General features: G+C 57.7%; 10 protein-coding genes across 19 annotated transcripts in view; 1 reads left to right on the forward strand and 9 right to left on the reverse strand.

Moving 5' to 3' along the window:
- Positions 1-4,227, reverse strand: part of APC2 (APC regulator of WNT signaling pathway 2) — a gene marked incomplete at its 5' end in the record, with an annotated part of 11,434 nt that extends 7,207 nt beyond the window's left edge. The window contains 12 exons of the mRNA XM_082071853.1: positions 194-310; positions 391-468; positions 546-685; positions 777-872; positions 1,376-1,745; positions 1,822-1,899; positions 2,566-2,643; positions 3,289-3,402; positions 3,491-3,599; positions 3,673-3,838; positions 3,910-4,000; positions 4,087-4,227. Coding sequence (XP_081927979.1) covers positions 194-310; positions 391-468; positions 546-685; positions 777-872; positions 1,376-1,745; positions 1,822-1,899; positions 2,566-2,643; positions 3,289-3,402; positions 3,491-3,599; positions 3,673-3,838; positions 3,910-4,000; positions 4,087-4,227 — 1,578 coding nt within the window. The remainder of the gene's footprint in view (positions 1-193; positions 311-390; positions 469-545; positions 686-776; positions 873-1,375; positions 1,746-1,821; positions 1,900-2,565; positions 2,644-3,288; positions 3,403-3,490; positions 3,600-3,672; positions 3,839-3,909; positions 4,001-4,086) is intronic.
- Positions 4,228-9,198: 4,971 nt separating this feature from the next.
- On the reverse strand, positions 9,199-11,231 carry RPS15 (ribosomal protein S15). Its single transcript, XM_082071865.1, has 4 exons — positions 11,116-11,231; positions 10,733-10,818; positions 9,935-10,169; positions 9,199-9,357 (listed from the first exon to the last, which is right to left on the reverse strand). The coding sequence occupies exons 1-4, from the start codon at positions 11,116-11,118 to the stop codon at positions 9,244-9,246; spliced, it is 438 nt and encodes a 145-aa protein (XP_081927991.1). The 5' UTR covers positions 11,119-11,231; the 3' UTR covers positions 9,199-9,243.
- Positions 11,232-12,693: 1,462 nt separating this feature from the next.
- DAZAP1 (DAZ associated protein 1) lies at positions 12,694-35,895 on the reverse strand. 3 transcript variants are annotated; one of them, XM_082072423.1, is made up of 12 exons: positions 35,731-35,895; positions 31,093-31,133; positions 30,488-30,654; positions 30,108-30,173; positions 29,503-29,610; positions 28,023-28,071; positions 21,422-21,504; positions 18,213-18,366; positions 16,576-16,605; positions 16,001-16,141; positions 15,167-15,349; positions 12,694-13,284 (listed from the first exon to the last, which is right to left on the reverse strand). In XM_082072423.1, the coding sequence occupies exons 1-12, from the start codon at positions 35,760-35,762 to the stop codon at positions 13,112-13,114; spliced, it is 1,227 nt and encodes a 408-aa protein (XP_081928549.1). In that variant the 5' UTR covers positions 35,763-35,895; the 3' UTR covers positions 12,694-13,111. The 3 variants fall into 3 exon arrangements, with proteins under 3 accessions (XP_081928549.1, XP_081928548.1, XP_081928550.1); XM_082072422.1 differs by having other exon boundaries at positions 29,503-29,613; XM_082072424.1 differs by lacking the exons at positions 21,422-21,504; positions 30,108-30,173; positions 30,488-30,654; positions 31,093-31,133; positions 35,731-35,895 and having other exon boundaries at positions 29,503-29,614.
- Positions 35,896-36,310: 415 nt separating this feature from the next.
- GAMT (guanidinoacetate N-methyltransferase) lies at positions 36,311-39,013 on the forward strand. Of its 2 annotated transcripts, XM_082071737.1 has the most exons (7): positions 36,311-36,465; positions 36,805-36,995; positions 37,432-37,577; positions 37,664-37,727; positions 37,968-38,035; positions 38,121-38,231; positions 38,325-39,013. In XM_082071737.1, exons 2-7 carry the CDS (start codon positions 36,815-36,817, stop codon positions 38,463-38,465), a joined length of 711 nt encoding a protein of 236 aa, XP_081927863.1. In that variant the 5' UTR covers positions 36,311-36,465; positions 36,805-36,814; the 3' UTR covers positions 38,466-39,013. The 2 variants fall into 2 exon arrangements, with proteins under 2 accessions (XP_081927863.1, XP_081927862.1); XM_082071736.1 differs by lacking the exon at positions 36,311-36,465 and having other exon boundaries at positions 36,552-36,995; positions 38,325-39,012.
- A 480-nt stretch (positions 39,014-39,493) lies between these two features.
- NDUFS7 (NADH:ubiquinone oxidoreductase core subunit S7) lies at positions 39,494-42,796 on the reverse strand. The gene is made up of 8 exons (XM_082071738.1): positions 42,684-42,796; positions 42,438-42,474; positions 42,034-42,102; positions 41,553-41,670; positions 40,745-40,924; positions 40,629-40,675; positions 39,817-39,905; positions 39,494-39,682 (listed from the first exon to the last, which is right to left on the reverse strand). Exons 1-8 carry the CDS (start codon positions 42,697-42,699, stop codon positions 39,585-39,587), a joined length of 654 nt encoding a protein of 217 aa, XP_081927864.1. The 5' UTR covers positions 42,700-42,796; the 3' UTR covers positions 39,494-39,584.
- Positions 42,797-43,607: 811 nt separating this feature from the next.
- PWWP3A (PWWP domain containing 3A, DNA repair factor) lies at positions 43,608-52,287 on the reverse strand. Its single transcript, XM_082071775.1, has 15 exons — positions 52,209-52,287; positions 51,889-51,931; positions 51,201-51,296; positions 50,861-50,949; positions 50,452-50,522; positions 49,071-50,030; positions 48,408-48,527; positions 47,960-48,030; positions 47,509-47,585; positions 46,983-47,043; positions 46,726-46,801; positions 46,555-46,605; positions 45,789-46,219; positions 45,406-45,494; positions 43,608-45,182 (listed from the first exon to the last, which is right to left on the reverse strand). Exons 3-15 carry the CDS (start codon positions 51,255-51,257, stop codon positions 45,104-45,106), a joined length of 2,232 nt encoding a protein of 743 aa, XP_081927901.1. The 5' UTR covers positions 51,258-51,296; positions 51,889-51,931; positions 52,209-52,287; the 3' UTR covers positions 43,608-45,103.
- Positions 52,288-54,969: 2,682 nt separating this feature from the next.
- Positions 54,970-61,903, reverse strand: LOC309449767 (calcium/calmodulin-dependent protein kinase type IV-like; the record flags this gene model as incomplete). The annotated part of the gene is given in 12 exon segments (XM_082072150.1): positions 54,970-55,194; positions 55,499-55,651; positions 55,778-55,904; positions 56,026-56,101; positions 56,275-56,366; positions 56,368-56,374; positions 56,447-56,537; positions 57,081-57,153; positions 57,292-57,374; positions 59,599-59,661; positions 59,896-59,974; positions 61,806-61,903. Coding segments are annotated over 12 exon segments (1,167 nt in total).
- A 12,695-nt stretch (positions 61,904-74,598) lies between these two features.
- Positions 74,599-110,620, reverse strand: EFNA2 (ephrin A2). Its single transcript, XM_082071971.1, has 4 exons — positions 110,436-110,620; positions 80,123-80,412; positions 77,410-77,475; positions 74,599-76,682 (listed from the first exon to the last, which is right to left on the reverse strand). The coding sequence occupies exons 1-4, from the start codon at positions 110,555-110,557 to the stop codon at positions 76,561-76,563; spliced, it is 600 nt and encodes a 199-aa protein (XP_081928097.1). The 5' UTR covers positions 110,558-110,620; the 3' UTR covers positions 74,599-76,560.
- A 19,422-nt stretch (positions 110,621-130,042) lies between these two features.
- FAM174C (family with sequence similarity 174 member C) lies at positions 130,043-132,874 on the reverse strand. The gene is made up of 3 exons (XM_082071974.1): positions 132,431-132,874; positions 131,733-131,888; positions 130,043-131,147 (listed from the first exon to the last, which is right to left on the reverse strand). The coding sequence occupies exons 1-3, from the start codon at positions 132,748-132,750 to the stop codon at positions 131,144-131,146; spliced, it is 480 nt and encodes a 159-aa protein (XP_081928100.1). The 5' UTR covers positions 132,751-132,874; the 3' UTR covers positions 130,043-131,143.
- A 1,381-nt stretch (positions 132,875-134,255) lies between these two features.
- The window catches only part of CIRBP (cold inducible RNA binding protein), a 15,636-nt gene continuing 13,275 nt past the window's right edge, over positions 134,256-136,616 (reverse strand). For 5 of the 7 annotated variants that reach the window (XM_082072426.1, XM_082072429.1, XM_082072427.1 and 2 more), the window contains one exon: positions 135,953-136,616. This exon is cut by the window's right edge. The gene's annotated coding sequence lies outside the window, so the exon portion shown is untranslated. Of the gene's footprint in view, positions 134,605-134,737; positions 134,834-135,952 lie in introns of those variants that run through there. The other 2 variants (XR_014186017.1, XR_014186018.1) reach the window with 2 other exon arrangements.

Consider the following 136,616-nt stretch of genomic DNA (forward strand, 5'->3'; position numbering starts at 1 on the left):
GGTCCATCACAATAAAACTCCCTTAAGCTGAGCTGGGCTCCGATGAGCAGTGTACTACAGCCTTCTTGTAAGCTTGGCAGCCGTTTTCTTGCCTGAGCACTCCAGGTGCAGGGAGGGGGACACGCAGAGCTCTCACCGCCCCGTTTGGCCACCCTGTGTCCGTCCGTCCGTCCGTCCCCGCGGCGCTGCTCACCTTGCCGGCGCGCAGGGCGCAGCGCGTCAGCCCGGTGACGCTGCCCACCTCCCGCAGCACCTTCTTGCTGTTGATGTCCGCCCGCCACGAGAGGTTCCTCAGGATGCTGGAGACCACCTGGGGGGGCACAGCGGGGTGGGTGGGCGTGGGGACCGTCCCCATGCCTGTCCCCCGCCCCGGGGAGCCCCGGCACCCACCTGGTGCAGCTCCTCGCTGTCGGAGCCCAGCTGAGCCACGATGGCCTCCATGCAGCCGCGGCGGGAGCACAGCGTCGCCTGCGGGAGGATGAGGATGGTGACGGTGACGCCGCATCCCCCCCAGTCCCACTCCCCACACTGCAGCCCCCCCCGACCTTGTTGACCACGTCTCCAAAGGTGAGGTTGGTGAGGGCCATCCCCGCGTAGCGCCGCAGCGCCAGGTTCAGCGGGTCGCTCGTCATCTTGTGCATCTCATAGTCCACCTGCAGCAGCTCGGCCACCGCCTGCAGCCCACCTGTGGGGGGGGACGGGGGTGCCGCGGTCAGGGACGCCCCGCCGGGGATGCCGGCCGTGCCGCGGGGATGGCGCCCCCTCCCCGCGCTCACCCAGCTCGTTCATGGCGCGCCGGTACTCCTCGTCGAAGGAGAGCTTCATGATGGCGCAGGTGGCCTGGCAGATCTGGGGCTCGATGGGCACCGGTGCTGCAGGGAGAATCATGGAGTCCAACCATAACCCACCCCCAGCACTGCCCCATGTCCTGAGAACCTCATGTCCGTCTGTCCAGCCCTCCAGGGATGGTGACTCCAGCACTGCCCTGGGCAGCCTGTTCAATGCCCCACAGCCCTTTGGGGAAGAAATTGTTCCCCACATCCAACCTCAACCTCCCCTGGGCAACTTGAGGCCGTTTCCTCACTAAACCCCCCAGGTCCCTCAGCTGCTCCCATCACCCTTGTGCTCCAGCCCCTTCCCCAGCTCTGTTCCCTTCTCTCAACTTGCTCCAGCACCTCAAGGGCGTGAGGGGCCCAAAACTGCCCCCAGGATTTGAGGTTTGGGCTCCCCAGGTCCCAGCACAGGGGCGGTCACTGCCCTGGTCCCACTGGCCACACCAGTGCTGGTACCAGCCAGGATGCTGGTGGCCCCTGGGCACAGGTTGGCTCCCGTCTGGCCCCATGTGTGCGCACACCGGTCACCCCGCTCCCCGTACCCGCGGTGCCTCGGCCGCCGTCCCGGCCCCACAGCCAGTCCCAGCAGGTCTCGGCGTAGGAGCGGATCTGCTCCAGCACGTGCAGCACCCGCATCTCCTTCTTGGCCTGGCCCTCGTCGGGCTGCGAGAAGACGATGTTGTGCAGGGCGGCGTTGGCGCGCATGCGGGCGTCCTTGGCGCCGGCGGGGCCGTCGGCGGGGCCGGGCTCGCCGTCCGAGCCGTGCAGGATCTGGATGAGCAGGGGCAGGCAGCCCGAGCGGCGCATGGCCAGGCAGCTCTCCTGCGAGCTGGACATGGCCAGCAGCGTGCGCGACATGTCCTCCTTGTCCCGCGTGGCCAGCATGGACAGCAGCCAGAACACCACCTCCACCTGCGGGACGGGGACTCGGGGTCACGCGCGGTCACCCCCTCCCCGCGCAGCCCCCCGAGTCGTGGCTGCCCCTCACCTTGCCGCCCCCCTCCTCGGGGTGGGTCGGGGGGTCCAGGCTGCCGTCCCCATCCACACCGGGCGCCTTCCCACAGAGCTGCAAAGGGGGTAAATGGGGGGCAGGTTGCAACACACCACCCTCACCCCCCCGCCCAGCCCCTTCCCGCTTTCCAGGAACCCCCCCATGCCGTTAAACCCGGCAGCGCTTCCCAGTTGGTGCAATTGCTCCCGTCAGCACCAGGCTTGTGTTTTTCAGCTGGAATTGGGGTGATCGGGGGTCCCACAGCAGCAGGGGACGGTGCCAGGGCTGAGCACACAGCGCTGGTTGTGTGGGTTGGTGATGGGGGGACATGCGGGGTGGGGCGATGGAGGGGCTGGGGGTGATGGAGGGGACGTTGGTGATGGAGGAGGCACAGGTGATGGAGGGGATGGGGTGACAGGGGGGTGGTGGGTGACAGAGGTGGTGGCGGAGCGGGGGCAGGGAGGGGGTGCTGGCGGGGTGCCCGCCCTGGCAGATGCCGCGGGAGCCACCGCGGCCACCCGCTGCGCGCCATGGCCTACTTCCCGTCTCCATGGCAACTGCCCATTTCACGGTGCCCGAGCCACACAAAGCGCTGGCTGTGCTGCGCTGGCTGTGCCGCGACAGGGACAGGATGGGGACAATGGTGAGGGGGCTGCGACGGGCCCCCTTCTCCCCTCCCCAGACTCCTGCACCCCCCAGGGTGGCCCCTGGCCCAGGGGGGCTCAGCCCTGGCCCCGCTACCTGCGGCTCCGGCTGCTGCGCCTTGTCCTGCGCCTCCATCAGCTCTTTGTCAATCTGCTCCAGCCGGGACGCCCGGATCTGTGGGGACAAAGTGGGTGTTGGGACCCCCAGAGCCAGGGGTGAGGGTGCACAGGGCTGGGGGCAGCTGGGTGCAAGGGTGCAAAGATGGGTGGCTGAGGGTGCAAAGCGCAGGAGCAAAGAGCTGGGTGAGAAGGTGCAAATTGCTGGTGCAAGGAGCTGATTGCAAGGGTGCAAAGAGCTGGATGTGAGGGTGCAAAGAGCTGAATGTGAGGGTGCAAATTGCTGGTGCAAGGGTGCAAAGAGCTGGGTGAGAAGGTGCAAATTGCTGGTGCAACAGTGCAAATTGCTGGTGCAAGGGTGCAAAGAGCTGCTGCACGGGTGCAAAGAGCTGAATGTGAGGGTGCAAATTGCTGGTGCAAGGGTGCAAAGAGCTGGATGTGAGGGTGCAAAAAGCTGGATGTGAGGGTGCAAAGAGCTGGATGTGAGGGTGCAAAGAGCAGGTGCAAGGGTGTAAATGGCTGATTGCAAGGGTGCAAATCGCTGGTGCAAGGGTGCACAGACCTGATGGCAAAGGTGCAGAGGGCTGGGTGTGAGGATGCAGGGCGCTGGGTGTGAGGGTGCACGGGGCTGGAGGGGGCAGGATGGGGTGATGGGGCAGCTGGACCCCCAGCACGGGACAGGGGCAGTGAGGAGGGTCAGGACCTGCGCCCGCTGCACCATCTCGTCGGCGGTGCCGAATCGTTCCTCCATCAGCGCGCGGATGTGCTGCGCCTCGAACTCCAGCTGCTGCCGGATGAGATCCATCTGCATGGAGAACTGGGGGGGACGCGAGCCGGGAGAACAGCGTGAGGGGGTCAGGTCCTGCCCGCGGCCCGGCTGGGGGGTGCGGGGTGACCCCACTCACCGTCTCGACGTGGGGCAGCTCGTCCAGACGCGTGGCCAAGCTCTGCAGCTGCGCGTAGTACCAAACCTTCTCCTTCTCCTCCTTCTCGATCTCACCCAGCAGGAAGCACCTGGGGAGTTGGGGAGCCCTGTCAGCACAGCCCTGACCCCCCCTCAGCCCCAGGTGTCCCCCCCGGGTGTCACCTCTCCCGGTCCAGCTCCTCCAGCAGCCGGAGGGTGGCCCTGCCCAGGTCCCCGGGGTCCCGCTGGGCTGCGGGTGGCCCTGGACCGTCCTCAATGCTGCGTCCGGCTCCGGCCACCTCCGGCGGGAACTTGAGGTTGTAGAGGCTGGTGATGTCCATCTGCAGGGCTGCGGATGGGGACAGCGGCGTGAGGGAGGGGCTCAGCGTGGGGACACCCCCACCCTGCCTGGGTACCCACCTTTCAGCTGGTCCAGCACCTCGGTCTGCCCCGAGGACACCATCACCCGCGCCTCCTGCTCCAGCTTGCCCTGGAGATGCTTCAGGACCTCCTGGAACGGGGACGGAGCGTTGGGTGCGCCCACTCCCGCAGCCCCAGCACAGGGGCCGCGTGTCCAACCCCCAGGTTTGTCCCCACCTTCATGTCCGAGGTCTCATTCTCCAGCTTGCAGAGGTGGCTGGAGTTGTCCTGCAGCTCGCGCCGGAGGTGGCTATTCTCCTTCCTCAGCGCCTCCACCTGCCGCACCAGCTGCTCGTACGAGGCGATGGAGCCGGACATCTTCACCCGCTGCAGCGCCTGCGGGGGGACGGGCGGGCAGCACCCGGGGTGCTCCCCGCAGCCCCCCCACACAGCCCAGGGGACCCCGACACCCGCACCCCCCAGGGAAGGGACGAGATGTGCCAGCAAGAGCCGGTGCCTCCAACGCCCCCCAGAAGGGACGTCCCAGCGCGGGGTGGGTACCCAGCCCCGGCCCCCCCAGCCCCTGCCTGGTTTCCATCGTCCGCGGCAGCTCCGCTCTCGCTCCCTTTGTCTCGCTTTTGTCTTTTCTGAACCATCTCCCGCTCCGCTCCCCCCGAGCAGGGGCAGCCCCAGCCCCCCCAGCAGTGCCCCCAGCCCCGCTCCATCCCCCCCAGCCCTTCTGTCCCCCCCCGCCGGCCCTGCACCCCCAAACCTCCTCCTCGCCGCAACACCCGCCCCTCGCACCTGCTGGGGCTGGGGGGGCACACACAGGCATGGGGGTTCGGGGATGAGGACGGGGACCCCTCGTCAACACCCCAGCAGGTCGGGCTCGCGGCCGCGACGGCCCCGCGTCGCCTTCGTCAGCGCCACGTGTGTGCACGAGCGTGCGTGCACAGGGGGCGCGCGGTGGGGGTGCACGGCGGGGGTGGGGTCCCTTATTGCCCCGCCCCTCTGCACCCCCATTTCGGCTCGTCCCTCCCCGTGTCCCCCACAGCGCTGGGGTGGGATTGGGCCCATCCCCCCACTGCAGTGGGTCAGGGACGATTGGAGCGGCAGAGATTGACCCCCCCCGGCACTGCCGGTGTCCCCGTCACCCGCAGCTGCTCCCTGGGATCGCTCTGCCTCCCCTGGGGGGGCCCGGCACCCCCACAGCCAGCACAGAGACCCCCACCAGGCAGTGGTGGGACCCCAGGCCCTCTTCAGGTCCCCCCAATGTCCCTCCCACCCCAGGAGTCATCCTGACCCTCCCAAAACCTGCTCCCTCATCCCTGTACCCCCCCACCAGCCAGGCCACCCCATCCTGTCCCCAGGGGTGTGTCCCCCCTCCCCACCGCCCCGCTCTGCCCACGCTGCGCTGCCAGAGGGAGACAAAGACCCCACGGTGCAAATCCCCCCCTCCCACTGCCCTGACGGCAAATAACCCCCCCAGGAGGAAAATAACCCCCAGCAGGGCTGGGGACAGGGATGCGGGAGGGGGGAGTAAGTGGTGGGAGGTGGTGGAAGGATGGGGGGGGGATGGGGGATGAGGGATGCAGGACACGGGCTGCAGGATGGACAATGAGGGATGCGGGAGGGTGGGTGAGGGCTGCGGGATGAAGGATGCAGGATGAGGGATGAGGATGCTTGGCAGGGCCTCCCGTTGCTACGGTGACCGCGGATGGGGCAGCGCAGGCGGGTCCACGGCCCTTCCCCAGCACCCACCAGACACGGGGGGCGGCACAGCCGGGTGAGGAGAAAAGCCGGGGGGGTCCCAGGTCTGCAGGGCAGCACATCCCCCACCCCCCGGCACCCCAAACCTCTCAGCGCCGACTGAGCTGCTCGGAGAGGGGGGGGCTGGGGGTTGATGTGGGGGGGTGCGAGCTCTGTCCCCCCGGGTCCCGGGCAGGGACACCGAGCGCAGCGGCCGCAGCAGCGCTGGGATCCGCAGCCTGCGGGGAGGGGCTGGCGCGGCCACACCTGCATTTGCAAAGCGTCTAGACATGGCGGGGAAGGGGGGGCTGGGGCTGCGGGAAGGGGGGGCCGGGGCTGCAGCTCCGCTCCCACAGCCCCTGGCACCGCGGGGGTCACTGTCCCGCGGGACACGGTGTCCCCTCAGGGCTGCCGGGGCTGCAGGGCCGTGGGGACACCCGGGGGAGATTCGGTGGCTCGGGATCCCGGGGACCGGCTCCTGTGACACCCACCAGCTGCCCCCCCCTTGCTCAGGGCACCCCAGACTGGCCGAGGCCGCCGGTGGGTCCTGCCAGGGCAGGTGCTGCAGCAGATCTGTGGGTGGAGGAGCAGTATCTGTGCTGCCCACCGCACCCCGCTGTGCTGCACCGCACTGCTCACTGCACCGCACTGCTCACCGCACTGCACTGCTCGCTGCACCGCACTGCACTGGCACTGCTCACTGCACCGCACTGCACTGGCACTGCTCACTGCACCGCACTGCCCGCTGCACCGCACTGCTCGCTGCATCATGCTGCCCACTACACTGCACCTCACTGCATCGTGCTGCCCACTGCACTGCACTGTCCACCACATTGTGCCGCCTGGTCTGGGGCCACCTCGGCCATGCAGAGCAGGGCAGGGCTGGGGGAGCAGCCGTGCACCCCCCGCACCCCTCGGCTCCCTCCAGCCCGGTGGGGGCACTGGGGATGGGACAGGGATGGGGACAGGGACCATGGTCGGCCCCAGCACTGCAGCATCAACCCGGCGCAGCCGCCTCCGACAGAAGCCACATCTGAGCCCCCGACCGGCTGCGCCTCCCGGAGCCCCCGGGGACATTAAACAAACAGCGTGTTGTTGTCACCAGCTCCCGCCGATCGACCCGGCGGCCCCGGGGACCCGCGACCACAGCAAACCCACCCCAGGGAGCTCCGGGCCGACCCCCGCGCAGCCCCCGGGCCGGGGAGCGGTGGGGCCGAGGGCACTCGGGGGTCCAGCCCGCAGCGGGGCGGGGGGAGATGCTGCCACCCCAGCGGGGACCCCCCCACCCCCTGCCCACGGGATGGGATGCGATGGGGATGCAGATGAGGATGGGGACGGTCGCTGCTGCCTCCCCGCCCGGGGGCTCCCGGTGGAGCCCCCGCATTGTCCGGCCTTTGTCCCCGCGGCCGGGGGTAGGGGACGTGGGGGCTGGATTCTGACAGACCCTCCCGACCCCCCCACATCCCCCGGTTCCCCCCGGCATCCCCCGGTTCCCCCCCGATCCCCGGGATGGAGCCGCGCCCGCCGCATGACGGCGGATCCAGCGCAGCCAGGGCCGGGGCACCGGCCGCCGCGGGGCGGGGGGGGCTCAGATCGGGGCCCCCCGGTCGCATCCACCCTCTCCCGCACCCCGACCCCCCCCGGCCAGTGGGGTCCCTCCACCCCCGCCGCGCAGCCCCCCCGCTCCCCTCCACCCGCGGCCGGAGCCGCCGGGAGCCCCGGGGGTCGGGGGGGACCGGGGGATGCCCGGGGGATGCCCGGGGGGTGCGGGGGGCACGGGGGGCAGGTGCGGCCGTACCTCATCCCCGGCGGCGCGGAGCGGAGCGCGGAGCTGAGCGCGGAGCCGGCGCGGCCGCGAGCAGCCGCATCCCGCCCCCGCCCCCCCCGCCGCTCCCGGTCGGGATTTTCCAGCGGCGCCGCGGCCGGGAGAGGCGGCGAGGGGGGGTCTTGGGGGGCTCCTGTGCGATGGTGGGGGAGAAGGGGCCCCCCCCTCCCTACCCCCCGTCTCCCCAGACCGTTGGGGTTGCAGGATCTGCCCCTTCACCCCGTCCTGGGGCCAAACCTGCCCCCCCCCGAGCCCCCGGGGCTGTCGCCGTGTCCAGGGGATCAGTCCCGGGGTGGCCACACTCCGCCCGGTGCGGGGGGAGCCCGGTGTGAGTGGGACCCCCGGCTGATCAACCCCCCATGGCCAGTCCCCCCAACCAGCTCCCGGGGACATGGAGCAGGGTCTGGTGGACACGACCGGGGCTGGACTCAAGTTCTGCCCATGGCTGTGACCTCTGATCTGCGCCACACACACACCGAGGCCACCACCACCCACCTCCTGGCTGGGGCGTCACCCTCCCGGGGGCTCCCCGGGGACACGGGGCAGGGTTGGGGTGCACACAGGGCCCCGGGCAGGCAGTGACCCTGGCCCTGTCCCCCCAAACCCCTGGCAGCAGGAGCTGCACAGGGACCATCGAGGTCATGCTGCTTAAACAAAAGAGCCCCAGTGCCCGGTGACAGGAGACCTTGGCTAAAGGACAACGTGCCACAGCAGCACCAGGACAGGGCTGGGGACAGGACTCCAGGGACTGTGTGACAATCCCCGTGCCAGCAACAGGGACAAGCCGCAACTGTCTGGTGAACCTGGCACATCCCGAAGCCCCAGACACAGCCCCCGCTGTCCCCTCCCCTCCATGAGCAGCCACAGCCCCCCGGACCAAAGCCCGGGCACCAGTGCAAGCCCAACAGGGCACCAGTGCTGAGGCCGTTTGGTCCCAGTAGAACCAGGATGAGACCATGGCCGCGTCCCTGCGTCACCACCCGCCCCAAGGTCACGAGGTTGTCCCAGCGCAGCTCATGCCAACACCCATCACCGCAACGCCGGGGCCGCGCCGGGGCAGGGCTGTGGTGTCAGTGTCGGCGTGGCAGCCGCGGTGACGGCGGGGATGAAAAGCAGAGGACAAGGGTGACAGGAGCAGCAGGATGGTGACAACAAGCCCCGCCACCTGGGGTCACGGCACGGTGGCTTTCGCAGAAGACATGGCCTGAAAGGCTCCTCAGGGCTGGGGACACCCCTGGATCCAGTGCGGCTGCCCCTGTCACCCCCCAGCACCCACAGCTGCTCTCAGGTCAGACTGGATCACCCACTTGGATCACCCACTTGGATCACCCACCTCATCCAGACCAGCAGCTTCTCCCCTGGAGCCGCGTAGGGAAACGGCCGTGACCCACCAGCTCCACCTCCCCGAAGAGCCGACAGCCCCCAAACCCCCTTCAGAACCCAAAATTTGAGATGAGAAAATCCTGGTTTGGGATCTCGCTGTCCCTGGCACCTGCCCCCAGGACAGGGAACCCCCCACCATCGACTGGTGTCACCTCCGCGTCCCTGGCCGTGCCCAAAGTGCCACAAACAGCGTCAGGCAGAAGGAAGCACCTGTCACTCCTTCCCAGAAAAGCACCAGGAATGTGAAGCGTTTGTTGGGTGTTTTACCAAAGAGTGAAAACAAAGGAGGGAAATCTTCAGAAAAACATCAAATCCTAACTAAGACCGAAGAGTTTTGCTCGTCGGTGCAGCCCCCGCCCCCCGTGAGCCCCCAGCCCCAGGACACAGACAGCTGGTAGAAATTTCTTTATTTACAGGGAAAACGCTCCCCGGGCGCCTCACTTGAGCGGGATGAAGCGGGAGGAGTGGGTGGCGCCGATGCCGGGCCGGCCGTGCTTCACCGGCTTGTAGGTGATGGAGAATTCCCCCAGGTAGTGACCGATCATCTCGGGCTGGAAGAGAACGGAGACCCACGCTGCAGCGAGCGGGGGGCACAGCCCCACAGCCCCCCGCCGTGGGCCGGGGCCAGTCACAACCCCCACCCTGCGCTGGCAGAGGCCCCGGCGCTGCTGGTTTTCCTGGCAATGCTGCACATGGAGCAACCCAGAGAGAGGACACACAAGCCTCGGGGGCCCTTTGATGCACTTTCAGGTGGGATTTAACACCAGGTACAAGCAGAAAATGCCATTTAATCCCACCAGAGGTGTCGGGTGGCACCACCCCGCAGGTTATTCCACTCCCAGGAAACCTCAGGGATCTGTTTCACGGCTAAAGGGCGGCACACACGCACCTGCTCACAACTGCCGCGCGATTTCATCACTTCAGAGCTGCGCTGAAGCCTCGAGATCCCCCCACGAGCAGCCCGTGCCCAGGACGGACACCCTGGGGTGTCCCTTAGGGCCAGGTCTGCTCCAAGCAGGAGCCTCGACCTCCCGCACACACGCAGGGCAGAAGGTTACACCAAATGTTAAAAAAAATAACGCAGACGCCTTGAGGACGCTCAGCTGAGGAGCTGCTGCAACGCCTCACCTTGATCTCCACCTGGTTGAAGGTTTTGCCGTTGTAGACGCCGACCATGCTGCCCACCATCTCAGGGAGGATGATCATGTCGCGCAGGTGGGTCTTCACCACCTCCGGCTTCTCCATGGGCGGCGCCTCCTTCTTGGCCTTGCGCAGGCGCTTCAGCAGCGAGTGCTGCTTGCGGCGCAGCCCGCGGTTGAGCCGCCGGCGCTGCCGGGCGCTGTACAGCTGCATCAGCTGCTCGCTGGCAGGGATGGAGAGTGAGGCCAGAGCGCGGAGCTCCCCGGGGACCCCCAGTGTTACCAACCCAGCAACATAAAACCACAGAATCATTTTGGTTGGAAAAGACCTTTAAGATCGTGGAGTCCAACCATTCATGCACCTCTGGCACTGCCCCATGTCCTGAGAACCTCATGTCCGTCTGTCCAGCCCTCCAGGGCTGGTGACTCCAGCACTGCCCTGGGCAGCCTGTTCAATGCCCCACAGCCCTTTGGGGAAGAAATTGTTCCCCACATCCAACCTCAGCCTCCCCTGGTGCAACTTGAGGCCGTTTCCTCTGCTCCTGGCGCTTGTTCCTGGGGAGCAGAGCCCGACCCCCCCGGCTCCAAGCTCCCTTCAGGCAGTTCAGAGATCAGAAGGTCTCCCCTCAGCTCCTGTTCTCCAGCTGAGCCCCCAGGTCCCCCAGCCGCTCCGTCACCCTTGTGCTCTGGCCTGACATCGAACAGCCCAGACGAGAAACGGCAGAACCGCCCAACGCGCGGGTTCTCGCGGCTGTTTCACCGCAGCCCGAGCAGCCCCAGCTCTTACTAGGACATGTCGAGGAGCTGGTCCAGGTCCACCCCCCTGTAGGTGAATTTCCGGAAGGTTCGTTTCTTCTTCTGCTCCACCTCCGCCTGCAGCCGGGAACCGGGGAGGGGGTGTCAGGGCCGGCGGGCTCCCCGGGGAGGCCGCAGCCCCCGCTCCTTCCCGCCGCCAGGCCCAGCCCTGGGGAACCGGCCTCCCGCCGCGCTGCGGCCTAGTCCGGCCGTGGCAACCACGGCCCCGGCAGAGCCGAGGGGACGCCGATCCCCCGGCCCCCAGGGAAGAGGAGGCGCCGCTCTCCGCGGCAGCGGCGCCCCCGGCCCCGGGCAGCCGTCCCCCGCGGCGGATGGAGCCCGATTTGAGTCGCCGCCACCCCCTCCCGTACCCACCATCTTGGCCGGGTCTCCTCGGAAAAGGCCGCGCTTAGGCCGGAAACGGCGGATGTCGCGAGAGGGCGGAAGGGGCCGAAAGCCCCGCCCCCCGCAGCCTCTGCCAGGACTTCCGCCCTCACTTTCCTTAAAGGGGCAGGAAAGCGCTACTTTGGGACAGGGCCCTGTTCTCCCCCCTAAACCTGCTCCTCCTCCAGGGCAGAGCGCAGCATCCTCCCTGTGCACCCTCAGCCCAAAGCGAGGAGCAGGGAGGGAGAAGGACCCAGAACTCGAGGCAGAGCACCAGGAGCAGGGGGTGGCACAGCAAAGCTGCTCCTTCCCACTGCCCCAAGGTGGGACCCGACAGCAGCAGCCAGGGATCCCAGCGTCACCTTCCCGGCGCAATGATGCAGTACTGCAGCCACATGTCCTCCAGAGATGGACCTTCACTTTCCACGGTGCATTTCAGAGTGATAAACGACAAACCAAAGCTCAGCGAGGAGCCCAATGGGCTGCACCACATCCCAGTGTCACCTGCACAAAGGGCCGCGGAGCAGCTCCCGGCAAACGAACCACAAAAAAACCCACCCTGAACTATTCCAAGTCCCAATCTGCACAGTAAGATGCTCGTAAATCCGTGTTTTACCCATTTGATGCTGCTCTCAGCAGTTACAGAGAAAACCTCAAAGGGGGATGGCAACTGGAGGAGAAGTGGTGAGAACACGTGTCCTGCATCAGGACAGAAACAGGACTTGCGATCACATCACCAGGAAAATCACCTCTGGATTTCAAAAGCGGGGAAAGAGAAACAAGACGTCCTCTCTGATATCTACACATGCCCCCGGTAGCTTGTCAGAACGCGCTTTCACAGCACCCGGAAGCCTCGAGGTCAGAGAAAGAGCAGCACCCACCATCACCGCGACCCCCACGCCAAATCCGCTCCCGGGCAGACGCGCCAGCGCCCGGGGGGCTGCTCGGGAACCGGAGCGCTCTCGGGGTTACCGACTCCATTCCGGTGCCGGTAGAGCGCCGGTCCACCGAGGCACAGCCTAAGCCTGCACGCTGGCATCAACACGTGAGTTTCAAGGCTGCCAATGGATTTCTCACGAAAACACAAATTCACAAGAAACTTTTTTTCTCAAAATAAAAAAATAATTAAAAAAAAAATAAAATAAAATGGAGACAGGCTTGTGTTTCTAATCCAAATGTACTTCTCTTTATTCAAACCAGGGGTAATCACTGGTTAGTGCAAAACGCACCTAAACCTTTTTGCCTGAGGGAAATCTACATCTTAACAAGGCCTCCGTTAACCCCGAACGAAATCCACAGAGGATTTGAAAGCGTTTGAAGCGCAGATCTAAGGCTGCGCCTCCTAAGTGACTCTGTGCGTCGACACGTCTGCACCTGCCTTGTTACCAGTTCGGCACCAGCGGGTAACAACAGCAAAATACACTCAGTAGATTCCTTTGAACTCCCAGAGTTTCTGAACCAGCCGCCCCACCACTGCAGTCGGGGCGAGGGGGCTGCGCTCACCCTCACCGCCAACAGTGCCAACGGAAACCCTGTTTTAAATTAAAAAATAAGCCAGCATACATAGTAGAAAATTTCTCTTAAAAATTTCACAATCTGTAAATGTATATATTTTTTTTTTTCTTTTAAACATAAAAGTTTACAATATACGGTAAAACAAAGGCTCAGGAAAATAATTTCAAAAAAAAGAAACCTGAAGTTTTGAATTAAAGCTGAAGACATTTTTAAAACCCTGTAGTTTGAACCAGTGACATTTTCTTTATTTGTGCTGATGGGTTAGAGAAAGGAAAATGTTTAAAAACTGCAGTCCAAACACCCACAGCTTTGCCTTCAGAAGCCACCTTCCCCCAGCCCACCCCCCAAAAAAAAACCAAAGAAAAGGTGTTGTTACGTTTTTCTGCCATCAAGTATGTGATTGTCACAAGTTCAGAAGTCTGGGATTCCTGGGCTCGCCGGCTGCAGCTGCTCTGCGGGGACAGAGCGGGCGCTAGCGCCGGTACGGGTGAAATCCTTGCACGTTGTGGTTCTGTCCTCGGCCGAAGCCGCTGCCGCCGGCCGGGGGGCCGCTGGACGGCTGCACCGAGGGGCCTCCGTAGGGAGGGGGCTGCTGGCTGGGGTCAGAGAATCCTTGTCCGAAACCACTCAAGTCTTGTCCATACCCTGGGGAGAGGGGAAGAGGCAGCGTCAGCTCCCGGCCCCATCGCACGCACGAGGCGGCGCAAAGTCCAAACCCCACGCTGCTCCCGCCCCCCGTGCGCGGCCTCGGGAGCAAACGCCTCGATGAACACGGGAGGGCGAGCAGCTGCTTTCACCTCCCTGCACGGGAGAACAGGCCGAAGGCAGAGCTGAGGTTTTGCTTTCGGGGTAACCCTGCCCAGGCTGGTAGTTGAGCTATCACGTTACGGCTGTGCAAACGTGAAGCAGCTTGCAGCTCTGCTGCCAGCTCCTCCTCAGTTGGTTTGTTTTGGGTTGGGCTTATTGCCTAAAAACCAGTACTGTCAGGTTCAGCAGAGATGAAGGGGGAGCAAGGAGGTTTTTCCTGCGGTCTCCCAGCTCCTGTCCTGCAGCAATGGGGCTGAGCGTGCAGAGCAAGCGCGCAGTCACGGCCTCACCAGCTGCCCTGGGTGGGGAAGCACCTCCTGCACCAGAGAGACCCTGGAGAACACAACCTCCCCCTCCCCTTCAAAAAACACAGCACTGTTGCCTGAGTATATGTTTTAATTAACTAACCAGCCTCTATTTCAATACTCAATTAAAAAAATGTAAATTTAAACATAAGGGGCAAAGCTGGCAAAGCAGAAGCCAGAAGGTTGTGATTACTGTCCCCGTTCTCCTTCCTAATGGAACCCTGGGTCCAAAGTTGTCCTTGGAAAGAACAAACACTCGCTGGCCAGCCAGGCTACAGCGGATTTGTTGCAAGTTCAAAACACAAAGGTCCATTTGATTCATTCTCCCTCAGTTGGAGGAACTCGAGCAGTGAGGCCGCGATGTGGCCAAGGAAGAGCCAGGCGGCTCAGAACAAACCCAATCTGGGGATACGGAGAAAGGGTGAAGACGAAAGATACGCTGGAATTCCTGCTGCCAGCAGGCAAGACAACTAGATGTAAATTAAGGACACTGAGAAATTTAATAAAAGTTCCTGTAATTAAATACGACTCTTAATCATAATAGTGGCATCAGTGCAAGCCTCTGCTATGAAAGATGGTATTAAGAATCCTAATTACTAAGTACGTTTCTGCAGTTCTGCTTCTCTCTATGCAGGCTTAAAGCAGGCTTAGCTCTCTTAATCCAAAACAAAGTCTCTTAGCATGTCTTCAGTATTTCAATTTCAAGCTCTGCCCGTCTCTCAGGACTTGCTACCACTAATGAGCATTAAAACACATCTATCGCAGGCCTCTATTAGCTCAAAATGCTAATCCAGTCATTTTTTCAGACAGAGATAAGCAGGCAACCCAAAATACACTTTAACTGTTTGCCAAGGGGCGAGGCTCAGAGTGGAGGGGGAAAATCAAGCTGTTCTCGCTGTACTCTGCAGCATTCCAGCATTAAGTGGTGGAAACCACGGTTCTGCATTTGTTTATCACAAAGGAAACCTACAGCATAAACCTGACCAGCCAGACATTTCAGCACCCGTTGTTTTCCCCCCGCTTTCCTGATCCTGATCCCCAGCTCCGCGCTCCGAGCCGTGCTGAGCACGCCGGGTCCGCTGGGTCACATCGGAGCCTGAGCTCAGCTCGACCAGAGGATGAAACCTCAGCGAACAGCAGCGTCATTAACACCTCGGCTGCGAGTTCTCACTTCAGCCAGCTGATACACGTCTGAAGACAATTTCACAGCATACAGGCAATATTTTAGAGTAGATTATGAAAACACCCTCCAGCTAGAACGCTGCGTGAGCGCTGGCCGCCGCACTCCCATCCCTGACAGAAGCGCCTGCAGCGCTGGCGAACTGTTTCTGAACGCTGACTTTCTCCCCCAAGTGTCAAAGAAAGGCAGGAAGGGGAGACATGAAGCTGAGTTTATTCTCCGGGGGGTTACTTACCAAACTGACTATAGGGGAATTCTGGCTGAGCAGTTGGGGGTTTGCTCATGTCCTGAGTTGCCTGAGATGGTGGTGGCGGCGGCGGGAAGGCGAGCGGGGCTGCCCCCGGCGTGGCGGGCGGAGGGGGGACTCCAGGAGGGGCAAACTGGTCAGGCGGAGGAGGTGGAGCACCGTAACCAAAACCTGTGGCAAAAGACACCACAAACACCATCAGGACTTCCTGCATGGCTTGAGCATGATAGAATTTAAAAAAGAAATACTTATAAGTCTATTAAAACCGAAGTGTTTGTGAATTTGCACGCACACGCGAGATGTGAGGAAGCAGCCGCATTACTCAAGGTCTCAGGAGGAAAAGATACCCCAAGATATCCCAAACAAATGGGATCTTCACAGCAGAACGAGCGACTCCAGCTAACTGGGTGCCGTTCTCTGCCTTCTTTTTTAAAGCAGGTTTGTCACCAGACTTTTGAAAAGGTGGCCTGAGAGATTAGGTACTGAAATCCTATTATATTTCCAGTGCCAGTGGTGACCTTAATTCCTTAAGCTCCTCTGAAAATCCCAGCCCGCGTCTGGCCCAGGTCACCACGCAGCCATCTCTAACTTTTCTCTCAGTAATAAGGGTACACGATAAATCTAAATTAATTCAGTGACACAGATGTAGAGTAGAGAACCTAACAAATGATTCTTGCACCCCAGAAGGAAGGAAACCCAAGTCAGTGGCAAAAATACATACAGCTCAGAATACACAATTTAGGCAAAACTTGTAAGGATGTTTGGGGAAAAAACATCCAGAGAAATAGGAGCAAAAGGCAGGAAGGGAACTGTGTGACTTACTGAAGGGCGGAGGGGTGCCGTAGCCCTGCGGAAATCCCTGCGGAGGGGGGAAGCCTCCGGGAGGGGTAGAGACGATGTAGGAGGTGAAGGGAGGCGGCGGCGGCGGAGCTCCTCTGCCCGGGGGCGGCGGGCCGTACCCCCCTAAAATCACAGAGACAACAACAACCAAAGCGGCTTCAGGAGGAAAAGCTGCTGCTTAAGTCAGTATCCTCTAGATGGGGTAAAGCTGTTGGATATTTTCACATTTCAGACACAGTCTCAGCTGTCTATGAATTCTTTCTTTGGGAAATATTTGTCCTCCAATGTCCCTACTGTAAATAATTGCGGTTTAGAATGTAATTCCTTGATAACGAATGAGCGTGGTTGCCAACTGCAGGCTGTACGTCAGCTCCCATTACTGATTTGGTAAGAGCACACTATCTTCTCCTTCGTCCTTTCAGGACAAATTCAACCAAGCTCTTAAATGTAGGTTAAATACTACAGGAATCCACAAAATCACTGTTAATTCTTAAAGAACCTGCCCCCCGGTTCAGTGGCATTTTTCTTTTACAATCGGTCCCATATACCGTACTTACCAATTGCCTGTCCAGCTGGCACCCACATCCCTAAAACAGAACAAAAAAGCGACTTATACGGGCACTGAAGCTGTGTACTGTGCAACAGGAACGACCACAGACAGCCCATCCTGCTCTGGCACGGGCTGGGGACCCTCCCAGTGTCCCTTACAGATCTATTTTTATGGTCCTTGGTCTATTTCTGAGTCTGTAATTCTGAAAAGACTCAATCATTCAGCAAATAATGCACAGAGGAGACGCCAGTCCCCAAACTCGTGTCAGATGGAGCGTTCAAGAACTGCGAGAAGCTACCCTAGTATAATGAAAACCCACTGAGAACCGCGGCAGACTACACATCCAAAGCATTTTTAATACGCTACCAGGTTCATCCGAGTTATTTTTTACATTCTTGAACCATAAAAAACCATCATCTTCTGCATTTGTTACAGCATTAAGATTGAAAGATAAATGCATTTATGTTTTCCATTAATCTTTCCAGTAGATCAGATATCGTTTTCTCGACAAATAACCACATTGAAAAATAATCTACTTTCTCAATTTGCGCAGTTGCAGATTAGCACATCTGGGCAGAATGTCAAAGCCTCAGCTGCGGCTTTCAAGTTAATAAGCACCATGGGGAAACGAGCAATCCCCGCGCCGAGGTACCAGCTATTGTAGCCAGAGATGAAGCCGTGACGCTCCCTCCAGCCCCCCAGGTGAAAATTTCTCATCTATCAGAGCAAGCAAGTTCTGTTCTGTCAAACGCAACTCAATTATAGCACCGGATTTCTGCACAAGTTATCGAAACTGTCTTTGGATGAACTCAGCATATTTATCCCGTCTTTGAAATCTTGTGGGGGTTACAGCCATCAAACCCAAAACACACGGCTGCTCCTTCCAGCCCTGAAGGCTTCAAGCTAAATCAAGAAAATTAGATGCAGTAAGTGCTCCCCGGCACCACTGCCAGCCCCATAGCTGCTTGTTATTTTTCCAGACTACATTAAGCAATAAAATCCAAAGACAAGACCATCTGTTTTTCCCTCATCCCTTTCAAATTTTCCTTTGAAACTGCCTCATCCTTGAAAACCTGGATTTCAACACAATTATTTTGTTAGGGTCTCAGGCACGCACAATCCCACAGCTTGAGCTTTCTCAGCGTTCCCAAAACCCAGGTCAGTTCTGTTTGGGGAGAGGCAGAACCAAAGGGTCCAGGTGATGCTCTGCTCGGGACATGTGATGGACTCTGCACAACCCACCGTCTCCTGCACCGTGAAACAAAGGGTTTGGGGCAAACGGGTGAAGGAACAACCTCAGCACACTCGGGGAGGCCTGATGTGTGGCATTTTAGTGCTGCTACCCGTAATCCAGCAGGGCCATCCCAGAATGTCAGGGGTTGGAAGGGACCTCAAAGCTCACCCAGTGCAATCCCCCCATGGAGCAGGAACACCCAGCTGAGGTTACACAGGAAGGTGTCCAGGCGGGTTGGAATGTCTGCACAGAAGGAGACTCCACAACCCCCTGGGCAGCCTGGGCCAGGCTCTGCCACCCTCACCCCCAACAAGTTGCTTCTCATATTTAAGCAGAACCTCCTGTGTTCCCATTTGCACCCACTGCCCCTTGGCACGTGCCAGTAAGCCCGAAGTGGGGGTGCTGGGTACCTTGCGGGCCGTATCCCTGCTGCCAGGTCGGCGGGGGCTGCCCTGCCCAGCCGTTGGCAGCGCTCGGCATGATGCGGCTTCCCCACTGGCTGGCGCCGGCCGGCCCGGGCGTTTGGCTTTTGCTATCGCGGGGTTCTGCGCGTTTCACCTCCACCTAAACAAAGAGAGGGAGCGTTCAGGAGAGGTGGGGCGGGCCAGGGAGCCCCCCTGCCCCTCACACACACCCTTCGTTACGCTTAAGACTACACTTAGCATCTTATGACTTACGGCTAAGTACTTAATTATTAAACTTAAGGCCAGTAATTTAAAATGTTTCTCAGGTACAGTATATATGATGGTAAGACATTACGAGTCCTACTGTTGAGGTATTTCATGTAAAGCACATCCTACAAATCACTGTTCCATCATAGCACAGTATTCAATGGCTTTAATCTTAAAACAGCAGTACCCTCTTACAACGGCTCTTCACTTAAAACGAGCAGAATCTTAAGCCATTTATATACTAATTTAACACTTAAGGCATGAGTTACAAAGACGACATTTTCAGTAAAAAACCTTGGAGTAAAGAGCACGCTCTGAAAAAGGGTACTAATGCTTTAACCATTCCAACGTGTTCGGGGTTCGTTTGAGTTACAGTTTAAACCCACCCCAGCTAACTGCAATTTCAGCTCTGCTCATACCTGAGAAACACACAGTCGTTTGTTTCGGTTTTTGTTTGCTCGTTTTTAAACTTAGGTTTTTATTTAAATGTCTAATGGAAGATAAAGACTTACCTTCCCCAGGCTAACGCTTAAAGAATCTCAATTAACTCAAACAATGTCAGAGGGAATGGATGTGATAAGAGAATCTTACATTACATCTAACAAAAAAGTAAACAAACATGCAAGTAATAAAAATGGACAGTTGAGTCAATAAGAAGCAAATCTTCATACTGTGTTAAGTCAGTGACAAAAGCCCTCCTGTTTTTAAAATTAGTAAGCCACAGCGATTAACTTATTTTATTCAAAGATAAAGTGTCCTAGTGTTCCGAGCCATCGAGTAAGTGCATTTGACCTACTTAAAATAAGCTGCACATTCAATATAAACCTCTCTCTCTCTCAAAAAAAAAAAATCCACTTTCTGATTTAATGAAACACTCTCAGCCCTCATGCATGCTGAATTAAAGCCTTTCTTATTTTATGATTAATTTTAATGGGTGCCAGAGTACAAAGAAAATAAATCTCAATCATCAATGGGCCTGAGTAGTATGGAAAATACAGTATTCAGAATTCTTCCTGCCATGTCTTAAAGCCCATTCATGTCAGAGAACAAACAGGAAACAGGCGCCAGGCAAGGACACCCCCTAATGCCCCAAGGACAGCAGACATGACAGTCACCAAATCCCCTCCAGAGGCACCGGGGGATCCTTCAAAGGGCTCCAATTAATGAGTCTTAACACATCTGCCCCAGGGGACTCAGTTATTGCTTACAAGAGCACAGTCCTCCTTGCAATCTTCATTTTTTTCCCTTTCAACAACATATGGATTCGTTTCAGCAATACCTTTTTAATTACCAAAAAAAAGAAAGCGATACCATTTTTAAAGCGGGCATTAGAGGGAGCGGAGTATCCGGAGCTCATTAATCTACGTGGAAGAATCCCATTAATTTTTCAGCGAACTGCCAAACCGAGGACTGAAAAATCCCTGCGCGATACTGCGAGTGAGGTGAAAACTCCCCACCTGTCTAAAGCCCGGTTGACACCAAGAAATGAGGCGTCCCCATTGCTCCAAGCTGAAAGAACAGCCAATATTTCTGCTTTTTATGTCATTGAAAGGGAAAAACAACAAAGGCAAAGCAGCTGCACTGCCCTGTGCTCCCATTTCCAGCCTCCTTTGTGACACAGCTGCTTGTTTACAAGGTTTGGGGCAGTTTCAGGCAACTCCAAGGAGAGATGTGGGATGGATAATTCAGATCCACACCGGCGCACGTTTTCTGCTCACAAACGGGGCACAAAACTGCGCGCGGGAGGAAAGCGGAGGGAGCAGGAGCTGGTGCTCGTGATCACACCAACATTGTGCATTCAGCAGCAAACCAGCCCGCCCCTCCACCCAAACCAGCTCACAGGAATCAAATCATCGTATACTGCATCACTAACCAAAATCCCACTGATACCAAGAATATATCCCCTGCTAGCTAAAGAAATGCTTATGAAATATCAGCTCATTGAATGACTTTAGAAGACAATGCAAAATGATACAACCTAATAATTTCAGCGAAGGGACAGTATCCTTGTGTTTCTATTCACTCTGAGCATAGCAGTTTTAACACTTCAAAAATTGTGGATATTATAGGGTAAAGCTTGCAAGGAATCTACATTTACAAGAATTTCCTGTGGTTATTTTTCATTAAGAACCTGTTATTTTCTCTGTATAAAACTTGGGTGTCCTGCAACAATTTACTTTGCATCTATGTTGTTTTTCCACAGGTACAAACATGTTCCTTGCTGAGAAACATCAAAGCGAGCACAAAAATCCCTCCCTATCAAACACTTGTTTGCTGACAACACAGTATGAAGATGAAACAACCAGAGGTCACTTAACTGCATTGTGGTTAAATACTATATAGAGTACGTGGGTTTGTATCAAAGTTTCACAGTAAGTGACCCAATTTTTTTAAAAACCAATCCTTCACGATGTTTTTATGGGGTTTTTTTCCTCTCTTTTCAGCTTTAAGATCATATAAAGGAGATTGTCTCGCACCGCCTCAAAATTGGAGTATCAAATAGACATCTGAAGGAGTGGTAACTTAAACCAAGCCTTGAACAACTCCGATTTCATTGGGATTCTGGTTTTTGAACAGCTACCTCCCGTCCTCGCACCCCTGAGCGCTCCAAAGCGAGGCCGGCACCGTTAATCCGGTGTGGTGTTAAGCTCTGCCCCCCAGGTCTGTCAGCACAAGGCCTCGCCCAAAGAAACCAGCCCAGCCTAAGGCCTCAGGCCTTGCAGATCTGCGGCTTTTCTCCAAATCCCAGCCCCAAACTCGCTGCCTCTCTCGCCCCTTTAAGCCACTCCGAAGACTTTCCCCACCTTCATGGATAAAGCCTCGAATTTGGATGCACACGCTGTCCCGCCTGAAGCTGAATGAGCTCTTCAATTTGACTCGCCAGTGAAATCGCGAGTTGCCCAAGACTTGGTTCTTTCTTAAGGTAAAATAAAACTACAACTACACACTTTTTTGCCCATGATGTCGTGAAAATGCATGTTGACAGCCTGGTCCACTGATTGTTCGTCCTCGAAAGTAATAAATCCAAAACCTAGCCAACGACGAAGAGTGAATCAAGGTAGCAGGGTGTTGTGACACAAAACAGGATGATGAACAGTATTAGGGGCGGACCAAGGGTTCAAGCAGGGGTTTCAGATAACGGAGACTTGTGTTAAACTTTCAAAAGAAGTCAATCTGAGAAATTGCAATGGATACTTCCTGGAATTAGGCAATTAATGCCTCATCTTGATTTCAAACATGCAACTTAAACTGAGATTTTTAACTATCTTTTAATTTGATTTTATTCCTAACCCACCTACCAGGAAATGGAAAAAAAGTGCTAATATAGTCATAAATACAACTGTGCCACAGGATTAAAACCAAAATACTTGTGGGACAGCAGATTAAAGTCAAGCAACTTTGCTGCTCCTATCTTTGATCCAGACTAGGTTCCCAAGGAAAACGTCTTCTGTCCCTCTTCCCCAAAGCTGCAAAGCAACTTCCTCCCATCCCTTTCCCCGTCTTCCAATTAGGGAATATTTTCCGTGGAAAATAAGAAAGTTGTCTTTGAAATGTAGCTGTTAAAGCATGAGAAATTTTACCACTCCGTGGATGAATGAGAAGCTTCAGAAGCTGACAACCTAGATCAGAGGTTCTCAAGTTTCCCACACCTCAGCAAAGCACATTGTGGCTGTTACTCCTTCCACCGCAGCAGCCCCTGCCAGCTACAGCAGTGCTGCTCAGAGCGCCACACTTGCCGTCACATCCCTTCGTCTGTTTTATTCCTTCTAATTTTCTGCTGCTCTGCTCTTGAGAAATCCACGCGATACTTTCTAGTCCCTCTTTTTGCCCACGAACAGCGCTAAGTGCTGCAGATCCCTTTGATGTGGCCACAGCCCTCGGTGGTGGCGGCTCAGCCGAATGCAGCAGCTTTTCAACAAGGGACCCTACGGGTCCAACGCCTGCAGAAGACGCCAGAAAACAGGCAAAGCCCCAGGACTAAAGGGCTTCTTGGGGTGACGCTTTGAGAACCACTGCGCTCAGGTTGTAGCTGCCGATACTGCCGAGAGAGTGGCAAAATCGTGGTTAATGCCACCGAACACGGAGGCTGGTTCATGCCATCAACCACTCGCTGCCGCTGTGACAACCCGGTCCCGGGAAGGTCAGGACACATGCAGTACATAAACTGTGCCATTCTTTAGATTAGCTAAGGGGAGAGCAATCAAAATTAGAAAGAAAAACAAGGTGCGGCATCAAAAGCATATGGAACATGGATGCATTTCTGCTTTTCTGAAACCCAAGATTTCCCCCTTGGTTTGCATTTTGCTTTGCAGCTAGTGCTGACAGCAGCCATATATTGCTCTAAAGCGTTAAACAGAAATACAGTATCTATAACAGTTAGTGTCTCTCTGAGCTTATCCAACTGGGTTGGGTAAGCCCAAAGAGGCCTATTGTAGAAAAAGTTTATATATATAAAAAAAATACACAAAGATACAGGCCAAAATAGATTCCAGCAGGTCAAATTCTGCTGTCAGCAACAAGAGCAAAAGACATCACTAAAATAAACTTAAAATAAAAAGGAAAAAACTTAGCATTTCCCACACACAAGAGACTGGCAGTATAAACGAAGTTTGGTTGAGCTGTGATGAAAGCAGCCTCAAAGCTGAGAGCAGCATTTCATCACAATATATTTGTCTGAGGTTAACTAGAAATCTAAGTATTAGAGGCAAAAGAAAAGTAGTTGTATTTAAATCACACGCTCAGTGTTACAGCCTTTATCTAAAAAGGCGTGGGGAGGAAAAGGGATGGATACCGTCTACAGCAGAAGGCTGCTCGTTCAACTGGATTCCAAGACCGAAGGAGGGGAACAGACCGTGGTGGGGATGGGGCTTGGAAGGGGAGAAGGAAAGAGAGGAAGAGGTCACCGAGGAAGCCAGAAAAAGGAAAATGAAAAGGGCCAAACGCCACAAGATAGGGACCAGTGAAGAAATCGGAACACAACACACAGCAAAACTCCACCAACATTAAATTTTAAATACGCTAAAAGGGATGAGGTCCCGCAGCTGTATTTTCTGAAGGACAGGACTCTATTGAAGACTGAAGAAACTAATTGCATTTAGCAGGAACCCAAGAGGACCAGGGAACAGAGCAAGGATGCTGGTTCGCAGCCAAGGGGAGGAAGAGAACAAACACAGCAAGAACCTGTAAATTACTTCCCAGCTGTTGGTTTAGCCAGGAATTGAAAGCAGCAGCAGCAGAGACTGCAACAAAGCCACTGTTTCTTTTAAGATGTAAGGAGGCTGCGCTTCTGCTCGGGACTCTGCAAAGAACGGGGATGAAAGCAGAGCGGGGAGGGACTGCGAGGAGCCAGGATGACTCAGGTGCTCAAAGACACCCCGGCAGCTCCTCAAGGACATCGCTGTGGCTCTGCCGCCAGCCCAGGCTGCTTCCCGGGAGGAGCTGGAGGCTGGCGGATGCTGCGGGGATTACAACAGGGAGAATTCTTCCCTCCTCCCACCAGCAAACTAGTACAGAATCCCAGAATGTCAGGGGTTGGAAAGGACCTGGAAAGCTCAACCAGTGCAATCCCCCCATGGAGCAGGAACACCCAGCTGAGGTTACACAGGAAGGTGTCCAGGCGGGTTGGAATGTCTGCAGAGAAGGAGACTCCACAACCCCCCTGGGCAGCCTGGGCCAGGCTCTGCCACCCTCACCGGGAACAAGTTTCTTCTCAGATTTCAGTGGAATCTCCCTTGTCCTATCACTGGTTGTCACCGAGAAGAGCCTGGCTCTGTCCTCCTGACACTTCCCCTTTCCATATTGATCCCTATGAATGAGTCCCCCCTCAGTCTCCACTTGTCCAGCTCCAGAGCCCCAGCTCCCTCAGCCTTTGCTCACACGGGGGATGCTCCACTCCCTTCAGTATCTTGGTGGCTGCGCTGGACTCCCTCTTATCCCTGATATGCCTTGAGATGGCACCAGTAACATGCAGTAAGGGATCTGCTCCAAACGCGAGGATAACAAAGGTAACAGAAGGTGGTGAAATTCAGAATGATACAAGCAGAAGATGGCAGCGAAGCGGCTTTTTGAATGTTGTAAATGCTCTCACGTTAGAGGACGGGGATGGAGCCAGCAGGGCCCTGTGCCACAGAGCACAGGTCAGAAGGGAAGAAGGAATGTGTTGTGATCAGGAGAACCCACCACAGACTCCCAGCTTTCCCCAGGGACTCACAACGCTGGTTTTGGAGATGACAGTTAGTTACCACGCTACGGAAAATAATGTAATAGAGCAAATGAAAGCCAGAGCAACAGGATTCAAGAACACTGAAGAAGTCAGATGAACTAAGGGAGAAAGTATTCGGATGGAGACAGAGAGGTTCCCAAAACTGGACACGTCTGCCCTTCTGCTTCGAGCTACCACCAGGGAAGGGGACCCAGAACCCCCATTTAGGTATAGCTTTAAGCAGAGAAGCCATTAATTGAGACCATGATTAATCCAGACCAGGCAGGATGTTTTAGTACCTTTTGCTCAGAGGCTGCAAGGCTGGGATTAAATACTTCAAAGATATAGATGATACAATAATTACTGAAATATTTCAGAACTTCAGCCCCAAATTGTGCTCAGATGCCCGTATCTTTGTCTCCACTGCCTCCTCTACTGAAAACCAGATGCTCTGGAGCATTTTTATAGATGAATTTATGTCCTACTTAAATAAAAGATATCTGTTGAAAGAAGATTAAGATAGCTAAAGCAAGAAAACAAAACAAAAAAACAAATATATTGAAACTTCGTTTACACTCCAATAAAAGACAAAGCCCGTCCCTCCTCTGACTGTCGAACTGGCCTGTACCTCTGTGATAAATTATCACCTAGAGAGAAGAAATCTAAAGAGATATCGTTAATCACAGTCAAACAATTCACAGAGAGAAAAGAAAAAAAAAGAAAAAAGAACTTACTTAACATTACCGTACTTTACTATGAAACACTTAAATATGTCACTAAGGATGTATGTCTAAATTAAAAATAAAACTAAGACTTAACAGCTTAATAAATATGAAGTGAAGAATATATTTCTTAATAATGAGTCAGAAGAGAAATGAAAGTTCAGATGGCAAACTATTCTCGAGCATGTAGAACATGCTACAAGGTGGTCAGTGCGACTGAGCTCCGGTATTTAAAATATTGCCTCTTAATTGTCAAACAGATGGCGGATGCAATGGAAGGTGGATGACATGAGACTTGCTTCATATTTTGACCAAAGGTTCATCGCATTGGTAAACAGCCTAGTGATGCTTCCAGCTTTGTTTGGGTTTTGCTTGGTTTGGTTTTTATTAAAAAAGCCATCTAGCATACAGGGATTATATGTCCCAATCAAAAACTATGTATTTCAGAATCACAGAATCGACTGGGTTGGAAAAGACCTCAGAGATCACCAAGTCCAAGCCTTGGTCCAGCTCCAGTCCATTGACTAGATCATGGCACTAAGTGCCACGGCCAATCTCAGTTTCAAAACCTCCAGGGCCGCTGAGTCCAGCACCTCCCTGGGCAGCCATTCCAATCCTGACCACTCTCTGCAAATAATTGCTTTCTAATCTCCAGCCTCAATTTCCCCTGGCAGAGTTGAAGCCCATGGCCCCTTGTCCTATTGCTGATGCCTGGGAGAAGAGCCCAATCCCCCCCTGGCTAGAACTGCCCTTCAGGTAGTTCTAGAGAGTGCTGAGCTCAGCTCTAAGCCTTCTCTTCTCCAGACTAAACAAGCCCAGCTCCCTCAGCCTCTCCCCATAGGGCTTGTGTTCAAGTCCCTTCCCCAGTCTTGTTGCTCTTCTCTGGACCCGCTCCAGCACTTCAATCTCTTTCCTGAGCTGAGGGGCCCAGAACTGACCACAATACTCCAGGTGTGGCCTCCCCAATGCAGAGCACAGGGGAAGGATCACTGCCCTTGTCCTGCTGACCATGCTCTCTTGGATACAGGACAGGACACCATTGGCCTTCTTGGCCACCTGGGCACACTGTTGGCTCATGTTGAGCTTCCTGTCCATTAGTCCCCCAGGTCCCTTTCTGCCTGACTGCTCTGCAGCCACTCTGTGCCCAGCCTGGAGCGCTGCAGGGGGTTGTTGTGGCCAAAGTGCAGCACCCGGCACTTGGCCTTGTTGAACTTCAGCCCATTGGAATAGGCCCATTTTTCCAGTCTATCCAGATCCCTTTGCAGAGCCCTCCTGCCTTCCAGCAGGTCCACACTCCCTCCCAACTTGGTGTCATGAGCAAATTTGCTGATGATGGTCTCAATCCCCTCATCTAAATCATCAATAAAGATGCTGAACAGGACCCTCCAGCCAGTTCTTAACCAAACAGAGAGTGCACTTGTCCAAGCCATGGGCTACCAGCTTTTGCAGGAGTATATGATGTGAGACAGTGTCAAAGGCTTTGCTGAAGTTCAGATAGACCACATCTACAGCTTTCCCCTCACCCACCAGCTGGGTCACCTGATCATCAAAGGAGATCAGGTTGGCCAGACAAGACCTGCCCCTCCTAAACCCATGCTGGCTGGGTCTGACCCCCTGTCCATCCTGAAGGTGCTGTGTGATTGCATTCAGGATGATCTGCTCCACAAGCCTGCCAGGCACCGAGGCCAGGCTGGCAGGCCTGGAGTTGCCAGGGTCAGCTTTGCAGCCCTTTTTGTGGATTGGGGTAACATTCACCAATTTCCAACCGTATGGGACCTCCCCAGTGAGCCAGGACTGCAGGAAGATGATGGAGAGCGGCTTGGCGAGCTCTTCCGCTAGCTCCCTCATCACCCTAGGATGGATCCCGTCTGGTCCCATAGACTTGTGAGGACCCAGATGGCTCAGTAAGTCACCAACTATTTCCTCCTGGAATACAAGGGGGCTATTTGGCTTCCTATCTCTGTCAACCACCTCCAGAGGCCAGTTGTCCTGAGGGCCACCTGTCTTACTGGTAAAAACTGAGGCAAAGTAGGTATTAAGTACCTCAGCTGAGGGCTGAATTAGCTCAGGAAGTCTTCTATTGATGTCCCTCACCCTGGCCCCAGGACGGCAGCAGACCTCCCCGTGGGATGGGAGAATTATTTTGTGTCCTTTTTTCTTTATTTTTAAATGAAGCAATTTAACCAAAACAAAAAGCATATAATGGATGGATTCTGTTCTGTTCTCAGGTTCAGATGCACTCTGAACTGGAGCACCCCCCCATGCAATTACAGACATCGACACACCTTTCATGTGCAACAGGAAGAAACTCTGCCTTTCCCCCCCATAGCACCTTAAGCCACAGGAGTGGCTCAAGAATCAAATTTAATTCAATAACTAGCAAAAGAAAAGAAAAAAATCCACAAATGAACATGAAACATCTGACCTTAAATGCACAGATACCAACTAAAGCTGCAGATGAAGAGTCTAAACTTGAAGTGGTATTTGCCCAGTGAATTATTCTTTTTCCTGAGGCAACGTAGAAAAAACCAAAAAGTCTACCTTTTGTGATGGTGTGAAATAGTTTGCCATCTGACTATAGGAGAGTATGAAGAAATTTCAAGGACAAACTAGATCAGCCTTTACCTCGGGGCCTCTGTTTCTCTGCGTCATAGATCATGACAACTTCAGTGACCTGGAAGAGAGAAGGGAAATTCTACTCGCTCTGCGACCAGGGGGCGGCACCCCCAGCACCACCAGCACCCCCGGCCGCTGCACCAAGCGCAACCCCAGGCTGGATGCAGCACAAACCAACTGGGGATATTGCTCTTCAGGGGAGTTTAAGAAAAGCCTGAGCTCATCTGTTCTGAAAAGCTGCTACACTGTGGCCTTTACGGTCTCATCACAGTTAAGGTTTTAATCCAGCGTTATGGGCGCTACACTGTTTATAGCCTCACTATAGCCTATAAAAAAACCCCCAAAGGTTTCTGTTTTTCAACATACTATTCATCAGTGCAGCTTCTTAAAAGATTATTTTTTCCATTTTTAAACGTTTTCACTCTCAACATGAAAAGCAGCTTTAACTGCAAACACATTAAAGAATTTCCACCGCTTCTCTGAATTACTTACTTGAATATCAGTGTGGCACAGAGCACCAGTTAGAGATTGATGCTGTAAATAGCATTACAAAAACCGCCTAAGTTACGCGAGATCAGCATCAGTGCGACTTACAAAAAAGGAAATGGAAAACGCAAGCCATTCAAGGGCTTAAAGGTTTTCATCCGAATAAGCATCACTGTGGCCAGAAAACATATAGAAGAACCCCAATTTCTATACTATTGTTAAAGTTCTACTACTTACTTTAAAAAGCACTTACACTTAATGGCTGTTGCCTTCTACATTTGGTGGAATTAGCTCCACAGCTGTGGAACATGCTCCCCCATTTTTATTTACAAGTCTACTGCAGCCTTTCAAACTAAAGAAACAGTTGTTAGCCATTGCCTTTTATATATTTTAAATATTATCTTAATCAAATTTTAAATACTGTACTGCTGATAAACTTAGAGATCTTAGGGAAAGGTGATTTAAAATAAATAAATCAAAACACACTAAATGCCACTCAAAGATGGCAAGTTCATGTCAACTGGCACAGTCCTGGATTTAACTCGAGCAATCTTGAAGTTTCTCAAACTAGTTCACAGCTGAGTTGAATAGTTTAGCTCAGCAATTCACCATCTTGAAGCGGTAACAATAGTTGGGATAAATGGAAATTAAAACTACGAAAAAAAATCAGGAGATACAGTCATTTCAGTCCAACGTTATAAACTGAAATAAAACCAGGTGCATTAACATGAGTACTAGTTTGTCTCTAGGATGGAGGGTTTTGGGACAACCGAATTCAGTTGATTGTAGATGATGACTTAAGCAGCAAATAAGTTACATGTCAGAGCAATAGATTTTGACAGACACCGCGATACATTTCAGGATGATGAACGTTTACTACAGTTTATCACAAAATGCTTCAGTATGTCCCTAGAGCAGTTTGTCTAAATTAACCCCAAATTTGACAGCTAGACAAAACCCGAGCAAAGGCAGCAGGGGAACATCGCGCGGCCCAATCACTCACCACTCCGAATTTCTTGAAGTATTCCCTGAGCTCTGTCTCGCCACAGTTATGAGGAATCCCACCAACAAAAATTTTATTTGATTTATTGTTATCGCTCCTGGATCCTTTCTGCTGAATCAGGGAGGAGAGGAGAAGGAAAAGAAATCATCTGTCAGGAGGACAATAAAGTTGGCCACTTCTGCCATTTTACACTTGAGAGGAGCCATCTCTGGGCCCCAGGTCTCCTGCTCATTAAAGTGAAGCAACTGCACGTTCAGAGCGCAGAAGTTGAGTGTTCAGTTATAACCCAAACCTCTGTTCTTCAGAAGATCAGAGAACCAGGACTGTGTTCTGAGGCCATTTACTCACTTTATGATGAAATCACACGAGCCTGCAGGGTGTGGAATAGGCTGGGAAAGAGCGGCAGCCCTGCGAGTGCAGGGCCAGCAGCGGCTCCACCGCGGGACAAACAACCGATATGACACCCACAACTGACCAACGCAGACACAAAACGTTCATTAACACTCAAGGCCTGTGTACTGACTCTTGATTTTAAAACAAGGATACAACCCAAGGTAAGCCAAAACGTGGAAAACAGGCAGGATACACCAAATATCTTTCCTTACCCATCCTTCCTTCGGTCTTGTCCTTTCTGGCTGCATCCCCCTAGGCGTACATGGCTTTGGATCAATCTGGAAGAAGTTCCAGTTTGGTCAGATCTCAGCGTGCTGAATATCGTTCTAAAAGTCACGTTTACAGCAGCTGAACACAGCACTGCTGAAATCCAGCTCCCCAGATCAAAGCTAGCGTCAGTACATCGCTTCTACAACGTGACACCAGCCACTGAGTTAAAGCTGTCTTACAACCATTAATTATAACCAACAACAGGTTACTTTTACACTATCCAGCCTGCAAATAAGCAAACCAGGATTTCAAACAGATCTTTGGAGCAGTCTGGAGAAAACAAACCAACACGTACACACAAAAAGCCACAAAAGCAACTTACATTTCGGCCGTCTAATGTATGAGGTCTACTGGCCAGTACTGTTCCCACACAGTTAGGATCTTTAAATTTGACAAATCCAAATCCTCGAGACTGGTTTGTTGTTTTGTCTTTCATAATTACACAGTCTACAACTTCTCCATACTGGGAGAAGTAGCTACGAAGAGTTTCTGTTAAGAAAAAAGCATATATTAAACAGAACCAGCTACTAACTTTACCAGGCTGTGTTCACAGTTGTAACACAAAAGATAAACAACTAAAATTCAAACTCATGCTTTGAAAATTATTACATTTTACTTCCTCTAAACAAACGGTATATACTGCTTTATTTCCACTCACACACCAACCCAGCAGCATCACAGTAAAGCAACGATGAAGAATTGTTATCCAAGCTGACAAAAACTTCAACACCAAAACCAGATGGAAAATATAAACCCCAAAGTGATTCATATATATTTGAACTCTCTCTACAGAAGATTTTCTTGGTTAACAGGAGAGAGCAGCACAATCCCATCCGCTGTTCCCTGTGGCTGCTCCAGAGCTGGGTGTCTGTCCGGGATTTCCTGCTCGTGAGGCCTGGCCCAAGGGCTGCGGAACACGGAGCTCACCTTGTGTCGTACTCCAGTCCAAGCCACCCACAAACAGTTTCCTGCAATGGAAGCAAATCACAGTTTTAGGGCACTACACCACAGGTGCTTCAGCTCATTTAACGCAGGAGTCAGCTATTCTGAAGAGGTCTGCGGTACCGAGGCCTCCAAAATACACTACAAAGCCTGTTCTTCAGGAGAATTCACTAGTCTTTGTGACAACGATCTTCTCTTTCATGAACAGAAAAGCCCAAGTTTCTCCCCAGTTCTGATGTCCAGGTATTAGAGAAGGCAGTGTCGCTTTGAGAGATCATTACAATAGTCAGAAGGGAAAAAAAACCTACATAGAACATCACACCAAGTACATTTACCTCCTCTTCTGCAGCAGAAAGGAGTTCCAGCACAGAACACTTCATAGTTCAGAAAATATGTAAAAGCCTCACTGAAATGATTTGGAAAGTGATCTGGGAGCACCATAACAGTCTTTCTACCTGGTTAAGCCCACACCCATCGCAATGGGACGGTTGGGTTCCTGTCAAGGCCTGGACTGTGGGCGCTGTGGTACTTACAGGAAAACAGCTGCAGGGTCCACGCGGTTCCAATTTAGGGATGAAAACAAAATTCAAAGCTTCTGAGATAAAGCAAACTGACAGAAAACCAGACATCCTAGTTGAAGTACCCAAGTTCATTCCACTGAGCCCACAGGCTTCCTTAGCCCTCTGTTCTCACACTACTGTACTGGTAAAGTCCTTAAAGTGCTGTTCAAAACAAACAACACCCCTCCACCCACTCCTTTTATCACCCATTCCTTTTGCCACCCGGTCCTTTTGTTATTCCCTCACCTAGAAAGACCAGTCAGAATCACTTTTGTCTACCATTATCTTCTAGTTACATGAAAGCAAGAGTACAACTCCCAAGTCCAAGTCTAAGAGAGAAGGCAAACTTGTGAGGCAAGTAGCACTAATTCAGCTATTAGTCATTAAACCATCTCACAACTTGGAGATATCTCCAAATAGATGAGAAAGTCATGGCTAAAACCCAAACTGAACCCCACGCGTGAAACTCAGGACAAATGAGATTTAATACTTCTTCTGAAAGAGGAGCCAAATCTGAGCCATGTCACGCCGGAGCACACCAAGGCCTCGCCAAGCGCACGAGGAGGAGCAGGGCGATGCGACACCACCAGCTCTGCAACTCCTTATCAGCTCCAGGGTGTGACAAAACGGCCATGCAAAGTCACTTAGTACATAATCAAAAGTGAGTTCAAAGCCACCTCAACACTTGGCTCTTCACAGTACGAAGCAGCAACTCAAAAGCTCTTCCGTTAATAGTCTTATGGGTCTGCACAGCAAGTTCTGGGGTAGTTTACCTTTGGAGGACGCCCTCAGTCCTCCAAAAGGAACTGCAGCCTGCTTGTCTTCTGCTCACCCTCAGTACAGCTGAAATGTGGCTGGGAATTAGTGCAGCTTCACTGAAACTGAGAAAGTTGAGGTTCTCCTAACAAACAAAAAAATCAAACTTCCTCCCACCTGCTTTAAGAAGTAAGAAATGGGCCACACTGCACAGAGGGCACCGGCGAAGGGACAGCCCTGCAGCCCCGGGGCCTGCGCGGGAGGGAGCGGAGACAAACCCGCGGTGCTTTTCACTTTGATTCACTGTGATCGGCACCACGTCGTGACCCTTTGCAACAGCCAACAGCGACTGAACCGCGGCCTCAGAGCGCACAGACACCGCACGTGAAAACAGGGGGGGACTAAATTCTGTATGACGCAGCACCCGCAAGTCTTGTTCCGTTTAGGCAATTTTATTTCTAAGTCACTATTTGAGAGGTGAAACAAATTGTACCTTAAAAAAAAAGGACCAACTTATGCAGACATCAAAGCAGCTTCTTGAGCACCCAGACAATAACCACACTGGTGTGCACGGTGCTGCAGCAGCGGCTGCATCTGCTCCTGCGTTATCAGAACGTGTCCAAGCGCAGGCCTGGCCGCTATTGCTCGGCCCACAATGACCACGTTTTTCTCAAGGACAGGAAACTCGCTCCACCTCCTTCCCCTGGCAAAGAGCTTCTCGGGGCATCGGGGCAAAGAATATATTCAGCACCAGGCAGTTTTCAGCAACAGGTCACTTTAGTGACAGGCAAAGCTCAGACCCCCGTCCCTTCACCACTCTGCACACACAGAACGTGCACAAATCCATGTGCTGCTGCCTGTGCCATGATTTTCAGGTAAAGTGAGTTCTACAAGGAAATAACTTTATTTGCTAAGAGGAGAGGAGAAAGTAACCAATCCCGTGCTATATTCAGATTAAACTTTTGATAGCCCATTAGCGGCATTTTCTCAATCAACTGTATTTTGTGATTTTTTTTAAACTAAATTTGATAGCTTGGTGTGTAAGATCAATCTAAAAATACCAGCTGTATTCTGACAGAACACTGAGCTGTCTGCAGGATTCCCTGACATTAACAGTCATCGACACCTTCCAATTCCATTATTATTTGTAGTCACCCTACATGGATTTAAACAAACAAAAAAAGCCGGGTTGCGTAAGGTCAAGCACAGCAGCTGTATGTAAATACACGGCTTCTATTTGTGTGCACAGTATAGAATGGGAAAAGCCAGGGCTGGACACACTGAGCAAACCAAGAGTTAACTAATCCCGACCTAACCCATAGATTTACACACCTGGCGAGTGGTCCCTGCCCACACTCACCTGCATCACCAGCCTCTTCCTCAGCTCTTACACCCGCTGCCTCCCATCAAACTTGGCATTCAAACAGCTTGTGGGTGGTTATTAAAATCACGCCATCAGCTGGAACCTGCGGCCGCCACTGGCCTCGCACCTCCCGACACTCACCTGGGGAGCCAGACGTGGAATAACGACTCTGCCCAAGTTACAGGCCATAAAACGAGTTTCAACCAAGTTTCATGAACTCACATGTTCTGCTTCAGCTGGCTCTTGACAAAATTTTACTTGCTAATTTACTATTTTCTGCCATAAATGTGTCTGTCACTGGAACGGCTAACCCCAGAATTAGTAAGAAAGCATGCAAGGGTATTTTTAAAGTGCCAAAAACTCAACAAAAGCACAAACTCTTTGCCTATGTAAAATAACCTGGCAGTTTGACCAACATCTGTCATTTCTCTTAGCACCGTCCAATGAACTACATCCTGTAGGACACAACGATCTCAAGAGCAGCACTTTCATTTTGTAATTAGTACTTCAGACTATTTTGAACAATGAATAACACAAGGCCCTACCTACTCATACTGACATGACTCCAAGGCCTACAGCCTCCTAAGTATTATTTAACTTCAAATCCCCGTCTAGAAAAGCACTTACATTTGTAGCTTCCTATTCAGACACCTTTCAAACCAGAACTTCCTTCACACAACTACAAACAGTTGACTAAACTGCACTTAATTCTACATTTTTCACTTGGGCACTTTTGGGGGAGGAAAACAAAAAGAAAATCACCATCTCTGATTAAAATCCGATCCTTTCAAATCTGATTACAACTCAAAAGGATCAAAATCTAAGCGGTGTGCAATGGGAACGAGCCCTGGGCCCGGGATGGGAGTTGAGGGTATTTTCGGAGTCCGTCGCAGCCTGTGCTCGCCACGGCACACAGCTCGTTAGGCACCAGACAGTGATTAAGGCCCAGGAGCAAATAAAACCACTTTCTGAGCAAAACCTACACATTTAAACGTGCCTTGCGCAACACGTGCTGTTTGTAGCAACACGTTACATTCAAAACGGTTATCCCGCCTCTCGGATTTTTAAGACTATACAAATTAAGAACACACAGAGTAAATAAGCAGCTTAGTACGCGCTGGGACATCACGAGAAGGCAGACGGGTGCGTGTCCACCGCAGCTCCAAACGAGGTGACCAGTTTACATGCTGTGCCAAAACTTGCAGTGAAAGCTAAGCAGCCCGTTTTTTTTTTTTAATTATTATTTTCTGTTTTCAGTGCTAACATACCGAGTCTCCAGCCTCTCCATGTAAATGTCACAAAGCTTTAGAACACAGCACCGAGGCAGAATAACATTAAAAACGTCCCCGAAGAACCAGACCCACGGCAGGGTACCGGTTCGGAGAAGCCGCAGGACGGCTGGGAAGCCTTTAAACGGAACGCAGCGCTTTCCTGCCTGCAGTTCAGCGGCGGAGGGAAGTTCGGCCGGGCAGCTCCGGGCGGCGGGGGCCGAGGGGACGCTCCCGCCCGCCACCTTTGTCCGGGCGGTCCCCCCCCGGGAGCAGCCAAGGTCCCGGCCCCTCTGGCCACACGGCGGGGAAGCCGTGATGAGTCACGGGCGTGTTTCACACCCCGTTAGCGGCGGGGACGGGGGAACAACCCGCGTGTCCCCCCCGGGGTGCGGGCGGGCGCGGGAAGCGCGCGGTGACCTTGGGCGCGCGCACCTGCCGCCGCAGCCCGGCGCGGGCCGGTCACGTGAGGGGGGAGCGCTCCCGGTCCGCAGGGCCCAGCATGGCGGGCGGGACCGGCGGCGAACGGCGGGACCGGGGGGGGAAAGCGTGTCACCCCCGCCCCCCCCGGAAGTCCCGGCGCGGCCCTCGCCTCAGGGCGAAGGACAACGGGGCCCGGACCCCCCGCCCCAGCGCCTCGTCAGGCGGCGTGTTCCCCCCCCGCTCCCCTCCTCACCCGATCTCGTCGGCGCCTCCCACGCTGTTCATGGCGGCGGCGCCTCGGCGGTATCCGGGGCCGCGCCCGGCTCTTCCCTCCGGCGGCGGCGGCACCAGCGGCAAGTGGCGGGCTGCGGGCGGGCGCTCGTCGCCGTCCGGCCGTTCCCCGTTTCCCCCCCCCCCCCCCCGCGCCTCCCGAGCTGCGCAACGGCCGCCCCCGGCCCGGCCCCCCCCCCGCCGCGCGCTCGCGCTCCCTCAGCGCCGCCAACCGCCGCTGCGCGCGCACCTGCCCCCGCTACGGGGTCTCCGGGGCCGCGCCCAGGGAGGGGCGGGGCGGAGCGGCGCGCGGGGGCTGACGGGACGGGCAGTCCGCCCGCACCACGTGCGGCCCGCGGCTCCGCAGGGTCCTACCGCCCCCCCGCCCGCACGGAGCCGCAGCCCTGCATGGCCCTGGCCATGGCCCCTTCGTTTCCTTTCCTTTCCTTTCCTTTCCTTTCCTTTCCTTTCCTTTCCTTTCCTTTCCTTTCCTTTCCTTTCCTTTCCTTTCCTTTCCTTTCCTTTCCTTTCCCTTTCCCTTTCCTTTCCCTTTCCTTTCCCTTTCCTTTCCCTTTCCCCCCATCCGGTGCAGCCTGGCCGTGCCCAAGCGTGCGGGTCACCCCAGCCGCGCACAGCGGCGTGCAGCACGCACAGCTCGGTGCGCGGCACAGCATGGCGCAAAGCCCTGCACATGGCCCTGGAGAGCGGCGCAGCCCCGGTGTGCAGCCCCAGAGCGGGGCACCGTGGGGCACAGCCCCCCAGGACAAGCCCTTCTCCCCGTCCCCCCAGCTGCACCGATGCAGCGCTGGTCGCTCCGGCCGTGCCCAGCGCGGTGCGCGGTTCCACCGACCCCTGCACCCTCCGGCCATGGGGCACCGGTCACCGCGCAGGCAGCACGCGCGGTGGCTCCGGCTTCCCGATAAGGCTCCCGCTGCCCCGCGGGGCCCCAGCCCGTTGTGCACACTCAGCACTTTCCCAGCCCTGGCTATTTAAAGCCAGCCAAGAGCCCAGCGGCCCTTTCCCTCCCCCAGCACCGGTTGGACTTTCCTCCCCGCAGCGGCACGGCCATGAGCGCCCGGGCGGCAGAGCCGATCTTCGCGGAGGGCGAGGATTGCCGGGCGGCGTGGCGGGAGGCGGCGGCCGCTTACGATGCCCCCGACGCCCACCTGGAGATCCTGGGGAAGCCGGTGATGGAGCGCTGGGAGACGCCCTACATGCACTCGCTGGCCACCGTGGCCGCCTCGAGGGGTAACGGGAGCAGCCGTGGGGTGCAGCTCGGGTATGGGGAGCGGGTGGCTTTCCCATGATCAAGCTGGGGGCACTGGTGCCCCCCTTTGCGGTGACAGTGGCACTTGTGCTCTCGTGTCAGGGTGACACATTCCCCAAAGGGGCTGGGGCTGCGGGGAGGGGGGTGCAGGTTTTGGGGGAGGGTTTTGGCAGCGGCTGCTTGTTCCTGAGGTCAGTGGGGTCCAACAGGCGCTGCAGGGTGCAGAGGGGGGACAGCGGTGATAGGGGCTTGGGGCTGCTCCGGCTCCTCACCGCAGCACCCAAACTGCACCAAAACCAGCCCAATTCTGGAAAGGAATGCAGCAGCATTTGGGTCTGGAGAAAAACTCTGGGCTGGCGCAGCCTGCCCGGTGTCCCTGGGGGTCACAGCCCTCCCCCCCCGCCCTCTCGTCCCCAGGCGGCCGCGTGCTGGAGGTTGGCTTCGGCATGGCCATCGCCGCCACCAAGGTGCAGCAGTTTGACATCCAGGAGCACTGGATCGTGGAGTGCAACGAGGGGGTGTTCCGGCGGCTGGAGGAGTGGGCCAGGGCGCAGCCACACAAGGTCCGGCGGGCCGGGGGGGCCGTGCCGGTGCGCGCCACCGGGGAGCACGTGGCGCCGGCGCTCACGGCTCCGCCGTCATGTCGCAGGTCGTCCCCCTGAAGGGGCTGTGGGAGGACGTGGTGCCGACGCTGCCCGATGGGCACTTCAGCGGTGAGGAACCGCGCGGCCGGGACTGCGGAGGGGTCGGCGAGGGGGGTCCCATGGCAGAGCTCAGGGCGCAGGCGAGCACCCGGCCCGTGGTGGTGGGGACAGGGACAGGTCCCCAGGGAGCAGCACATCGCTGGGGGCAGAGACATGGGGTGCAAAGGGGTGTCACCCCCCCGGCACACGCACCCCAGCGGCGCCTCGGGGTCTGTCCCCACCAACGGGGGTCTCGCTGTCCCCGGGCAGGGATCCTGTACGACACGTACCCGCTGTCGGAGGAGAGCTGGCACACGCACCAGTTCAGCTTCATCAAGGTAACGAGCTGGGGCGCAGCACCCCCCGCCGGCTCGGGGGGACACACGGGGCGGGGCTGGGTGCTGAGCGCCCCCATCCCCGCAGGACCACGCGTTCCGCCTGCTGCAGCCCGGGGGGGTCCTCACCTACTGCAACCTCACCTCCTGGGGGGAGCTGCTGAAGGGCAAGTACAGCGACATCGAGAAGATGTTTGAGGTGAGGCTTGGTCCCCTGTCACCTCTGCCACCCCCCGACGCTGGCTGAGGATCATGGAGCCATCGCTGCTCCGTCCCCCCCACTCTCCTGCAGGAGACGCAGGTTGGGCACCTGCTGGACGCCGGGTTCAAGAGGGAGAACATCAGCACCAGGGTGATGGAGCTGGTCCCCCCCAGCGACTGCCGGTACTACTCCTTCCCCAAGATGATCACACCCACCGTCGTCAAGCACTGAGGAGCCCCCGGCGCTAACGAGGAGAGGCTGACGATGCGCTGCGAGGAGAAGAGAAGCTCTGATCTCCGTTGATGCTCATGGGAGAAGATTGAAGCTGATGGATCTGGAGGCTCAGGGGACCTCGGGGACAAACGGACCCGCTGGTCTCCTGGGCTCTGCGAGGAACATCCCACCCTGTGCCTGTCCGTCTGTCCCATTTCCACCCAAAACTCGCCCTCCGAACACCTCAACAAAGCCGCAATTCAACAGCCTTTAGAAAGGGGGCCAAGGACAAGATGTTTCCTCTAAGAACTGGACGCTTTCTAGAAATCACAGGGTGGTTTTTCCACAAACCAGCCAAATAATCACGACCAGGTGGCGGAAATGGGGCAGTTGGAGGCGTTTTGGCTGCTCCCGGAGTGGCTCCCAGTGAAGTTTCATTGCAGCCAGTTCCCATCCCAACGACCTCCTTGCACGCAGATGACGTTTCCTCTCCCTCCCCACAAGGGATAAAATCCATTAAAAAGGGATGAAATACACCACTGCTGTTTATTTGTCTTTCCAAAGTGTGTGTGATTCTGTTCCTTCCCCCGCTGATGGGGGAACATCGCCCCGACTCGCGGACGCTGCTTTATTCCTACTACACCTTTCCCTTTTATTAGACACATTCTGATTTTAAGCATTACCATTTGACTTGCATTACAGCAATATAATTCATTTTTGGCTGCTGTGCACACATAGAAAGGAATTATTTGTTAGATCCTTTGTAGGAATTATAAAGCAGGTGGGGAGGAGAAGACGAGCTCGGGGAGCCCTCGGGGTTCCCCTGGTGTGTTGGTCTCAAACCTTCCTAAAAGAGCCAAAGAGCAAGTCCCAGATTTCTGGCAAGACACTTATGTGACGACAGGTAACGTCAAACCTTCTCCTTCCCTCGCAAGCTATTCAGACCAGAAAACAACACATTTAATATCATCAAATTCAATCAATTCAGTGTTTAAACGCTTAGAAACATTTTTGATAAGAGGGAGATACTAAGACAGACGAGCAGCTTAACCAGGTAGAGTTTTATTGAAAGGCGTGCGAGGACACGGATTTATTGTGCGTACGAGTGCGAGTGGTGAGTGGGTCAGAAACACGCTGCTATTTCCTGTACCAGATCTGAATCCTCTTCTCCCGTTTGATTTTCTTCTGCAGCTGCAGGATTCCGTACAGCAAAGCCTCGGCGGTGGGCGGGCAGCCTGGGGGGAGAAACGGGGAGCCCGTGGGGCGGGAGCCAGAGGCCGCGGGTTTCACCCCAAAGAGCTGCAATGTCCCTCTGCCCCGTGCACGGCGCAGCCCGCAGAGCCGGCAGCGCGGCGCTCGCCCGTCCTACCTGGCACGTAGATGTCCACCGGCACGATGCGGTCGCAGCCCCGCACCACCGAGTAGGAGTAGTGGTAGTAACCGCCGCCGTTGGCACAGCTGCAAGAGACGGCGCGGTTCAGCGCGCGGTTCAGCGCGCGGTTCAGCGCGCGGTTCAGCGTGCGGTTCAGCGTGCGGTTCAGCGCGCGGTTCAGCGCGCGGTTCAGCGCGTGGTTCAGCGCGCGGTTCAGCGCAGGAAAGAGGAGCAGGGGGGAAAGGAGACGGGGAACCCGGCACCCGCGAGGCACCCGGCAGATGTGACAGCGAGGACGGGGCGACACGAGGTTCACACCTATTAAACTAAACCGACCCGTTTCCTCTGCTCTCACAAAGCAGATATTCGGAGGGTCCTTCCTCTCTACAGCAAACCCTCCGTGGTTTTGGCACATCTGCACAGAGCGTTTCTAGAGCTCGTCATGTCCCTCCAGGCCCTGGGGAACGGGCGCCTCAGCGGCACCAGGAGACGAACAAGGTGCCAGAGCCCCATGGGGACCAGATTTCATCTACCCGCAAATTGAGATTCTGGACACACACAAGCGACCGGACTCCACCAGCTGCACAAACCCCAGCATGTTTCACTGGGAAGACTCTGCTGTTCCCAGGGACTCAACAGACATCGCTCTCCTTGCCCCCATAAAGGGAGTCTTGTTGTTACGAGGCCCCTTTATATAATTTAAGGGGTTGGAAATACAAACGAGAAAGGGGTTCCCCTCCCGCCATCTCCCCGCTCACACCAGATTTCTCCCACGAAGCACAAGGTGACAGGCATGCCCCGGCGCTCACCTCCCCATGGAGACCACGTAGCGCGGCTCCGGCATCTGGTCGTAGACCTGCGGGACACAGACACGTCAGAGCCCTCCCCGTTCACAGCCGGCGCCCGCGGCCGCCACCGTCGGTACCTTCCGAAGAGCCGGAGCCATTTTATTTGTCAGGGTGCCGGCCACGATCATGACGTCGGCTTGGCGGGGGCTGGCTCGGAACACCACCCCGAAGCGGTCCATGTCGTAGCGAGGGGCCGCCATGTGCATCATCTCCACGGCGCAGCACGCCAGCCCGAACGTCATCGGCCACAGGGAGCTCTGCGGCGGGAGAGACGCGCGTTACGGCCGAGAACGCGGGAGCTGGGGCTGCGCGGAGCGCTCAAAGAGTTGGTCAGGAAAGGAAACGGAACAAGAAAAGCTTCAATGTCTGTTTAGTCAGAGCTTCACAAATCAAAGCGGCGCCTGTTGTGCAGGAGAGCGAGACCTGAGGCGCAGAGATCTGTGCGTTTGCAGCTGAACGTGTCCAAAGCCGCGGAGTCTCGATGTCTCACGATGCTCAAGCGGCGTCTCAGGAACCCGCACGGGGGCGGCGGGGAGAGGAAAAGCCAAACCCAACCAGGGCAAAGCACACGGGGCTCAGGGCAGCGTCGCTTGTGGCTGCGGCTCGGAGCAGCTGCTTGTGACGAGGACCGTGGAGAACCCGGGGGTTTGTGCTGTTTGTGCAGCACGCTCCGCGCAGGCCGTGCGGCTCTGCTGTCCCGCACCCCAGGCGCCACCGACACACACCCAAATGTCACCCCCCGGCTGAGAAACCCAACAATCTCCCTGTAGAGAACTCCAAACTTATTTTTATCCTGCGGAGATGGCTCGAATCCATTTCCCACCAGCACCTCAAGGCATTTGACACCGTTTCTCCCCAGCGAGCGCGCCGGCTCCAGCCACTCACCCTCCGCGCCCAGTTGACCAGGTCATCGAGCTTGGTGACGATATATTCGCCCTTGCTGGTGGGGACATAGGATTTTTTCTGGACGATGGCCGAGCTCTTTTGCTGCACTTGGAGAGAGCTGAAGACAAACAGCACAGGAACATCAGCCTCCAATTATTTAGTGTAACTGCAGGATACAATCATGAGCCTTGAAGAACCGTGAGCCCATAAAGAACCCACGGGACGTTGCTTATGGACAATCTCACCCTCCGCCACCCCTGGAGATGTGACTATAATGGGTTTTTCCCGTGCTGTGTGGGGGATCTGTGCAGTTTGTTGCCCAGATAGAGCCCCTGCTGTTTGCCGAACCCAAATTAGAGGGCCTGATGGGCTCAGAGTAGCCTGTTGGCTTTGAAGAAGGGAAGACAAGATTGTCTTGGGTATGTGGGAGAGTGAACACAAACTCCTTTCCCCTGCAGCTCCCGGGGGGACCCAGAGTTACCTGTCGGTGCCACCGGCCGCTGGTGTCGGATGGAGCAGCCGAGCGGGAGCAGATGCCACCGCAGCGGGCCTGGGGACACAGAACAGCCGGCGCAGCGCCGGGTGTGTGACACGGTCGCGCAGCCCCCCCGGAGACCCCCGGGAACAGCCCCCCTGGGAACAGCCCCCCCCGGGAACCGACCCCCCGGGAACACCCCACCCCGGGAACAGCCCCCCCCGGGAACCGCCACCCCGGGAACCGACCCCCCGGGAACCGACCCCCCGGGAACCGACCCCCCGGGAACAGCCCCCCCCGGGAACAGCCCCCCCCGGGAACAGCCCCCCCCGGGAACAGCCCCCCCCGGGAACCACCACCCCGGGAACCGACCCCCGGCCCCCGCACGGGGGTCCCGCCCCGGTTCTCACCGCCAGGCCAGGACGCGGCGCCCAGGGAGGCGAAAACCTGCAAGGAGAGAGCACGGGAGAGCTCAGCTCCGGCGGAGCCGTAACGGGGACCGCGAACGAGCCGGCCCGGGGAGAGAGACCCCCGGACCAGTCACCCCGAGGAGCTGCGGGTCCCGCCGCGCCCGGAGCCGCCAGCCCGGCCCGGTCCGCGCTCAGGGCTCCCTCCCGGTCCCCCCGAGGCCGCTCCCCGGTCCCGCTCCCGCTCACCGCCCAGCGCCGCCATCTCTCCCGCAGCCCTTCAGGCAACCTCTGGGCGCGGTGCACCCGCCAAGCGGCCCCGGCGCGCCCTGGTGCGTCGCCTCATTGCGCCCGGCGGGGAACGCGGGACGGGGCGGAGTGTTCCGCGGAAACCCGCCGGGCTGCGGCTCCAACCCGCGGCGAAACGAAGCGGGGAAGGCGGCGGGTGCATCACGGTGCCGCAGAGCTCCGGAGGGAGCGGGAAAATGAAAATAAAGCGGCCGTCCCTGGGTGGGCTCGAACCACCAACCTTTCGGTTAACAGCCGAACGCGCTAACCGATTGCGCCACAGAGACCGCGCTGCCGCCGCCCCCGCCGTACTCGCCGCTGTGGGCAGCGGGACCGCGCCGGTACCGGCCGCCCCCGCCGCGTCCCGGCCCCGCGTCCCGCCCCGGCCGGGCCCAACCGCCGCCCCGCCCGGTGCGCGGTCCCCACCCCCGCCGGCCCGGCCCCACCGGGGGGTGACGGGAGGGGGGGGCGGAGGGCGATTCGCGCAGCCGAAATAGCTCAGTTGGGAGAGCGTTAGACTGAAGATCTAAAGGTCCCTGGTTCGATCCCGGGTTTCGGCAGATGCTCTTTTTCCTGCTGGGCCTCGGGCTGCAAAAGCTGCTGCTCCCCTAAAACCACCCCCGGGGTTTTGGGGCGCCGGTAAACGTGTCACCCCCTCCCCAAATCGTGCTCCGGTTCTTTTTAATATCCCAGGGGCACAGAGAAGCAGGAGCATAACACAGCCCCTTGAATGGGCAGTGACCAAAACGCATGCTGGCAAATCCCCACATGAAATAAAGCAAGAGAACAGAAAACAGTAAGTTTGTTCTCTTGTACTCACGCCTATATTTAACATAAAGTGAAACACGGTACTACAGTTTTATCTGATACACAAAACTGATCTGCACCAGATGTAAAATAGTCTGCCTGCTGGTACCAAAGACCAGGGCACAAAATCAGCATTTGAAATAAACGAGCACAGTCAAACAAAAGCAATGATGAGCCTTTGATTCACTTCATCCACCTTTAATTGATTTAAGACCACATAATTCTGTACATCGCAGGACTGATTCGGTCTTGAGGTATGAGTAGTGACCTCCAACGCCAGGTTCCAATGGTTGAGAGGGGTCGAACACGCCGATTCCTAAAATCCGAACCTGTCCACATTGAATCAAACTAGAAGAAGCGAGGGCTGAGATAACAGCAAGGGGAGGGAGGAGCTCTGGGGCTCTCTGAAGACTCTTAATATTTCATGTATTTTAAGAAGCGTCCACACACTTCAAGTAGGAAGCTGAGGAGACGCCACTCTCAGAATCACAAAGAGCTCCCGCAGCACCAGCTCCTGCTGTCACCTCCTCATTGAATGTTCTGTCACGGGAAACGCGTCCCCCCCTTCCCACAAGGGGCAATGAAAATAAAGAACCTGTTCTATTCCTGTGGTTTAGGTACCTGGGAATGGCCCTTCAATAACATAAGGATTCCAAATTCATAAATTCATTAGAACTGTAAATAAAATATATTCAGGTAATTACTATAGCCAGAATACACATCTGTATCCCAATATACATTTAAACTTCAATTCATCTTGTTTTCTATTGGACAAGCGAGTAGATCACATTTTCATTATTATGTAGAAAAATAAAATCATTGGTCTTTTAGCACGAGTTCTCAGGAACACGAGTTCTCAGTTCTCAGGCTGCCAGAGACCTTGAGCAAGAGCTGCGAGGGAACCACATTATTAGATTTGACACTTAAATCAGAGAGAAAAAGACAATTACATGAGTTCCTAAAATCCTGGCCTCAAGCACTAAACCAGCGCTCAAAACGGGTCCACTTTTACATGGAAAAGTGATTTTTAGATTCTTCGTCCACTGATTTTTCATTGTACTATCACAACATTCCTATCACATCCTATCATGCTATTCTGATCGCACCACCAGGCACCGGGTTTCTTCCCATCTGTTGAGATATCAAGCAAGAACGGTCAAACCCACCAGGAACGTCTGCAGAGGGGAAACCCGCGCGGTCAGCAGCCAGGAAGGCACTGGGCACGTAACTCCTGAGGACAAAAGCCCTTCCTTTGTCACGTATTCGGCCAAAATAATTCATACCAAACTGCACATTACACCAAGGAGCAAAACACGTGCTGTTCGCACAAGCTCCACGTGAAGCAGCGTCTGTCATGGGCAGCTCGACACGGCTCGGCCGGGGAAGCAGCGCGAGCTCCGGTGAGATTAATGGAGAGCAAGGGCTGAGGATGCAGCTGCAGCCGACAGCATGAGAACGGCTACGGCTTTGAAAATATACACACGGATTTCAAAAAGCAAGAATTCCACACTTTATACAAATAACTGCTTGGTTATATACACTCAGCGCCAGGGTGAGCGAGCCTGCGCTGCCGCTCAGGCGCTGTCGGCAGACGCTGCTCTGCTCTTCCACCTTTTCCTTTCCAGAATTTCTTCGTCAAATATTTCCCGCTCCCTGAAAAGAAAGAGAAAGTTCTCCTGTAGAAACAATCTTGACACACTAAACAGGGTGGCACAGTAACCCCGCAACAATGTTTCCCAGGTTTACCTGTTTTGGTGCACAGCTCGGCCTCACCTTAGGGAGGACACTGAACCCTCCTGCCCTCATACTCGCATTTTTCCACAGAAACAGTAAAGCAGTAAGAAAAATTCAGAGAATACTAAAAATAACAAGATACCTTTTGCTCACAGATGGTCCTTTGATGTATTTCTCCTCTGCCTTCTTGTAATCGATGTCATCCAGAGCAGAAATCGCATAAATGATGGCCTAGAAAAGTATTGAGTTCATTTACACTCACGAAACAAAAAGCTAAATTATAACCAACAATTTGAAACCGTCCCAGCAGACGAGCACGTTTTTGGAATAAGGTTCCTCTGTCACTTCAGAAAACCGTTCGTTGTTGTCCCTCAAGTTCTTAAATAATATAAACTTGCCCTTTAACATCCCCAGGAGTACTTTTATAACCACATTTTCATTTAGTTCCTACAGAAGTTCGAGCTCTCCCATTAACACTAGCGTTACTTAAACCTTCACTTTTCTCAGCGTTTCGTGTTCACTTACTTCAGGCAAAAGGACATCGGAAATAAATTTGATGCCATCTCCGTTTATTCGGTGCAGGTTCTTAGTGTCTATTCCACGATAAACCTCCTTCAAGTAGTTCACCACCAGGTCGAGTTGCTCTTCATCCTCTAAATAGGTCTCGACGCAGGTGACGTACTGCTTGGAACTGCAGAATTCCTTCAGCCACCGCGACTGCTTCCTGCTCTTCAAAATAGCCAAGAGATGCTCCTCGGCCCCCTTGGTCTTCACGATGAACTCCACGATCTTTTTATTGGCTTTATCTCTGGCGGCCCTTGTCCTGTCAGGGAGGAGTTTCTTGCAGGGTTTCTGAGGGGAGGTTTCTGGTGAAGACTCTTCAACATCTTCCTCTGCCGTGTTTGGAAAGGTCATTTGGGCTAAACCGTGATAACCCTCCTTTCTGACCGGGTAGCCTGGGAGAAAAGCCACAATCATTCGTGCTTAAATATCCCAAACAAAGGGCTTTCTCACACACAGACTTAGATATAAGGAACTTCCTTGATAAGAGCAAAGTTTTTCTCCCTCTCCTATCAAAGAAATGAACTCAACAGTGTGAAGTCACCAGTTACTCCATTGTAACAACCAATATTCATTTAACTTCTGTTTTGGGACTGAAAAGCCTTAGAGTGCAACAAGAGTGTCTAGTAATTTGAATCATTCTCCCCTCACTGGGTCTGGTGCTTAACTCAATGTTAGAGCCAAACTCACCTACCAAGAGAAAATATGATAAGATAATGAATTCACTTACTGATGTCAGCAGCAAAGTATTCCAAGAAGGATCCCGTAAAAGAATGGCAACCTAAAAAGCCCCAAACAGGGTATTTATCAGTTTATGAAGCCAACAAAAAAAAAAAAAAGCTGAGGGTTTTGGTGTTGTCTTTTCTCAGACTGGATGAAACCATCTACCCCATCTGCTTACCCACTCTGATCCGATAGTCAGAAATCAGGCGAATACACCACTCGATTTCTTGGCGATAACCTTCTTTGGCTCGGTTCTACAAAACAAGAACCATTTACAGCCTTAAAAAGAGAATCCTGTTGAGGCTTTTAGATCCAGGACATTAACCAGGGAACAGAGGTGGCTAACGACAACGAATCAAAGTTTAAGATAATGAATCAGAGTTTACTTGCACTTTCCCCAACAACTTGCAGTGACATGTTCCAGGAAATACTCACTATGAGGTCCTGCTTCTCTTCACAATCAAAGTGCTTCAGATTCCGAAGCGGTACTGAGAAACTTAATGAAACAAAGAAGCAGAGTCAGGGCACATCTGTTTATCTACTGCAGTTCTACGCCTCCCTGAAAACCCAGTTTCATAAGGAATTCTGGAACACAGGTTTTATTAGTTTTGGTTTTCATAATGAGCTAAAACTGTGGAATCTTTTAACAAATTAGAAGTCCCTGGGTTTGTAACAAAACCACAGGCAGGCCTGTGTTTCCAGAGTCTGGGCACCACACGGAGAAAACCAGCAGCTGTCCCCAGCCCTTTCTATTTCAATTTCTTACACAAGTGGCAGCTCTTCACATCAACACCAGCCTGTCCCACCCTGCAAACCCTTCCCTCGCTTGGTCCCTCGCTCCTTCCACAATCAACCTCGGCTTAAACTGAGAGTGCTATTGCCCCGTACCAGGAAAAGAGCACGGGACACTGACTAAAAGAAACTGAAAGTTCAGAACGCGACCGGAATGCACAACATTTACCCTTTTTTCTTGTCATTTGTATTCCCTTCTATCAAGAGCACACAAGCCTTTCTGTGTTTCCGCCTCACGTTTTTTACCTGTCAAAAGGATAAAGTCTCATTAGCATCCTGCAATCCCAATGCACTCACAGGGCAGGAACATTTCCCATCAATGTTATCTAGTATACCCCATGCTTTAAGGAAGTTACACAAACAAGAAAAAATAAGTTAGCCCAAAGGAGCGTTTTGTTAGTGCACAAGGACCCGCACTCTTTCTTTCATTAGTTGGGTGCAGCTGCTCCAATTCAGGTTACAAGCTTAAGGGCTCAGTACTCGCCCTCTGCTCCAAACAACGTGTGAATTAATGACATTTACTTTTCACATGCACATGGAAATTCACTTTTATGATCTTTGGAACGCTTCTACTGGAAGATCTTCCCCACTTCCAGGAAAAGGCAGCGAGCGGCTCTTACCACGGCTGGCCAGTACGGATACCTCCGCAGCTTGCACCACACCAGAATCCCTTCCTCAATCGGCTGTGGCTCTACGATGAAAAACAAAGTGATTTTTATTTAAGAAAAGACAGTTAGCTTGCCCCCTTTCAGGAGTTTCAATTCAATGCTTTGAGAGGTTTTAATTGAGGTGACAGAGCATCCTCCACACACCCAAAATGCAGCACAGGCAGTTCTGAAAACAGGAGCTTGGACACTTCCATCCCAGTTTCACAGCAATTGGCATTTCATTCTGTTTCAAGCAGCCTTTCTGGGGCAACCAATAAATGAATTGTATTCCCAGCTCAACCAAAGCAGGCTTCACTTTCTAGAAAGGTCAGAGCTCATTGCAAACAAGAAGCACACACAGCCTAAAAGTGCACACCCATTTTGGGTGAAAGAGTCTCATAAAGGTACACTGATGTCTCACCTTGATGTGATAAAATACTGGGCAGCTCTTCATCCTCCTCCTCTTCCTCTACCAGAGCTGAGAGACCAGACAGACTCTCTGAGGAAATAATCTTTGAAGCCAGATGGGAGGGTTCCAGCCCTGCCAAAAGCAGCAGGAACCCACAGTCAGAAGCAGGGAACAGGGATTTGAAAAGCATCAGCTTCAGAACAGGTGAAACACAAAACTGAGTGACCCCAGAGCCACGCGTCACTGCGACACCGAGGTCTGTCACACCGCACACACGCTCAGTCTCTGCCTAATAAGAGAAATAAAGATGAAAAAGGGAAAGGAACGAGAACAGGCGGCTTTCAGAACTCTGCTCCTTTACTGACACCATCTCGTCTCTGAACTGACCCTCACCCTTGGAGAGACAGCAGAAAAAAAACAACCAACAACCTACATAAGAAACGAGGTGATCTAGTGCAGGGTGAGAATCTCAGGTTTTTAGAGCAAAACCCTGAATGACAACCTCCATGTGAAACTGGTTTGTAGCCAGCAGCAAAGCAACTGTATTGTTTGCTGCTCCAAATCGTAAAAGGAATGCAGCTCAAGGCGGCGTTCACAAAAGCACCACCGCATTCCGAGATGAGTCACAGCACTCAGCAATCACACCCGTTTTCCCCTCCCAAGCGCCATGCCCACCTTCATCTTCCTCAAAATCCGGTAGCTGAAACTGCTTCACTTTATTCATGACTATGTCTGCCATATTGTTATTTTCCTCCTGCGAGTGGTTTGACGGCCCATATGAAGATTCAGGGCAATTCCTGCTCTTCCTTTTCCTGCACGAGGCCGCAGTTGTGCTGATCTCTCGCTCCCCATTCATCTGTTTTAAACCCACTGGCTTTTTCCTTCCATCTAACTGTTTCGCTAGACTGTCGCTCTCACAACTGATGCTGCTTTCCAAGCCATCTGAGGCACTTTTACAAGAGGAATCCAGCACCATCTGACCTCGGGCGCTGGTCCTGGCAGGTACTGCAGTGTCAGACACACAGGGGGTGGAGAGAGGAGACCCCTCCCCTGCGAGGGGCTGCGCTTGACCTTCGGGGAAATCACCCCCACCCTCCACAGGGGACCCTGCACCTCTGCAGCTTTTTCTCCCTTGCTTGCTTTTCCCCTCCTTGGGCTTTGGGGAGACTTTGCTTCCTGCTTTGGGCTTGGTCGATAATCTGGGCTCTTTTTTTTTCAGTCTCGGTAATGATTTTGATTCTGGTGTTCCGCAGTTTGGCCTCTCCGAGTTTGATGTATCACGCGAGTCCCCAGCATCGCACTCGGGAGGGTTTGTTCCCTCTTCCAAAACAGAAGAACCCTTCTGGTTTGGGGGTTTTGCGTCAGTCTTCAGGCTGCGGTTATTTCTTTGTTCTTTTTTCTTCCTGGAAGCCTCAGGCTCTTGCTTTTCTCTGGTGTGAACAAGCGATCGACACCTGCGAACCGGGGTAGATGGGGGAGATCCCACGTTGTTCTCCTGGGATAACCGAGGGTTTGGTCCTTCTGAAGGTGGCACTTGTCTGGCTGAGCCGTTTTGATTCAAAATATCCAGGGCAATTTTAAGAGAACGGCGATATTTCAGTTCTTCCACAGCCTCACTCGAATTATTCCTTTGAACTGATGAAGAAGAACACACAATAAGTGCAATAAACTTTCTTCATATGTAACAAATAACAGATTTTATTTATAGTAAATATTTTGTTTAAGATGCACCTTAACACTGAAATTATCTGTGATTCTTAAGTCAAAGCACAAGCTTCTAACGCCTTAATTTGATGTAAATAACACAAGTTTCTTCCCCATTCCTTCCAATACGGGCAAGAGCGTGAGTAGCTGTGACATGGTTCAGTCTATTTTCACACTTGATGGATGGAAAGAGGGGGGAAAAGCAATGCAAAAAAACCACCTCAATAAAGGGGGAGCCAAGTGCTTAACTATTACTCATGGCCTGAGATTTTGTGTGTATTTTCCATTCAGATTGCGTATATTTTCCATTCAGAACACACACAAGGCAGCAGATGTTTTGACACATCCTCACCCAAGCTGGAAGCGATGCTTTCAATACGATCTTCCTTTAGAGGAACAGCACCCGAGCGGCTCACGCGGACCCTGAAAGCACAGCAAAGCCAGGTGAACCCACCGCAGTGCTCAGCGCCACCCACCCGGCAATAAACCAGCAACGTTTTTACCCCCAAATCCATTATTTTTAGCAGAAGTTACAAAGCCAAAAAAAAAAAACCACATGAAGAACGCCTGAGCTAAGACTCAGCACATTGTCTATGGATGTTCCGTGACACAATATGGCCAGCTCTAAAAGATCAACACGTCCTGGGTTACCCATCTAATCCCCTGCAAACCAATGATCTCATTTCACAGATATCTGCAGATAAAGGGACTTTTTTAACGACTAAGAGCACAAATACGCAACAATAACAAGGACACTTAACTGTTTTTCCAGGCCAAGTATTTCAACTTCAAAAGACGCCTTCTCCTTCCCCTTAGATGTTTTCCCAGCAACTTCGCTTTTGCACAAAACCTGCATTGCAGAACAAAACAAACCCCATATGCAAAATCCTTGACCAAGTCTCTTGGACTATAGGAGAGATCTAAACACTTTTGATATGAGCAGCACCGAACCAACTGATCTTCCACATCAGGGTCTTTACAGATCAGCTCTTTTTTAAAGCACGGATACATTTATGAGCAGCTCTTACTTACTCTCTACTACATTTAATCCATTTCTAAGTTACACCCACAATCTTTCCCTCATTTGTCCATCTGCTTTACCTTTGCTGGCCATAAACGCTTCTTCCACGTGCAAAGAATGTACTCTTGATCTGTCATGATTGTGCTTCACGCAGAAAAGGGAAATTCCAGTGTGCTCTGAAGAAAAAGGGGATAAAAATGTTGCCTGACACTTGGTCCATTTTTGTCTTTTTTTTTAAGAAATACAGGACTTAAGCAGAACACATTATTACAGCTACATATCATGTTACCTTTGAGATCACTGGACTAATACCACTTTGCATACATTCTCCAAATTTAAGCTCTAATATATTATCGTGTGGCTGTACAACATAAGGTCTCACTGAGCAGGTAAGTCCAGAAAATTCTGTCACCAATAGCCCAGTAAATTGCATCACACTCCGCAGCTCCTGCTACCGAACCCCAACAATGGTGCCACTCGCACCCCACAGATCCCACCACCCCGCGCCAGCTTTATGCGATTTACAACTATAACCTAAACAGACCGGCTACAGAATTCCCACACATTTCTTCTAGTGCCTTAATTTTATGTAAGTAACACAAGTTTCTCTACCATTCCTTTCAGTACACCACATAGGGAAAAGCATGAGTAGTTGTGACATGGCTCAGTCTATTTTCAAACTTTATGGGTGGAAAGGAAAAAGGGGGGAAAGCTGAAAACCTGAAAGGTTTTAAGAAAGACCCTTGAAGGAAACGCTGCGGTACTTACAGAGCCCAGGACTCGTGTTTTCCCCGCACGCTGGAACGCGGTCCTGCCACCAAACACAGCGAGGAGGAGCCGTTAGTGCCGCCCTGAGCCCCGAACCGCGGGGCAGGGACCCTGCGAGGCCCCGACAGCTCCACCCCCGCCGGTCACCGCCGGTTCCCGCCGGGCGGCGCGGGCTGAGCCGCCGTGAGGTGACCGCCGGGGGCCAGAGGGACGCGGGCCCAGCGCCCCCGCCCAGGGGACGCCCGCCGCGCTGAGGGACAGGCCACCCCTCACCCAAACCCCGGCCGCTCGCCCCTACCCGACCCCGTTCCCCCCGTTACCGAGCGCCGATACACAGCGGACACGGGCCCGGTGCCGCCGGCCCCCATATCAGGCCGCCCGCCCTTCCCGTTCTGCGCATGCGCCGCCCCCAACAGCCAATCAACGACCGCCGGCTCGCGCGCGGGGCCGCCCCCTTCCCGCCGCCAAAACACAACACGGCTCCAGCCAATCACAGCGCCCGCCCGCCCGCCCGGTGGCTCCGCCCCTTTCTTTCTGTTTCTATTCCCGGGATCGGCGCGCGCGCGCGCCCCGCCTTCCGATGACGTCACTTCCCCTCCCGCCGGCCGAGGAGGTGAAGACCGGGGCGCCGGTGCGTGGGCTCCATGACAACGGGGCCGTGCTGGCGGGTCAGGCCCGGTCACCGGTCCCTTCACTGCCCAGGTTGATCAAAGGCACCTTTTCTAACTCAGCGTTACAAGGGATTTGTCTTTTTTTTTTTAATTATTCTTTAATTTAATTTAATTAGGTGAAACGACCCCCGGTGTGGCCGGTGCGGACGTACGGCCAGAGATAAAAGGCAAAACGAGCGGGAGAACCGCAGAGAACCCAGCGCAGAGAGAGGGAGCTGAAAACAAAGCGCCTGCTGAAAATGGGTTGAAAAACCCAAAAAACACACACGCACAAGGCGTTGGACAAGCTGGTGCTTGGCCCTGTCAGTTTCCAGCCCTTGTTTTGAGAATTAGAGTGAAGACGGAGCCGCGTTACGACGTTTGGTACTTTATTAGCTGTCTACGTTTCCTCGTAATTACCTGCGATATCCGAAATGTCACCACTACACGGAACTAGAAGTTATTAAAACACATTCTGGAAACGGCGTGCAGAGCAAACCAGCACCGACTCCCAGGAGGACGTTGTTTTCTTACCATTAATACTGACATTTGTGAAATAACGCTTTGTTGACATGACAAAGAGGGCGAACCCCTTCGTCTGGTTTTGTTCTTGCAGTGCTCCCAGCTGAAGACGCTTTGTTACTCCCTGTGGTCTGGTTAATACCTTATTTCCCTTTATCCCGCGGGCTCTGGGCGGTGCTGAGCCTGGTCCTGCGAGGCGTTTAAATCCGGATTTCATGTGGAAGGATATAAAACAGTCATTCGAGACCTGGGTTAATAAACAACGTGGTTAAAGTTGGAGTTGGGGGCCCGAGGACAAAGAGCGGAGTTCACGTGGGAAGGTTTAGCCCTCTGTATTAAAACAAAAGAGAGAAACCAGCTGCAAAATGCAAAGCAAAATAGTTTTCCCTTGCCGAAACGTTCTCCCATGTTATCAGCGTTCGCTTTCTCCAAAGCGACACTTTGTTGTTCACCTTCTTCCCCACTGAGGATATGGCCGTTAGTTCTGCTTGAGACCAAATATTTTTCCTATTAAAAAACCCTCTGGAACATCTGATCTGTGCTCTGTATTTGTCTTTACAAGCCAAATGAGCTCCATGCGGAATGGATCAGCCCTTCCACGTGCTCTTTCTGATTTCTGCTGTAAATAACGGTGACAGTCTCGCTGTGACGTTCGCCTCCCGCTGCTCTGACACCGCTCTGGCCCCCGCACCCGCCGGCTCTCCGGAACCGCCGCGTTCAGCTGCAGCAAAACGCCCGTTTTTGTTTGCAGCCTCCCGTTTAACAACCGCTCAGTTCTGTGTCACCAGCCGGGAAAAATCAACCACGTGTCCAAATTGTGTTCCTTTCCAGATGAGGATTTTCACCCGATCGTGTTGGACGTGCGTGGCCCAGCCTGCGGTCACGGTCACGGCCTCGGATCAGCAAACCGCCGGCACCGCGGAGATTCCTGTAATCCCCCACGCAATATGGCTTTTCCTCTCCGATTACTGAAAATCTGCAAATGCTTATGCTGCGGCTTGGTAAATAACTGCCTAAAAAAGTCACTTTTCAAGAAGTTTGTCAGCTGATTTCTTATAAAAACAAACAAACAAAAGATGTATAAACTCATTGTCCTCAGGGAACAACAGCACCGTCACACGTTACAAAATCTCACAACATGCTGTAGAAAGTTGCATTGTTCTTCATTAAAACTCGTATAAATCGCACTCTGGAATGTCACCGCCAGCACTCCCGGGCTGTGACAATCCTGCTGCCATCACACATCCACAAGACTGAACGTGGGGACAAATGAAACTGGAGCGGAACCAAAGCACGAATCGAGCTGAGATCATCTGCCATCTGGAGAGAATAAAGGAACCGCTGGCAAACGCGTTTTCTCCGGATTGGATCGAGCAGCCGGGTCCAGCGGCTCCTCCAAACCTCATCTGACGGAGCAGCAAACCCCTGTCCCAGCAGCTGCAGGGTCGGTGGGCAGTGACAACCGGTGACAACCCAGCGATGATCCAGCAGCGATCCGGACGCCCCCTCAGCAAACAAGCCCTTCAGGACTATTTACAGGAACGTACAGAACTCTATTGCAAAGCCAACTCGCTGCCTTTGTAGGGAAGGTGTCAGAAATCCTTTTTCTGCTGTTTCCTCCTCATTTTTAAGCCACTTGAGATCTTTTCAAGCCAGAGCAGCCAAAACTTGTTAATTTGTTGGAAGACTGAGTCACCAGCCTCGTTTCCTCCATCAGGTCCGTACAGACACAAACTCACGGCACTGGCAACAGGACACTGGATGAAGACGCTTCACGCAACAGACCACGGGCTCCCAGTGCCCACCCACACTCGGGGGGCTCCTGTCCCCCCAGCCCCACTGCCAGCGTCCGGGGCTCAGCAGCCGTTGCTGTCACAGCCGCGGTGAGCCGGCAGCCGCGCCGGGCGCTTTAGCTCTTGCAGCCGGCGCTGTTCACGGGAACCTCGGCCACGGTGGGGCAGTCGCTCCGGAAAGCCTCGAGCTCCTTGGTGGCGGTGGCTTCGGGGCCAGCGGTCCCTGTCCCCTGGGGGAGGCCGGTGCCTGGGGGACCCCCCTGGCTGCGCCCGCTGCGGGAGCAGTCGTGGTGACCGTGGTTGCCCAAGCGGCTGGAAGCCACCACGGCTTTCATGGCAGCCTGTCGCAAAGGCACAGCGGGGGGGAGCCATTGTTAGTCCAGGTTTGTCCCCTCCGACACCCTTCCCGAGCCCCCAGAGGGGAGATCGTGCTCCCCAGGGATGCAGCTGCACAAGGAGCTGCTCTGTTGTCCTTCACCCCTCCCCAAGCCACCCCCCACGCTGCCACATGTCACTGGACATTTATCTGCTTGGGGCAGGGGATCCTTAGAACCCAGCAACGGCAGCTCCCGGTGGTCCTGGCCATTTGCACGAGGGGACGTGAAGATGAGCCACGCCAGGGCTCGCGGGGCCGTTTCTCCCTACCTTCAGCTTCCTTCTGGCGTTAAATTCTTGCATTTTCTTCTGCGTGCTGTCCATGTGAGCAAATTTAGCAGCTTTCCCAGTGACCCAGGGATGCTCCAGAGCCTGGGAGACAGTCAGTCTCTTCTGGGGGTCCAGGACGATCAATTTTCTGACCTGTAACCAATTTCAGACACACAAAAAGGCTTCATTTGATAAACGCCCTGAGTTTTGCCATCTTCTCAAGCGCTGCTCTGGAGGTTCACACTCAGCAGCCCTGCGCTCCGGTGCTGCCTCGCTCACCAAGTCCTTGGCGTTGAGGGAAACCTCGTCCCACCATGGAGACACGAACTCGTAGTCGCAGGTGAGGATGCGGCTGTACATGTACTGGTCCCCGCGCGGGTCGAAAAAGGGCTCGAAGCCGCAGAGCCTGCGAGGGGGGAGAGAAGAGCTGCCCCCCCAGCCTCGCGGCACGGCTGTGCCGGCGCTCACAGCGGGCTGAGGCAGAGCCAGCGGTTCCACCGCGTGCGGGACCGGGGAACGTTACTCACAGGATGTAGGTGATGACGCCCACGGACCACAGATCCACTTCGGGGCCGTATGGGCCCCCATGGAGGATTTCGGGGGCTGGAAACAGAGTTTGGGGTTCAAACACATGGATGTGGGGAGCTCCCGGCAGCACGGCCGCGGTGGGAACCTCGTGGTGGAGGAAACACCCCCAGGCAGCGGCAGTGTCACCCCTGCAGCGAGCTGTGCGCAGCCTCGGGTGGGGAGCAGCCCCCCCGGGCGCCCCCACTCACCGCAGTACCCCGGCGTCCCGCAGACGGTTTTCATGGTGTCCTGCTCATCCACGATCTTGGAGAGCCCGAAGTCACCTTGAGGGGACACAGGAGAGCGGCAGTGCCGTCAGGGGGAGGCACCATCGACCCCCCCGGTGTCACAACCGCTCCCGGGGGTCCCTGGCAAACCCACCGATTTTCAGGGGCGCGTCGGGGGACAGGTCTGCGTAGAGCAGGTTCTCTGGCTTCAGGTCGCGGTGGACGACTCCGTTTTCGTGCAAATACTTCAGAGAGAGAGAAATCGGGATGGGGGAGGAGGGGAAGGGCCGGGAGGGGCCTTGTTGGCCTTGGGCAGAATTCGGGAGGCATTGGTCTGGTACCGGCACAACCACGGGACCAACTGGCCTGATTGTCCCTTCGGAAGCACCGAACACCAGCAGAACCGGAGCTGCCGGCGCGGCTGCGGGGGGACGGGAAGGACGTTCTGAATGGCTGTTTTTAAACCCTCCCGTTGCCATAGAAACCCCATCGCCAGCCAAGCTGGGGTGCAGAGCGGCGCTGACCTTCCTCCTCCCTCCGCATCCCCCCCCAAATGCGGGGGGAGAGGAGGATCCTCCACCAGCAACACCTTCGGGCGGACAAAACGCTGCTCCCCAGGGATATTTGGGATGGAGCAGCTCTGGGTGCCTCTCCCAGGGGTATTTGGGATGGGTGCAGCCCCCAGTGCCTCTCCCAGGGGTATTTGGGATGGGTGCAGCCCCCAGTGCCTCTCCCAGGGGTATTTGGGATGGGTGCAGCCCCCAGTGCCTCTCCCAAGACAACGTTACCGAAACGGCCTCCAGGATCTGCTTGACAACATGGGCCGCGTCCCGCTCGCTGTAGAAGCCCCTCTCCACGATCCTGCAGGCACACGGGGTCAGTGCAGCAGCCCCTGCCCCCCCAGGCCCCCCCAGACCCCCCATCAGCCCCCTCCATCCCCATCCTCCCCACCACGAGCTCTGTCCCCTCGCCGGGAGCCGGGACGGGGCTCGGACGTACCTGTCGAAGAGCTCTCCTCCCGTCACCAGCTCCAGCACCAGCGCGATCTCAGCAGGCGTCTCGAAAATCTCCTTCAGTTTGATCTGCAAGGGCGACAGGAGGGATGCGGGGGCCAGGTTTGCCGGGGGGGATCACACAACCACTGGGGTGTGAGGGGCTTGTCGGGGCAGCCGCACATCTCCCTCCTCGCCTCTTTATTTGTTCAAATGTGATTTCTTTTAACTCTTTGCACCAGCCCTGCTCGCTGAATCGTGTGTTAAGGACGACGCTGGGAACGGGAAGAGATGGCCACGCGGCGCCTTGATCGCTTCTCCAAGCTCGTTAGCTCACCAAAAGCTTTTAATTTCTCATGGGAGTGCCCCCCAAAGCCCTGTCCTCGTCCCCCCGGCACGGATCCTGCACCCCAGCACTTGTGCAGGAGAGATGCACTGAGCCCCAACGGGACAAAGCCACCTCTGGGACCCCGCGGGTGCTTTTGGGAATGGCCCTTGGACCATTTTGCAGCAGAAGAGGCTCTAAAGAAACATGAATTTTCTCCTGATTTTTGCTTTTCAGCTCCCACACAAGGTGAGATTGTCTGCGCGAGACCTTTGTGCCGCTGCAGCAAATCTGGAATTAACAGGTCTCTCTTAAAAATACGTCAAAATGCAATTTTTTATATATATATATATATTTTTTTTTTTTTTTAATGGAAAACAGAAAATTTCATGCTTCTTAAGACTTTTGTGACACTGCGAATTTCATGGGGCTTTAATCATTACCTTCACAGGCTGGGTGACAAGCCGTGATACCCCGCAGGCTGAGAGACACTATGTGGCAGCTTATTGCATTATAATAATACACAGAAGCACTATAATTTTCCTATTAACTTCAAAAGTTTACAATCCTATTATCATCCGCTGTCGAGGTTGGTGCCGAACGATAGCGAGCGCAGAACGGCTCCGGTGCGAGCGGTGAAACGGTGCGTCGCTGCTTCAAGAATCACTTGAACCTGGGAGTGAGCACAACCCTACGGAAAACTCGGTGATTTAAACATGAAAACTGTCCAGCTGGTTCCTCCTCCACATCTCCATGGAGAGCAGAGGGGGTGGAAAGAAGGGCAGAAATCACATTTTCTGTTGCATTTCTGATAACGCATCAGAGGAGCCTCTCCCCATCGTGGCCGATACCAGCTGAGCGTCCTCCCGGGCTGATCCCCATCCCGCCTGCTGCCCCCGTGTCCTGGGACGGCGGAAATGACTCTGTGGAAAAGGCAGAAGCACCAAATTGCCCCAAAACGCTGAGACATCCCCAGGCCGAGCTGGCCCAGGGGCTCCAGGATCCCTGGCTCCAGTGTGTTTGGCTCCGTCGTCCCTGTTTTTTGGATGTTATAGGCTTCTCTTGGCTTCCTCTTTGCATTGAGGTTTTGGATGATGTCCGGGCGGACAGGAGACCCCTCTGGGCTCCTCCAGAGAGCAAAGACTTGTTGCTCCAAGGATGGACGTGGGCTGTGCTGGACGCGACTGTGCATGGGGTTTGGGGCCATATCGCACAAAAACGGCAACTCAGGCAGCAGCAGCCGTTGCGAGGGGATGTCCTGGCCATGGCCCAGTGATGTCCTGGTGATATCCTGGCCATGTCCCAGTGATGTCCCACCGATGTCCTTGCCATGTCCCAGTGATGTCCCAGCGACTGATGCAATTGGAGCCAGGTCTGTCTCACCCGCAGCACCATCCCCCTGTGCCGCAGCAACTGCCAGGTGTCTTTTTGTGTTATTTTCTTTAACTCAGGTCGTCCCCGAGATGCTTTTGCAATTTGCCGGTGGAACTAAGCCGCTATTAATAAACCTTTTGGGCAGGCGGAGGGGCGGGGGCACGGAGCCCCTGCCATTGCGGAGGGGCCGACACGGCGGCTGCGGCTCTGCTGACGCCGGCGCTGATTCGATCTGCTCCCGGGCGTTGCGAATCGCTCCAGCCGAGCTGCCGTTATCCCCCGAGCGCTGAGCAAGAGAAACGGCGACCGACCGCGCCGGGACCCAGCACCCACGGCCCCGGCCTCGCCTTTTATCTCCCCTTGCAGGATTCATTGCAGATGGGCAATTTGCTGCAGTATTTCATTTGATCTCCTCGATGGAAATTGCTTCCCAAATGGAAATCTCAGGCCAGGAGATGGGGGGGACAGCAGGGGGGCTGAGAAGCTCAAAGGTGCTGCAAGGACCAGGAGTTTTGTGCGGCAGTGAGTGGGGAGTCACCGTGCCAGGGCAAAGGGACATGGGGCACAGCGAGGGGACATGGGGCACAGGTGGGTTCCCCAGGGGGTTATACTCACGATATTGGGGTGCGAGAGCCGCAGCAGGACCCCAATCTCCGTCCTCACGATCTTTTTGTCGATCTGGAAAGCAGAGCCTGCATGGAGGTGGCGTCACCTCTGCTCCCCCCCCCACTCAGAGACCCCTCTCCTGCTGCACCCCAGCCCAAACCTGGCACTTTGCAGCACCTGGGACCCCCAGATCGATGCCCGTCCCACAGCCCCGTGCCCGTCACGGTGCCCCGGCAGTGCTGAGGTGCTTTGGGAGTGGAGCAGAGCCCCCCACGCACACCCTTCAGCCCCCCCCCCAACACTCACTGTCTTCTTCAGGATCTTGGCGGCGTACGGGGCGCCCGTGCCCTTCTCCTGGCAGCTGAACACCACTGAGGTGGCTCCCCTGGGGGCACAGAGGCGGGAGGTGGCCTGGAGGTGGCCGGGATGGAGGGGGGTCCCACTCACCCTGTGCCCCCCACCGTGACTCGTACCAGCACCAGACCCCAGGAGCTCGGTGTGCATCCCCCCCCCATCATTCCCAGCTTTTCTGGATAAACCATTTTAATTAAAACCGAGTCCTACAGGGGGTTTAAATCCTTAAGCAGCTTTGACGACAGGATGGAGCCTCCTCCTCCTTGCTCACAGACACGAGGATGATCTCGGTGGGGACTGTGGGGACACGTGAGGGTCCCTGTCCCCATCCCCAGGCCATGGCACAGGGGGCCATGAGACCCTTCCCATCAAACCCCCAGCAACACCCTCAGTTGCCGGGGATTTTTAAATCCAGTTAATAACATTTTCTAACCCCCAGAGGGCAAAACCAACCCAGCGCTTCAGGCCATGATGGGGCTCCTTTGCAGCTCCATCATCCCCACCTGGCACATTAATTCTCACCCCTGAGTCATCGACCACATTTGAGTGCTCTTTGGCTTTACTGTCTTGACCACAGGCTCTGCCTGGAGCCACACGGGTCCCTGTGCCCCCGCCCCGGCAAACGCGACACCAAGAGCTCGGCCCCAGGCCAGACACCGGTTTTTGCCCCAAAATCTCCCCCAGGACCGACTCCCCAGCCACACGTGCCCCTTTGCTGCACCCCCCCGGCTGCCGGCGCTCCCTGGGGTGCTCTTGTGAGAGAGATTTGCTTTAAAAACCAGAGCGGATTTTGCAACTCATCCAGCTGAACTTGGGAACCGCGTTCCCATGGCAACGGCAGCACCGGGTACCACAGGGCTGGGGATGCTGAGGGGCGGCAGAACCCAGCATCTCCACACCTCAGATATTTACAAACCATTTCTCTCCTTTTGCTCAGCATTTCCTATGACAATTTAGTTTGCAAATAAAAAACAATTCGGAAAAAAATTCCTCAGGCTTGGAGGGGAGAGGTGACCATCACCACCTTCTCCAGCTCAGGAAAATGGGCAGAAGGCTCCAATTTGAACCCAAACCGGCATCGCTGCTGCTGTGACCGCAGCAAGAACACACTTCCAGTGGCGCAAAAAGCCATGAGCGTCTCCCCTGGCTGCGGCAGCCCCGCCGTCACCCTCCCGCGCCGTCTTTCCGCACGGACAATTTGCAGCCTGATTCTGCTGCTAACAGGCTATTTAGGCGCCCTGGGCTTGGCAGTGAGGAGGTGCCGGGGCTGCTGCTCGGCTGTGCCCTGGCACGGCGCCGCGGCCCCTCACGCCTCCCCAATTACCGCTGGATTGCTGCCGGCGTTCGCCGCACCCGGCCCCTCTCCCTGCTGGCCCCAGGAACCGAGCCTCAAATAAATATCTGCAACCAGCCCTGTCTGCCACAGGAGATAATTGCATTTGCTTTACAGATGAACTGGAAAATGTCGAACAATGGGATTTGCCGAGAGAGCCTGGACCAGCGGCAGGGGCACGTGCAGCCTGGCCAGCCAGCCCTGGTGTCCCCTGCCCGTGAGGACTTACAGCAGGACCTCTAATAAATAAGTCATAAGAGCCTTTACCAAATATCCTGTGACTGCCAAGGCAGGTCCCCTCTGTGGCATCGCACACCCCACAGCCATGGGGACGCAGCAACCCTCCATTCCCCCTGCATCCCTCCATCCCTCCTGCATCCCTCCCGCATCCCTCCATCCCTCCCGCATCCCTCCCGCATCCCTCCCTCTCCCCACCGGGCCAGTCTCTGCCCAGATTGGGACACACTCCCGTGCCAGGTGGGCTCCTGCGCCCCCACCAGCCCCTGCTGACCCCCCCGCCAGCCAGTACCGTCCCAGCTCGGGGCCCACGACGTAGAAATCTTCCAGGGCCGTCTCACGGTGGGACCCATCGATCCAGTACTCGCTGCCGGGCTGGGAGGAGGGCATGGTGGGCCGGGGGCGGCGGGGTCCCGCCAGCTGCTGGGAAGAGGAAACTCAAACATCGCCGCGGCCCCCCCGCCTCGCTGACCCCCACGTGCGAGCGGCCAGATGGCCCAGCAAAAAGCAGCGCTCGGGATTATCGAGCGAGATGGTCACAGCCACAAATCTCCTTCCCAGCACGCACGTACGCTGCCTTTTTGGAGATAATAGCCCCCACCTGTGTTGTTTCCCCCCAGATTTTCGCACCAGGCCCGCACACTCCCCCCATTCCCCACCCCATCCCCATCCTTGGCTTTTCAGAGCCTGGCAGGCCAGACCCTGTGGCCGGAGCCCAGGCTGTGCCCCAGACTAACACACTGGGGTATTTGCACCCCGATTCCTGCAATCACCCCAAAGCCACCTTGACACCAAGCACACACCCCCACAACCCCCTGCTCTCTGCAACCCCGTTATGATTTGGGTCAGATTTGGGGACCCAGCACATACCGTTAGCTGCGGCGTCGCTGCGCGGCGGAGCCGTGTCCCCCTCGGCGCTGCCTCATCCCCGGAGCGGGGTGGCTGTGCGGAGGGTGGGCGATGGGTGCGGGGGCCGCTCAGCCCTCGCACACCCCGGTGCTGCCGCTGTGCCCGGCTGCAGCCCCCCGGGCCCGTGGTGCCAGCCGGGGATGGAGGGATGCAGGAATGCGGGGATGGAGGGATGCAGGAATGCGGGGATGGAGGGATATGGGGATGGAGGAACGTGCAGATGCAAGGACGCAGGGATCCAGCGATGCGGGAGTGGGAGGATGCAGGGATGCTGGAACGCAGGGATGGAGGGATGCGAGCGTGGAGGGATGTGCAGATTCAGGGACACAGGGATGCAGGAACGCAGGGATGTGCAGGTTCAGGGATGGAGTGATGCAGGAACGCAGGGATGCAGGGACGGAGGAAGGTGGGATGCGGGGACGGGGCTGCGGTGCCCGGGGACCCTCCCCGGCAGCATCACCGTCTGGCTCCGCGTTCCCGGCCGGCTCGGTCGTGCCACCCCCCGGCCCGACGCCGCCACTGCACCGCGCCCGCCGCCCCCCGGTACCGAGGGCCGGGTCCTGCCCCCCCGGCCGGGCAGCAGCCACAGCTCCGCAGCCACCCCGGGGCCGGATCCTGCTCCCCCGGGAGCACCCGGACTCCGGTGCCCCCCCGGGAGCGCCCACCCCCGTGTCCCGGAGCCCCCGGGCGCTGCCGGGCGCTGCCGCACGGTGACGCCGTCGCCCACCGGATGGGAGCGGGGGCGGGGGGTAAATAGGGGCGGGCGGGCTGGGATTGGAGTTGAGTGAGGATGGGGGTTGGGTTTGGGTGGAGGACGGGGTGGGAACGGGATGAGAATGGGGCGGGGTGGGGCCAGGAATGGGATGGGAACCGGGATGGGATTGGGGTGGGAATGGGAATAGGACGGGATTGGGATTGGGGATGGGTTTGGAATGGGGACAAGACTGGGGTGGGATTTGGGATAGGATGGAAATGGGGATGGGACTGGGATGGGATTGGGGTGGGATTTGGGATGGGAACGGGGTGGAATTGGCAATGGGGATGGGAATGGGGACAGGGCCGGGGTGCGGGTGGCCTGTGGCTGGGTCTGTCCCCACTGCTGGGAGCCCCACGGGGGTTTGTGTTTCACACAGCGAAGGTACCGGAGCAGGATGTTCCTCCTGTGCCTACAGGGGGAGGAAACCTTCAGCATCACCCCCCCTGCCCCGCCATCAGCGGCCAGACCCGCGGCTGCCCTGGCCACGGGGCCACCCAGGCGGGGGCTCCTTCCCAACCCCCCGGAGCTGTGAACTGGGAGCAGATTTGTATGTTTTGCCATTAAAAATGGGGGGAGAGCAGCCTGTGGAGCAGCGACATTCCGTGTGAGAGCAACGGGTGCTGATGGGGACCCGGGGACGCTGCATGCCCCCCCCCAGCTCGGACAGGAGACCCACATGAAAGGCCGCGCTGTGAAGGTCTCAGTGGTATGAAATGTTCTCCTTGTAATGGGTTTCCCAAGTATTTATTAGAATATTTTACCATATCTGAGGGAGGCGAACTCAGCCGTGCTTGATCTAGTCTGGTTGCAACTCCCTTTTGAAAGGGCTGTTCTTGAAGGGAGTGACCCGCTAAGTGAATAAATTGGCTCAGTTTCTCCCCGTCCTGGTACGTAGTGGAGATAAGGGCGGGCTGGAAGAGGCTGGTTTGTGTAATTAATATTTATCACTCCATCCAGAACAAACAACCCCCCCCTGTTCATCCCCAGCCCCACATTTGTGTTTAGAGAGCAAAGGGAGCCACTTGCCTTCTGAAACCTGGAGACACGTCTCTTGTCCCCACCGGGACCCCAGCCCGGGGGCAGCCCCGGCCCCCACCTGTGGAACGACCAGCCCTGGGGCTGCCCCATGAACCGGCCCGGGGGGGGAACGGCTGCGGGAAAACCTCCAGCCTTTGTCTGCAGAGAGGAATTAATGATTTGTTCTCTCATTACACTGGGATAAAACCCATTTCAGAGCGGCATAAATTTAGGCGCCTGAAGTCGCTTTTTTTTAACATCCCGGGAAACATTTCTCTCCCTCTCTCGCCCCTTCCCATGTCGTTTCTGTCTCGTGCAGCCACCGACGTTGCGGATGAAGCACAAGATGGAGGGGCACCAACCAAAGTACACAAGGGGGCTGTGCAGGGTGTGGATCCACCCCTGGGCCAATGATGGGGGCCCCCAATTTCCCCCTGAACCCCCCAAGCCACCAGCGCTGGGCTGGGGGTCACCAGCAAAGCAGAGCCGGGACTGGTACCCACGAGAGGGGCCGGCAGCCGCCTCCCGCCACCGAGCGATGCTCAATTGTTTGGAACATAAAATGGAAATTAATACATACGGTTAAAGTCCCCCCGGCATCCCGCCCCCACCTCCAGCGCCGCTCGCCTTGTTAATTGAATGGCACGAAGCAAATGAGGTCAGAGCTCACTGCAGCCAGACAAGGACACAGAAACGCATCGCGGCGAGACGGGTCTGTCTACCTGGCGATGTTTAGCATTCCAGCCAGGAACTGCTTATTAAAAACCTAAAAGAAGCTTAAGCATCCCATTAGAGACTCGCTGGGCTGCAGTTCCGTCCCTCGCAGACACGGGTGTGGGTAACGGGGACTGGAGCCGGGATGGGGTTTGTACCCCCGCTGTGGGGCCGTGTCCTTCCCCGGGACCCTTTGGTGTGCGGCAGCAGCATCTGGGGGTCTCTTGTGCACCTGGAGGCAGAGAGTGGGAGAGAAGCAGCGGCCGTGCCTCAGTTTCCCCAGCCCGCACAGAGGGCCATGGGCGCTGAACCTCCCTGTTTTTGGGGACGCTCACAGCTCTGTCCCAGGCACCGACTCCTGCTCTCGAGCCAGACCTTGCTGCTTTTGGTGCTCATTTTGCTTGGAAAAGACCCTCGAGGTTATCGGCTGCAACTGTCAACCCAACACCGTCACCCCAGGGCAGGCGGGTGGTGGCACCTGGAGCCGCTCCACGTCCCGGCCGCGGGCACCGGCGTCCTTTACCCATTGAACACCAGAGCCCAAGAGGCTCGGCCACCTGGCATCTCCCTCCTTACACAAAGGCAGCATCTCCTGTGCCGCCGCTCGCCCTCCTCTTCCTCCTGCTCTCCTTGCTCCCTTTTTTTGCCTCCAAACACAAGAAATGAGTTGTCTTCCCACAGATGTGACTAAAAGCACTCTGGAAATGTCAGCCACTGCTGGAAAGGGACTCAGATAACATTTAGCTTTAGGTAAGAGAGTAGATTTTCTCCGCGCTAATTCATATTTATAAGCTCTCCTGTTCCCGGGGAGAGCGCGGCACTGATAGCACTCGCTGATTGCCAGCGAGTGGAGCAGGGAATTGTTTTCATATCTGAGATTAAAGAGCGGTTTCTGCTCCCAGTGGCACCCGTGTATTTACGCTGGTCATTCTCAATTCGTTCTTATAAGATTAAGACTGGAAATGGGAAACGGTTCCACGTTGCGGAGCGCAGGGGGACGGGGACAGTTTGGGGACAGTTTGGTCCTTCACGGCGGACGGGGAGCGGACGGACGCAAACCTGCCATAGATTAGGTGAAAGATTTAGTTCTATTAGTATTATTTTTCGCCGCATCCTGGGGTTCGTGTCAGCCGATTAAAAGTAAACAAGTAAAGCCCTTCTTCTCCACGGTGGATCGAGGATTTGGGAACTTTTAGAGCTTTATTTAGTTTTTATCTTTTGGAAATGATGTTTGCGAACTGTCTGAGCAGCTCCGGAGAGAGTCGGCGCATAAACACGGGGGAATGAGGAAAATGGGTTGTGTTGGGAGTTGTAGGGCCTGGAATTAGGGGGAGGAAGGGGAGGAAAGAAAAGGGGGGGAGGAGGCAGCAGGGGAGGCGGGAGGGATCGGGGTGGAAAGGGAAAAAGGCGAAAGGAGAAACAAGACAATGGCAGAAGGCACCCCGGGGACTTCCTGAGAGCTTTTAGAAATTCAAAATACGCCTTAGAGCCTCAAAGCTGTGTCAGTCACAGCCCGGGCGCAGGGATCACGAAGGCTGCGGCCAAACAATACCAGATTGTCTGAGGAAGGTGGGAAAATCGGGGGTCTCAGCGGCTCCCGCTCGCCCCGGCGGTTCCGCTCGTCAAGCACGCGTTCCACATGAATCAGCTCTGGACAGAGCCGCGGCATAATCCCCGCCAGCCTCGCTATGACAACTTGAAGGAGAATTCGGCGCCTGAGTGACAGCAGACGGAGAACTGACAAGGCAAAGGACCGCAGGACTTTCCTTCGGCTTTTTGTTTTTCCCTTTTTCCCCTCTTTTTGCCCTTTCTTTGCCCTCCCCTTTCCCCCCGGTAACTCTTTTTGGGGGCGCACACGTGTCCGCGCGCTCGTGCACCCACGGATGTCCCCGCGGGGGCTTCGCTCTCTCCCTGCAGCCCAAAACACCCCCTGGGCCTTGCCATGGGGACCCCCCATCCCAGGGATGATCGGGGGGTTCAGTTCCCTCTCTGCCCACGTGTTTTGGGGTGTCACCGCGTCCCGGGGGGTGTGGGTGCGTGGGGAAGGGGCCGCTCACAGAGAATAGTTGAAGATTTGGGTGGTTAAAGGTGTTTCTGCAGCTAAAGGATGCACCAACCCCCCCACACACACCCTCCCGCGCCCCTGCCTCGTTAGGCAAACACTGCATGTTATTAATAATCATATCAAGACTAAAAAGCGCTTTTGTCACCTCTGGCTCCCGCTCCTTTTCGGGCTCCCCTGTTCCGGTTCCACACGCCTGCTCGGGGAGGCAAGAGGTAGAAAGGAAACTAATTAAAAATTGCCAGTGTCTTATGTTGGAGCATTTGGGTGCGTTCAGTAGTGAAAGACGAGCGTCTTGTTGCAAGGAAATCAATTTTACAGTTACAGGAGCAGAATAAATAGAGGTGGTGCGTTAAAGCGGGAGGATGCGCGGGGGCTCCGAGGGATGCGGGACGAGCCGTCCCGGGGATGCTCTGGGTACCCCCATGTCCCTGCCCTGGTGGGAAACCGGTCCCCAAAACGCGACCCTGAGCGTCACCATGAGCTTCACGCAGGGCCGGGGGCAGCTCCGAATCCATTCCCCGCCCGCGCCGCACGAGCCCCATCTGTATTTTATTTACATCGCCTCTCTCTCTGCAGGCATGTGGCTAAAACCTATTGGTTTCGCGCACAATTTCATTGTCTTTTTTGGGGTCAGGAAGACGGTAAACAAGCCAATTACCCTTGGCGGGGGTTGAGCGGCTCCTCGCCCCACGCAGCTCTGGGGCCCCCGATGCTCAGGACGCTGATCGGCGCGGGGGATGACGGAGCAGCAGCCGGGGGCCCAAAACAAGATGACTTTTATGCTAAAGTGGCCACGGGGGTCCGCACCGGGACCCCGTTTCGCCAGCACCGGGGTCTCCGCTGCTCGCGGAGCCGCCGCCGTGACCCCCCCTGCATCCCTTCCCTCCCCAGCGGGATTTGCTTTGCTCTGCTCATCGCACCAGGACAGCGCCGATCCCTAATCCCCAAATCGTGCCTTACTGGTTTTACATACATCTCTAAGCTCCTCATAATAGATTTATTTCCAAAAAAGAAATTAAAAAAAAAGGGAAGGAAATAAAAACCCCTCTGTGGGTTATTACAGAATATTATTGTTTTAATTGAAAACTACTCAGGGCGCAGAGGGCCGGATCCCCACCGGTGTAACTTATCGGAGGGACAAGACACCTGTGACAGGTGCAGGATCTGCCCCACCTGCTGAAACACCCAGGGGGGGTTTGCAGCCCCCCCTGTGTCCTCGCACAGCCCAGGAGAGGCCGAGGATCCCCACACATGGGGGGCACCCCTGAAATCCCCCTTTGCTGCGGCCCAGCGATGGCTTTTTGGGCGAGTGGCAGCACCAGCTGGGCTGGCTGGGCCGGGGTTGCCTTGTTTGCTGCGCCTGATTGAAAATAGATGGGGGGGAAATTGGAAAAACACATATTTGGGGTGACGGGGAGAGGGACAGCAGGTACCGGGCAAAGCCGGGGGGACAAACCATCACTGTGCCGGTGGGGCAGATGGAGCCAAAACAGGGGTCCGGTCTCCCCAGGCAGCTCCTGCCCTGCGCCCCATAGATGGGCTTTGCTGGGGCATCACAGGTGCCAGGGTGGCTGAGCAGCTGCATCGTTAAACAAAGTTAATTAAGTTGCTGAGATGGTTTCTTAGAGTTTGCTTGGCCGGGACATTTTTTGGAGAGAAGTTGCCTTGAAAGCTCAGTTCTCTGGGTCTGGGGAGAGAGGAAGGTCTCCGGGTGAATTAGCATTTATATAGCTGTGCCTTGCATTTCAAAACCCCCTTTATCTTTATTAGCACCTAATAAAGACAGAGCTTTGCTCTAATTCATAATTATAGCGCTGGATGGAAATATTTGTGTTTCTATTCCCTGGGAGTTCGCTTCCAAACCCCTCGGCCAATTTGGAGCGAAAGACGGTCGGGTCCCCCTGGAGCCAGAGGAGCCGGGGTCACCCAAAACCTGGGGCAGAGCCGGGGTCACCCAAAACCCCGGGGACACAAGTGTTTGCACGAGGGACGCTCGCACGAGGGACGCTCGCACGAGGGCTTCCTGCCCAGAGCAAGACCAGCAGAGACCCCAACCCAGGGAGCTTGGGGACACAGCGCAGGGGACCCCACGGTGGCCCCGGTACGTGCCATTCCCCACCTTTCGGAGGTGGCTCCAAGGGCCACGGTGGCCGCCCAGGGCCGGGTTTGGCCAGCAGCCCCCGGTGTGCCGCAGCCCGGCCGCGCGCAGCTCGTTGTGGATTCCCGGCACTCCCCGGCACAAATGGGTTTAAACTACCTTAAGTGTTTCAGCAGGGAACGGGCGCTGGCGGTGTAACACTGTATTACCGCAGCATTAGGAGCGAAGTATTGATCCTAATCCCCTGGTTCAAAAATAGGATTATCAGAAGGGGAGGGGAGGGAGGGGGTGCGGGAGGATGCCCCGGCAGCCCCGGTCCCTGCGGCAGAGGAAGGAACCGGGACGGTGCCCGTTGCCCCAGGGTCGCTGCATCCAGCGCCGGCCGCTCGTCTCCCCACGGGGATTCGGGCACCCCGGGCTCTGCGGGAGGGGGGAAGCAGCATTGGGGTGAGCGGCAGCTGCTGTCACAGGATCGTCCTCCCGCAGCTCCTCACGGCAGTGACCATGGCATTGGCGGTTCCATCTGACTGTCTCCAGATGCATATTTCCATTACCTGGCCCCTGAAAAGCCATCTTCCCCGATCGATACCCGTGCCTTTATTCCTGATTGATTGATTGACCGATAGAGCAAACCACCACCAGCGCAGCCCCCGCTTCTCAGGCCTGGGGGGGCTTTACTGGATTCCCACTACATTTTTCTCTTGCTATTACACTTGCTTTTACCCTTGGCTGCCCAGCGAGGGGGAACAGACCCGGCTGCACGGGGATGGGGCTGAGCAGGGCCGAGGGGGATGCACCAGGGAGCAGGATGCACCACCAGCAGGTTGCACCAGGGAGCAGGATATCCTGCACCAGGGAGCATGTTACAGCACAAGCAGGTCACGCCACAAGCAAGTTGCACCAGGGCGGAGGTTGTACCAGGGAGATGCTGCCATGCCCTGACCCCCCCCCCATATCCCCAGCCCCCCGGGAGCCCCATGGCAATGAGCAGGGCAATGAATTCCGTCCTCTTGCCTGTGACACCCCAGGTGGCTGCTGGTTATCACAGATTAACGCATATGGTCGTGGCTGGGGGTGGATTGGGGGCTCTTCTGTGCAGGAGAAGAAGAGGGGGGGGGTCTCCGGAGCCCCCCCACCCCCTGCCCACCTCCCGCCTCCCCCATCCCAGCGCTGGGATGGAGCTGAGCCCCCCGGCACGGCCGTCCCCTCCTCGGCTATTTGCTTCTCCCTGCCTGGCTGACTCTGAATACAGTTTGCATTTCACTCCTAATCTCCTCTCTTTAGTTTTTAATCCCCTCTCTCCTCCCGGGCTGCTTTTCCCTCTCCTCCCTCGCCTCCTCTCCTTCCCTCTCTGCCTTCGCCCTCCCCCCTCCCCGCAAGACAAATTACCCTTAATGATATGCTGAAGGCCATGACACCCATGTTGTCTCTTTGTCATCCTTCGCGGTGCAGCGTGAAAAGATAATACAAAATGCGGCACTTATCTACAATTGAGCGCCAAGACAACTTGCTAATCCCTTAATAACGCGGCGGCCAGGGCCCCATCGGCTGCCGGCTCCCGCCGCCGCATGCCAAATCGCCACCGCCGCTGCCAGAGAGCGGCCGTGCCCCTCGTCGGCACGGGGTGCGCGGTGCGTGCCGGCTGCCGGGACCCCCGGCGCCCCGGGGGGGGTGGGGGCAGCAGATGGGTCTTTGGGGGGAGAAGAACTCAATAAATGGTCCCAAAAGGCTGCGGCGAGGGGATGGAGCAACGGGAGCGTCAAGGGGACGTGGGGTTAAAAGGGTCATGTCACTGTGGGCCTGATCCTGACTGTGCCCCATCGCTGCTGGTGGCTCTGAGTTCAGCCCCACTGCAGAGCGGAGCGGGAAACGGCCTCGACGGGCACCGACCCACCGCACACCAGCGCGGTTCTGGGCTCCTGGAGGGGTCAGCACCCCCAGGGTCCTGCTGGGGAATGAGCATCATTGCGCCCAGAGCATCATTGCACCCAGAGCACGGCCACACCCACAGCACCTCCACCCCCTGAGTGTCACCACACCCAAACCATCACCACACCCTAAGACATCATCCCCACCCAAGTCAGGGACACCAAACCCCGAGTGGGGCATCCCCCCGCCCTGCCAGACAGAAACTGCCGCTTAATTTCCGGCTCTCTGTCCCCCCCCCCGGCCCCGCCGTGATTTACCGCTCCCCCAGGAGCCCCCGGCTGTAAACACACTCCCCTTGGCAGCCGGGTCCCCGTAGCCGCGCTGCTGCAATGGTAATATATGATTTCAGTCCTCTTTGCTTGATGATGTCGGGATTAGGAGCCCTACATATTTTATAGAAACCTCTCCATGATCTTCCTTTATAAATCATTTAAATAGGAGTGTCTTTTCTTGGTGTGTGATATAAAATATTTACTGGCGTGGATGAAGGCTGTTCATCCGTGTTTACCCTCCCGCTCGCCAGCCCGGCCGCATCCACAAACAGCTCAGCCTGGCGCAGCGAGGAGCTGCTTAGCCGGGACACCGGGATGGTGACACCGGGATGGTGACACCGGGATGGTGACACCGGGACGGGCTCCCAGGGGACAGCAGCTCCTGCCAAGGGGAATTTCGGGGGCCGACGCGCTCCCCCAGCTGCGTTTTGATGCAAAAAAGGTGTGATTTTCATACAGCATCCCCCCCATAGAGCCCACCAGCTGGACCGTGCTGCACGGCCAACTCCAACCGGCAAACCCGGGGTCCCCCGGCAGCTCCCGCGTTCCCAGGGCCGGACCCCCTCAACCCAGCTCCCCCCAGCCCAGGCAGCCTTGCAGCATCCCCGCTCCATTAGCATTCATTGCAATTCTTTTCATTTGTTACCTGGCAGGGGAATGAAAACACGTTGTTCCCCCCAGCGGGGTGTTTCCTACGGCGAGCCCCAACTTTTCAATCATTTCTTGGCACCGCCGTGGCAGAGAGCGGCCCCCCCGCCCCCCGGGCAGGAGCCGGCGCTATTAAAAGGCTCACCCAGGGGCATGTATTTTACATAAGACGCCGTGTACATGCTGTGCAACATTCAGGAGGATCATGCTGGAGCAATTGGTCTGGATATAATGCCGGTTACCTTGCGAGAGAGGAGCTCGCCGAGGGGAATGGATGCTCGCTTGGTGCCTGAGGGGGGAAAAATCGCCCCCTGGCAAAGCTCTGGGGCTGGGATGGGGATGCTCGGTACCCGCTTCACCTCTCCCTATGGTTGAGCTGCGCTCGGGATGGGGCAATGGGACAGGGACGCTGGGTGCTCCCGAGATGCTCCCACACCCGGGGGCAGCAGCAGCCCCCGGCCCACCCCGCACGCCCCCCTCCTCTCCCCGGGGTGGGAGGAATTAACAGCTGAAGAAAACGAAATGTCTAGTGGCCTGAAAAGTTTCATTTCCCGGGCCCCGCGGACGGCGCGGGGGGGCGGCCGCCGGCGCTGTGCGCAATTACACACCCGGCTGGCTCGGGCCGCGCAATCGATGGCCGCCGAGGGACATGGCGGGGGCCCCGCGCGGTGGCAGCCGCATCCCTCCCGAGCGCCTCGTCTCCGCAACCCCCCCGCGCTGTTTCCATAAATCATCCCCCGCCCCGAGCTGGTGTTTTCCCGGGCGCTCGGCAGCTCGTTACACGACCGTTTCTGTTCGTATCGCTTGTACCCATCAGGAGATAAGGCTGGGGACAGGGACAGCGGGAGGGAACCGAGTGAGATGTGACAGCCAGGGCGCAGAAAACAAGCGGCAGGGACGGCGGGTCCCGTTCCCCGCGCCGTGGCGCTTTCTCAGCACTTTCCCACGGTGAGCGCGGCCGCTCCCGCGGTGACGGACGCACGTTCGCACCGAGCCGTGCCGAGACTGGGCAGCAGCCCCCGGAGGGAAGCGATGGAGCCTGGGAGATGCCACCAAGCCCGCGGTAAGCACAGGGTGCCGCTGTCCCCCGCATGGGACGGGACCGGGGGACACAGGGTGAGCCCCGCAGCCTCAGCGCAAGCGGGTCTGTGCTCTGCACAGCTGCCGGGGGATGGTGGTGGCAGAGGGAGCCAGATGGCACCGCGCAAACCCCTGCAGCACCGTGTAACCCTCGGTGGCACCCTTCTGGTGCATCCCAGAACCCGAGCTCTGCGGCATCTACAAACCACATGCAAAGCACGAGGCCATGGGCCCCTCGGTTGCGGCTGAGGATGTTTGGGGTCACAGGGCTGGGGGGCAGCTCCAGTTGGGCGTCGGGGGCTGTTTCCCTCCCCTCCCTTCACACATGCTGCTGCCTTTAATCAGGAGATTTAGGACGTGTTTCACTTCTGCGGGTCAGCCCGCTGAGGGAATCCTGGTTTTCCAGCTGAGCCAAACACTGTGAATCAGGGTCATTGCCCTCCCCGGCTGGTGAGACCCCTCAAGCCACCGGGACCCCCTTGTTTGAGGATGCAGAAGCCCCAGCCACGTGTCCCCACCCAGCACCAGTTCAACACAACAAAGGACCAACCTGGTGTGACGCAGCTGCTGGAGCATCCAGGGCTGGACCAGGTCTCCATCCCCACGAGTCCTTAAATCAAACCACGACACCTCCACAAGACAGGGCCTGCCTGAGCCAAATGATCCCTTTCAGGCCTTCAAAACCCATGACTCAATTAATTACTAACGATGATCCATCTCAGCCTTGCGCCTGCCAGCTCGCTATTTTTAACTCTGTATTTCCAGCCCCCAGTGTTAAAAAGATAATGAGTCAGGCCTATGAAAAACCTACCAAATGGGGCTACAAAATCACCTGTTTTGGTGGGTCCCCGCCGGGCTCTGTCCTGAGCACAGTCCTGAGGGGCTTCTCCCCACTCCCCGCACACTGATGGCCTTTATTCAATTAAAAAATTAGTCTTTCACCCTCTCGTGACAAACTTCAGAGCCTCAGATCAGCTGTACCAGCCGGAATTAATTAACGGTGGATTGTTCCTATTCCGCTAATTACGCTGAAATACGCGTGAAATGCTGGGAGTGAACACAAAAAAGTTTCTTTAGTACTTGAGGAGAAGAAGAGCAGGAGGGGCTGGGGGCAAAGGACGCTTGTGGTGCCACGTCCTGGCCTCGGTGGCCTCCTGGATGTCACCTGTTGGTGGCCCGATGCCACCCCAGCATGGGGAGAACTGAGGCAGGGGGAGACGATGGAGCATCCCAGCCCCAAGCGCCCACCCACCGGGCTGCATCGCCTCCCATAATTAAGCACTATCAACAATTGTATATTAATTAATTGAATATCCATTATTATTCATTAACGTGGTAATTAAATCCTTCCCGTAATTAACACACCACCCAGCAGAGCGCTCTGGCTTCGCAGCCCCATTGCACCGGGGAAAAGGGGACGGAGGTGAGATTTGTCCCCCCGGTGCTGGCGTTGTGCCCCCCCACCTTGAAACAGACACCCCCCCCTCACCCAGAGACACAGCCCAAAGGGAGGAAAAGTCACTTGTGGAGAGCAAGGGCCTCACGAGACATTCATTTTTATTTTATTATAAAAAAATACAGAATCCCAATGGGGCGGTGACCCGGTTCCCATCAGCACGACGTCGAGGACGAAAGCGGCGCGGCCACGGACAGACGGAACGGAGACCAACACGCAGAACCCGCGCCGGGGACACCCCCAGCCCCCCAGCCCCCCCAGCACCGCTGCCACCTTCGCCTTCCCACTCTCCCAACATCGCTGTACACAATATAGATATTTATATATATAATCTATATATATATAAAACACAGACCGAAGGCCAGGTTGTGCCGGCACCGCGCTGGGTGGGTGCTCAGCGCCCGGCTGGGTGCTGGGTGGGTGCTCCCCACTCATCCCCCGGATAAACACGGTGCTTTCGCTCACCTTCGAGAGCCACGACCTGGTCTGGACACACGGGGACGGGACGGCAGCAAATGTGATTTATTGTATCGGTTTTTTAATTGGAATTTGGTTTTGGATGGGCGAGATGAGCTTATTGCGAGATTTCAGCGTCCTAGTCTAGAAAATAAAAATAAAATAAAAATAAAATAAACCCTTCCATAAAATCCATTCTCAACAATACATAAAAAAAAACGCTCACAGTTTAGCGCTGTATGTACAGGGACGGAGCCCCCACCGGCCCCCCCGCTGCCGGACGGGCTTGTGGGGGGCGCTCAGAAAAGGCGCCCGTGGTTTTGGGGGGGTTTGGCCGGGTCTGAGTCCGTCACCATCGTCTCCAGGGCCACCGGTCCCCCCCGGGCTCTGTGGGACGGCCACGAGACCCCCCCAGGTGGGACAGCCCCAGGTTTAAGGCGAGAAGGGGTCGGGCCATGGGGGGGCCCCTCCTTGGGGACCTGCCCCCCCCACATCAGGCCACCCTCAGGCTGGGGGTTTTGCTTATTAATGCAAAGAAGGAAAAGGAAAGACCCCCAACGCAGCCCCGGGGGGGCAAGGGGGTGGCCATGGGGAGCGCCGCGATGGTCCCGCACGCGGCTGCCGCCCCCCCCGGGGGTCTCGCAGCCCCGGCGAAGAGCAGGAGGCTGCGGGGGAGGAAAGGCGGTGCCACGGGCAGCGCCGGGGCCGGGACACGCTCCGAGATCAGCGCCGCGGGGACCCGGCGCCAGCCAAAGGCCCCGGAGCCACCCCGGCTGCTGGGCGAGCGCGGCCCGCCGGCTCCCAGCGCCCGGCGGGACCCCCGCGCCGGCCCCGCGTCCCGGTGCTCCGTGTGCCAGACGTCCCCGGTGTCCCCGGTGCTCCTCGTGCCGGCCCGCTGTCCCCAGTGCTCCCCCCGCTGCGTCCACTTTGCTTTGCCACCCACAGGGCTGCCCATGGGGACAGCGGTGACATCCACGGCATGAGTGGCGGGGACAGGGTCGCCCCACCGGGAGCTCGCATCCGTTCGTGTCCCCCGTCCCGGTGTCTCCGTGGCAGGGGAAGCACGGCGGGGTCGGCACCGCAACGTCCTGCTGCCGGAGCGCTGGCCGGGCTGGGAAGGAGTCTGTGACCACGGTGCCGTTGTCACCATTGCTGGCGTCTGTCTGTCCCGGCGCTGCCTGCTGGCACGGTCCCGGTGCCGCCCCAGCGAGGGGCGCGGGGGGGCTGAGCGCGGCCCCGTGCAGGTCAGTCTGACACGGGGCAGCCTGGGCTGAGACAGCCCCACCAATTAAAATCACAAGATTTTTGCTTTAAAAACAAAAAAATCAGCGAGGACTCCGTATTTGGTCTAGAAACGTAAAAAGCCAGATCCAACGGGGGGGCCGGAGCCCGGCGAGCCGCGGCGTGGGGCCGGCGGCTCTCGGCGCATCCGTCCCGCGGGGCGCGGTGACGCCGGGGACTTCACGCGGCGGCGGGATCCAGGCGAGCGTCGCGCCGGTAGCACCAACCCTGCGCGCCCGTGGCCTCCCCGGGCGCCGTCCCGCGGGCTCCGCGGCTCGCGGGCGATTCGGGGCGTCCGGGCCCCGTCCTGGGGCCGCTCCCTCCCCGCGGAGCCGCTCCCCGGCGCGGCGGCGGCGGCGGCTGCGCTACGAGGCCAGCAGCGTCCAGACCACCGGCACCACGGCGAGCGCGGCGTGCGGGACCCTGAGGCTGCAGCAGGAGTTGTTGCTGGTGAAAATGGGCTCCGGGGACTCGTAGAGGGAATCGTCTGCAGAAAAGGGAGCGAGAGAGGGAGCAAGGTGAGGGGGGGGATGCTCGGTACCCCGCGGGCCGGCCGGCAGCGAGGAGCTGGGTACCACCCCCCAAATTCCCAGCAGCATCTCAAGATTAATGAGATTTTAAGACATAAAGGACCCCAGGACGCCCAGTTTTCCCGAAGCGCCCCCCACCCTCACCTCTTCCTCCACAAGGCATCGGCATAATAAATCCCAATATTATTAAACTCCAAAAAAATGATACCAGGAGAGATTTTTTTTCCCCCCTATTATACCCCAGTCCCGAACAAAACAGAATGATTTTTTACAGATGGTTTCATTATATCGGGTTTTATTTTAAAGCCATGCAAATAAAGAAAAAGAGAAAGACATCCTTTTAAAGGGTGACATTTCGCAGGCACTCAGCCCTTCCCCGGGGAGAGCTGCTGCCATTTGCTAATTACACGTTAACAGGAGAAGAAAATTATTAATTTGTTTTTTTTAAATGGCTGAGTTATTTGATTCTGAGCAGTGGCCACTGTGCTGAGATTTTTTATTATTATTATTATGATTTTTTATTGTTTTTCTCCCCGATTTGAAACTCAGCGGCAAACGCCGGCAACGCGCCCACCGCGGTGCAGCCACCGGCGCGGCTTGGGGACCGTCACTGGTGGTACCAGGGGGACAAAGGGCAACCGGCCCCCCCACCCAGGGCTCCCCCTGACCCCCCAATTCACTCACTTGTTGGCCGAACATAAACCTTCAGCTTCAGGCAGGGCCTGTCCACCACGTTCGGGGGGGTCGCGGCTGCGGAGAAGCAAAGGGGAGAGGAGGGGGTGGGTTTGGGGGGTCAGTGGCTCAGCCCCCCCATGGGACAGGGACCCCCGTGTGGCCACATCAGCCCCACTGCGCACAACGGGTGATGGGGAGGGGGCACAGACCCCCCCAGTGTCACCAAACCGCAGGGAGCGACACAATGGGACAGGGACAGAGCTGCCCCACAGCAGAGCCCCCCCAGCCCCAGTTTATATATATTATATGGCCCAGTCGGGTCCCCGCTGGTCCCAGTGCTGTTTGGGGACGGGGGGAAAGGCACCGAGTGAAAATAAGCGAGAAAGGGAGTAATCACAACAGCGGTCTTGACGAAAGCCCCGCTCAAGATGAGAAAATGTGATTTTTATATATATATATATATATATATATGTTTTTAAAGGAATTGAATTGTCTTTTTCTCTGATTAAAAAAGGAGAGAGTGAATTCACAATAAAGTTTCACTCCAGCGGGAGGGAAGGGGGGCCGGGGCAGGAGTGGTGGCGGCGATGCCACCCAGCACCCCGCGCATCGTTTGTCCCTCTTATCTCCCCCCTCTCCAGCACGTCCCTGGCGGGGAAGGTGACACAGGCGGCACCGGCACCCGCCGCGCGGGCAGCGCCGATGTCCCCACGTCCCCAGGGCCGGCCCGTGCCCTTGGCCCCGCGCCGGGAGCGCCGGCGCGGCCCGGGGTTAATGGCATTCCAATTTGCCAGCTCGAGGAGGAGGTAATTTCTTTTCTTTCATGTCTGCTAAATACGGTTCCTCAAAGAGGCATAATTTCTAATGTTCCGCATGACATGAATTCTAACCGGTTTAGCAATGATCAGCTTCACCATTTACTTCTGTGTAATCTCTCCCTAACGACATTAAAAATAAAAAAAATAAAAAAAAAAAAATAAAACGGGGTGGGGGGCGGATGGAGAGTTGTAGATGCGGTTATTGCACAAGTGACATTTTACAGGGGGAGAAGGAGAGGGGGGAAAAATGGTAATTTAATATAGATAAAAGGAACAAATTAAGTGGGCTGCAAACAGATGCTTTAGGAAAAAGGGGGAGAAATAATAAGGGAGATAAGCGCGCCGGCTGGCTCTGGCGTGAGAAGAGCCGCCCCGGCGCCCGGTGACACCGTCGAGTGCTCGGGGAGCACGGCTTCCTTGTTTTGATTTTGTCTGTTTAATTATTTTTCCCCTTTATTGACGGCCAGAAGCCCAGAGCCTGAGCTGGGCCACATGAACTCGTCTTTCCGTGGCTCCGAGGGGCTCCCGAGGGCTCCGCTGCCCTCAGCGCCCGCTCCAGGCTCTGCTGGGGCGAGCTGGTCGGTTTGGGCTTCGTTTGCTGGGGGGAAAGGGGAGTGTGGCCCCCGGAGAGCACGGGAACACATGGGAGAGCACAGGAACACATGGGAATACATGAGAGAGCATGGGAACACATGGGAGAGCATGGGAACACATGGGAATACATGAGAGAGCACGGGAACACATGGGAGAGCATGGGAACACATGGGAGAGCATGGGAACACATGGGAATACATGAGAGAGCACGGGAACACATGGGAGAGCAGCATGGGAACACATGGGAATACATGAGAGAGCACGGGAACACATGGGAGAGCATGGGAACACATGGGAACACATGGGAATACATGGGAACACATGGGAACACATGGGAGAGCATGGGAATACATGGGAACACATGAGAGAGCACAGGAATACATGGGAATACATGAGAACACAAGAGAGAGCACAGGAATACTTGGGAATACACGAGAACACACGGGAATACATGAGAGAGCACAGGAATACACGGGAATACATGAGAACACATGGGAACACATGGGAATACATGAGAACACACGGGAATACATGAGAGAGCACAGGAATACATGGGAATACATGAGAACACACGGGAATACAGGGAAGAGCACAGGAACATGTGGGAATACACGGGAATACATGGGAACACACGTGAATACACAGGAATACACGGAAGAGCACAGGAGAGCATGGGAATACACGAGAACACACAGGAATACATGGGAACACACGGGAATACAGGGGAGAGAGCACAGGAGCACATGGGAATACACAGGATAGCATGGGAAGACACAGGAATACATGGGAGAGCATGGGAATACACAGGAATACATGGAAGAGCACAGGAACACATGGGAAAACACGGGAGAGCACGGAAATACATGGGAATACAGGGGAGAGAATGGGAACACACAGGAATACATGGGAACACATAGAAATACACAGGAGAACGTGGGACTACACGAGAATACACGGGAATACACGGGAGCTCCAAGGCGGCCCCTTCAGCGGTGCCCGGTGGTGGCCCCATGGGGATGACACCAGCGTCCCCATCATCCCGCGCTCCCTGCAAAGCCCCCATGGCTCCCACACCCATGGCCACGACCCAGCCCTGGTGACGGCTTTTGGGACCCAGCGTGGATCTGCACGTCAATCCGGAGCTGCCGGTGCTGTCGGCACACGGGCAGGGCTGGGTTTGGGGGATTTCGCGGTGTTTTGGGTCCACGATGCAAACCGAGCTCAGCATCCAGGCCGGGGCGATGCTGGGGACATCCCTGCGGTGCACCCAGTGTCCCCAGAGCCACCATTGCCCCCCAGCTCCTACTCACAGATGTAATAATACTCGTGGCCGGGTCTGAACTCGAAGCCCAGCGAGAAGGGGGTGAAGAGCTGGAACTTCTCGGAGAACTTGAGGGGCCCGTTGGGGGAGTCGGGCCGGTTGCACTCCCAGCGCTTGAAGCCGCGCTGCCGGTGGTCGCAGGACGCGTGGCCCTCGTAGTTGACCATGTAGAGGATGTACCGCTCCATCTGCTCGGGCAGCGGCTCCTCGTAGTGCGGGCAGTAGATGTCCAGGTAGTCGTTGATGCTCACCTCCACCGTGTAGTCCCCACGGTGGAACCTGCGGGAGAACCAGGGGTCACCGCGTCCTGCCGCGGCAATGCCGGCGGCGCCGGGTGCACCAACACCTCGGTCTGACCGTGCCCCAGGGCTGGACCCAGCCCTGCACAGCTCCCCCGATCGCCCCATCCCCTGCCCACCCCAACACCCCCGTTAACCCATCGAATTAACCCAGAGCCTCTTCATTTTACACCCAAGATAACCGGCACCGCTTTGGTAGTTCAGTCACAAAACAATCACGACTCCCGGCGCCGTCGGAGCGTTGGCATCGCCGCAGCCGCGCGCCGCAATCCCAGCGTAATTGCTGTTTCTGGCGCTGATTATCTGAGAGATTAAGGGATTAGCGGTGCTGGGAACACCGCGCGTGCCGCCCCCCGGCTCCTGGGGGCGACCCCTGGGGTCCCCCGGCTGTGCCGGGGGGGACACGGCAGAGCCCCGGCACCACCAACACCGCTGGCGCTCACCGGGGAGCCAACCGGGCAGCCCGGCTTTCCCCCCAAACCGTGGTGATCATGTTTTCATTGCTAATTAATTGGAGGGAGCTGTGGCGTGGCCCCCCCACCAGCAGAACCCCCCACCTCGGCACGACCAGGGATGGGGACGCACCCCAAGAAGTGGCTCTGCACCCCTATGGCCAGAGCTGGACGGGGGGGACCGGGACGGTGGCCACAGCCCCCACAAAGTGTCCCTGACCCCCCCATCCCTTCCCGAGTCCCCTGTGCTGAGAGCGGCTCAAACTCATCACACAGGCCACCCCAAAACGAGGAGGGGGCGGTGGTGGCACAGGGCGACCCACCGGACACCCAGCACCCCGAAAAGGGAAGGGGGTGCGGCAGAGGGGGGGCTGGTGCTGCACCCCACCGAGCAGGCGCCGTGCGCCCCCCTCCCCTCATTACCTGCCTCATAAGCACTCTGATCACACAGGGAAACGCGCTAATTAAGGAGAAGGGTTTTTCTCTCTCTCCTTCGCTCTCCTTTCCCGAGTCACTTGTGCCAACCCTGCCCCTGGCAAGGTAACATTTTAAAATGTAAAATTAATACAAAGGGCTGGGATTTACTGGGAAACAATTTTCAAACGCATACAAAACAATACCATTTTTTTTTTGTTTAAAAAAAAAACCCCACTATTCTCCCTGCCTTTTATTTCCAAAAAATTATTTATTTTAATGATCGTTATTAAAGCCCAAGCAAAGGCGATTGTAACAGGAGGGCTTATGCTTATCAGGGGAATAATAATAATTATTATTATTGTATTTTTGGAAAAAAAAAAAAAGTCAACTAACTGGAAGGGCCTTCTCCAGAGTGACAAATTGCCGAATTAAAGCTGATTAGCTGTGATAAATGGCACAGACAGAGCGGGGGCTGCGGGGAGGGTCACCCGCGGCTTTGGGGGTTTGCACGACACAAGTCGGGATTAAAGCCAGGAACAGGTTTTGGGAGAAGGACGTCCCTGTCCCCACCCTTGTCCTTGTCCCTGTCCCTGCAGACAGTGCCCAGGTGGCTCCAATGCAATGGGGATGACATTATTGTCCCCTGGGGACAGGGCTGGCCGGGGTGTCCCTGCCACCGCATCGCAGCCCCGCGGCAAAGACAGACCCTGGTGGGGTGGGACGGGACGGGGACGTCCCCGTGCGCCATCACGGGACACCCCCGGGCCGCCCGGGTGCCGTGTTTGGGGAGCGGGCAGGGGCGCTGCCACCGGGGCCACATGTCCCCAGGCACCGGGTGACTTTGTCTGGGCTCCGTCCTGGTTTTTCCTTGCTGGCGAATCTTTCTTTATGTCTCCGTTTCCCCTGCTGATTCACTCCCTCCTATAAATATTCCATTTCTGCCTGATCAAATATTCCCTCCCGGCAGCTCCGCCGAACGCTGCAACGCACACAGTCCGGGGTCCGACACAGACCGCGGTTGTGCCGCGGCACCGCGCTCCCAGCAAAGCCCGGCACCGATGCTCATGGACGGGAGGGGACAGATCCAGGACGCAGCACCGCAACCAGCAGCACCGGCACGGACACCCCAGCACCGCGCTCACCCCGGCACGGAGCCGCCGGCGCTCGGCCACGCTCCGATAGCCGAATTTGCCCGCGGAGGCTCGCGCGGCGCCAGCCCCGCGCACACGCACGCGCGGCGCCGGCTGTTAATTTGTTCTCGTTTAAGTCACTCAGTTCGCAAAATGTCAACAGCGTTTTACAAACCCGCCACCTGGCAAGCGCGCCGCTGCCCTGCGTGCTGCCCGCAGCAGGGCCGCCCGCCCGCGCTAATTAAAGCGAGCGGGATTTCAACTGTCTAAATGAGGCACGGCGCTAATTCATCTGCTTCGGAACGGGAAAAAGACAAGACGCCTTTCGGCGGGGCAGGGAAGGGCGAGCGGCCGCGGTTGAGCCAAGCGCCGGTGCCTGGCTATGCGCCCCGATTTGGGCACGTTCCCCGTGAGCAGCGTCCCCACTGTCCCTGAGCCCTCGAGTCCCCAGGACACGGGGACACCAGCTCAGGGCAAATCTGCAGCTCTTTGGGCCATCAGGAACTGCAGAAAGCGAGAGGAGACCCCGCTTTGGGACACAAACAGGTGCCGATTCACAACATTCTCAGGCCAAACAAAGCTCAGCTTTGGGCAAATCCAGGGTTCTGTGACTGCCTGGGGACGTGTGGCCTCTGGGAACGAGGCTCCCGTGACACCACGGGATGGGGATGATGCTGTCACCTGGGATGATGTTGTGGGATGGGGATGATGCCATGGGACGGGGATGATGCCACCACTGGGGCAGATATCCTGGACCAGGAATGATGCCATGGGATGGAGGTGATGCCACCACCAGGAATGACGTCATGGGACAAGGGTGATGCCACCACCAGGAATGACGCCATGGAACAGGGTTGATGCGACCACCAGGGTTGATGCCATGGGACGGGGGTGATGCCACCACCAGGGTTGACACCATGGGACAGGGGTGATGCCACCACCAGGGATGATGCCATGGGACGGGGGTGATGCCACCGGGTGGGAGTGATGCCACCACCAGGAATGATGCCATGGGACGGGGGTGATGCCACCACCAGGGATGACGCCATGGGGACAGGGGTGATGCCACCACCAGGGTTGACACCATGGGACGGGGGTGATGCCACCACCAGGGATGACGCCATGGGACAAGGGTGATGCCACCACCAGGGTTGACACCATGAGACAGGGGTGACGCCACCACCAGGGCCGATGCCACCGCCAAAGGGGTTAACGCGGGAGCTTTGTTTTTCCTGACAGAGACGGATGGCGCGGCCTCCCCGCGCACCCGCCGGGATGTTACACTTGACAATCGACTACTCGCAGCTTTCAGCTCTGTCAGCTACCATTAAGCCTGGGATCCCGGCTAATTGGGTGCTTCATTAGGGGCATTCGTTACCGTTAGCGCTACCTGACAGCCCAGCCTGCTCTGCTGGGGGACAGGGAGGGGACAGGGAGGGGACAGGGAGGGGACAGGCGGGCTGCGGGGTGGCCTCGCTCACCCCGTGGCCCCTCCGCTGCCCCCAACGTGCCTCAGTTTCCCCTGCATCTCCCAGCAGCATCTCCCCAAAACTCGCACACACGGGCAGCGATGCAGCGCGGGAACAAAGCACTTCTCCCTTGGTCTTGCTACAACCCCGCAAGCCCAGGCGGTGTCCCAAGGGTTAAATAATTCAGATTTTTCTTTCCCGAACAGCTTGAAAAGAGATATGATTGCGCTTGCTGAAATACGGGGCGGGGGGGGGGATATTATGGATGGAAAAGAGCTATTTAAGCTGAAGAACAGTGTTGGCACATAAACAAATGGGTATAAACTGGCCATGAATAAATTGAGGCTGGAAATTAGGAGGTTTGTAACAGTCAGAGGAGCGAGGGGCCGGCGGGGGCGGCAGGAGGGGGTTTGGGACGGGGCGGTGACGGGGTCCTGGGGTCCCCCCCGCGCCAAGGACACCCGTCCTCGCCGGGCCCGGCGCTGAGACACTTAAAATCTCCCCGACGCTTTCATCTCCCCAAATCTCCTTCATTCAAATCGTCACAGCGTGATCAGGAGTAATAAGCCTATTACAGAGCAAAATAACACACAGCAGCCCCCCCCACCCCTGCCGAAACCAGCCCCCAACCTCGCCCGCTGCCCTCTCGCTGTCTTTTTTAAACACAACCTGATGGAAATTCGGCGGCGGAGCGGGCAGCGCCAGCCCCCCCAGCCCCCGGGAACGGGCACAAAGCGGCTCCTCGGCCGGGGGGGCGGCAGGAACGGGAGGACGCTCCCGCTCGGCTCTTTTCTCCATTAATCCGGTTGCGCGGCTGGTTCCCGGCACGGCCAGGGCGGCAGCGACTCCACGCCGGGAACGGCGGAGCTGGTTTGTTCCATCTGTTCCTCGCTCTCCCGGCCGTGTCGCGGCGCTGAGCGCCGTCCCGCGGGACGCTGCCGGCAGCGCCGGGAGCCGGATGGGGCCGTCGGGGGATTTTGGCCACGTGGTGGTCGCGGTGTCCGGCGGCAGAGCCGTTTTCCCTGCTCCGGAGCCACCGCGGAGCTTTGAGGGAAAAGAGGCAAAAAGCCACTTGTGGGGTCTGGGAGGGGATGGAGCCGCATGCACCCGGACACCTGAGTCCATTCCGGGGAGTCGGACATCCCCCCATCCCACCACCCCATCAGGGTTAAGGTTTATTTTACTTTAACCATGTTGGTAAAATGTTCTTGGCGGCTGCAGGGCGAGCGTGGCCACTGCGGCGGTGGCACCAGCACCCAAATCTCCACCGGGCTGTGCCGGGAGATGTCGGCGTCCTGACCCCGTGACACCGCGGTGTGCAGGGACAATGTGACACTCAAGGTTACAGCAGGAGCCTCATCTCTCCCAGCCCCACAGAAGGGAGGTGACGATGTCCCCGGTCCCGGTGGTGTCCCCGGTCCCGTGCGGTGTCCCCGGTCCCGTGCAGTGTCCCCAGCGCCGCGGTGGAGCGGGGAGTGCGGCTGGGGCTGCGGCTCGCCGTACGCTGTAATGCGGCCCTGAGGGACCCGCCGTACACACACCACCTAAATTATTTAATTTCTCCAAACTGCTGCACCTTTATAAATCATTAAAAGCTCCTTTTGATCTGTGTTAATGAGGTTTCCTGAGTGCGGTGGTTGGAAACGCACTTTGGCGCCAGATAGCGAATCAGCTAATTAAAAAAATAAAGAAGGAGCGAGCGGGAGCGCGGTGGGGCGGGGGGGGACGGACACGGCGCGGGGGCGCGAGGGCTCCCCACGGCCTGGCCGCGTGGTGACGGGCGCACAGGGGCTGGTTTGGGGATACCCGTTATGTTTCCCCCTTCTACTTTCATTTCCTCAGGGACGGGCCCATCCCCAGCTTGCCACGTGTCCCGGTGGGTGAGAAGTTGGCCAGGGGGACAGTGACATCGGGTGACATCCAGCAGGAACAAACCCAAACGCGGCGCTGGCGGCGGAGCCATCATATTAACTTCTGAATTTCCCCGATGGCTGAGCCCTGTGCCCACCGGCTGTGGCCGCAGGTGCCGTCCCGGGGGCTGTGGCTGGTGTGATATCGGCAGAGCGGGTGTCACCGTCACTTCGCCAGCCCTGACAGCTTTAATATCAATATTTATCTCAACTACAAAACTCCGAGCCCAGCTACATATTCAGCGGCTCGATTACAGTTATCTGGAATGATGGTGACGGCTCCGGTGGACGGGGGGTTAGTTTGGGCTTAATGCCGTTTGACAGCCCCGGTGCAGCCGCGCGGCAGAGATGGGGACAGGAATGGGGATGGGGACAGGAATGGGGATGGGGACAAGGATAGAGATGGGGACAAGGATGGGGACAGGGATGGAGATGGGGATGGGGACAGGGATGGAGATGGGGACAGGGATGGAGATTATGGGGACGGGGATGGAGATGGGGACAGGGATGGAGATGGGGACGGGGATGGAGATGGGGACAGGGATGGGACAGGGACGGAGATGGGAGCAGGGGTGGAGATGGGAACAGGGATGGAGATGGGAACAGGGATGGAGATGGGGACAGGGATGGAGATGGGAACAGGGATGGAGATGGGCACAGGGATGGGGACAGGGATGGAGATGGGGACAGGGATGGGCAGCACCACCTGTGCCCATCGCTCTGCCATGAACCCCAAACTCGTTCCTTCGGAAAACTCCTGGTTTCCAGCTTTCCGCAAGCGTCGCGGCGCCCACCGGCACCGGCACCGTGCGGTTACGGCGAGCCGGCACACGCAGCCTCCCGGGAGCGCCGGGGAAGGCAAAGAACTGTGGGTAATGTATGCAAATTGCATGCAGAAGCACCACTTTCCCCGGAGCCCGGTCGGTGCTGGGCCGGGGAGCGGCCGCCCCCCAGGACTCCCCCCTCACTTCACGGTATTTCCCTTTCCCTCCCAACGCAAACGGCAGCGAACCCCACGGAGCCACGGGCCGTGGGGGACGGAGACAACGGCTCCTGTTACCTGGGGCAACGGCGGGGAAATGACGGCTGGCATCGAAATTGCCGTCATTATGTTCCAGAGCCAACGCTCCCCATTTACACTTCATTGTCAGCTTTTGCTTTAGGGAGATACGGAGATATGAGAGGACTGGGTGACGGAGTGGGACGCGATGGGATAAGAGATAAATGGGCACACCCGGAGCTGTTATTTCAGCCTGTTTTGTAGATCTAGAAGAAGAGCAGCGCTCCCCAGTCCCCCGGGCTAAGCCTTGGCTTTATAACAGAGAAGAAAACAGAATTTGTTTAAACGCGAGCGCCAGGCTGCCAAACCGGCTGCCAGAACGGCCTGGGTGGAACAACTTCACATGGGCTCCTGTGTACAAACCCAGCCTCACCCAGGCCGAGTTTATTCTCCCCTTTGCTTTTTGCAAAGCCAAAGCTGAGCATCGCTCCTCATGGCGCAGGGAGCAGACGGGGCCGGGGGAGACAGGGAAGGGGAGCTGCTGGAAAAAGTGGAGGGGGAAGAAACTTGGTCTGTTGAGTATTTTCAAGGGGAAAAAAAAATAGAAAAGAGCAAAGAAGTTCGCAAATACTCAATTTTCCGTGTGCCAGAGCGGGGGATGAACCTGCTTCCCGGTCCTTTTTGGTGTTCCACTGTCCCCCCCACCCGAAGCCCCCGACCGCACCCGCTGCTGCAATTCACCCTCGTTAACATGGATGCTCGTTAGCCCAGCGCTGAGACTAATCAATACCGCCATTAACGGCCCATCCTGAATTAATGCGTTTGAACCCAGCTGGCCTTAGGATATTGGTCATTTTTCCACTTAACCTGGCAGGAGGAGTTTTTCTCATTGCTGGTGCCCGGTGAACTTCCCCCCCGGGACCCCCCGGGTGTCGCCGCAGCCGCCCGGGTCGCTCCATCCCCGCGGCCACAGGTGACAAACCCCGGGTCCCCAAGCCCCCCCGGCCGGTCCCTGCGCCCTCCCCGGCCCCGGGGCGGCAGCAGCCGAGCTGTGCCCCCCCCAGCACCCCCAGCCACCCTCCCCTGCCGCTCCTGCCTGCCTCGCAGTGCCTCTGGCTAAACAGAGATCAGAAATGTTAGATCTTTCTTAACATCTCCTGCCAGCACTGTCAGTGGCCCTCTCCAGAGTACCAGGGCCCTCTGTTATGTAAACACAGCACATTCTCTGTCAAAGATTAAAAAAAAAAAAGGCTCATTTGCACATAAAAGCAGCCTCTGCACTAGTTCCGGGCACTGTGGCATGTAAGGAAGACTGTAGGTTAAACTCAATAATAAAGCGAGGCGGCGCAGAGGTCCCCGCTCCGCTCCCCTCCTGCAGCGGCCACGAGGCCGGGGGACAAGGACCGGCGAGGGACGAGCATCCCGAGGGGCAGGACGGGGTGAGCAGCCCCGGCACCCCCGCTGCACCCACCCTGGGACCCCCACCCTGACCCCCACCCCACGCTCCTCTGTGCCCCCTTGTGCCAGCCACGCACTGTCCCCATCACCGCAGCACGGTGACACCGCGGCACAATGACACCGCGGCATGCTGCCCCGCATCCCGGCCCACATGTTTTTGGGAGCACCGCATGTGGCCAGACCGTGAACGGGACTGACCGTGGACCCCGCGCCCCGGCACAGCTCGGCCGGTGGCACCACCGGGCAGCACCGCGGGAGCAGCTCTGGCTATCGAGACACCAGGAGCTGCTCGCCTGGTCCACCATGAACACGACGACGTCTCCCATTGCCAGCCCTTGGCGCAGGGGTGACACGGTGCCCGTTCCGGTGGGACGGCACCAGGGGTCTCTGGTCTGTCCCTCGGGCTCCTCGGGGAGCGCCCGCGCTCGCCCGGCTCCGGGGCTGGCGGCACACAGCCGTGCGTGGCTCCGGCGCTGGCGGCACACGGCCGTGCGTGGCTCCGGGGCTGGTGGCACACGGCCGTGCGTGGCTTGGGGCTGGTGGCACACGGCCGTGCGTGGCTCCGGCGCTGGTGGCACACGGCCGTGCGTGGCTCCGGGGCTGGTGGCACACGGCCGTGCGTGGCTTGGGGCTGGTGGCACACGGCCGTGCGTGGCTCCAGCGCTGGCGGCACACGGCCGTGCGTGCCGCCAGGGCCTGCGCAAATTAAATCAGATCAGAAATTCATTGTCGGAGAGACAGCGGCTGGAAAGTGTCAGGGTAATTGTGTTAGTGCCGGCAATCCCGCAGCCATGGCTCGCCACACCAGGCCTGGCGAGCCGCGGGCACAGCCATGCCGGGGCGGGGGCATCGCTGGGGACACAAAGCCCCCTGTCCTGGGCAGGGAGCAGGCAGAGAGCACCGAGGGAGCAGGGAGGGCAGGGGGGCGAGCAGAGCTCTGCAAAACCGGGCAGCCAGATGGCTCAGGAGACGGCAGAGCCGCGGCGGCAGAAGGTGTTGACGGTGGCAGCTGACAGCAAAGGTGAGAGGGGCACCGGGCCCTGGTGGGGAGGAGAGGCCACCCGTGCCCTCCAAATCGCAGCCTGTCCCGAGCCGGGGTGTGGGCACCCAAATGCACCTCGCAAAGCATGGATGCACCCCGAAACACCTGGGTGCACCCCTGTGTGTCCTGCTCCATGCACACCCTGGATTGTGCACACTGTGCACACGCTGCTCCATGCACACCCTTGCACTGTGCACACCCAGTCCTGTGCGCACCCTGCCCCATGCACACCCGGTCCTGCGCACACCCTTGCACCGTGCACACCTGGTCCTGCGCACATCCTTGCACTGTGCACACCCGGTCCTGTGCACACCCTTGCACCGTGCACACCTGGTCCTGTGCACACCCTGCCCCATGCACACCTGGTCCTGCGCACACCCATCCTGCACCCGCTCACGTCCCCGCAGCCGCAGCAGCTCCCGCAGCCGCCAGCCCGACACGTCGCTCCCAGGCAGAGCCCAGACACGTGCCAGCCCGTGCACGAGGCCACGCGTGCTCATACGTGCTCCGGCTGCTCACGCTGAGCGCCCTAATTAACACGTCTGGCGAGGCGGGCGGGCGCTGATAACGGGCGCGGGACGGGAGCCGCTGGGGGTTATCTGTCACCGGCAGCCGGGCCCCCCGCCGCCCGTGCCGCGCCGCAGCCCGCCGGGACAGCCAGATCAAGGCGCCCGTTTGGGGGTCTCCCACAGCGGGACGGAGTAAACAGCCCCCGGCGCTGACCTCGTTAGCGCTGCCGAGCCCCGGCACTCCTTACGGCCGGGCCTGGCACGCTGCTGGCAGAGTCCCCAGCACCGCGGCCACCGGCACTCGGCCCCACGGCACAGACAGCGGCACCGCGCCAGCCTCTCGACCCATCCGCCGTCACCTCCCCGCCACCCGCAGAGCGAGGGACGAGGGATGGCCCTTCCTTGGGTGCCCACCTCGCCAGCCCCACCGCGGTCCCCGCCAGGTGACAGTCACCATCCAGCCTTTCCCCAACAGCCGTCACCACCCTGACCTGCAAACCCCTCCAGCTCGTACCCAGCGTGCGGCAAACACCCGAGCCCGGCCACGGTGCCGAGTGGCTCACGGAGCAGTGGCCGTGGCACAGCCAGGTGCCACGAGAGCCGCACATGGGGACAGGGGGTGGCAGAACCCCGAGCTGGCAGCTGCAAAGGGCAGCGGGGACATCAGCGTCACCCTCGGGTCCCTGAGCCGAACCAGCCGCTACCCTAGTGCTCCCTGGAGCCATGTGCGGCCATCAGCCTCGTGCCGGAGCCACCACCGGGAGCGGGCACAGACCTGCTGTGACACCACGGCAGCAGCCGCTGCCTCCGAGCCTCAGTTTCCCCGTCCCAGGGCTGGACCATCCCAACCAGCACAGGCCCAGCAACATGAGCAGCAAACCGGGAGAGCCTTCCCCAGCCCACTTTGTTTAAAAAACGCAAATGAATATGGATGAATACATATCATTTCATTATTTCAGTCCTCAGCCACTTTGTTTTGCGGCAGCACCGCGGTCCAGGCGGCCGCAGGGGCCGGGGGACAGCGGGGCGCACGGGTGACTCTTTAACCTTGCAACACGTTAATTCGCAGGAAATTTCACGCGAGCGGCGGGGGCGATTTCTGAGCGCGTCTGCCGGCGAGCGCGGCCACGGTAATTTGATCGGCAGGAGCCGGGGAGAGCGCTGGCCCCGCAATCACTGCAAAAAACGCCGACAAGGTGGAAATCGGCCGCCCGACGTGCCGCCAGCAGCCCCGCGGGACGCCGCGCTGGGGACAGAGGGACGCGGCTTGGAAGGACGGACACAGCGGGCACAAGCGCGGCGCGGGGCAGGGACCTGCCCGCTCACCCCGCGGCCCTTGCCTGCCCCGTCACCCCGGTGTCCCCGGGCGGGAGCCAGACCCCTGGTGACCCCCAATCAAAAGGACAACGTGGGACTTTTCCCCAGCCTGACGGTGACGGGCTGCGGAGCCGGCGGAGCCGTAATTTATCATGCCAACCCCTGACAGCTCCCTTTGACAGGGTCCCTGGGGGGGGCGAGCGATGCCTTTTGTCTGCCCAACAACTAATTATTTCCTGGCTAATGATGTACCGCAAGCAGGTAGTGGCTGTGTGCAGGAATGAGAGCCGCCCCCTTCACCCCCTCCCCACCACGGGACCCCCCACGGCAGAGTGGGGCAGGGGGACATGGTGGGGCTGAGGCTGGGCTTTGGAGCCCCCTGCGTCCTGCCATCCTTCCCACACTGTCCCCAGAAAGGGCACCCCAAAACGGGACAGCCCCTGAGAAGGGAGGTATGTGCAGGGAGCGGGTGCCGGTGCCGGTGGGTGGGTGCTGTGCCGCGGCAGCAGATGTCGGTGATGTCGGCGTCACCGGCCAAGAGCACTTTAAGTGCCAGGCGCTGCAATCGCAGCCCCGGAGCTGATAACGGGCTGATGGGTCTGTGTTAATGGAGAAAATCCATTTAGGTTCACTCGATACTCTCCCACAGGCTTTCATTACACCTCAGGGGTCCGCGGGCCCCGAGACGGCCAAGATCACGGCTCTGCCGGTTATCTGCCGCACCACACGGCGGAGGCTCCGGCGGGATGCGGGCAGGGAGGGATGCAGGAAGGGATGCGGGCAGGGATGCGGGCAGGGAGGGATGCGGGCAGGGATGCGGGCAGGGATGCGGGCAGGGATGCGGGCAGGGATGCAGGCAGGGATATGGGCAGGGAGGGATGTGGGGAGGGATGCGGGCAGGGATATGGGCAGGCAGAGATATGGGCAGGCAGGGATATGGGCAGGCAGGGATGCAGGGAGGGATGCGGGGAGGGATGCGGGGAGGAAGGGATGCGGGCAGGGATGTAGAAAGGGATGCGGGCAGGGAGGGATGTAGGAAGGGATGTGGGGAGGGATGCAGGCAGGGATATGGGCAGGAAGGGATGCAGGCAGGAGGCAGGAAGGGATGCGGGCAGGGAGGGATGTAGGAAGAGATGCGGGGAGGGAGGGATGTAGGAAGGGATGTGGGGAGGGATGCGGGCAGGGATGCAGGAAGGGATGTGGGCAGGGATATGGGCAGGAAGGGATGCAGGCAGGAGGCAGGAAGGGATGCGGGCAGGGAGGGATGCAGGCAGGGATGCGGGCAGGGATGCGTGTGCAGGGAGGGACGCAAGGAGGGCCGTGTGTGTGGGAGGGATGCGCCCACAAAGGCTGCAGCCCCACGCTCATGGCCACAGACGGCAAGAGCAACACCCGCATCCCGCAGCCCTGCGAGGGACGGGCAGCCCCGGGCGGGGGCAGACGCCGGGGGGCGATGGGGACCCTCCTGAGCAGCCCAGCCCGGCTCAGCGGCGCGGGCAGGGGCTCCCGGGGCCGCCGCAGCGGGATGCGCGCCCGGGCCTGCCCCCCGCAACGGAAAAAGCGACGGAGCCGTGCGAAGAAGTAAAATAATTATCGGGAGCTCCCAGCTCGGCCTCCCCACCTGGTGCTTTCTGTTTAAGGCTAGTTAATAGCTAGTGTTCTCTGGTTAGGCCTGAATGACATTTCCAGAGTTATAATAACTGAGCTATTACTTGCCGTATTGATGCATTCCCCCCGCCGGCAGCCGGCTCATCCCGCGCCGCGCCGCCCGGCCGCCGAAAGCTCCTTTAGTCAATAGCACTTCTATTTTTCATTACTCCCTGGAAATGTGGCTCTTGGAAGCTCATCCGTCATTCAATTACGCCCTGGTTCAGTCCTATCATACACGTGTCATAAAGTTCCTCAGATCTGAACTGCTGTTAATTTTCTGCGTCATCCCAAGGGGATGCCCGGGACGTGCCTGGAAAGCAACCAGGCAGCGAGGGCATGCCGGGTACGGGCGCCGGAGCGGGCGCTGCGGCGGGGCCGGTGCCCGGTGCCGGAGGGGCCGTGCCGGCACAGGGGCTGCGCCGCCGCCCCTCCCCGGGCGCTGGGACCGGCAGCTCCCGACCTTGGCGGCGCAGGCAATTTATTCCTCCGGCTGGTTTATTCTTTTATCAGGTGTTGGTTTAGCAGGGTGAGCTCTCCCCCTTCCCCTTTAATCCTATCGGCATCTGTGTTCAGCACGTCCGTACACAGAATAATCACCTGCCTGGCAGATTTGTCACTTCACCAGATGTAATCGGGGAACTTTTTTTTCCTCTCTTTTTTTTTTTAACCCTCCATATTTTCTGTTTCTTGGAAGCTGCAGCTCCCGGGCAGCGCAGCTGTCACGGCAGAACCTGCGCCAGGTCCTTGCTCCCCCGACCCAAGCGTTCGCTTTAGAATCACAGAATTATTTTGGTAGGAAAGACCCTCACGATCGCCAAGTCCAACCCCGTTGGGCTCCGCTCTGCAGCCGTGGTTTGGCTGAAGGAAGCGGGGAGGACGAGGGTGGATGGCGAACCCCACGCCACACGGCTCCCTCCTCCTCCACTACCGCGAGTGCTCCTGGGGGGCGCAAACCCCCAAATTGTGGGGAGAAACAAGGAGAGGATGGGGCTGGGGGTCTCGCTCCAGACATCCCCGGTCCCCTCTGGTCCCCAGGGCCACTCTTGGTGAGCTGCCAGAGAAGGGACCACAGAGCTTGTGCAAACACGGAGGAGCCGCTGGCGGCTCTGCCCGACACGTCCCCGCACGATGACAAGGACCTGCAGGTCAGGTCCTTCACGCGCTTAAAAGCTCCAGCCCTGAGCGGTGATGTTGTCCCGTTCCCCCCACAAACCCCCAGCGCATCGTCCCCCTGCATCCCCACATCTCCCCGCCGGGGGTCCCGGGGCTCTCCCGTCCCGGGGACACGCCGGGGGTCCCGTCCAGCCCCCGTGTCACCGCCTGGGTGGCCTCGGCCACGCCGCTCCCTCCCGGCAGCAGGACAATGACTTGGCCGAGGTCCCGCTCCTCGGCACCGTGTCCCCGCGGGATGTTTGCCCTGCGCCAGGACAGACACGCAGCGTTTGCAAACACCGCGTGTCACTTGTCACCTCCCGGGACAGCTGTGCGGTGTCCCCAGCCACGCTCCTGGGAGCAGCTCCGGCCACAGCAACGGCTCCAAGTTGCTTTCTAAGCAAACATCAGGATGCACGAGGCGCTCACCACCCTGGGACCATCGCCAAGCCCTCGGTCCTGCTGGAAAGAGCCTCCGTCCTGGCTGCCGATCGGGGAAACTGAGGCACACAGGGGTCTGTGCACGCTCGGGGTGACACGCGTGCGCTCGGCAGCTCCCAAAGCGCAGGACAGTGGTGACAGGGGACCCCCCCCAGCAGCTGGGGGCAGCGGCGGAGCTGGGGGGCTCCTCTCCCCGCCCAGCCTCATGCTTCGCTCTGGGGCTCGGCTAATGACTGCTCTAATTGATCTCTGACGAGGCTCAGCTCCTTGCCAGGAGATCGATGCTGGAACCCGCTCAAGGCTTCTGCAAAAAGCCATTTCTCCCGCCCGGCCGGGCAGCGCCGCCCCCCGCCCGCAGGGAAGCGCCCATCGATCGGGGGGATCGATGCGGGGAGCGGGGCGGAGGGAGCGCGGCCGCCCCGCGGAGGGGACGGGGCACAGACCACGACTGCTCCCACCCTGCGGCAAAGCCGCTGATGTGCCAGCGCTGGGGTGACCCCCGGCCGCACCAACAGGGTCCCCGTCACCCTCAGCCGGACTCCACACAAGGACGTTGGCGTGTGCCACCGCCAATGGCACCGGGCACAGCCCGCGGTGACAGCCACGGCCATTCTGCAACACACGGCGCTTCGCTGGGGTCACCCATCGCGGCTCCATTGACTCCCCAAAAACCCCAGGGACACCCCCTGTGTGTTGCTGGAGCAGAACGGCATTCACGTCACAACCACAGCGGAGGTGCCGCTGGCACAAGTCACCGGTACGCGGTGACCAGAGATGTGGTGGGGGTCACCAAAGTGTCACCGACTTGCCGGCGCGGTGGCATTCACCGGGCACCCAGAGCTCCCTGCACCACAGGCTGGGTCCAGGGTGGGGGTCCTGGGGAACCCCCTTGTCCCGCTCAAGGAACCGGGTGACCGCTGGGTCCCCCTGTCACCTCCATGGCCGCGTGAGGCTGGGGGGGCGCAGGGACCCCCAGCAGGGGACGGGGTGGCCACCCCAACCAAATTTGACCCCATTTGGCAAAATGGGCCGGGTCTCCACTTCCCAGGGCCTGACGGCCCCCCCGCCCCTCCCCGCTCCTTTCACGGGGTTTAAGCCTTTTCGCTTTGTCCGTTCACTCCAAGACTAATCAGATTAAAGCCCAGCCCAGCGCAGCCCCCCCTCTTCACCCCCGCGTCCCCCGGTGGGTTTTGGCAGCCGATGTCAAGGTCCCGGCACAGCCACGCCAGGGGCCGGCGGTGACACCGGGCAGCCAAGTGTCCCCAGGGAAGGGGACGGGGTGGGGGGGCTGTAGGGGGCCACGGGGTGACCGGGGTGGGGGCAGCAGCTCCCCCCACTGGATCCTCTTTGGGGAATCTCCCCCTTCCCAGCCAGGCTTCACACCTCAAGTCACACTAAAGAAGCATCTGAGAACAGGATAAATTTACTAAAAACGCTATATTTTCCCCCTCTTTTCACCCATAAGCCACGTGCTCCATGCCGGCTGCCCCACGGCGGGCAGCGACAGAGCAGCTCGGCCCCCCCGCACACACGCGACACCCAGCCCCACCGCGGGGCTCTGGGGACAGTCACCAGCACCCCGGTCTGTCCCCGTCCCCCCCATCGCCCCTTTGCAAAGGGAATAACTTCCCACCCCGCTCACCTCCCCACGTGCTCCAGCCCCCCCAGCCCCAGCACCACCAAACAATCCCCCCTCCCGAACCCGAAACATTGATTTCAATCCGCTTGGGCCCAGCTCCGCACACAAATGCATTCGACACGGGCACTCTCCTCCGGCCAGGATTGTATGCAAAGGCAGTTAGGGGTGAATGAATAATTCATACTCCGCTGTCTTTCAGAATTATACTGTGGAAAAATAAATCTGAGACTATATAAAAAAAAAAAACACAAGAAAGAAAAAAGCATCTGGGGTGTGTGGGGGGGCAGCTCGCGCCCCTTCGCCCCCTCGGCCAAACTCGGGGATGAAAGCGTCGGCGTCGCCTCTTCCATTGAGCAGCTCGACATTCAGGTCTGCGCGGAAACCACCTCAAATCCTTCCTGTGCTTTGTTCTGCCGCCTTTTCACCCGCCCCGACGGGGACGGGGCGCGGGGGGGTCCCTTTGAACAAACCCACTCATGCGTTTGGCTGCTCGAGTTCAAGGGGCAGCGTGCTGGGGGGACGGGGGGCTGGCGGGGACCCCCAGCCTGCCCACGCCACCTCTGCCCATCCATGGCAGGAGCGGGCGGGAGGTTCTGCCCATGCCCGAGGGTCCCGGGCTGCGGTTTGGGGTCCCGTGCCCCCCATGCCCAGGACCAGCCCCACCGGCCGCATCCCCACCGGCCGCATCCCCACCGGCTCGGGGGTCCACGTGCTCGCCGCACGATGCGCTAACGGGGAAGGAAAGGAAGCGGGAGTCACTTTAATTTGGCTATTTAAAAATAAAGAAATAACAGCGGCTTTGAAAGCCCGGAGGGGTCCCAGCGGAGGGACCTCCATCCCCCCTTCAAAGGCCGCCTCGGCTTTCTTCCCCCCGCTCGCAGCGCACAAAGGTGCTCGAGCACTTTCGTCTCTGTGGAAAGACCTTTTTAATTGGTTCCAGGCAGAAGGTTAAAATCTCTCCCCTTCCCTCCGCGCTTTGCTAAGAGGGGAAAGGGGAAAAAAGGAAAGCAAGAGGCAGAGGGGAGGGGGCTGGTATCAAGGCCGCTCTGCCCTCCTGGGGGGCACCTGGGGCCAATGTCCCCCTTGCAGGGTCCAGGGTGGCCGAAGGTGACGGGTGGTCCGTGGTGGAGCCGAGAGGGCTGTGCTGGGCGCTGGAGAGGGAGATGCTTGTAGGGACAAGGGAGATGCTCACAGGGACAAGGGAGATGCTCATAAGGGACAAGGGAGATGCTCAGCGCGAGGACACTCGACGCTCCCGCGGGAACACACGTTTCCAGGGTTTCTGCAGGGATTCCCAAAAAGCACATCCCAGGGTGTCCCCACAGGGAGGGGCTGGGCTGAGCAGGGGGGTACAGGGGGGTGTTCAGCCCACCGAGCACCCTCGGTACATCCCATCCGCCCCATCCCCGGCGAGCAGCGCGGTTGCCCCCCGTCCCCATCCCCGAGCATCGCGCGGCGTCACCCCAGCCCCTGCCGCTCCCCCGTCCCCACCCCGAAGCCGCCGCCGGCACTTGGGTTTCCTTCCACGGAAGGGGGAGTTGAGAAAAACGCATCAATTATTGAGCCGGGGCGCCGCGAACCCGCCGCGTCCCCCTTGCTCATGCCGCTCAGGTAGAGGCGCGGAGCCGCAGTCAGACACCTCTAACGCGATTAGCTGCAGGGCTCTGCCAGCCGCCTCAAGGTCAAGTGCTCCGAGGCTGACAAAAGGCACAGGCGGGCAGCGGCCGCCCCGGGACGGGGCGCAGGGCACCGGGGATGGGCACCGGCAGCACCGAGCGACGCCAAGGGGACACCCAGGGTGGGATGGGGACACGGTGGAGCTCCGGTGGGACTCTGGTGGGATGGCGACATGCGGGTCCCTCCGCAGCAAAGTGACCCTGTTGTGACGTGCGGGAGCAGCGGGTCTGGCCCATCCAGCTGCACAAGGAGCAGCAATTGGATCCAGATGTTTCTCCCAGCAGCCGGAAAACGCTTCCCCCAGCCGGAAAGCGCTCGGGAGCCTCTTTCACCGCCTGGCACTGGCTGTGCTGGGGATGGGAGTGCGGGCGAGCGCTCCCGGTGCAGCCGTAACCGCTGGTGCTGGTGCGGGAACCCACCGCGGTGTGGCAGAGGGACACGGGGCAGCTCGCAGGGCACAGGGGTGACAATGCCAGCAAAAAAAGCCCCGAAAGCCCCGCCTGGGAGGACCCGGCTCCCGTGTCCGTGTGCGAGCGGGTTGGGAAGTGCCGGCCTGTGGCTGCGGGTGATGCTGGATGCAGGTTATGGCCAACGCCGCTCCTGAGGGGCCTCCCGAAGGTCACCAGGACCTGTGGGTCCCTGCCTGCCCCCCAACTCACATCCTGCTGTGGGGAACGCGCCCACGGACACGTGTCCCCGCACGGGCCAGGGACGCGGCTTCCGGCCCCTCCGGCCTTGGGGAACCACAAGAGAACCCCAGAGCCAGCTGAAGAGCCACAACCCGAATTCACTCGCCCTCGTGTTATTTAAAGCCCATTGCAGCTTCCAAGTCCTGCGATGATGCGAGAAGCTCGATTACCATTAAAAGAATGCATTTCTGCTCTTTGTGTTACGGAGAAAAGCCTAAAAACCAAACCCCGGGGATTAAAGAACTCTAGGAAGAAGAAAATATAAAATTCATGTCATTTATATTATTTAAAACCTGGCAGTTGGTAAACCAGTCTCTGGACTGGAGGGAACTGGGGCCATTCACACCTTGATCCCAGCTCCCCCTCATACCAGTGGCCTCCCAGTTCAGCACTGGGCCAATGATGCCGCCCAGGGACAGGGTGCCCAGCGACATCCCTGGGTAAATCTGCTTTACAGGGTCACGGAGGAAGGTACCAGCGCAGAGATATTGAAGTGGCGTTTCACCATCGGAAAAAATTAGAGTCGCAATATTAATTAATCCTCAAAGCACTTTACGAACATTAACTAATTAAGCCTCCCAGCCCCTCTGCGAGGTGGGGAAGGTATCACTGCCCTGGTTTCGCAGCTGCAGAGGATGGAGCGCGCAGAGGTGACGTGACGCGCCCCAGGTTGCTGCGAGCGGGCGCAGGTGGGACGGGGACCCCAAAAATCTCCCCGTCCAGGGCAAACGGTGAGTTGGGGGGCAGGAGATGGGACCCGCACCCATTGTGGAGCCCAGGCCAGAGAGTTAGACTAGAAAACGCTGAGGGGTTTTATGGAAAGCACAACCGACCCCGCGCGCTTTCAGAGCGATTAGAGAGGCCCTGGCTGGGTTATCAACCGGTGTCTCAATCCCGCAGCATCGATCCAGATAATAGCTGGCAATTGTTCAGATACAATATCATAAAGTCACTTTAACTACAGCCATAAAGCTTCCCCCGCCTGCGGCCCCGCCGGGCGCTCCCCGAGAGACCCCGGGGCGGGGGGACCGCACCAAAGCCACCCCGGCACAGCGCGGTGGAGGATGCGGAGGGGCCGGACCGGCTCCTGTGCTCCCCGCAGCACATCGGGGTGTCCCGCTGCCCCCCAAACCGCACCGGGGTGCTCCAGACCCTGCCCCAGCTCCCAATCCCCAGCAATCACCGGCTGCTTCCTGGCCAGAGGCCGCAGGTTTTTGGTTGCCGGCAGCCCCCGGGGACGCCGGCGGCATTCCCTGCCCGCACTGGAGAATGCCGCTTCCTCACCCGCCGCTTCCCACTGCTTAATGAGCACAAAATATTTCCATGTTGCCAATTACTTGGTTCGTTTGTGCTGCTGCGGGCAGCGCTGGCGCAGGGAAAATCCCCCCGGAGCTGCCCCGGCCCCCCAGGAGCCGGGAACCCCGGGAGGGTCCCACAGCCCCATCCTCACCACGCACCCCAACACCCCCGGCCGCGTTCGTTAGCAGCCAGCTAATGACTTTCCCCCGTCCCCAGCGTCACAGCGGTGCTGCTGTGGGAAAGTGAGACCTTCCCGAGGTTCGAACCGGCCTTCGAGGGTCACGGCAAAGCTCCCGGTTTGCACCGGCGCCAGGCCCGGCTCTCCCGGTTGGGCTCCTCGAGCGTCCCCATGCCGAGTTACAGACACCCTTGGGGACCAGGGTGTGACAGCGCCCCGAAGGGCAGAGACCATTCCAGCTGAGGTGTGAGCGCCAAGTGCGTTAAACCCCCCACAATGCCCATTTCGGCTCATCGGGGGGCTGAGCCCCCCAGTTTCACCCTGTGGATGGTTTGGGGGACGACCAGCACCAAGAAAACCCCGAGCGGCACCGCGGCCGTGTGCTGGACCTCACAGCATCCCGGCCGCGTCCATCCCGCCCCGGGGACCCGTCCCGGCGGGATTTACAGCCGGGCAACATCCCTCCCTGCGCCAACATCGCTGCTGCAACGGCGTCATTAGCGAAACATGAAAGCGGGTTGTTCCCGGGACCCGCGTCCCTCTCGCCGCAGCTACACCTGCGCCCATAAATCCTCCCTCGACCAGGCAGCCCGGCCGGGTGATTTATAAGGTGAAACAAATATTACAATGTTGAAGAAAAAAAAACCCATAAACCCACGCAGCTGAGCTCCCCCCCCGCCGAGGACGGGACCCACGGTGCGACCAGGACACCCTCGGTGACACCGGGTTGTTGCCAACCCTTGGGGCAGCGAGGGACCCCTGGCAAAGGGCCGCGGCTGCACGGAGCCGTAACGTGTTTGGGCTCCGGCGCTGCCAAACGCACTTGGCTGTGCGATGGGTGCAGGACGCAGCGGTGGCTCCGAGCCACCGCGTCCCCATCTAGGGGAACCGTGTCCCCACCGGAGCGCCAAGGCGGCCCCTCCTCGTGCCCCGGGCTCGGCACATCTGGAGGAGAAGGAGCTTTGCAGCCAACGCCATCGGCGCCGCTCGCGGTGTTCGCGGAGCTCCCGCCGAAACTCCCGGTCACGGAGCGGGAGGACACGGCGCTGGGAGCCCCACGTCCTGCTCAATGTCTCCACGCGCTCTACAAATCTTCATTGCTTAATTTAGCCCCTGGCAGCGATCCTCACCTTAACAGCAGAGAAACTGAGGCTGGGAGGGGGAAGAGGCCGTTTGTCTCCGTGTAACGAGCTGGAAAGCGGATCCCGAGCTCACGCCCCAGCTCGCTGCCTGAGTGATGAGAGAATCCTTCCAGCTCATCCAAAAGCCTTCTATTTTAAAAGACAACATTGTGATTTATTAGTATTATTATTAACCAGCTTTGCAATGTTTTCTGGAGCCCAGATTCCCGCTGCCACGTGCGCACGTCCCCGGCCCCATCCCATCCCAACCCCGGGGGAAGCCAAAGCAGCCCGAGGGGACGGCAGCTCGTGGCGATGAGCAGCACCATGGGCTGGATGTCACCTCCAGAGCACACGTCCCACCCCCTACCCCGGGTTCAGCCTTTAGTTCCACCCGCGATGCCGGGGGTCAGCGGGACCCCGGTGTTTCACCCCTTGGCCAAACCACGACCGAACCCGCGGCAACGCGGCGGAGACGACGCTCCAGAGCGACCGCGGCCAAAAGCCGCTTCTATCCTGGACAACGGTTTGGATTCTCTTTGGGAAACCAAACTGGAAGCACCATCTTGACCGGCAGCCGTGCCGGAAACGCCGCGTGCTGGCGCCGTATCCCCCAGCGGTTGTACAACCACAACACGAATTTGGCTGAGATTTGGGAAAAGCCCCTTCCCAAGGGCCGGCACGGCGGCGCAGGCAGCTCCGGGTCTGGCGAATTGTCTTGGTAAACATGAAATTTGGAGAAGAAACGCAAGAGGAAGCGTCAGTTCGCAAAGCGCCGCAGAATGGGACGAGAAGCAGAATTGGATCCGCAAGGCCCACATATAGAAAGCGCTGGTGTTCCCGATGGGATGGGGAGAGGAGGCTGATAGAGGTTCCCTTTCATTTCAAGGCAAGGGGAAAATACCAAGCAGTTCGCAAACACTTATATATTCTTTTAAAAAATGAAACGTTTCCAAAACACGGCGCCTGTCCCAGAATGGGGGTTTCCCCAGAGCCCCACAGAGCGGGGGACAGACGGACACGGCATCGCTCCTGTCTCCCAGCGCCGGAGCAGCGCCCGCTGCCAGTCCCAGCCGGGCGCCCCCGCCCCCTCGCCCGCCCCCTCCATCCATCCCGGGGGGCTCAGCCCCACGTTTTTCCACTCAATTTCCCTCCCGCGCCGGCAGCGGATAAATCCCCCTGCCAAGGCAGCGGCCGGAACGGCAACGCCAGCCGTGCCAAGTTTAATAAGCGCCCCTGATCGAGAAACCTGATAATAATTGGGATTATCGAGCTGGCTGGGAAAGAGCTTCCCCGGCTCCTGACCCCCCCGGCACGGGTGACAGTGACACCCGTGGGGCCACCAGGCCTGGGGCAGCACGGCCAGGACGCTGCCGGCGAGCAGCGCCGGCTCATTTAGAATTAGGAAGAAATAAAGCGCAAAGCAATAAAACCCTTTTCGGATGCGCCACGTGCGGTCGGTACCTGCGGCAAAAGGGATGTGGGGACCGCCCTGTGTCACTTGGGAGCACCTGGGGAACCCCGAGAGCATCCCCGCATCCCGGCGCCGGCGCAAAGCTCAGCCGCCAAAATAATCCCGTCGCGGTTGGATTTGGTGCGGGGCACGAGGTCCAGGGGCTTTTTTCTCAGTGGAAACGGGATTGGAAAAGGGAAGAATTGGGATTTTTCGAGTTCTCTACAGGGTCAGGCTTGGCCGATTTTATTTTGCTGCCAATATAAATAGGGCTTTTTAAAAATTAAAGAAAAAAAATCAAGCCGGTCTAAATAAAAACCCACTAGAAGACACAGTAGGAAATCCTGCTGGAGGACGGGCAGGAATATCTGCAGCCAAGCTGAGCGCTCAGAAATATTTGTATGTGCTGTCGAAACACTTTATCTGTTTCCCAGCACATGGGAGAGTTTTGCTCGCCGTGTAATGTTAAAGGAAAAATAAACCGCTACAAATAATTTCTCCTCTTCTGCAGGAAAATAAAATCCCACAAAACTTGGTTGCTGATGCACCAGGGGAAAGAGCAAATATTTCCACTGAAATGGGGCTGAACGGCACGCTCATCAAATAGATGGAGGGGACAATTCGGATGCATCCGGAGGAGGATCGGGGGGGATCTAAGGGGTCTTTCCCTTCTCCAGTCCTTACAACCCCCCCCCCGGCAATTCATTCTCCTTTTTGCCAAAGCTGCAAAACGGAGCCAGGGGAGATTCACGGTTTGCACAAGGTTTGAAATACAAAGTTTGATTCTTGGGGGGGGCGGATTCCAGGGAAGGAGTTGAAATAAAAGCACGTTCCTGCATTCCAACACAAAGTACGGAGGGCTGGTTGAGGTGGCGGCGGGGGCGGGAGTGCCGGCGGTGCCGCGCCGGTGCCCGCGGGCTCTGCGGCATCTCCAGGGACCCGGGCGGGAAAACACCGAAAACCCCCCGAATGCAAAGCAATTCCTGGGATGGGGAGAAACACCGAGGAACGCAGCGAACGGGCAGGTCAGGGAGGTCTCGCGGGGCGAGGGAGCCCCAGACACGTCCCGGGGGGTCCCGCACGGCACGGTCCTTCCCCACCGTCGGTGATGTTCTCGGGACTCAATTTGCCTCCTTTGTTTCATTTCTCCGCAGGGTTGGGGCTTGGACCGCCCCGTCCCCCTCTGAGGTTTGGGACCCTCCCACCCCCCGGGCGCGGGGGACAAAGCGGGGGGACAAAGCGCAGGCTCATCAGAGCAGAGGCGGGTGCTGTCCCAGCCCCTTTGGAGAAGGATCCATGTTTTCCGCCCCCATGGCGTCTGCGGTGTCGCCATACGGCACATGCCGAGCTCCTGCACCGCACGGTGAGGGCTGGGACCAGCCTGGCACCGCGGGACGGGACGGGGGCAGCAGGGGACGGGACGAGCGGGAGCTGTCCCACCATGGGCACACGCACGCAGGGGTGACCCTGCAGAAACCCTGGTTCGAGCACCTCTTGCCAAAATTCAAGACGTGCCCTAAAGGTCACACACCTCCCTGCACGCGGGTGTCACACCGGAGGGGACACTGGGGACCAAGTACCAGCGCAGCCCCGCGCTGGAGCGGCATCGGCAAACCCCGCGGCGTTGGCGTTTCTGCCCAGTTGCCACCATGTCTGTGGCTCCATACGGGACTTTCGGCAAAGCCCTCTGGTCCCTGGCCGCCCTTGGGGACCATGTCCCTGGCCACCCCTGGGGACCAGCAGCTCCATCACTGCATCTCACCCAAGGAAGCTCCAGTTTCCCACCCAAACCCAAGCACCATCCCCGAGGGGCCGGTGACCCCCTCGCCACTGCCCGTCCTCCCCTGCCCACCCCACAGCTCCACTCTTGGCTTTTGAGTAAGGAGCCTCATTAAGAGGTAATTAGCTCTCGAACAATGGGAAGCTATTTAGCAGCCCAGCCACAGCAGCATCAACAAGCAAAGGGGGAGAAGGAGGGAGGAGAAATAAATAACTAACACCACTGCCCAGGAACAAGCCGGGGCCGTGCGGGGTGGCACCGGCACGGCACGGCACGGCGTGGCACAGGACAGCGTGACATGGTGCTCACCAAACAGGCTCCCTCGCTCTCATGGCCTCATCCCTTCCCAGCTTTGCTGCTGGGGGTGAATCAGCCCCGGCGCATCACGGCACAGGCTGGACAAGCCCCAATGGCCCCACGGGGATGCCACCCAACACAGCTCCCACCCAGCCCGGTGGGGACAGATTGGGGACCCCACGCCCGGCGGCTGGTGGCAAAGGGTTTGCCGGGCCACTGGCAAAGAGTCTGCACCCACACAAAGAGCCCCGACACACCAGTGAAACGCAAGCGCTGCTCTCAGGGTGTCCCCGGCATCAGAGGTACCTCCTGAATTCATTCGGCAAAGACCAAAGGGCCGGCGGTGACCGCCGGTTTGCACGGGCGCTGCTCGGGCTTCGGAGCCGCGCACCGCGGCGTCGGCGCGGCTGGAAGAGCCGCTCGCCGAGACAAAACCGGGCTGGCCGTGGTTTCATGAGGATGCTCTATGCACAGGACAACAGCTGGATTTTGGGCTGGAGCACATCGGGCTCCGCCGGGCCACGGTGGAGGGAAACCAAACTATTATGGGCCAATGGTAACAGCACTAAGATCCACTTGCCTTCCATAAATCCCATTACACCCAATGAAGTGGGGCAAGATCTCTGCCCCGCCGGGGGGAAAACACCGAGGATAAAAACGAGATATTAATCATGATTTTAGAGGCCTAACACAGAAGAGCTGAAACGTTCGCCATCAGCAACGAGGAGCTATTTAAAGAACAATTGCTGCAATTTCAGAGACAACCCGAGAGCTGAACCCTGCGGAACGCAGGCAGGTACGGCACGTGGGCCGCGCGTGCGGCCGGACGGACAGACGGACGGCAGGGCCAGGAGACCGCGTTCACAGACACGTAACAACAAACTGTTTACAACCCCCTGCCCACAGGTAGATGTTGTTGTTACGTGTGTCTGGTTACAGGCGCGAGCTCCTCCCCGGGTGTCAGTGTCTTTGGGCATCTCTATTATTTTGTGTGTAAAGTATATATGTATGTGTGTATATTTATACACACAGATGCATATATATATATATATGTACATACACAAAAGAGTACTTTTAAAGCTTTCCAGTGGTAACTGGAGGCATCTCTCTCCCCATCGCCCTTCGCACCATTCTTATGCCCCATCCTCTTTGTGCCTCCCCGCATTGGGACAGGCCGGGGACGCTGGGGGGATGCTGGGGGGACACTGGGGGGACACTGGGGGGACAGCCGACCCGCCGGCAGCACCGCGCACCCCCAGCCTGTCCCCGCATTAGGATGCGGCTCATGGGCAGCGTTTGGATACCAAATGTGCGACCAGCAGGGAAGGTAATTGCGGTCCCTGGGAAGGGCCGGGCGAGCGACGGCGACGGGCAGAGAGAGAAAATCTTGTCAGAGGCGCCGGCCCCGTTTGGAGCTGCTCTGCTCTCCATTAACCACGTTCGCCGCAGACCTGGGCTGGTGGAGAATCGCTAACACGGCTTAACGGGCTGGAAAAGAGGGGTGGGGAGGGCTGCGATGATCTCGGCACAAAGGGAAAAGGGAACCGATGGAAACTAAAAGAGTGGTAATCGCACAGGACGCAGCCGAGCGCTGGGGACCCCAACCACCCCGGCACCCCCGGCCCGGGGACACCGGAATGAATGCCCATGTGATAGAGTTAAAATTCACCTTAACATCACTCTGGGAGGGGGGGACAGGGTGTGTTTCTCACCAAGGCCAGTGCGGACCCCAGGGACCAGGGGACACGTGGGGTTGGGAGCCGACCCCGAAGGTCCCAGTCTGGGCAGCCCCAATGGAGCGGGACGCGGAGCTTTGGGGACGCGGAGCTTTGGGGACACAACCCCAGGTCAGGGCTGGCACCAAACCCACCCCACCATGGGGGGACACGTCAGCGCCGCCCCCTCCAGCGCCCAATTCCTGGAACAAACCAAACGTGTGTCTTCCCCGTTCCCTCCGGAGACGGTAACGCGGGAGAAAAGGGGCACAACAGCCAACAGGCTGGGGACCACGATCCAGACGTGTCCCCTTCACCCCAGCTCCACCATCCCTGCGGCACAGACCCCTCGCTGGCTCCCAAAGGCCACGGTGCACAAAGGGACCCCAAAGCCCGTCGCCCGCAGTGAATCCCCCTGTGCCAGAAGCCGTTTCTCCAGTTGCCGATGCCGGGATCGGGGAGTGCAGAGGAGCAGAACAGAAATCCCAGCTGTGCTCACAAAACCAAAAAAAAATACCAGAAAATAAGCCTTCCAAGGCAGAGAAATGACTTCACAGTTAAATATAGGCCACGGGTAAAATCTAGCCCATTTACAGCATTTGTATCTGTCGTGTAAACAGAGAGAGGAAAATACCAAATACTTTGCACATTTCCCCCCTCTGTAGATACAGAAACACGGGGCAGCGCGTTGGGAACGGCTGCGGGAACACAGCCGTTTGGAATCGCTACAACCTGCCCGGCACCGAGCAAACACCAGCCTCAAATCTCTGCCCTTCCTTGGCCTTCCAGAGGTTTCCAGCTGCAGCCCCCAGGCCGCAGTTGGGGGTCCCGGCGTGGGGGACCCTGCCAGGACAGGCTCCCCCTTCCCGCTGTTCCCCATAGCGGGGAGGTTTCCCGATGTTCGTCCCGAATCGCGGGCGCCCGGAGCCGCGGAGCCCGGTCCCGGTGGTGCCGTCCCGCCCGAGGATGCTCCGGGACCCCCGGTTTGACCCGCTGGCCGCGTCCTGAGGATGCGAATCCACCCCAAGCACCCCCCGGTTGAGCGGCTCCCGTGACACCAGAGCGGAACGGGGTGACCGGGGCCACCAAAGAGCCCGCGGAGGAGGACGCCGGACCCGGCGAGAGCCCCGCGGTCCATCGCACGAGCGTCCCGGGACACGGCACCGTGTCCCACAGCCGGAGTGAAACCGGTGAGTCCACCAAGCACAGAGCAAACCCCACAGTTCTATAGGTGGATATCAAACGGTGCAGCGTTATACAAAGATACGTTCTTCCTCCTTCGGTTATTTCCAGGATAACCCGGGGGTTACGTCCAGCAAAGCCCGAGCGACCTGTTCCAAATGCAGCCTTACAAAATCGTTCTTAAAACAAAACCAAATCAACCTGTAAATCCGCAGCAAGCGGCTGAATATCCCCCCAGAACAGGCAAATTGCAGCATCCCGAGGTACCACTTATTTTTAATTTAGACGCAATTATGAAATATAGAATTATTCTAATCTGGGCAAATCATATTGACCGTGAGATTTATTACAGCCTTTTAGAAAATATAGATTGTAACATAAACCTGAAGAAAAATATCCGTCGCCGGATGAGCTCTGTGGGTTCAAACAAGCATCAGGCATTTTAACCTGTGTATTTTTTCCTTTTTTTAAAAAAAAAATAAAAATAAAAATCCCTTTTGATTTTCCTCTTATTAAATGAGATGGTAGGGGGAAATAAGGAAAACAAGAGACCAGAAAAAGCACATATACATTGTTCTTCATTTTAAGGATGAGATAGTCCTCTAGTAACTCCAGAGACAGGCGAAATAAAACCACCGCTGGGTTCAGAAAGACGCAGAAAACTCAACGGCGATTTCTCTATTTGTGACGAATAATCAGCTGCCCGGAATCCCCCGACCCGCACGGACACGCAGGGAACGTTCAGCACACCGGGCGGTTGCGACACGGGGCGCTCCCGCGGTGGCGAAATTTGGGTCACATCCCGGCGCTGCGGACGCGCCTGCTCCAGCCCACCAGCCATTGTCTGCTCTTCCTCCCATCCCCTCGCACTTCCTTCGCCCTATTTTATTTTCCCCCTTGAAAATGGTTTTCTTGCCAGTGTCAGATTTAGAAAAATATCATATAGATATATATGTAATAATGAACCGCCAGCTATTTTCGAGGATAAATTCAATTCTCTGCTGCCTTCTCTGTGGAGCCCGTCCTGGAGCGTCCGAGGGGGCGATGGGGACGCTGAGCCGAAGCCGCCACCAACGCCAGGTCTCGGGACACCCCTCACCCGAGGACCAGGGGTCACTTGTGGTTATCGGCACCACCACGGGAACCCTTGGGTGCTCAACCGGAGCCGCGGCCCCGGCCACTCGGCGGTGCCACCCTTGTCACTCGGGATGCCCGAGTTTGACCCAGGGGGGACCCTCGCACACATTTGGGAGAACAAAAGAAAAGAGCCCGAAGTGTGAGAGCTGGGGGGGACCCAGAAGTGCAACCAAAAACTTTGCAATGGGCAAAAAAAAGAAAACATAAAATAAATCCCTGCCTCTCGCAATCCCCCACAAAAATGTGAGGGAGATAATAAAATCCATATGCACCGCGGCCCGCGGCGAAGGCACCGCCGCGCACAAAGGGACGGGCTCGCCCCAATTTCGGGGCGGCGCAGGGGACACGGGCACACGAGGTGGGGGGTGATGGCACCCGGTTGGTCCCCCCCTGGGGGACGTGTGGTGGCCAGATGGATGTCACCACTCACCAGGGTCCTCGGCCCCACGCCGCTTCCACTCACCAAACCGCAGCTGGGAACTTGAATGAATTGTGATGGTGACACCAGGACAAGTCCAGGAGGGGAGAAGGTGCCACCAAGGGTCCCCTCCCTGCTCTCCCACGGCAAGAGACGAAAATCCTCCCGCTGGGGAGCACCGAGGAGCCGCCCCAGCTGCTGCTGCTCTGCCGCAGCCACGGCCACGCCGGGGGGACACGGGGACGAGGGGACAAGGCCACGCTGCCCACCCACACGGCCCCGCAGGGACCCACCGGGGACAAAGAAACACCCGTTTCACCCAGAGAACGGAACAGCCCAAACCTGAGGGCAGCGGGCGCAGCGGCGCCCACGGCAGAACCGAACCCGGCGTCACCCCGCGACCCCCCGCGGGGGACACCGCGGGGCCGGGTCACCCGGGTTTGGGGCCAGCGGGTTTTCTATTTTCCTGCCTTTTTACAAAAGTCCTCACAAGCGGATCCGTTCCAAACCTGGTGGGTTGTGTCCGAGGGGAAGAAGAGGGTGGGGGGGTCCTGGCGGTCGCAGCCACCTGAGCCAGGAGCAGAATCCACCCTCACCGCAAACTGCCCGACAGCTTCTGGTTCCTCCAAATTGTGAACAAAGAAATACAACAGAAACGAAACTCTCACCAAAAAAAAAAAATCCACAAACCAACCACAACACGGATGTTTGGGAGGGAAAAAAAAAAAAAAATTAAAAATAAAAATATCCAAAATGCAAAGACAGAGCAGGGAAACTAAACCAACTCCGCAGCGATTTCTTTCCCAAGATGAAAATCAAAGGGGCAGCGGCGGGGCCGAGCTGCTCCGAGCTCCCGGCGGCTTCGCCCCCAACCCCGACCAGCCCCTTCTGCCGCTTCACCCCGGCCCGTTATTCCCAGCCCTCCCGCGGCAGCTCCCGACGCCTTTTGTCGTATTTCGGGCTTTTTCGCAGGAACCTTCGCCGAGCCGCCCCCGGGAGCGGGACCGGCGGGGGAAACGGCACCGGCGGGAGGAGAAACTTGAACTTCCCCGAAGTTGGGCGCAGAGGGGCCGGGGGGGCCGAGCCGCAGCCCCCCCGCTCGCTCCCCCCCCCGCCCGCCACCCCCGGCGCTGCCTCCCGGGACCGCGGGCGATGCTCCCGGGGCTGCCGCAGCCCCCGGGGACGGGGGAAGCCCCGGGGGGGCGGCCGGAGGAGACAGCCCTGGCTGGGAGGCACCGCCGGGGACCCGCGCCGAGCCCCTCGGGGCCACCCAGCCCGTTCACCGGAGCGAACCGGGGGCTGCAGCGGGACCTGAGCCGCAGGGGGCGGCGGCGGCCGCTGTCACCGAGCGGGCGGGCGGCTGCGGGCTCGGGGCGGGGAGGGGAGGGGGGGAATAAAGCCGAAAACTTGGGCGTCTCTGCAGCCCGTTCCCCACCACCCCGGGACCTGCTCCCGCCGCCCCCGGCCTCACCTGGGGTTGCTCCGGTTCCAGTAGACAGCGTACCGATCCGAGATAACTTTCCCGGTCTCGTCGGTCCAGACGCAGACACCGACGAGCGCGGCGAGCAGCGCGGCCGCCTCCCAGCGCAGCATCGTCCCGGCCAGCGGCGGGCGCGGCTCCGGCCGCTTCAGGGGGCGGCGGGGCGGCGGCGGCGGCCGGTGGAGCCCTGGGGCCGGCCGGGGGCGGCGGGCGGGCGGCGGGCGGCGGCGGGCGGGCGGCCAGCCCTCACCATCGCCCGCGGCCCCGGGCGCCGTCAGCGGGGAAAGTTGGGGGCGGCCGCGGTGCGGCGGCGCCGGGGCAGCCGCATCCCCGCGCCCCGGGACGGCGGGGACCGGCCGGTTCCCGCGGCGCACCCGGGATCTCCCCGGCACCCCGCCGAACTTCACCCAAGTTCCTCCGAGCCCCGCGGCGCCGCCGCCCGCTCGGTACCGAGCCCCCGGTGCGTGTCGCCGCAACCTGCGGGACGGGAGCGGGGACGGTGCGGGGCTCAACCTCCGGGCACCCCCCCCAACACCAGCACCACCCCGGGCGGGTTCCTCCGCTACCGGGGACACCGGAGAGACAAAAGGCCGGGCCGGGGAGGCCGCCGCTCCGTTCAGTGCCGCCGCGCCATGCTGCGCCCGCCGCCCGCGCCCCCCGCGCGCCGCCCCGCCCCGCCGCGCGCCCCGCCCCGCCCCGCCCCGCGCGGGGCCCGCGCGCCGCCGCCTCCGACACGTCGTTGGCACCGGCGGACGCCTCCCGCGCGCGCTCCCGGTTCGCCCCCCACCCCGCCCCGAGTCCCGGTCCGACAGGGCGGGGCCCCCGCGCGCGCCGCCTCGGTCCGCGCCGCCACCGGCACCGGGGGGGGGGGGGGCGGGGAAATGAGCACCGGGGCTGCGCAGTGCGGGTTCGGGGGGGAGATCTGCAAAGGGGGGGTCACACCGGGAGGGGGGGGTCACACCGCGAGGGGGGGTCTGCAAAGCAGGAGGTCACACGGGGGGGGTGTCACACCGGGACGGGGGGGGGTCTCACCGGGAGGTCGTGCAGCGCGGGGGAGCGGTTCGGGGGGCATTGCCTCGGGGAGGGGGGGTCACGGGGGCAGCTTTGTGGGGGCGTTGGGAAGGGGCAACCGGGGGCTCAAGCCAAAAGGGACGAGGGCGAAGGCTGAACCCACCAAGGGCACAGAGACAGACGGACAGATGCCCCATGCTGGGGCCAGGCCGGGGGGGGCAGCCCCTCCTCCCCAGCGCGCACAGACATTTCTTCACCTCTGATCCAGGGATAAAATTAAACGATAATTTGCATTAACGTATCGCTTTCCTTTGTGGAGCTCTCGGAAAACGCTGATGCGAATAACGCGGCGCGGGCGGCACCTCGGGCAGGGCCACCACCCCAAAGGGCCACCGTGTGCCACAGCCCTTGGCACCGCGCTGTGCCGCAGCACCGGGGCCGTGTCCGGCACCGGGCAGGATGGATTCGACCGCAGAAAACAACCGTGTGGGAGAAGCCGGTTGCAGGTGACCCGCCTGTCCCCAGCACTGGAGCCCGTGTCCCCACCCCAGGACACCCTCCCGGGCTGGTGCTCGCCAGGCAGGTCCCGCTCTGCTCCTGGACCACAAGCTCAGAAAACCACGTTCAAATCTGGATGAGCAGATGCAGGCGGCTCCTCCCAGGGACCCTGGTGACCCCCGCCGGGGTTTTGGGCCACCAAGGTGTCCCCTGAGCTCCCTGGGGCTCCGGAGGTGCCTCCAGATGTAAATCCGCGTCCGGTTGGCTTCACAACAGCAACAAGGTGCCCGTTAAAAGCGCCGGGAGCAGCAGCCGCACGTCCCGCTCGCTGCTCCGCGTTCTGCTCCAGCATCTCAATATCCTTGTAAATGTGTCTCCACCTAATGTGCTTTTAGTTTGGAGTTTGTGAGCTTTGAAAGGGGGAAAGAGGTCCCTTGGAGAGCACCTCCCGCGCTGCATGCAGATAGGTGGGATATAAATAAAATATGGATCGTCGTCATTACTTATTTAGCAAATCTATTTTGAAAAAAACTCGACAAACTGTGGGGCTCCGCGTCCCTCCCCTCGCCAAAAGGGAAAACAAATAAAGGCAGAATGATTTTTGAATAACTCTGCTGGGGCGTCCTCCTGCGCAGCCAACTCCTCATCCTCCACCACCAAGGTTATACATCTCTTTATCCGACTGCCATCAAGATATTTCTCGATCAAGCCACCGACAACCAATCTTTCTCCCTGTCAGAGGGAAGCTATCATAAAGCTGTCCACTTGTCTATCAAGTTTATTTGTTTTCATTTATCAAGCCAAGCCACTAAAAGCCTTTCCGGGCACATCGACGGGGCCGGGGGGACGGTGGAGGGAGCCCCAGCAGCGCCTGGCACACGGGGGGGTCCGCGGGGACCTCCGGAGGGGACCGGCAGGAAAGAGCCGCCACCACAATGGGGATATTCAGGATTTGCAGCCCCTGATGCTCCATCAGGAGACGGTTGTGATGGAGAATCCTCCTCGGGGCTGCTGGGAGCAGGCTCAGGCACTAAGCCCAGCTCAGCCCAGCTCAGCCCAGCTCAGCCCAGCACAACAGCTCTTGCTCCGCTGGAGCTGCGGGAGGTCGCGGATCAAATTCCCTGGAAAACGGGGGGAGCACAAGGAAACAACCCAGATAATCCTCCCCATCCAGCTCCCTGAGGAGCGTTTGCTCCCAGCCCGGCGCTGGTTTAGTCTCTACACGTCTCAGCCCGCGCGGAGCCCAGCACCAGCTTTGCATGTAACGACTTTTTCTTCCCTCTGCCTTGGTAATTGGAGGAAAACATTTTCTATGGCTTTTTCTTGCCTTCTTTCTAACAGCACCACGTTGTTTTTCTTACCAAACAAAAACAACTATTTGCCTTAATTATTGCAAATCCTCATATTTCCAGCCCCCAGCTACTCTAGGGGGGCGAGGCCGGTTGCAGGGAGGTATAATTTACACCCTGCTTTTTTAACTTTAATTGTACCAGCCTAGAAATTATGGAAAATATTTGCTACCGAAACAAAAAAATTCCCACTTAAAAGGTGAAGCATCGCGGCAGAAACGCCGGGGAGGAACGGGCGCCGAGGCGAGGCTGCCGCCTCCTTACAAAGCCTGGTTATAATTTAGCTGCAACAGGAAAAAAAGGGGCCCAGGCGGGTCCCTCGGAGCTTTGCAGCCGGAGCTCAAGCCCTCGCGCAGCCGCAGGGTCGCAGCGCGGGGGGGTCCCGGCGCAGGGGTCTGTGTGTGCGGCGCAGCGCGGGGTCCCGCCGATGCCCCCCAGCCCTCGGTGTCCTCCAGCACCGACCCCCCGAACAGCGGGGAGCGGGTGGGCTGGGGGGTTTGCTCTTTGGCTGCTGGCAAAGCTTCGGCTGCACCGGGCGCGGGCAACGGCTGCGGCACGGCTGGGGCAGATGGAGCCCGGTGCCGCGGTGCCGCGCTGCGGGCAGGCCGGGCTCTGCCCCAGCTTGTCCGAGGGTGCTGGAACTTGCTGCTCGCTCCGTTGCCATCCCGTGGGCTGCCCCAGGTGCCAAAACACGAGCCCTTCGTGGATGGGTGGGTTTGGTCATGGATTCAACCCCCGGGCAGGGCTGGGGCAGCTGCCGCTGGGACAAACCTCCCCCCTGGTTGGGGGAATCGGGGCTGCAGGTGGGGACCAGGGGGCAGCCGGGCTGAGCCCTCGCTCCTCCTGGAGCCCAAGGCTTCGCTTAAGTTCCTGGAGGAGCCAAGCCGAGCTTAGAAAACACCTAAAGTGGCTCAATGCAGGAAAGGCAACAGCTCTTTGTGAGAAGCCTCCAGCTCCCCACGTGTGCGCTGGAGCCTTTCTCCTCTACCTGCAACCACTCGCCGCAGCCCCAGCGCCGAGCCCAGCGCCCAGCAGCCACCGCAGCCCGTCACGGGTTTGGCAGGGGACAGACGGACGGGCGGCCATCCCCTCCGGCGGGCGAACAGCATGCGGACAGACGGACGGCCCCGCGGCGGGCTGCAAAGCGAGGAACAGCTTGTGCGGCTCATATCTGCAGGCGGAACGAGTGCGCCCTGTCAGCGAGCAATACGCTGCAGCCCCGGGAATGGCTGCACCGCCCAGCTGCTGCTCCAACGCCGCCAAGCAGGGAGGGCCCCTGCGAGGGCACGGACGGCGGTAACGCCGCCAGCTCCGGCACCAACACGGCTCCGCCGGCACCGCAGCGCGGCGGGACACGAGCTCCGGCCCGGGACACCCAGCACTGGAGCCGTGGGGCTCACGCGGGCAGAGTTTACAGCAGCCCAAGTGTTATTTTCCCATTATAATAATTATTTTCTAAGCCCTGGGCAGGCTTAGACCCACACATCGCAAGGGGGTGGCCGCAGCGGGCACTGGCCAGAGCAGTGGGGTGGCCGTGGCATGGCCGTGGGCCCCTTAAGCCCCCAGGTGCTGCTCCCCCCATGGCGATGGAGACGCATCTTGCAGCCCCCAGCCCACCCAGTCCCCAGCTGGAACCCCACGGTCCAGAGCTCCCAAATCTCCTGGTTTTCACCCAAAGCTGAGGCCGGCGGCAGCAGCAGCAGCCGGAGCCGAGCGGCACCTCATTGCTTGGCCAACACCCCCCCCTAGTGCCGGTGCCCTCGGCGGGTGCCCGGGGCTGTGACCGTCACCGTGGCCTCGGTTCGCCCAGAACAAGCACTTGGTGCAGCCCCGGCCCCCCCAGCACCCTCGGGTTGTCTGGTGGAAATCTAATATATCACTCAGGAAAACGCACAAAGACCCCCAGCCCCCCAGGAGGAGAAGCAGGGGCTCAGCTGAAACAGGCGGGGACTTTGGGGGGGTCTGCAGCCCCTCACCCCTTTCAGGACCCCCATCCCTGCGCAGGACAGCACACGCTGTCCCCAGCAGCGCCCTGTTAATGGCTGCGGCAAGGACACGCCGCGGTGCCACGGCCACACAGGGGACCTGGCCCCTCTCCTGGCAACACCACGGACCCCACGCTGCGCCCCCAGAGCCCCCGGTGCCACGGCACCGAGAGCACCGCGCGGCCCCCGCGGGCGCCCAACTGCGCTTCAGGAGCTTTTGAATATGGAAAGCGCAGGGGAAAAGCGTTTTCTGTTCGGCCTGAACCCACCCAAGTGGAATGGGAAGGGGAGGAGGGGAGGGCAGCCCAAAGAGTTAATCCACTTTGAATTGCAGCGCGGCTCCAGCCAACACGCAAACACATCAGGGCTGACAGCTTGACAGAGACGGATTGGCAGCTCCCGAGGTGAAACATCCCGGCCCGAGCCACGGAGCCGTATTAAAGCCTGTCTTGAAGGGGCCAGGTTTCATTTTGTCCTTTTTCCACAGAGGGAAAATGAATTAAATAAATAAAGGCGAGAGGGGAAGGAGAGCAGGGAGCTGGAATGGGCCCCACAGGGGACACAGCTCCCAGGGCCCCTGGGGACTGCCCAAGGTGGGAAATGTGGCTGCTCCCTCCCCCAAACCAGCCCCGGGGTTTGTGGGGCTCCCCTGTGCCCGCACGCTGTCCCCCCGCAGCCTGGACCCTGGGACAACCAGAGCACCGTCCCTTGGGACAACCAGAGCACCGTCCCCTGGGACAACCAGAGCATCGTCCCTTGGGACAACCAGAGCACCGTCCCCTGGGACAACCAGAGCACCGTCCCCTGGGACAACCAGAGCATCCTCCCTGGGACAACCAGAGCATCCTCCCTGGGACAACCAGAGCACCGTCCCTTGGGACAACCAGAGCATCCTCCCCTGGGAGAACCAGAGCATCCTCCCTGGGACAACCGGAGCATCCTTCCCTGGGACAACCAGAGCATCCTTCCCTGGGACAACCAGAGCATCCTCCCCTGGGACAAGCGGAGCATCCTCCCTGGGACAACCAGAGCACCGTCCCCTGGACAAGACCCCAAGGAGCTGCTGAAATGCAGAGAAACAACAAACCAGGGACGAGGCAGGAACCGGCGCCGCAGATCGATGGCCGGTGTGGGGCCGCACACCCACCCGTGAGGGTGACGCGGGTGACGCAGCCCCGAGCAGGCGTTAAAACCCTTGGTTTGGCAGAAAAAGCATTTAGTGGGAAGGAAAGAGCGGGGGAAGGCGAGGCCGGCTCTGCCCTCCCAGGGCCGCCCGCCTGTCAGCCGGCAGGAATCACTGATCTACGACGGATGTCTCCGAGGGATGATAGGGCAGCGACCCTAATATTTTCTGCAGCAAGCGCTCCTGTAAGCTACCTTTGTGCTGGAATGATCGGAATTCATTACAGAGCACCCCCCGCCGCGCGCGGGCTCCCAGGGGAGGAATCCGCCAGCTCTCGCCAAGCCTAAATGGGATTAGGTTATCTCCCGGCACCGAAACCCAGACATGCGCAGAGCGGGGAAGGTCCCGGCGCATCCAGCGGGGTCTCACCGGGGGGCTCCTCCTCACCGAGACACCCGCGAAGCCATCGCCACCGGTCTCTTGGGATGGGGGACAAGCACTCTGAGTGAGGATCCGCTCCGGAACGGACACAGAGCAGAGATTCACTGGTGGTGCTGGGTCCTCAACGTGTTTAATGCTGCTGGGCAAAGAGCCCCCGCGGTGTCCGGCAGCCACCAAACAACCCTCGCGCCGTCACCACCGCGCTTGGCAAAGCAGCTTTGGTGCCTCGTGCTGCTCCTGGGCTGGGGTTGGGGTCTCCACGCACAGGGGGCGCGGGGGCACCCGCCCTCGGCACAAGCAAAGCAGCTGCCTGGTTCGGTTTAAGCGCCGCTGCGTTCGCAACCATTTTCCCCTCTCCCTGCGGCTGCTGGATTCCCTCTCAATCATGTCAAACAAATCCGGAGAAAAACATGTTTGGCTGCATCAAAGTTCAAACCTCCACCTGTCTGTGTCCCCGAGCAGAGGCCCTTTAATGCTGCAAAGATGTAAACTCCCCCAGGTCTTCATTATGTCTTACAGGCCCGATATTATATCAGATTATGGAATCATTAAACAAAAAATTGTACTCCTCGCTGTCCGGAGGGGCCTCTAGTTACCTTGTCTAAATATAACAGCATCATTTTTAACCAAGGAGCTGGTACAGTCCCCTGGGCCTTCATTATATTTCATGGGCCTGGGCTGGAATATCATCTCACTCATGTTGGAGGTCTCATCCTGCGCCGGTGCTGGGGCGAGCGGCCCCGGTCCATGGTCCATGGTCACCGCACCGGCACCGGCACCCGCTCCGAGAGCAGCCGGACAGGAGATGGAACAAAAAATGAAGAAAAAGCAGATAAAGGGAGAAAAGCAACGGAGCCGGGGGGGGGGAAATCAGAGCTAGGTATGCACCCAATTATTTTAATTGCATGTAGGTGCCGTTTAGGGCTCACCGATGCGTTGCACATCAGTGTTTACTGCTTGGAGCAGAACCAATTATGTTTGAACATCGAGGGGCTGAGAGACAGCGAATCAACGAGGCGGCGTGTGCCGGGATCCACCGGCGCGGTTTGCGCCCAGCCAGGCGTGCGCCGAGCACCGGGGGGCACGGGCACCGCGCCCCCGGTCCCGGGACGGGGTTGGGGATGGGGACGGGGACGGGAGCCCCCGGCACCGCGCGGCGGCCGGCGGGGAAGAGAAGACAGATCTGTTGAGGAAAAGAGGGGAAATAAATAAAGACGTTGAAGCTGGAGTTTCCTGTGGGGTTTTGACACGAGGTGTCAGAGCTGGTGGTGCGTGCGCTCCTGGCTTTACAGTAAATAACTGTCAGCAATTAGAAAGTGGGGGGGGAGCCAGGCGGCTCCAGCACGTCAGTCACAGGCTGGGGGGGAGTGGGGACAATGAGGTGGCCCCAGGGCTGTGGCCCCGGGACAGAGCTGCCCTTGTCAGGGCTTCAAAGTCCCCAGAGCTGCTCGGGTCCCCGCAGGGACGTGCCACGCGCCGCTGGTGACAGTGGGGACCGCGGTACCGCAGCAGTGCCAGGGCCACCGAGCGGCAGGGACTGTGGAGGGACAGGGGCCATCGGGGCTGCGGTGTCACCATCCGCATCCCCAGCACACGAGGCGTCTCCAGCAGGGACCACAGCATCATCTGGTCCAACCTTTCCTGGCACAAGCCTGGTCTAGATAAGCTGGCCCAGCCCTGTCCAGCTACACCTTAAAAGTGTCTGATTTGGGGGATCCCCCATTTCCCTGGGGAGATTATTCCAACAGCTGATTGTTCTCATGTGTCTTGTGCCCTCGCCCGCCTTGTGTGCCCTCAGGAAAACCAGCCACAAGGTCCATCTGCAGAGACGTGCTTAAATTCCCCGCAGAGCGTTTGCAGCTGAAATGGTGCCGATGGAAGGGGCTGGGGGACACACCAGTTACTGGGGACACACCAGTTAACGTCCCCAGTTTACAGGTGGGAAGCCGAGGGCCAAGGTCCAACGACACATCAGCAGCATCGCCCTGAGCCTCAGCCCCATCCTGCACACCACAGGCATCCCAATCTCACACATCCCCATCTCACACATCCCCATCGCAGGCATCCCCATCACACACATCCCCATCTCACGCATCCCCATCTCACGCATCCCCATCTCACGCATCCCCATCTCACGCATCCCCATCTCACGCATCCCCATCTCACACATCCCCATCGCAGGCATCCCCATCTCACGCATCCCCATCACACGCATCCCCACTGCAGACGTCCCCATCACACGCATCCCCATCTCACGCATCCCCACCGCAGACATCTCCATCATCTTCCTCCTCTTCCTCCCACCAGCAGTAATTGGCTCCAGCCCCGAGCAGCTCTCCCCTTCCCTCCTCCCGGTTCTGAACTCCCCTCTGCTGAGGAAAATCTAATCGCAGTTTAGCCTCTCCATCTGCAAGTTCTTTGACACCAATAACCTCTGCCTTTGTGCTTCCCGGCTCAGACAAAAACTCTCCTTTTCAGGTTGGCAGCAGCCAGCCGCCGAGCACGCCGGCCTTGGGGGCCGTGTAGAGCCCGGCCTTGATAAGCCCGACTTCAGAGGCTCATTAGAGCTCAGCCCCCGGAGCTGGGCCCCAGGGGAGCGGGGCGCGGGGGAGCCCCGACTCCCGTTCCTATGGCGACCGAGGATGCCGATGTTGCAGCCCGAGGCGGTACTTTTGGTACTTACAGATGAAACGGGCAGGGCAAGCGGTGCCGGGGATGAATACACCGAGTGCCGGCGATTTAATGACTTGAATTAACAACAGGAGAGCCGGCGGCTCCCCTCGGCGCTGGGCGGGAGAGGCACAAACTTTACCTGGTTGGGTTCAAACTTTGAACCTCTTTTCCCCCCCCCGCCTTCGTCCTCTCCCTCATTTTAGCATCGATTTGGGAAGCACAGCAAGGACAGCGAGCTGGGACCCGTGAGCATTGACCCGATGGGTGTTGGCTCCATCGCACACACCGGAGACCAGAGGTCAGGAACGAGCTGACAAAACCCAAACCTCCCACCCCAAGACCCCCTCCCAGGGTCCCCAGCAGCTCCAGCAGCCTGGGGACCATCTTGTCCCCTTTCAATGTGGTTTTGGTTGTAGGACGGAGCCCGGGAAGGGCTGGGAGCCGGCGGGATGCTGCAGGAGACCCTCAGCATCCAGCTGCTTCAAACAGCTGGGCCTGGGGATGCTTGGAGAAAGGGAAAAGATGACTTCTCCCTGCTTTTGCCGCTCCTTACTGTCTCTTTTCTTCTTTTTCCATCACCCTCCTTTCCCTCGCATGCTCTTTCCGCTCTAGAGCGTTCTGTGCTTTACTGGGGCATTAAGAGGCAGCATCTCAAACTGTTTAGTGAAGCATTAAAGGGGCATGAAAACACTCACATTGCATCTGAGCGCTGAAAGCCCTGAAGCATCCTCGGGAAAAAAAAAAAGCAACCTACCAATTCGGTAAAAAAAGACATATTTCTGTGCACAGCAAACGCGCTCCAGCGCCAGACAACACCCGCACTCAGCCAGTGCCAGACAACACCCGCACTCAGCCAGCGCCAGACAACACCCGCACTCAGCCAGCGCCAGACAACAGCCGCACCTCAGCCAGCGCCAGACAACACCCGCACAGACAACAGCCTCCCCAGCCCCGTTGCCATCAGACATTTCACAGCTCCTGGAGTTGATCGCTCCCTGTTCCCGGCCGGGGCACCCGGGAGCGCTGGGGCCATCGGCCCCATCTGCCACCAGCCAGCCCGCGCCAGCGCTCCCCAACGCCTGCTCCAAGAGCTCCTGCCCCACACCCGCGACTCACATGGTTAAACGAGAAATGAGAGGATCCGGCTCTTTTTGCTGGCAAACTCCTGTCCGAGCTCAGCGATTGTCCCCTGGATCCCCCACTCCAGAGCATCGCCTGGTCCTGCTTCAGGGACCCGGCGACGGCAGGCGGATTGTGGTTGCTGTAGGTCCCTTCCAATCATTCCATTCCATTCCATTCCACTCCATTCCACTCCATTCCCATCCATTCTATTCTATTCCATTCAACTCCATTCCACTCCACTCCATTCCCATCCATTCTATTCTATTCCATTCAACTCCATTCCACTCCACTCCATTCCCATCCATTCTATTCTATTCCATTCAACTCCATTCCACTCCACTCCATTCCCATCCATTCTATTCCATTCCATTCCACTCCATTCCCATCCATTCTATTCTATTCCATTCAACTCCATTCCACTCCACTCCATTCCCATCCATTCTATTCCATTCCACTCCACTCCATTCCACTCCATTCCCATCCATTCTATTCTATTCCATTCAACTCCATTCCACTCCACTCCATTCCCATCCATTCTATTCCATTCCATTCCACTCCATTCCCATCTGTTCTATTCCATTCCATTCAACTCCATTCCACTCCACTCCATTCCCATCCATTCTATTCCATTCAACTCCATTCCACTCCACTCCATTCCCATCCATTCTATTCCATTCAACTCCATTCCACTCCACTCCATTCCCATCCATTCTATTCCAATCCATTCCACTCCATTCCCATCCATTCTATTCCACTCCATTCCATATCCCTGTGCGCTCTCCCAAACGGGATGTCCCGACAGCTGCAGGGTTTTGGCACAAGATACACTGGAAACCACCCCCAGGGCAGCCCCATTCCCAGTGCCCACGCTGGGACCATCACGGCACCGCAAGCAGAGCCAGGCCAGGTGCCCCGGCCAAGGCACACACCGACCCCACAGAACCGGGCAGCGGCACCACCCGGCTGTGCCGGTGGCTGTTTGGTGCTGGGGACCCCGGTGTGAACATCCCAAGGTGCCCCTGAGCCGCTGCTCGATTTGCTCGCCCGCCGCAGGGAAGCGGGTAGGACGGGTGCTGCTCCCGCATCCATCGCCCGCTGCCGCTTTCCCCAGATTTGCATTTCTCTTTTGGGCAGCTCCCCGTTTCCAGCACAGACAGGGCTCTGTTCAGGTCCCCCCCTCCTTCTCCAGCAATTGTCATGTTAAAATCCCCAGGACATGTTTCTGCAAAGAATTAAAAGAGGGTGAGGAAGGGATTGTTTTCGTCGGTGTCTCACTAAAGTCTCTGACCTTGAGCGTGAATAGAAAACAAGAAAAAAGGGACTTTATGCTAATATCACTCACTAAGCACAAGGGGGAAAAATAATAACGGCAAATGAAGATTATGAATGCAAATCAACTTAATAAAGAGACAGGGTCTGTGCAGGAGTCTTGTTTTGCTCTTGTATAGACGACTCGCATTGTCTGGTTGCGCTGCACCCCAGGTCTAATCACTACAAATTATATCAGGATAGGAAGAGAAAAGAACAGGAAAGGTTTAATTCTCTAATTATGACATTGTTCGTTTCGAGAGGCCTCGCGCACCGGCAGCTCCAAACCCACCTTCCCCAAGTTCACCTCTGGCCATTCACTCCCAAAAATCCCCGCGCAGGTCTGGCCGGGCTGGGGATCACTGCACGGGGGGACATGGGGGCAAACTGCTCCCGGACAAAGCTTGGCTTTACAAGGACTCACAGCCCGAGCTCAGGGCCAGAGGCGTTAGGAAGGGTCGCTGCCTTGTGCAGGATGCCGCAAACCCAGGGCCAGGGGAAGCCGATCCCACAGCTGCTGTTGTGCCCCCCCCGGGGCCACGTTTGGGGCGGGGGGTTGTGCTGCTGCCTCCCTGCGCTCAGGACAGTTTTCCCTTCTTCCACAAAAGGAAAATCAAGGTGGATTCTATTACACGAGCCTTAGGCTGGCGTGGGAGATGAAGTCGGGCCCCGATTCAATTTAGGACTGATAGCCGGCTCACTGGGCCAACTGGAACCCAAGTGGGGTTAATCTCGGAACTGCTGGGACCCTGTTTCCCCCCAGCACCGCGCTCTGCTCCGGGGACCCAGCGTGTCCCTAGCCTGGAATAAACCAGGACGGTTCCCCCTGCCCAGCGCTTTCAGGCTGCGGGATACTCAAGACACGCTTTTAAACTTGGCCTGAACAGGCTAAAGCACTTGTAGAGCAGCAAAAGCAGAGCAAAGGCTCCGAAAGCGCAGAGGGGGGAGCAGGGACCTCCCCGGGCGCTTGAGCCGCCCCTGCAGCGCGGGTCACGCTTCTCCATGGGCGCCGCAGCAGCACGAGCCGTGTTGGCGTTGTCTCCATCCCACAAACGCCCCTGCCCTCCCCTCCCCTCCCAAACATCCCCCACAAGAGGGTTTGGGCTGGGAACGCAGCTCTTTAATCTCCAGCAAGCCTTTGACAACCTGTCTCGTCCTGGCTTTTAGCTGCGCGAGAGCTGCTCGCTAATGGAGCATTAACCTTGGAGAGCTTCTGCAATTACTCCAACACTAATTCTGACAGTTTTTGGTGTATCTGTTTGTTCTTTTGACAGGCAAAAGGAATTTCTTTCTAAAAGCTGTTTGATACGTTTGAGACCTTCTGTCCACATTTTCCTTTCTTCTGCTGGAGATGGGGAGGTGGGGAGAACGAGGGGAGGTGGAGACCTTACCTTCCCGCAGACACCTCCATGAGATATTCCCCCCTTCCAAACCCCTCCCACTCCTGTTTTAAGTCACAGAAGCATTTGGTCTCTCCTGACCTCATTAGGGTAATTAGTAAACCTTTTGAAGCTGGGAGAATGGCTCTGAGCTGTGGGAAAGTGTAGAGAGCAAAGAGCCTCTAAAAGGAGCATGTGCGGGTGGAGAAGGGGGGAGAAAAACACCCTCAGCCGCCAAGAGTGATGGGGAGGAGGGTGAGGAGCGCGCGGGCAGCCCCGTGCCCCTGGAAATCACCTTAAATCGCCTCTTTTAAGAGGATGGGAATTCAGGTCCTGGTTCTCCCGTCGGACACCGTGGCGTCCTCCCTGTGCCTTAATCCTTCGTGCCATAGAAGGTTCCCGACGCGTTCTTTTCCACGCAGAACACGCGTGTTTCAGAGGGAAAGGGGCCGTCCGTGACTGTGAGAGGAATGGGAACCTTCGCAGGCTCCTCCCTTCCTCTAATAAACACAGAGAAGGTTTTCAGGGCGCTCGTCCAGTCGAGGAGATGAGACCCCCCCACAACGCCCCAAAACCCCCGCAGCCCGTTCACCGCGCTCTGCCCATCGGGGTTCGCGCCATCAGAATCAACGTTGACGCCAGTTCTGCGGAGACGGGGGGAGCGCACGCTCAGGCTGAACAATGAAGCGATCAGGATTATTTTAAGTACGTGAGGTTTTTTTCCTTTCAAACAGGCAGGGTAATTATCCTCCAGCACATATCAGTGATGTAGCAAACGCTCCATCGCTCGGCTGCTCCAGACACGGGCCGGCATCCTTTCCAGGGAATCCTCCTGCTTTTGGCGCACACAAAAAGGACGAACCCGTGGGTGCCCTGCGGGAGCTCAGCACCATGACACGACGGGCTCGTGGGGCTGCAGAACCCGCGGATGTCACCACTTGTCCCCTGGCAGCACCAGACGGAGGGTTCCCGCCATCGCTAACAGAGCAACAGGGTCCCCGAGCGCCGACAACAACAGCTGCCGGGGTTTGCGGCGCTGGAGCGGAATCCGGAGCCGCCGCCAGCAGGCACCGGCGTTCACACGCAGATTTGGGGCCGTTTCAGGCCGATTTGCCAGCGCTGGAAGCGACAACACAAACCCCTTCCCACCCACGCTTAGCGGGAATGGGGTGACGCAGCCCCCCCCCTTCGCCTACATCCCAGACATTGGTGTTAATTAAACCTGTTGGTAATTGCCTGCAAACACCTCCCCATGGGCGGGGGGCTCTGGGAAAGCAGGAGGAACCTGCTGCCCCAGCCAGACCCACAACCCCAAACCCGCGGAAGCTTTTCCACCAAACCGGACCCGATCTCCCCATATCCAGCGATTTCGTCCCGTACAAGTTCAGCCTCTCAACAGGTGCCCCCGGCCGCGGCTCCAGCTCGTGCCTTTGATCTGGAGACGTAAAGAAGAAAACACTGAAGTGCAACATCCGAGACGTTCGTCTCAATTTTAATTGTAGGGACATTTTTCCCTCCCTCGCGCTCTGTCACACATTAGCATGCGCCACCAGAACCGCAGCTCCTTTAATGTTTACTCATCCTTAGATTGCAAAAATTGTTGTGCGAATTCCTTCTTCAATTAGCTCTGGTACTCCAAAAAAAAAATATTGTTCCATCGCCAGTACGGTTATGATCATTTCTCTCCTTTATACTTTTATTCCCCAGTGTAACTTGAAAAGAAAACGCTTCTCCGTCCTCCCCTGCAAAGCCCCTTTAAAAATGTTTAAAACAAAAACAACCAGCGTTTCTAAAGGAAAGGCTTTGGTGGCTGAAGTGCCACTTCCATTCACCTTTCCATCATGTGAGGAAGAAAATAAAGATCAGAAGGAGGATTTAGACAAAAAGCCACCTAAGTAAAGCTAATTTCTGATACAGAAGAATCCTGCTAGTTGGGTAGAAGAGCTTTGTTGAGTGGAAGGGAAAAGACATCAGAGGAGCGACTGCAGCGGGTTTGCAAACGTTTCCAGCTCCCTTCCCAATGCGCTGCCCGAATTCCGCAGCGACGGAGCCGCGGGTGCGGAGCGGCCCCCGCGCCCACCGAGCACCGCGGGCTCCAGAGCCCACCGAGCACCGCGGGCTCCAGCGCCCACTGAGCACCACGGGGCCCAGTCCCCACCGAGCACCGCGGGCTCCAGCGCCCACCGAGCACCACGGGCTCCAGCGCCCACCGAGCACCACGGGCTCCAGCGCCCACCGAGCAACGTGGGGCCCAGCGCCCACCGAGCACCGCGGGGCCCAGCCCCCGGTCGTGCCCCAAATGCTCCCCACGAAGAGTCCCCGGGGCTGCGGGGCCGGGACTGTGAGCGCGGCTGAGGACGCGGGGGCCGCGACTCCACGAGACACCGTCACCCCCCATGTCCCTCGAGCCGCTCGGTGAGCGGGCAAGAAATTGAACAGAGCGCTTGCGACACCTCACACGATGTCCCTTGTTCCTTCCTTGTACCTTCCCCAGGACAGGGGACAAGGACCGGCCAGCACAGGTAGAGCCACCTGTGACTGGAGGAACCCAACTTTGGGCTCTGAAACCCAAGAACGAAACATCTTCACCCGCACTGAAATCTACATTTCTCCCTTTTTCCCTCCCCAGGTAACCGGAGGCACTCGGACCATCTCTCCTTCTATAGAGTGAGCGCAAAACTTGCAGACTATTGTCCACACATGCCCTAATCTATACATGAACCCTCATTAAAAAGACAGGTGTGAGTACGGAGAGCAGCACGAAGCGCTGTGTGCGCACACGGGGCGCCGGGGCCGGTCCTGGCAGCGGCCATCGCGCCCTCGGCGCAGCGCGGCGGCACCGAACAGCCGCGCGACATCAAAAGCATTTACCAGCACTCAGCAAACGACCCGCGGCGCCCGTTTCGAGGAAAGAGATTTGCATCCGAAGCACCGAGAGCACTTCAAATTGAGTCTCAAATAAATTGCCAACAGATCCATGCCGCCAGCTTGTGTTTGTGACCGGAATCCCAGCCAGAGCCGCTCCTGGCAGAGGCCGGAGCTCCGAACGGCCGCGCAGAGCACAGACCAGGGCCAGGGAAACGCTGGGCAGGGCGACACCTCTGCAGCTAATGCCGCGTGCACAGGGTCGTTAGTGCTAATTGGGGTCACCAGCCCCCTGAACCCGACAACGAAGGAACATTCGGTTTACAGCCCATGCAGCTCCCATGGACAGGGTGTGAAGGCGCGACGCCGTCCTGCCCGTCCCGGCGCTCTCCGTTAGTTCGTTAACACCGCGGTTAATTTGGCAGAGCGCTCGTGGGTGCGGATCGGGGGGCGCCGGGTTTTCCCGGGTCACCGAGGCACACGGGCTGGGAAACACGACTTGGAGGAGAAGGGAGCGAACTCTGGGCCCGGCTTTAGTCCTGCAGGGTTTATGCCGAGCCATGAGCCAGCCTAAGACAACTCCAGGCTCTGCACAGACAAGCCTCTCCCTCGCCGCAATGAGCTCCGGCAGCTTCCTTCAGTCAAATTAGGGGATCCGCAAAGTTTCTCTGTCCTGGAATCATACGAAGCCCTTGTGAACAAGTACTGACAGGGCTGGGCTAAACCTGGCTGAGATAAAGCCAGGAGCGAGAGGCAAAGAGCTCCCAAAGCGCCGCCCCAAAACCTGCTGCTCCCCGAGCGCCGGGGGCACGGCCGCGTCCTTCCCACAGCTGCTGGACGCGAGATTTGCCTTTTTAAAAGAAGATTGGCCGTTTTAGAGCATGGGGATTTATTTTCAGCTCCCCCGGGTGCTGCCGGTGTGTTCGGTCTGCGGGTGCCACCTGCAGGGACCCCCCCGGCACCGCCGGCCCCGCCGCGCCGCAGAAACCCCGTCCCGTAACCGCGTTAAAACACCAAAACCGAACGTCCAGACCAACCTGCAGCCACCCAGCCCCTGGGCTTGGGACGTGGTGACACAGCCAGGAGAGCAGGGGACAGCTGGGGACACGGTGACAGGGCCAGGAGAGCAGGGGACAGCTGGGGACACGGTGACACGGCCAGGAGAGCAGGGGGCAGCTGGGGACACGGTGACACGGCCAGGAGAGCAGGGGGACAGCTGGGGACACAGGGAACTCGGCTGCTCTTTCTAATCCCCATCACCACAACCTGCACAACCGCCCTGTTTTGTGAGAGGGATGAAAAGCAGATGTTGGTACCAAAACAGCCTGAATTTTGTCCAGGTGTTAATTCTGTGCGCTGAGGAAACCGGGATGTCCCCACCCAGGGGACAACAGCTCCCTCCCGACTGCCAAACGAACTTGGTTCTTCCGTTGCGGAGAGGACAGGGTCCCCCTTGCAGGGATTTTCTGTACAAAACCAGAGATTAATGTCAGAACAAGGAGAAAAGAGACTTTAGGAAAGCTCCAGAAAAGCACCAGCCCTCCAGCTCAGCACTAACTCGGGCCCACAAACAGCCCCATGCTGCCGCGGTGGAATCGGGTGAAAGAGAACGCTTTATTTCATTTGTTTCAAGATACAATGGAGCGGGGGGGACGCTGTACACGAAAGTAAAACAATCAATCAATACAGGACTGGTTGCTATTTAAAACGGAATCAGCAATTCAAGGAGGAGGGTGGAAGACGAGCTCGTCCATCTCCGAGAGCACAGACAGCACAACGCGCCCCAGCGCTGTTGTATCGACCTCTCGGCAACCAGCTCCGAGCATGGGCGCTGCCACGCGGATCCCGTTGCAGCCACACGTACCGACGAAACCAAACAGCAGCGCGTTATTAACAGCAGAGCTGATGCTCATTTCGCTCTCAGTCAATCTCATTAACCTCGGCAGACGGGCCGCTCGATACGCCCAGCGGTTCAATGGCAACAGCAGAGGATCCCGTACAACCCGCCGAGAGCCGAGCGGCAACCACGTAAACTCTTGACGTTGGGCTTTGGCTTAAACAACAGCGGCTGTCCCAGGCAAACTGCAGCAGCCACAGGTGGTGACCGCGCAGCGTCGGAGGGAACCGTGCGCTCCGTCCCCGTGGCCCATTTTTGGCAAGTTTCAACACGAACCCCATACAGAACAACAGCAAAGGGTGGCCGGAGCCCCAGAGCCTCCCCCCAACACCCCGATTCCCTCTGGAGAGAGAAACGTGCACCAGCAGCTGGTGAGGACGGACGCAGCCGCCCGGAGCCGCGCTCGAGCCAGAGCTGCAGCCACGTTTGCATCCGCTCTTATTTAAACCTATGCTGAAAAATCACTTGTTCTAACCATTGCAAAGGCTACCAGGCTATCGACTCCAGCATCAAATACACGTGAAGTAACTAAAGCTATAACTGAAGGAATTACTGAACTGCTCTCCTGTTAGGGAAGCAGAAAGTGAGGCTTTTAAAGCCACTATTATTAGCAAGATATCCCCTCCGCCCCGCCGAAAGCCTCCCCTGGCCTCGCACTGCGGGGAGAAGCTGCTCGACAGCGCCCGTTTATTCCTCCAGGATAAACGCAGACCAGTAACAGCTGTGCCGAGCGGCGGATCTGCCCTCGGAGGAGTCGCAGGTCTGTAATCAGCATCTGTGTTTTCTCCCCTCAGAGGTGCCTTTAGCCGAGATTCAGAACGGAGCAGGAATGGAACATCTTGGCCCGTGAAGAGCGAAGCCAGAGGACCGAGCGCTCCCGCGACGCTGCGGGGAACGCGGGACAGGCCACGCGGGGTCACCGAGCAGCTCAACCGCCTCTCTGGCCAAAACAGGATCAGGAGAAAGTCACAGCAATGCCACAGCACAGCCCCACCGTCACCCTTTTATCCTCCACGTGAAGAAATCCACCCCTTTAAAGAGGGCTGGGAGAAGGGCTCTGAAAATATTGATGTGGTGCATAGACCCTGGGCTGGCAAACCCTCCCGGCCTTCGGCTGAATTACCATTTACCTACAAAGCACCAGAACAGGGAGCTCTGACTGTGTCCCTCCGCATCTTCCCCTGCTCAAATTCTAAATACCCGCGACAGCAAAATCAAATTCCACCGACATTATTTTCACGGCAGGACCTGCAGGTTGAGGTCCCCTCTTTAATCAAAATCATTCAACTGCGAACATTAAGAAATCATCCAATCCTACAGGATCGGGAAACTTCAAAATTGCAAAAGCCCATCTGTCCTACGAAGAGCGGAGCCTAAAGAACCATCAGGTTAAATCACCCAGATAAAGAAAGGCCAAGCTCTGGTCACCCCGGAGCAGCGGGGCCCAGGCTCACACACTTTGGTCTCTGCGGCAGCTAAACAAGCAGAAAGTACCTGGAAGAGGCGTGAAATGATACAAACGATATGAAATTAGGGCACATCCGAGTGCTGTGTTCACATGGCAGCTTTACTAAAAATATAGGTATATATTTAAAAATCTTTTGCACGCGTGCGAGAAAGGAGCTGCCGGCACCTGGGGGGACGTTTCTCCAGGAAACCTCATCCGCCCTGCGCTGGACTCGCACCCCGAGCGCCGCGCTGGCGATTCCCTACGGACGCCCCTTCGCCCGCTCTTTTTGCCAACTCTCGGTTTTGTCCCCTTACCCAGGGAGGGTTTGCTTATCGAAAGGAAGGAGCCGTCACTCCAAACACATTCCAAACCTTCACCTTCAAGGGAAGGTGGAGCAGGGAGCGCCGGGCCCGCCGGGGAACTCCTTGGGTTTTCCTGACAAAGGCACTACCAGTTTGGGGTAGAATTGGGACTTAAGGACACAGGAGCACTTTGCAGGCAGTTTTGAGCATTTTATCAGCAGATCCACATAACAATGGCCGTCTAACACATTCACATTTGGTCCTACAAAGTAAGAGCCCAACTATCAACACGGGCTGCGCAGGAACGTCCTGGTTTGCCCGGCTGACAGCGCGACACAGCTCAAGTACCAGCAGATGAGCGAAATTCCAGTACCCTCCAGAAAACGATGATTTCTGAGCCAGGGCTGCCTCCATTTCACAATCACAGTTCATGGGGAGTTGGATCCCCCGTTTCCAGGCGTCGGATGCTCAGAGCTGGGTCGCTCCACACACCAGCGGTCGGGGTTCTCCAGCTCAACCCGCAGCTCCGGCTCTTCCTCGGGGGGTCTGGGACGGGGCGGCAGCTCCGAACGCAGCAGCTGGGTCGATGTTGGACGTTTCTGTGGCGAACGTGGCCCCGCAGCCGGGCAGGACGGCCCCAGCGCCCCCAGCGAACGCACAAGCGACGGCTCTGCTGGAGAAACGCTCCTCCGGGCAAAGCGGCACCTCGCGTTTGTAAACACTTTGCTCTGAAAACCCCCATCGGGACCTGAATTATCACCTGTACCCGCAAACCCCGCAACTACGAGAAAACCGATGCGTTTAACCCAAAGCGATTCTCTGTCTGAGCTACCACGCTGCCCACACCAGCACGACAGACTCCCCCAGCTCCTGCCGCAGCAGAGTTCATTAGAGACGCTTCCTAACGAAGCAGCCTGAAGGACAGAGGATCACATGGAATCTACTCGCCTGATATTTTAAGCTGACGGCCACAGTCAGTACAGAGGGATACGAGCACCTGGGAATACTGAGGGGCCAGCAGCCGCAGCTGCAGCACTTGAGGCCGGAGCGGGAAGATTTCAAACGCCGAATGTTCATCCAGGAGTCTCGTTTCCGCTCCATCTTTCCCCAAAAACGCGTGTGAAGAGAACAGGTTTGGTCCCCTTGCCCCGGGCCCAGCTATGGAAGCGTTTGTACCGTTAATTAATAGTCATTATAAGCAAATATAAAAAAATAAGACTTGAGCACTGGTAAGGTGGTTCCAAGGGACTTGCACCCCCTTGGTCGGTCTGTGCAGTTGGTGCCGCTGGTCCCAAATCACCTGGAAAAAAGGAAGACACGCAGCGTCAGAGCGAGTACGTGCAACCCGGGACCCCTGCGCCCCCGGAACGGCTCGGGGAGCGGAGCGGCCAGGCAGCAGCTGCGAGGAAATGGGGAAGAAATATTCCTCCTTAATCATTAAAACAACAGCATCCACAGAAAACAGACTCGCAGGATCCACGGGATGGGATCAGGAACGGATGCCCAAACGGGACCGAGAGTTTTAGCTGTGAAGGGGCTTGGGAGCGATTCCTGAACTGCAAAACCCAGCAGTTTCTCTTTTCCTGTCTGATGCAGGGAGGCTCAGAGCAGACAGGTCTGTCTGTCTGTCTGTCTGTCCGTCGTACGAGCTGCTAAACACAAGGCACAAAGTGGCTCTGGACAACCCAGGATACATCCCTGTCAGTGCAGCCGGTCAGAAAACTAAGAAAGGCGAGACAACGTCTGTTGCCAGCACAGGGACCACATAGAGAAGTTTAACTGATGCAGATCTGGCGATCAGATCTGTGCCAAAGCTCCCATGTGTTTAGAAAAGGAGCATCTGAGCCCCTTGCGAGGGGCACAGAAACCCCGGATCCCCGCTTACCGCCTCAGGTTCCTGGATTCAAACACCGTGTCCTCGTCGCTGTCGAGCGAGGCCATCTCCATGTTCTCATCGTAATTCGCCAGCAGCCCGTATTTCTTCCGCTGAGGCTTCTTCAACCTGAAATGCGTTTTGTGCTCATTTCTGGGTCCCTGCGACCTGGGGACACGGAGAGCGCGGGTGAGCCGAGGCCGTTAGGAGCCCAAGGGCAGAGCGAGCAGAACCAGCGCTAATTGCCTTAGGTAATTAACAGCAGTGTGAATTTACAGAAGTGTTTTTCCCAGAGCGATGCAAGGGGAGGGAGAGCTCCGGCCTGGCAGAGGACGGAGCGGGACCCGGGGGATCCAGGGGAGCGGGGACCCGGGGATCCAGGGGAGCGGGGACCCGGGGGATCCAGGGGAGCGGGGACCCGGGGACCCAGGGGAGCGGGGACCCGGGGGATCCAGGGGAGCGGGGACCCGGGGATCCAGGGGAGCGGGGACCCGGGGGATCCAGGGGAGCGGGGACCCGGGGACCCAGGGGAGCGGGGACCCGGGGGATCCAGGGGAGCGGGGACCCGGGGATCCAGGGGAGCGGGACCCGGGGGACCCAGGGGAGCGGGGCCCCGGGGATCCAGGGGAGCGGGGCCCCGGGGATCCAGGGGAGCGGGGCCCCGGGGATCCAGGGGAGCGGGGCCGCGGCCCCGGGCCGGCCACACTCACCGGAACGCCCGCAGGATGAAGTAGAGCGCGGCCAGCACCGAGAGGCCGCTCAGCACGTACACCGCCCGCTTCAGCACCGGCAGCCCCGACCCGAGCGGCAGCGCCGACCCCGGCGGCCTCCGCCGGCCCGGCGGCTGGCCCGGCCGCGTCCCGTTCCCGGCGGCCGCCCGCGGCGCCTCCGTGCCGTTCAGCGGGCTGGGGGCGGCGGGGGGCGCGGGGGAGGCGGCGGGGGGCGCGGGGGAGGCGGCCCGGGCGGCGGGCGGCAGCAGCGGCGGCAGCAGCAGCAGCAGCAGCAGGCAGAGCGGGCCCGGCCGCAGCATGGCGGCGCCGAGCGGCGCCTCGGCGGGGCGGGCGCAGGAAGGCGGCGGAGGGACCGGCCGGGCCCGGCGGAGCCGCACTCGCCGTTCCGGGGCAGCCGCGTTCCGGGCCCCGCCCAGGGCGGTGGTTTCACGCCCTCACGGCGGCCGTGACACCCCTGGGGGCCGCCATCGTCCGTCACGGCGGCCGTGACACCCCTGGGGCCGCCCGCGTCCCTCACGGCGGCCGTGACACCCCTGGGGCCGCCATCGTCCCTCACGGCGGCCGTGACACCCCTGGGGCCGCCATCGTCCGTCACGGCGGCCGTGACACCCCTGGGGCCGCCCGGGTCCCTCACGGCGGCCGTGACACCCCTGGGGCCGCCCGGGTCCCTCACGGCGGCCGTGACACCCCTGGGGCCGCCATCGTCCCTCACGGCGGCCGTGACACCCCTGGGGCCGCCATCGTCCGTCACGGCGGCCGTAGCCCCCTCAGCGCCGCCATTTCCCGCCCGGGGCCGCCGTTCCCCTCACCCCGTGACCCGCTCCCTCACAGCCGCCATTTTCCCCTCAGGCTCGTCCTCCTCCCCTCAGGGGCCGTTTGTCCCATTTGTCCCTCAGAGCCGCCATTCCCCCATCACGATGGGCAGCCCGAAGCGAACATGGCTCAAAACACGAGTGTTTTGGGTTGTATTTCCAACAACCGTCTTGTTTCTCCACAGGATCTTCACACGGACCCGGGAACCTGTCAGTCACATCCCCCTCACAATGTGGGACACGAAAAAAAAGGGCATTTTGGCTACAAATGGGTCACTCAAAAGCCCCTGAGCACCTTCCCCAGAATGCAACGGGGTTTGGCATCCAGCCCCTCCAACTCTCATTAGTGCCATCCTGTAATTAGCAATGCCAAAATAACACCAGCTCAAACTAGGCCTCTATTTTTGCACCTATTAATTATTACTGCCTGCATCTAGAGCAGCCTATTTAGGAAGGTCTTCCAAATACTACTCTGTATTTACAGTTTAAATTCATGTAAATGTCACCCGCCTCACATTTTCATCAGCAAAGGTCACTCCCTCTCATGCCCCTGTATTTAATATTAACACGCAAAACCCTCCAGGTACAGCCCCCAAAGTGTGTCAACCGATCACTTTTTTAAAACCCTGTTCACTTAGGTCATTTGAAAAAGGTCAAGACAAAGTAGGTTTCTACTAGAAAACCCTGGTTCATAAAACCCCCCACCCCTTTACTTGCTAATACTTCAAAGTAACTATTTTATTAACTTTTAACACAAGCAACCCCAACACCCCAACTGTAAAGCTCAGCCCAGGGAACACGCAGCCACAAGCAGCACAATTCCAGTTACTCTTATGTGCAGGGAATGAAATACTCTGTGTTATCCCAACTTTGGCATTTGCATTGTTTAGAATGCAAAACAAACATTTAGCAGCTCAAATTCACCTTGTTACCACATTTCAACTGCTGCCTTGTTCAGCACCCAGCTCCCTGCTCCACTATCACCATGCTGCAGATGCTCAAACCTCACATAATTAGCCCATTTAATTAAAGGCTACAAGGATACAATCATATTCCTTTCTGCCCTTGCCATTAGACACATCCAGATCACCCATGGATTATTTTGTACTTTTTACTGGGCTTTCCACCAAATAACTGTATTTCTATTAAGCGCCTTGGCCACAACTCAATATTGTTTCCCCACAAAAGTACTGCAGAGATCAATTTTTTCCACATTCCAGGATTTTATTCTGGCTTGTTCCATTTCCTCATCTGAACACCAGTAACACCACCGCTCGGAGCTCTTCATCTCCACCGCTCCGCTCCATGGCCGTGCTCGGTCTCCTGCGACACATTCCAGGGCTGAAACAGAATTAAGACAGTGAATTTAAAGGTAGAGGAAATATCACCTAGAAGCTACTGGTTGGACTTTACAGAATGGTGCTGTGACAGAGCCCAACTTTTTGAGCCGCGGGGCGAGGGGCGGATGTTTTACCTGCTTGGAAATGTGCGTTTCGGCGTTTCCTCCTCGCACGGGACGCTCCGGCTCCTCAGGGCTCGCTCAGCTGTCCCCAGCTGTCCCCTCTTCAGCCTGCCAAAGCAGAGACGCATTAACAGAGACACCGAGCAGGAGCTTTGCCATCGTCCCCCCGCCCCCCCGCGCCAGGCACAGCGGGCAGGAGGGTCAGCGCGGAACCCCCCGCACCACAAAGCACAGTCTGGGACAACTGCGGCCTCGCACGAGCCCTAAGCAGAGAGTTTAACCAACTTTGCCATGGCTGCTTAGGAAGTGTGGGCTATGGGGAAAAAGTTAATGGCAACAAGTAGGATGGCAAAGAAAAAGCTACAATTAAAGTGAGCAACTTAATGAAGTCTAGGAAGATTCTCAATAGATGAACACACAGTCAGGGAATTCGATTCCCGTCTTGCTTCCACGCCTGCCAGCGAGACACGACTGCATGCCCAGCTCTGATCTGTGGAACTCAAGTTGTGCCACAAGCCAAAGGTTGCAGACGGCATGGGTTCAAATTTTTCCAGCAGTTGACCAAAATTGTCAAAAGGAATATTTTTTCACAGGTACATTAGACTTTCAAATGAGCTCTCAACAAGAGGAAGGATGCGGACATGAGCAAAAGGAGTTACCTCGAATTACAGGACTATTTCCACATATGAACTAGCCAAGAGAGCAGCTTTCGTCTCAGAGGTTTCTGTTGGAGGCACAACACTTCTTTTCTCCAAGGACACTGCAGTTTCCATATGCTAGCAAAGAATTCTTAGAACTTGTAAGGCAATGACAAAGCTAGCTAATTACGGCAATTTACCTACCATCGCACGCTCCTGGCCACCTCGGCACTAGTCCCGTGACTAAGGACTGTTCACTACAGCTTCCCCACGTAGGCTATTTCTGCATTTTCAGAAACATCCATTTTTCTCCCTAACGCTGGCGTTCCCTGCGGCTCTACTAGAACATCCTGAGCATAAACCATCATTTCTCTGCCTCTAGACAAGTCTGATTGTTCTTTATGTGAAAATATGTTGACGAATTCACATGTCAAGACCAATTAAGATTAAATTCTACCAACTGGTCGGTAAAATCTGACTTGCTCTTATGCTATCGCTAAGTCTTCTCTGGCTTCCTCTACCACTGATCGACTGTTCTTCATCTTCCAGGGTTGTGTTGTGCAATGAAATGTAAATGTCAGGAGCAGAGTTCATTTCAGACGGTCTTTTAATAGGCTTCGTAAAGCCAAAGAAAACTGTATACAAGAATCCTTTACCACTTCAAATACAATATCAATGGAATATGCATATTTCTTCCAGTAAAAAAGGACAATATAAATAAACATTTTCAAGAACCTCTTTTTTTATGGTAAGTTTGCAAGTCTATTTCTGGGTAATTTACATCATTACAACAGTAAAAATACCGTTATGCAGGTTGAACATACAAGCAAGTTTCTCTTTAGATATATCAAGGTGGTTTGCCTTCCAATTTGTACCCAGGCTGCATTCCTACCTTGCTACACTAAAGGAATGTTACAAAAGACGAAGGTAATGCACTTAAAAAAAAAAGTCCACAGCTTGTTCAGCTTCCAGTGAACATTGAATTAAAAGGTCCTTTCTATCTCAAAAGAAACTGAATTGGGGCCCCAACTTCACAAAAAACACCTTGGCTCATCATGAAGGATAAAATAAAACGTGAAGTGCTTTCAAAAAAAGATTAAAAACACTTGAAAGCAGAGCTTTCTTAAAGGAAAGTCTAATTAGACCATCTCATATCAGAAGCTGTCAGGCTGTGTTTGACAAGATTAGAACTGATAATACTACAAAAGTGAAAATACAAGTAGATGTACTACACAATAACGATTTCAGCGAAG

This window comes from Streptopelia decaocto, assembly GCF_964273445.1.
Source record: "Streptopelia decaocto genome assembly, chromosome: 24".
Taxonomy (NCBI): domain Eukaryota; kingdom Metazoa; phylum Chordata; class Aves; order Columbiformes; family Columbidae; genus Streptopelia; species Streptopelia decaocto.

Coding starts and splice junctions, on each gene's coding strand:
- RPS15 (XM_082071865.1), bottom strand. Junction 10,170..10,732: donor CAGCTCCTCGACATGTCCTA/GTAAGAGCTGGG, acceptor CATCCCTGCCAG/CGAGCAGCTGATGCAGCTGT. Junction 9,358..9,934: donor TCAACCAGGTGGAGATCAAG/GTGAGGCGTTGC, acceptor GTTCTCTTCCAG/CCCGAGATGATCGGTCACTA.
- PWWP3A (XM_082071775.1), bottom strand. CDS start 51,257: ATGACAGATCAAGAGTACATTCTTTGCACGTGGAAGAAGCGTTTATGG. Junction 50,523..50,860: donor ATACTTGGCCTGGAAAAACA/GTTAAGTGTCCT, acceptor CTGTGCTTTCAG/GGTCCGCGTGAGCCGCTCGG. Junction 48,031..48,407: donor CAGTATTTTATCACATCAAG/GTGAGACATCAG, acceptor TTTTCATCGTAG/AGCCACAGCCGATTGAGGAA.
- DAZAP1 (XM_082072422.1), bottom strand. CDS start 35,762: ATGAACAGCGTGGGAGGCGCCGACGAGATCGG. Junction 30,174..30,487: donor ATACATTAGACGGCCGAAAT/GTAAGTTGCTTT, acceptor AACTTCTTCCAG/ATTGATCCAAAGCCATGTAC. Junction 21,505..28,022: donor AGAGAAACAGAGGCCCCGAG/GTAAAGGCTGAT, acceptor GTCGTTGGCTAG/GTTTTGGATTTATTACTTTC.
- GAMT (XM_082071737.1), top strand. CDS start 36,815: ATGAGCGCCCGGGCGGCAGAGCCGATCTTCGCGGAGGGCGAGGATTGC. Junction 37,578..37,663: donor CCAGGGCGCAGCCACACAAG/GTCCGGCGGGCC, acceptor GTCATGTCGCAG/GTCGTCCCCCTGAAGGGGCT. Junction 38,036..38,120: donor ACCAGTTCAGCTTCATCAAG/GTAACGAGCTGG, acceptor CCATCCCCGCAG/GACCACGCGTTCCGCCTGCT.
- EFNA2 (XM_082071971.1), bottom strand. CDS start 110,557: ATGCTGCGCTGGGAGGCGGCCGCGCTGCTCGCCGCGCTCGTCGGTGTC. Junction 77,476..80,122: donor CCACGAGTATTATTACATCT/GTGAGTAGGAGC, acceptor GCTTCTCCGCAG/CCGCGACCCCCCCGAACGTG. Junction 76,683..77,409: donor GGTTTATGTTCGGCCAACAA/GTGAGTGAATTG, acceptor CCTTTTCTGCAG/ACGATTCCCTCTACGAGTCC.
- NDUFS7 (XM_082071738.1), bottom strand. Junction 40,676..40,744: donor TGGCTCCGGCTCTTCGGAAG/GTACCGACGGTG, acceptor TGTGTCCCGCAG/GTCTACGACCAGATGCCGGA. Junction 39,906..40,628: donor TACGTGGTCTCCATGGGGAG/GTGAGCGCCGGG, acceptor CGTCTCTTGCAG/CTGTGCCAACGGCGGCGGTT.
- FAM174C (XM_082071974.1), bottom strand. CDS start 132,750: ATGCTGCGGCCGGGCCCGCTCTGCCTGCTGCTGCTGCTGCTGCTGCCG. Junction 131,889..132,430: donor TTCATCCTGCGGGCGTTCCG/GTGAGTGTGGCC, acceptor CCGTGTCCCCAG/GTCGCAGGGACCCAGAAATG.